Here is a 118976-nt window from a genome sequence, read left to right as displayed (position 1 = left end):
CCACCCTCGGAATATCCTGTCCTTTAGGTGAAGTAGGTGGAGACTTTGCATATCTTTACACTTGACAGGCAGTGGACACCTGAGTCATTGTCATGCAAGGCAAGGTGAGAACATCTCTATTCTCATGCTTCAGGGCATGATTAACTAACCCAGATAGAGGTCAATGTTTTTTATAGCTCAATCCAATGTTCAGTTGCAAGGCCTTTTTATGATTACAAGGTTGCATTTATTTATTTTATGGTTGGAACAAAATTATACATATATTCCCTTCACTCAATTGAAACATTTTGTATTCTGATAATCAGCAACTGTAACATTTAGGTTGTGTGCACTGCAAGGAGCAAAATAAGTTTTTTTTTTTAAAAAAAAACTTGCTTTTTAAAAACCAAAACTTGACCTTCCTCCAAATCGCTGAGAGTAGCATACAAGGCTACCCTGCCTGATTATCCTCACAATTACTGTTTATTTATTTTTTTAAAAAAAAATAAAACCTGCCTTTCTGTTTATACAGATAGTAGACTGGAGTGCAATCTGTCTATATATATTTTTTAAAAACCCACACAATACAATTCTAAATAAACAACAGAGAGGACAACACTGGCAGAGCAGGTCAAACAGTAAGACCCTGAAATTGCCCAGGTGGATAAACTTAAGTCTTGACATGGTTCCAAAATGTTAACAAGGCTGGCACCAGTTGCACAGCTAAAGGGAGGGCATTCTGCAGATGGGGCACCACCACAGAGAGGGTCCTCTCCAAGCATCACCACAAAAGGCAAGTGTCCTCAGGATGGGATGCAGGGAAGAGCCATCTATGAGGATCTTAAGGCACAAGAACCCTGGGAGATAGATTCAGGTAGGTAGCAGTGTTGGTCTGATGGAGTCAAAATAAATTAATAAATTAATAAATTCTCCAGTAGCACCTTAGAGACCAACTAAGTTTGTTCTGGGTATAAGCTTTTGTGTGCATGCACACTTCTTCAGATATCTGTGAGGTAGGTGAGGTTGAGAAATGGCAACTGGTGGCCCAAAGCCTACCAGCGAGCTAGCTTAGTGGATATGCTCTTGATATGCTAACATACCTGGACAGTCCTGGAGTCTTGGGTGCAGAATAAGGTGAATAAAGTGGCAGGGAAGGGAAGTGAAATGTAGGTGGGGGAGTCATCTTCCCACCCATGTTTTGCCACCCAGACACAACAAAAGCTGTTGCTTCAGCTGCTGCTAGAAGTACTTCTTCTTCAGTAACCGTTTCCTCCTTGAAAGAATGACCTTAGGGAAGAGGACCTCAGGGAGGAGAAAATATGGCCCGTGTAGTATCATAGAAACACAGTCTACTCAGTCAGTTCGTAACAGGAACATGCTTTATTATCTCATTGCAGGCAGAGCTTTCTTGTGGATCTCTCTGGCTCACTTAACAAGCCTCTACGGAAGCACCACAGGGACAAACTAGGTCTGGCAATAACAGACAGAGAGCAAGTGGAAGTCGCTCTTTTAATAACATTGCCCATATGCAAAGTGCCTAAAGCACGAATCTTCCTGCCCAGAATATTAAATCTTTCATTTGCAGAGAGAATGAGCATTTGGGTGGATGCAAATGAAGAATTTACTGGTAGGATGTTAAAAATAATCCGATCAATGATAGTAAAATGGCCGTTACTGTTTAGCTAATCAGGTTTCAGATGGAAGATGCATACTAAGATACACTGAAATATGCAGCAACTAGCTTCAACAAAAAGCACTTATGTGTACAAGGAAGAGCATAAACCATGTATTTCCCCGCGCACAATGGAAGCACACACTGTCCTCATGTTAGCTGCAGCCTTGCCAATGTTAATGTTCATATGAATTTCCTTTTTATAAGATAGCTTTTTCTTAAGTGGGGAAACAGGTGCTGGTCTCCGAGCGGAAAACATTGGTGTTGTGTTCCCAGGCAACATCATTACAAGTGTATCAGTAGTTATTGTTCTATGCTCACTGCTAATCCTTGTCTGCATCTCCAGTGGTGAATGTGCCTTTATCATGCCTCTGATAGCTGCTAGGTAAACCAAATGTTCCTTTTCCTTTGCGGCCAACTCCTTCTGATTGGTATAGGGCATTTCTTTGTAATCTAGTGAAAATAACATCTGGGGCATTTTTAACAATGATTGCAATTTGTTTGCAATTTTGCAAACCGTGGCTCAATTATGATGCAAATGTGACTTTAAAAAAATACAACAGCAGAGCCATAAACTTGGAAAAGCTTCAAGGTCATCTTGCCCAATTCCCTGCCAGTGCAGGAAATCCACTGATAACCTTATCCTTCATAGGTGTCCATCCAACTGCTGCTCAAAGACCTCTAACCAGGCAGTACATTTCACTGTCAAAAGAACCATTGCAAGACTTCAGTGGGCTCTCGGAATGGTGCTTCTGATGGGCCCCAATACGAAGGGGCAGTGCAGCAGTTGACCTTGGCTCCCAATAAAAGTGGAACCATCAGCTATACTGAACCTGGCCCAACTGCACTGGTGGCCAATTGAGTTTCCGGGCCCAATTCAAATTGCTGGGTTTGACCTACAAAGCCTTAAATGGCTCAGGACTGCAGTATCAGAAGGACCACCTCTCTCCCTATGCAACCATCATCTGAGGCTCTTCTTCGTATGCTACAACAGGTCCAATGGGCCTTTTCTGCAGTGGCTCCCCGTTTCTGGAATTCTCTCCCCGAGGAGGCTCTCTTGGTGCCTTTATTATAACATGTTTCTAGATATCAGACGAAAACGTTTCTCTTTAATGAGTCCTTTGCCTGTTTAACATTCTATGTGGGGGTTTTGTGGAGGGGGTTGTTTTTGTTTTTATTATGTAATTTGTGTATTTGTTTTGCATGTTGTGAACTGCCCAGTGAACTTCAGATGAAGGGTGGTATAATAAAACTGAAATAAAACTATCCGTGGGTACAAAGGCTATCCTGGGGGAGAAAGTGGGGTGTGGTGGCACTCCCACATTAGGAAAGGGCTATTGGACTCATGTTCCCGTTTGTGAGCTTCTCAGAGGCATTGGGTTGATCTGCTGTGAGAAAGGGGATGCTTCGACTAGATAGGTGGCCTTTGAGTGATCTAGGAAGGCCCCATAATTCCCTTATACAGTCATACCTCGGGTTACAGATGCTTCAGGTTGTGTCTTTTCAGGTTGTGCACCATGCTGAACCTGGAAGCACCAGAACAGGTTACTTCCGGGTTTCAGCGCTTTGCGCACCAGTGCCGAATTGCATTCTCAGACATGACGCTGCGGGTTGTGAATGTGCCTCCCGCACGGATCACATTCGCAACCCAAGCGTTTACTGTATAATAAACACACAAGGACACGGATAGTGAGTGGTTTGGCTTAGGCATTGGATGAAACCAGACTATATCCTGGCTCCTGCACTCTTAAGTCTCTTAAGAGTCAACCACTGGTAGGGGGAGCATCCCCAATTAAAAGCACCCCCAGGGTCCCCAATGGGGTTGTGGCAGGGCCCTAGCCCACGCACAGGCTTCGGACAGAATCCACACCCCCGGACCCCTTTAACGGGATACCCTTATCGAGGAGGGGCAGGCAGAGGCAACAACCTCCCCTCCCATCACAAAGGCTTACCTAATGCCTAACCTCACAAAGTTATGACGATTGCTACAAGGTAGGTGAAAACCAAATGGCTGGTGCCAATTTGTGGGAAAAATTCCTAAGTGGCCCCATCAATATGGCGGCCGACATATGTCCATAGCAAGGTCATGTCATACCAAAGCTTAAAAAGAGGGCGGGTGGGCTGGGAGATCTGGTGAGGAGGCAGCCCCCCCGGCTGCACTGCAGTTTAAACGTCTTGTGGCCACGCCCCCTGGCTGTACAGATTGGTCAGCCAGCAGCGTGACACAGCTGGGAGTCTCAGCGATGTGGGCGGCATCCCTCTGCCCCCAATCTGAGTCACTGGGGGTCCTGGGTGTCAGTCTGCAACACTGCCCCGCCCCCAGATAAGGGAAGCCGGCTTCTCATGTTCTTATCACCAGAGTCTCAGGAGGAAAATCTCTCCCAGCCAGGCTACTTGAGATCCTCTGATGAGAGATACAAGAGATTGAATCTGGAATCCTAACACATAAAAGGCTGTGCTCTCTGCCCACCATCACTGTGAAATGAGCCCTTTTTGTGTCACACAATTTAATTACATGGCCATTCAGGGTTTTACAAGAAGACCAAGGTCACTGCGAACGGAAGACCATTGTCAATGGAAGTAATCTACGGGTAAAAAAAGTAAACATTTCAACTGCTTTTTTTTCAAACTTTTAGAGCTCTGCAGAAAGCACACATTTGAGATAGCATTTATCAGTGAACCCTTTCTAATGAGCCCTTGGCTGGAGGAAAGCTCCCATGGAAGAAATCACAGAGGTGGAAATGAGTGATTAAAAAAAACAAAACCACCAAACCTATACATGGCTGTATCAGAGGACTTTGAACATTGCACCTATGAACTTTTATGTAATTTCTCCTCAGTTAACAGTGGCAAGATAAGAACAGACCCATGATGAAAGCAACAACAAGAAATGTAGGTAGCCAAAGGAATAAATATGGCACCTATTGGCTGCTTATTAATGATAAATGAAAGCTCCAGTGTTAAGAGTAGTTTCTCATGGTGGGGTAGTAAACTGATAGAGTTAGCAGCCATTATACAGTTTCTGTGCTTGCCATGCCTATTTAGAGAACATTGGATATTTATTTGATTGATTGACTGATATGCTGCCCTTCATCATAAGATCTCAGAGCGGTTCACAGAATAAAATACAGGATAAAAACAAGTAAATAAGTGAAACAAAACAAGATAAACACTCCCCTTCTCAGATACATTTAAAAGGATGTAGAGAGCCAGTGTGGTGTAGTGGTTAAGAGCGGTAGTCTAGTAATCTGGGAAACCGGGTTCGAGTCTCCGCTCCTCCACATGCAGCTGCTGGGTGACCTTGGGCCAGTCACACTTCTTTGAAGTCTCTCAGCCCCACTCACCTCACAGAGTGTTTGTTGTGGGGGAGGAAGGGAAAGGAGAATGTTAGCCGCTTTGAGACTCCTGAAGGGGAGTGAAAGGCGGGATATCAAATCCAAACTCCTCCTCCTTAATCAGCCCAAGGCCTGGTTGAAGAGGAACATTTTTGCCTGGCACCTAAAATATATATAATGAAGGCACCAGGCTCAACTCACTTGGGAGAGCGTTCCATAAACAGGGAGCCACTACAGAGAAGGCCTGCTCTTGTGTTGCCACCCTATAGACCTCACATCTGCTCAGTATGTACAGAGAGTATGCCAAACCACAGGCTCAGTAAATGCACTGGGAATGTAACTTGCAGTGTGGCATTCAAGATTCCAGCTGCTCCTATCCATTCCTCTTCACCACCCCATTACCCAGCCTTACCCAAAGTCAATCAGCATTTCATGGTCACTGAACATGCTCAATCCTCCCTGGCCGTCTTTGGGAGGACCACTTCCTCTTTAGGTCCCCCCCCCCCATCTTCTACAAACCTGGGATTCCTTCAAACCAGCTAACATCTCCCTCCAGTTTATGGGTTTGGGCTACATGAGTCTTGGAACATCGTTGGCCAAAAAAACACGGGTAAAGAAAGGGCATGAAAATCAGTAACACTTTGGCTTTAGTGTGGTTTGTATCATTTGACACATTGCCCTTGATCTGATGCTATAGCATGTAGCGTAAAGAAAGAGCAAGGAATTTAAAATGCAAATCTACTAGGGGCCCTGATCTCTCGAAGCCACTGCGATTGCATTTTATGGCTGAAAGGTTTATGCAAAATGTTGGTTTAACAAAGTTATATTCCCTTTAATGATCTTTATAAGACTTTGCAGAGGAGATAATCCAAGTGAGGATCCACAATAGCAGGGAAAAGGAAGGCACATTCTTCTTGCTTCAGAAAAAAACAACCCCCAAGGAGTCTTAAGTTTATACATATACAAAAAGCAAGTGTATTGCGTATATACACAGGTGAGCATATTTCCAAAATAAGCAATCAGAAAAGGAAAGGGACAGATTTCTATGTTTTGAGGGGCCAAATGACCTCAATAAATGAATGAGGCATTTCATCAGCAGAGCTTGCGGACACGCATTTTCGAAATTTGATTTAATGCTGGGGGAGGAGGGGGGGTCACAGAGAAGCCAAGTCAGTAACCAGGAAATATTATACATGCAACTTTATGTTTCAGAAATAACTGCACCTGGAAGAATATGCACATGCAATCTTCTGGGCTAGGACAGGGCTTCTGTGTGAATTAAATGGCACTTTTGTTTTTAAACCATGGTAATGGCCAGCCATGGGACACGGGTGGTGCTGTGGGTTAAACCACAGAGCATAGGACTTGCCGATCAGAAGGTCGGCGGTTCGAATCCCCACGACGGGGTGAGCTCCTGTTGCTCGGTCCCTGCTCCTGCCAACCTAGCAGTTCGAAAGCACGTCAAAGTGCAAGTAGATAAATAGGTACCGCTCCGGCAGGAAGGTAAACGGCATTTCCGTGCGCTGCTCTGGTTCACCAGAAGCGGCTTAGTCATGCTGGCCACATGACCCGGAAGATGTATGGCAGCTCCCTCGGCCAATAAAGCGAGATGAGCGCCGCAACCCCAGAGTTGGCCACGACTGGACCTAATGGTCAGGGGTCCCTTTACCTTTAATGGCCAGTCACAAAATAAAAACATCCAGACTTAAATCCTAGCATGCAACCTGAAAGCTCACACTTTCAGTCCGCACAGGGAATTGATGGATTAAACCAGTGGCCCACCTGGTCTAACATCCTGTTCTCATAGGAGTCAACCAGATGCCTATGGAAAGTCCAAAAACTGGACCTGACAGCAACAATTCTCTCTGCACCTTTGCTTCCCAGCAACTTTTTGCTTCATTGCTTCATTTGTTATAGGGTCTATGTTTGCATTTAAAATGCTGTGTGGATTATTTTATTTGCAAACAGGCCTATCTCTCTCACACACATTAGAGCAGATATATAGGCCAAAGGGAGGAGTCGCTGTACTTTTGCAAGCTTTTTTGGAAGATGTGAATCCTGATTTGAGTTCAATGGGCTAGATTTGAACTGGCACAACCAGTTCTCTTTTAGCCTTCTGGCTACTCTCCCTTGGCTTTTAAGTTAACATGATTAAATATTTGTGAATATAAGCTAATTAACATGCACAAATAGACAAAAGGAATTTCCTCCTCTTCCCCTGGAAAGACATTAAACCCATTTGTAATCGGCACAATTGCATGCTTTCTGTCAGATATTACGCTGTCCATTTTCAGCTGCCCCTCTGCACACTGATCTATGTGTTTAGCCTGCAGTAATTAGGAGGTGGCAACATTTTTCTCTGAAAAGCTTCATTTGCAATTTCTGCAGATCAAGGCTGCTATTAAAGAGACAACCAGAGAAGCCAGTTGGAAAGCTGCCATTTCTATTGAGTTCAGAACCAGACTTAATTTCCCGCAACTATTATTGCTTATACCATTGTTGTAAGTTGACGGTGCATTTGTGGCATCCCACAGCTCATTTCTGGATCTGACCATAGATGTTGACATGTTTTAATCTTTCTTCTAAAACTTGCTAACCTTTTAATTATCTTTAAATGTTGTTTCTAACTGTTTTTGTTTACAACTGTAATATTTCTTGTAAACTGCCTAGAGGTTTTACCAGTGCTTTTTTCTTGAAGAAAAAAAAGTTTAGGGGTAGGTGTGGCGCTGTGGGTAAAAGCCTCAGCGCCTAGGGCTTGCCGATCGAAAGGTCGGCGGTTCGAATCCCCACGGCGGGGTGCGCTCCCGTTGCTTGGTCCCAGGGCCTGCCAACCTAGCAGTTCGAAAGCACCCCCGGGTGCAAGTAGATAAATAGGGACCGCTTACTGGCGGGAAGGTAAACGGCGTTTCCGTGTGCTGCGCTGGCTCGGCAGATGTAGCATTGTCACACTGGCCATGTGACCCAGAAGTGTCTTCGGATGGCGCTGGCTCCCGGCCTCTTAAGTGAGATGAGCGCATAACCCTAGAGTCTGTCAAGACTGGCCCATATGGGCAGGGGTACCTTTACTCTCATTTTGGCTCAATAAAATCACCATTTTATAGTTCAAATCGGGGAAAATAAATACAGTAAATGGACAAAATTATGAAGATTCACAAAATGTTAAGGGGTATGCATACCCCTGTGTCTCCCCAGAAAAAAAACTACTGGGTTTTACTAGTCAAGCAGTGTATACGTTTTGTTAAATGAAAACTATGTTAAGTGCCAGAAAAATCTTAGAAAACAAAAGTAAATCCTATTGACTTTGTGTTATCTGACATATTTTTATCCCACCTTTCCATAGTGATCAAAATTGCTTATGTTGTAATTAAAAACAAAAATATACAGCAATATATATATTAGGGAATAAACACAGGAAGACTGGGAACTTGCCCACAAGTCTGTCAAACTTCAGCACTTTTAATAATAATAAAAAAAATTCCTTCCAGTAGCACCTTAAAGACCAACTAAGTTAGTTCTTGGTATGAGCTTTCGTGCGCATGCACACTTCTTCAGATACACTCTTCAGATACACTCATTCAGAAAGCTCATACCAAGAACTAACTTAGTTGGTCTTTAAGGTGCTACTGGAAGGAATTTTTTTATTTTGACTATGGCAGACCAACACGGCTACCTATCTGTCACTTTTAATAAGGCAGACTAGAATCCATTATTTTCCATTTACGATCATGAAATTAGAGACAAGGATCCCATGTGGAAATTTTCAAATCCCTCCACGTGCTTTCTTGTCAGCGCACAAGCCTGCGGGGGTTTCGATCCTTTGCACTTTTTTTGGAGGAAGCCACTGAAAACAACTTACATTCGGAAGGTATTATTGTACCGGAAGTGGATACAACGCTCCGTTTAAATCTGCCTGCGGCTATATCTGCGAATAGGTCTCCCCCACCCCCAACTCATTTCGCTATTTACTGAGGTTGCTCATGCAGAAAAATAGCAGAGTGCAACCCAATCTAACGTTAAGTTTTGCACGAATTAAATCGTACTCAGGTACTTCCTCCTAGGTAAACGTGCTCAGGTCGGCAACAGCCCGTCTTTCTGCATGTTTACTCGGAAGTAAATACCCTCCGAACTCCATGGGAAATACTGCTATTGAAGAGTACTGGAAGTGCGGAGCTACGGGAAAGGGACGGGTTTTGCCCTCCTTCAGGCCTCGGGCCAGGCTGCTAAACCAGATCCCCTCCTTGCGGGTTTCCCGCCCCCGCGGGTCTACCCACAAGCTCCACTGCCCGGTTCCTGGCTGCCTGCCCGTTTCCTACTGATTAACCGAGAGGTGAAACCAGGCTGCTGGCAAAAGCGGCCGGGCTGCGACTTCAAGGCCGTTTGCTGAGCATGCTCCGAGCTCCACCCGCTGCGCCGCAAGAGGAACTGCGCGAAGAAGCGGAAAGCACGAAGCATGCGTGCGGGGGCTGGCGTGGGTCGGCTGCTGTGGCTGCCTTGGGCGCTTCAGTGCCACCGCTCTTCGTGCAGGAGAGGGACGCCGGCGCGGCTTCTGCAGCCGTGGGTGCTGATCTGTCGCTCGCACGGCGGCCTCATGGCTCAGTACGGCACGGAGCAGCGGGGGCAGCTCCACTCGCCCGATTTCCGCCTTTACTTTAGTAAGTAGCCGCTCGGCAGGACCCGCGTGGGCAGCGGCAGCGGCGACGCTTCCTTCGAACGCGCCGGCGTTCTATGGAACGCTGCGGGAACATTCGCTTGCTTTGATCTTTGTTACATGGCGTTCTAGGGCGGGGCTTCAGCGTCCAGCGAACACCCGCCCCTCTCCCTCCCTTCTCTGATGGGTAGAATTTAAGAGCAATTAAATAATAATAATAATATAAGGTTCTAGGGCGGGACTCGGCGTTGTTCCGCCCCCTTCCCTTCTGATTGTACTGTAGTTCTAAACGCGTGTTGATTTACCGGGCGTCCTAGAGCTGCATTTAGGAAAGGAATCCTTTCCCGGTGTTGACTGGTTATAATTTAAGTTCCTTTGCTGGATCAGATCAGAGGTTAATCTAGTCCGCTCTTGGCGTTTCCTAGTGGGGGAGGGGGCAGTGATTCATTTTCGGGTGCCAACTGGAATCTGCCCTGGCGAGGCTCAAGCTTTGCGTTATAATTAAATTACAAAAATCAAAGCCTGATTCAGAATTTGGGTGCATAACCTGCCTTGCACTTACAATCACTTTTCGCATGCCACAGTGACAGGAGACTCGGTTCGTAACTCTAACCTGTGGATCTGAACAATTGATAACCCTACAAAGTGCAAATAGCAAATATATCACATACAGGGGTGCAAGTAGTGTAGAGTCAAGGCCACTTGTAGCATCCTGGAGTGTGTATTGGAGAATAAGGCCATCTGGCTACTAGCCATGTTGGCCCTGCTCTGCTTCTGCAGTTGTAGACAGTACACTTCTGAGTATCAGTTGGGAACCGCGGAACGAGGGAGCGCTCTTCTGCTCTGGTCCTGCTTACCGGTTCCTCACAGGTGTCTGGTTGGTCACTGAGAATAGGATGCTCTACTAGATGGGCTATTGGCCTGATCCAACTGTATGCTTACACGCATGCAAGAATCACACATACACACCAGGCAGATTCTTCCATGATAGCTTAACTCTGAAGCAGCCTGTAGCAGTGGGGTGAAGCAGCAGTATATACAGTACTGGAGATCTTCAGATGGGACCAGCTTTTCCAGTTTGGAAACCATATGTGGACTTCCCATGTCTTCTTCTTCTTCTTCTTTGGCGATCACTCGTCACCGAGTAAGATTGGCTTCCATAAACACGGTTTTAACAATGAGTCCGTAAGTGACTGTGGAGGCCAATTCTGGATCCACATGTCCTTCCACAGTGGGGACATTAGTTTCTGGGCTGGATTTGATCACGGTGTGGATTTTCCAAGCGTGCCTTCCTCTTAGCACATTTCTCCCTTGCATCCTGAGTTTGAGTGTCTTCAAAGCCAATGACACCTTTGGTAAAGGCTGTTCTCCAACTGGAGCGCTCGCAGGCCAGTGTTTCCCAGTTGTCAGTTTTTATACTACATTTTTAAAGATTTGCCTTGAGACAGTCTTTAAACCTCTTTTGTTGACCACCAGCATTATGCTTTCCATTTTTAAGTTCGGAATAGAGTAGTTGCTTTGGAAGACGATCAGGCATCCGCACAACATGACCAGTCCAACAAAAGTTGATGTTGAAGAATCATTGCTTCAACACTGGTGATCTTTGCTTCTTCCAGTACAGTGATATTAGTTTGCCCATGTATGATGTATGTGGATTGTCGTGCATGACGTTTGCACGGGTTTTGCTGAGTATACCTGTGCTAGAAAGTCTTGGCCACAGCTAATAATAGTTTCCACTATGCAATGAAAATAATAGGCCCTGCTTGTAGCTTGGGGCCACTGAGAACAACAAGTTATCACCAATCAAGCTCTTGTCTTGGCTTTGTGGGCAAAATCCCCTGGCGAATGAATGCTTGTTATGCAGGCCAGCCCTCTGTATGTTTATTCAGAAGTCAATTCAGTTGCCCCCCTGCTGAGTAGACATAGAACTGAGTTCCTAGGAAGGCACACCTTGAATGCTTACTTTTCTCATTGTTGCAAAGTGTGCCCGGTAAGTGTTGCTGCATTTGCAGAGCAGATGTACAGCAGCCCTCGTGGTTAAAAAGTCCCATGAGAAGACTGGGGGAGCCATAGCTTAGGGATGGAGTGCATGAGTTGCGTGCAGAGAGTCCCACATTCAACCACCAACATCTCCATTATAGTATCTCCTCCCTTGCAGAGGTACTATAGACTCATAAGTACTGTCCCAGTGTTGACCTAGTGACTAGCCTCCCATGAAGGTAGCTTTATACATTTATATGTAAATCTCCTCTATCATCTGATGAAATGAATCTGCATAAGCACACACAGCAGGTTAACCACAGCACCAACACCTTCCTATAGCATGTTAGTGGTACAGTTCTTTGTGATTTACTCACTGTTTGTAAGGAATGATCCATCAAATGGTGAAATGTGGGCAAGTTCTAACATTGGTTGCTAGTCAGACAACATAGAATCTGCTACCCTAAGGTTACCAGATTTTTTTCAATGAATCTGGAGACACTTTTCAACTTCAATTGATTTTATGTGGGGATTGATTTGTAAATCCGGGGACTGTCCCCAGGAAACGGGGACGTCTGGTAACCTTACTCTACTCTATTATCTAGAAAGTTAATTGAATTAATTGGGGTTTTTATCATTGGTTTCTTAGATCTGAAAATCATAGTGTTGAGGTGGGAGAGGAGACAAGGTTCTAGGTATTCTTGAATGTATATTATTGCTTACTGATTGTAGAGCAGGAAAGCAACCCAGCTTTTAAAGCAAGCTGAAAACTAGTTCTCTGCCACGATAACGTGAATTGTTTGTGCTATGAAGAGGAGGTGGTTAAAACTGTATTGCCAGTATTTTAGCTGAGCAAGCAGAGTTTATAGCTGAATAACTGCAAACTAGTTTTTTGTACTAGTAGAGATACAAGCAATTGTATACACTGCCTGTGTGTTTGTGCTTATAACGTTTTGTTTAATCTTGTAGAGAATTCAAAGGGAAAATACATTTCCCCATTCCATGACATTCCTCTGTTTGCTGGATCAAATGAGGTAATTAACACATGTAACACTCTTTATTTGTTGAAATTGCTGGAAGTTGAGATCTTTTAAGGTAAGAATGAGTCTTTCACTTTTAACCTAACTAGTTCTATAGTCATAACTTTTTATTGTCAGGGGAAAAAAATCATTTCAGCCAAAGTTTGATTTCATCCACATCTCATCAATTCTGAAATTATCAGTGACATCTGAGTTGTGATCTTGCACTGGTGGAGGTCAGGAGACCTCGTCAATTGCAATGGCCTGCTTCCTAAAGCAAAATTCACAGCAATGTGTGGGTACCATCCTTTTTTGCATTCTGGGTTCTTTTGACATTATTGGGGCTAACTTGTGTGGTCCGCTTGTTACTAAAATCCTCATCCTTGTGGTCATCTGATGTATTTTAAATGTGAGAAGCAAAAGTGAATATTCAGTACACAAATTTGTTACGCCTTAACTGCGTTATGTGTTTTTGAGAATGTATTTTTTGTTTTGGGGCAGAAGTAGTCAAAGAAGCACCAAGTCTAGAATTATTTGCAAGAATTGCAGTAATGAGGATTTCATATTCTGGAAGATAGGACAGTCTGCTGATCCATTATTTATTTTTTTATATAGCATTTTATTTTTACAAGAAGAGACCAGGATAGTGCGTTCTATAGCAATCCTCGTGATTACAAATCATTACAAATTCAAAGATCAACACATCTCAGGGATGGGGAACTCAGGATGCATTCCAGTCAGGCAAAAATTCTCAAGGTTCATGCAAGCAGGAGTGGCCTAAAAGTCATCAGATAGAGAGACCTGGAGGGAATGCATTTGGGATGCAGGTTCCTCACTCCTACTGTAGATGAGTTGCTCATTCAACAAATATCCACCACCTTTAAATAACTTTTGGGGGGGAGGAAGGTGTTGAATCTAGTTAGCAAAGTCACAGTGCCAGACCTATTCACAGTAATTAGCCAGCAAACTCATAATATTTTTGAACACTCTGGTGCTGAGCTTGACACCCGCATTCGATGGTCACTTTATCACTTGGCCCCATTTTTTAGACTTGTCTCTTTACAAGTTAGCCTTGTGTATTCACTGAGCAATGGCATAGCGTGGGGGGTGCAGGGGGGGCCGGCCGCACCGGGCGCAACATCTGGGGGTTAGGGTTAGGGGGCGCAAATCCACGAGTTAGGGGGTGCAAATTACTTGCCTTGCCCCGGGTGCTGACAACCCACGCTACGCCACTGTCACTGAGTTTTTATATTTTCCTGTACAGGATAAGGAGATTCCTGCAAAGAGGTCGAAGAACAGTGAAAGTGAGGTATGATCACAGAGCCCTTTATTTATTTGCTATACCTAGTTTTGCAGGGGAAGGAGATATGTGTGGGGCTTTTTAAAACCAAAGGCAGCTGTCTGATTGTTCTCTGATGTGTTCAGTTCCTTGCCTTCAAGCCAGGGTTGAGGAAAATTAGGGTGCAATAATTATGGGCATCAGTAAGAGGATTTTGCTACACTTCTTGTCTCGTATCCATTGTATGGTCTCAACTAAATATTCATACATTTCAGCAAAGCCTGTATTTGTCATTGCCACCACTCCAGATGGAATTTAATTCATATTTCAGTAGACAAATGTTTCAAGATACAAATGTCATCACTTGAAAGTTCTCAGATACCCTTTTTATGTCTCTTTTAACTGGGCAATGTTTTTAAAAAAGTAAATCCGCCTGCCTATAGCAGGGACACCCAACTCTGATTTCCGTTCTAGTGATCTGGAGGACGGGGGTGGTGGTGGTGGGGCTGGATGGATGGAAGAGCGATCGATCGACAGCAATCTACCAAAACCTCCCGGGGATCAACCAATGCATTGCAATCGACCTAGACATCCATGGCCTAGAGCAATATTTTTCTGGAAGATAGCTGTAGTTTTAGGTAGTACCTTGGTTATCTGTATTTCCATGGGCTCTGTGAAACTTCTATAGACAGAGTGTGGTGTAAACTAAGAAATTGTTTAATTTTAGGGGATGTTTACATCTGGCAAACATCAGCCATAGACCATGAAGACTGCCTTATAGGATGAAAGTGACAGGCAGATCTCAGTTGTTTTCATGGGGCATCAGTGGAAGAAACTGCTTGGTCAAATGCAGCGATTCTGATGATTGCATAGATTTATACTTCTGGTTGGTAGTGCCATGGCTGTTTACGGAGGGGGAGAGGCAGCTGTGAGGGTCATGTGGTGCAGACACACTGGGAAAACTAGTCTGGTGCTCCTGCTGGTAGGTTTGCACCACACCAACATCTTACAGCACTTTCCCCCTCCCACTTTCTGTACCATTAACATCAGTGATGTGACCAGTTCAGGTGAGCATCTCTGCCCACACCTGTGATGATAAACTAGATGACCAGCATGGCAAATTAATCCACAAAGTTCTTGATAGCAGAATGAAGTTCCAGAAAACTGTCATCAATTCATGGGCAGTCCTACTTAACACCGGGGAATCTGAAACTTTGAATGGTCCTTCATGATTGAAAAAGTAGATCCATGCAAAGAAACAACTCATCGCTGTAGGCAAAATGGCTGGGGTAAGGCTGTCCCACAAAGCCACATCATAGCTATTTTTACAGACTTGTTGGTCTGGTAAACTTCTTTAGGAAGCACATTTCAGAATGAAGAGGAGCTATCTTTCTCCCATGTGTGCAGAGTTTTTAGGTGGAAGAGCTTTGAAAAACAGCACACATGAACACAGCCACACGCACCCTGGGCTGTAATGGTACAGTCAACTTGACTCCCTCACTGTTCCATCACCTTTTTCAGCTAGCCTGAATCCACATTCACACCATGCATTTAAAGCACTAAGCTACCACTTTAAACAGTTATGGCTTCTCCCCCCACTCCCAAGAATTATGGGAGCTGCAGTTTAAATGTGCTGAGAGTTGTTAGCGGGCCCCTATTCCCCTCCCAGAGTGGCTTAACAATCAATGCCTCTTTACAGGGAACTCCTGAGAATTGTTGCTCTATCAGGAAAATTGTGGGTTTGCAGCAACTCACAGCACCTCCCAGAATTCTTTGGGGGAAGCCATGACTGCTTGAAGTGGTATTGTAATATTGTATGGTGTGAATGTGGTCTTTGTTTGGAGGTGGGTCGTATTGCCAATGGGCCGCTCTAACCGTGTTTAGGAAGGATGAGCAAGCATGAAGTCTTGAGTCTGGCTCCCAGCTGGCCAGCCATTGCCAGCAGAGAGCTAGCACTGTGTTTCCTTTGACCCTGAAGAGTATGATAATAACCATGATTGCTCTGTGCTCATTCTCTGTAGATTTGTGTCTGTTTCCCATTAATTTCTTAGTTGTTCCTTCCCACCCGCTTTTTCTTCTTCTGTTAAGGTTGTACTTAACATGGTTGTAGAAGTGCCTCGCTGGACGAATGCTAAAATGGAGGTAACAATGGACAGCAGCTTGCAAAAAAAGTAATATAAGTGGAACTTGGCAAAAGTTTGTGGCAGTGCATCTTCAGGCCCGAAAAGGATTCTTTTGATGAGAGTATAAGATATATAAGTTGTCAATGGCTTGAACACACCACAAACAGCATTTTATATAAAGCATCCCTTAAATGGAAAGATGCATTTAATATCACTTGGCCTGGCATGTCAAGGGAATTCCTTAACCCACCCCAATATTTTTATCACCATAAACAAATATGTTCAATGTACTGTTTCCCTCACTTTGGCATAGGGAAAATATATAAAGCTTGACACTTTGTTGTGTTGCATGCTATGGGGATGATCAGTTGAATCATTTTACAGTAATCCTCCTTTCCCCTTCCTTCCCAAATCTCTCCTCTCCATTTTGCAACATGTTCCAGATTTCCACAAAGGAGCCATTGAATCCCATTAAGCAAGATGTAAAGCAGGGCAAGCTGCGATACGTGGCAAATATCTTTCCCCATAAGGGCTATATTTGGAATTACGGGGCCTTCCCTCAGGTAATGTTCCCCCCCTCTCTCTGTGTGAAAGTTTTCTGTCGTCTCAGTAAAGTTTAGTCATAAATCTTGTAATTTTTTATGAATGCAAAGTGGTTGCATGGAAAACAAAGGTGTTCAGGAGCCTTGTGCATTGGCTAAAGGGCTGGGGAGACGTTATGTAACAATATTTGCCCATTAGTTTTGAGAAGTATTTAAAAGCAGAATGTATGTTGCTGGTAAAATAGTCATGCAGGCACATAGTGGTCTGATTCATGCTGAATTGTAGAGTTGGAAGGAGCCACAAGGGTCATCAGTGAAGGAGTCTTTTGCCCAACATGGGCCTTAAACTCACAACTCTTCAGATTAAGAGACTCTCATACTACTAAACCATGGTTTATTAAACTATGGTTTACTAAATCATGGCTTAGCATCATGTGTGAACCCAGTCCAGTATCTTAACTATGGTTTATCGACTACGGTTAAAGGTTGCCCATTAACCAACGTTTGTAGCCGATTTATAAAACTTAGGTTACATTATCCTCATCTTAGCACTTTGTGTGAGACAGGACCTCCTCCTCAATTACGGTTAAGGAGTTGTCATGTCCCCAAAGCTATAGATCCACATCAAAGAGCGATTTTCCTGGCTTTTCCTCCTTTAATGGGTGAACCTAATAAACCAAGATTTAAGTAATTGTCTGCCAGATGTTTCAGTTTTAACTATACTCTATTAACTATGGTTATCCTTAATAATGGTTAACATGAACCATGGCTTAATGTTACGTGTGAACCAGGCTAATGTCCAGGGGTTGTTCTGCACAATGCATTTATGTTATATTCAAAACTTTGGGCAGATGGTGAATAGCATCAAAGTGGAGGAGGGACAACTGCTGGCCTATTGTGCATTATATGGATCTGTTCCTTAGCACTGATAATTCATTCATTATATTTTGCCCAGGACTTTATGTCAAAACACCCCCCCCATCCTGATTATAGCTTCACAATACCTTATAAGAGAGGGTTGTTACTTTTCTACAACAGAGTGAAGATTAGACCCAGATCTCTACCCTAGCCAAACACCCTGTAACATGTGCCCCTCACCCACAGAAATTGTTGGATTCGACCTCCTACCATACCTGACACTTGGAGACACCCATCATCCAGAGGGCCACAGGTTTCCCTGTATTATTTGTTGGTGACACCCATATGCCATGGTCTCAAGGGAAATGAGAGTCACTATTAAACCTAGTCCACGCAAGAAGCATGGTTCTTTATTTTTGGAATCTTTGTAACCGGTACAGACCAGTAATAAGGCAGATGTTGATCACCAGAGCTGAAATGTGAGTTCTTTCCTTGCTTTCAACAGACTTGGGAAGATCCCAATCACAAAGATGATAGCACAGGATGCTGTGGTGACAACGATCCCATTGACGTCTGCGAAATTGGTTCCCAGGTCTGTGTTAACTACTTGCTCTAGATTTTAATCTAATGTTTCAACCATTTATTTTCTACTATGAAGTAGGAGAATAGGCAGCAGCAGTCCAACTGGGAGATAGGGATCAAAACCTTAGTTTAGACCCGTGGTAAATCTAAAGGGACCCCTGACCGTTCGGGCCAGTCGTGGCCGACTTTGGGGTTGCGGCGCTCATCTCGCTTTACTGGCCGAGGGAGCCAGAATACAGCTTCTGGGTCATGTGGCCAGCATGACTAAGCCACTTCTGGCAAACCAGAGCAGCACATGGAAACGCTGTTTACCTTCCCGCCGGAGTGGTACCTATTTATCTACTTGCACTTTGACATGCTTTCGAACGGCTAGGTTGGCAGGAGCAGGGACCGAGCAATGGGAGCTCACCTCTTCGTGGGGATTCGAACCGCCAACCTTCTGATCGGCAAGCTCTAGGCTCAGTGGTTTAGACCACAGTGCCACCTGCATCCCGTGGTACCTGCAACCAAATATTGCAGAGTTTCATTTTACCTGTACAGGGTTCTAGCCAGCTAGATGTAAACTAGCTGTGAAAGCTCAAAGAAGTCCGGCAAGACATTTTTCTTTATCCCTCCTCTTTTCCATTTTTCCATTCCGGATGACGCTTCATGCTCTGTTTCCACTAAGCATCTGCAATGAATAGGTGGTGTTTGCTTGTTTTTTGCACTTCTGCAAACCTTGGGGTTCCCTCAGCACCCTAATACCTCTCTCAACCCCATTTTAGCTCTAGTATTGTTGGTACTCACCACGTGACTTTGCTATTAGAGGGAGCGATGCTCAGACCTTGGGAGATGAAACAATACCACTGATGCGGTAGAAGCAGGCTAGAAAATTAACATGCCTAGGGCAGAGCTTGGAGAAACTAAAGGGTAAGGTGCGAGACTGGTTACATTACGCTCAAATTCAAGAGGTTTTTAAATTGGATAAAAAAATAGGATTCCAGGTGGAAAAATCGAAACTAGAGACAGAACTGCTTGAACCAAAGACTAAGGTACTTTCGAGAATGTATAACTTGCTGCTTAAATGGAACACTCAGGATGAGACAGTCAAATCAGCTATGATAAAATGGGCTCAGGATGTTGGGTAAAATATTATGTTTGAGGACTGGGAAAGGTTATGGACCACCGGAATGAAATTCACGGCATGTAATGCCCTGAAGGAAAATATTATGAAAATGATATATAGGTGGTACATGACCCCAGTCAAGCTTGCAAAAATATATCACCTGTCTGATAATAAATGTTGGAAATGTAAGGAAGCTGAAGGGACATTCTTTCACCTCTGGTGGACCTGCCCTAGGGTTAAGGCTTTCTGGGAAATGATATATAATGAATTGAAAAAGGTATTTAAGTATACCTTTCCCAAGAAACCAGAGGCCTTCCTTTTGGGTATTGTTGGTCAGAAGGTGTTAAAGAAGGATAGAAGTTTTTTTATGCAACTACAGCAGCAAGAATACTCATTGCAAAACATTGGAAGACACCAGATTTGCCCACACTGGAAGAGTGGCAGACGCAATTGATGGACTACATGGAACTGGCTGAAATGACCGGCAGAATCCGAGACCTGGGAGAAGAAGCAATGGAAGAGGACTGGAAAAAATTTAAGGACTATTTACAAAAACAATATAAGTTGTATGAATGTTAAGAATTTGTACGATCCGGAAACTCTAGCTTCAGCAACTAGATTTGTGAAACAGGAAATTAAGTTTTAAGTAAGAAAAGGGCAAACTTAAGGGAATATTATATTTAAGTTAAGATACAAGTTAAGATATAAGTAATTGATAAAAAGTATTTTAAATTTAGAGGTACAGTATTTGAAAAGTACAAAATAAGGTACGAAACAAGGTAATAATTTGCTGGTATTTTTATTAAAAAGAATGCAGGATGGGGGAGATGTGAGGAAGTCCAGTTAGTTATGTGAAAAATGTTTTGAATGGTTGGATTTTTTTTCCTTTCTCTTTTTTCTTTTTCTTTTTTTCTGTTCTTTTTTCTTTAGTGTATGTTTCTAACTTTGTATTTGGAAACTTAATAAAAATATTTATATAAAAAAAAGAAAATTAACATGCCTAGGAAAGAAACTAGGACATAGCTGAAAAAACCAATTGTGGAGTCTTTCTTCTTTGCAGTGCTCTTCTAATTCAGAAGCTTGTTTTCTGTGCTTTTAAGGTTCGAACGCTCGGTGAGGTGGTCCCGGTGAAGGTCCTTGGAGTTCTTGGTCTTATTGATGAAGGAGAAACTGACTGGAAGGTCCTTGCTCTCAGTGTGGATGACCCAGAGTCACAGAAGATTCATAGTAAGCATTCTTAACCTCCCTGTTAAATCACCCATTGCACCTAATCTACAAACATCCTGTGTTTTCACTGTCACTGTTAGGAACCTTGAGAGTTGTGAGGCTCGATAGAGCATTGAAGATTGCAAGCAGAACTTTCTCTGCTTGCCCACCAAGCTACAATTTGTAGTGTTTGGGGGTCAAAGCCATTGTAGCTAAAGAGGTCAAAAATTGGCTTGAGTTTGTGTTTATTAGATCTGAGTTGCTTTGTGACGTGTGAAGGCATTTGAATTTGTAACATAGAATTCCTAACCAATCTTTTAATGGTGTGACTTTTTCCAGTATATATAATACCCATCATTATCGTTACTATGTTGACGTTTGGTACCTTAAAGAGGAAGATAATTTATTATGGCATAAGTTTTCATGGACTGGGGGCCACTTCTTCAGATGCACGAAGCGTTAGCCTGAGTTATGTGTGGATGCAGGTGAGAATTGTAATCAGAACTGAAAATCGGAGAGAAATGAAACGTTTAAAGTATGCACAGTGATAATCGCAATATTAACAGCTGCCATTTTTATTTGGAAAACGTATCTTTATTCTTTTCAACCTGAAAGCAACTTCCTCCAATTTTTTAAGGGACTTCAGTTGGTCCACCAGTTACAACATTTTATGGACAGGGATGACTTGGCCCCTGAACTTCATGCTCTGGATTATTGCAATGTGGTCTATGTGGGGCTTCCCTTGTAGACTATTCGGGAACGTCAATGAGTCCAGAATGCAGCAGGAAGATTTCGGCTGGGTTTCTATCTAGATCTCACATAACCCTTATTTTAAAAACAGCTACACTGGTTGCCAGTTCATTTTGGGCCCAATTCAAGATGCTCTTGTTAGTGTTTAAAGCCCTAAATGACTTAGGCCTGTCTGAAAGGCCCTCTTGAGGGACCATCTTGATAGTTCCTGTACCTTCAGAGTCCTGGGGATGGGTGGCCTGGGAGAGGGCCTTCTGAATGGCAGTCCCAAGTTGTGGAATTCCCTCAGAGGTGTGACTGACACCTTCATTGTACATCTTCCGGTGAATGCTGAAGATACACCGCTTTACCCTGGCTGTTTGACACTTGAGGTGTGTATATTGTTTTTGTTTTAAAGATATTTATTGAAAGTTTTTAAAATATAGCAGCAAAAAATGAAAAATAAACATACAAAATAAAAAACAATTAAAAACACACATTAGTTTTCAATAACATAACTTCCATACACTTATTTCCTCAGACCTCCTCACACCTCCCCTCCCTGTATTCCAATTCAGTTTGTTAGTTCAGCAAATCCTTACCATTAAACTTTTACCCATTTGTAAATCTTTTTTTTTCCATGTCTCCTAAAGCATTACAGCTGGAAACCACTTAGTTTCTATCCAACATCCTTCTAACATTCATTAATTTTACAATATTTCTTTAAATAGTCTTTAAATTTCTTCCAGTCTTCTTTCACCGACTCTTCTCCCTGGTCTCGGATTCTGCCAGTCATTTCAGCCAATTCCATGTAGTCGATCACCTTCATCTGCCATTCTTCCAGAGTGGGTAGATCTTGTGTCTTCCAATACTTAGCGATGAGTATTCTTGCTGCTGTAGTAGCATACATAAAGAAAGTTCTGTCCCTCTTTGGCACCAATTGGCCGACAATGCCCAGGAGAAAGGCCTCTGGTTTCTTCAGGAAGGTATACTTAAATACCTTTTTCAGTTCATTATATATCATTTCCCAGAAAGCCTTAATCTTTGGGCATGTCCACCAAAGGTGAAAGAATGTACCGAGGTGTGTATATTGTTAGAACCCACTTGGTTTTGTGTTTGCAAGTTGTTTAGAACTGTGCTTTAATGTTGCAACCTAATCTGGGACCTATATTATTGCTATTAGTGTTCAATTCTCAGGGGTTTTTTTCAGGTGCCAGAACCATTAACGTACTGTATTGGTTCTCCACAGATAGCGTTTAAATATGTTGAGCAGCAAGGAAGATTTATGAATGCATTGGAGTGAATTTGAATAAACATTCAATATTGAGCAGCTTGAAATGTGTGTGAGCTCCCCCCCACCCGCCACAAAACATTGCAAATGCCTTTATATGGTCTGAAGTGGTGCTTCCTGTAAATGTTTAGAAGATGTCATTAAAAACATATGTCCTCTTCCCACAGGCTTTCTCCCCCTGAATGCGTGCTGCAAATTGGGTGTGTTAGCTTTGCTAGAAAAAGAAAAAGGGAGAGGGAGAGGGGAAATGGCCACACGTGCATGTGGAGACACACACATGCACACAAAGTAGTTATGTACAAATTGTTTCTCATGGTGCCAGTCCCAGTAGAGTTGGCAACTGGCATTCGGTTGCTCAAGGCTGCTTTCATGCGTTCATCAGAAACATGTGCCAATTCACATTAGTGATCCAATTAGCCCGGCGTTGTCTGTTTTGACTGGCACCACCTCTCCAAGATCTCGTTGGGGCTGAGGGGGGTGGGGAAGGAGCCCCAAAACATCCAGAACATCCCTCCCCCTGGTCTTCATGATCCTTTAACTGGTGATGCCAGAGAAGAGCAGTGGCTCAGTGGTAGAGGACATGCTGTGTATGCGAAAGGTCCTGGTATGTCCAGATAGGGTTGGGAGAGATCCTGGTCTGGAACCCTGGAGAGCTGCTGCCATCCATTGTAGACAGTACTGAGCAAGATGAGCCAGTGGTTTGACTCTGTATCAGGCAGCTACTTATGTCCACATGAAACCTTGACTCTCCTGTCTGCTCTGCCGCTGAGTGATGGTACTTCCTCATTATGGAGAAAGAGAGTCCATTATTCACCTTGGAGGCACTTGTAGGCTTTCCAGGGAGTTGTGTGTGTGTATTTGTGTCAGTCATAGTTCCCTGCTGCTCAGTGGCATAGCGTGGGTTACTAGTGCCCAGGGCAAGGCTCCGCTCGCTGATAAGCTGGAACAAAGGGTCAATAGCTCACAGCGCCTTATGAGCGTTGGGCACGGCAGAGAGTGGGATGGGGATTGGTCAGGAGTGGGCATCTTTCTGAAACCCATGCAGAGGGTGCCCAAATCTGCTCCTCAGTCCACCCTTGCAAACATTGGGAGATTTTCTGTGTGAGGAGGAAAGAGCATTATTTTTTATTTTTATTAGTACTACTTTCTCTTTTTTCCCCTCTTGAAATTTTGCTCCCCCTCGAATTTTGCACCAAGGGCAACAGCCCCCCCACACTATGCCTGTGCCACTGCTGTCTCAGACAGAATTGAGCCATCATGTACAAAGCATGCCTTATTCTTTCGACAACAGTGGAGCAGTAGTTGCTGTGAAAGTTTGCTGCAAGATTCTTCCTGTTGTGTTCTAATGAGCCTCCATGCCAAATCAAGAAAAAATACAGAGGTTCTGTCTCTCAACAGTCTCTCAACTGTACCTCTGCAGATTGGTGGAACTGCCTCCTGAGCTGCCAAAAAGGAGCAGTCTCTAGCTCAGCCTTTCCAAATCTTCTGGACTCCAGCTCCCATCAGCTCTAGTCAGCATGGTCAATACCCAGGGATGATGGGAGTTGTAGTCCAAAACAACTGGCAGGCACCAGGTTGTGGCAGGAGAACCTGTGGCTCTGCAAATGCTGTTGGACTACAACTCCCACCTTCCCTGGCCGTCAAATATGATGTCTGGGACTGATGGAAGTTGGAGTCAAGCAACATCTGGAGGGTGTTCCCCATCCCTGATTTGGAGTGCAAAACCAATGTAATAAATTACATAGACTTCCAGTGTTTGTTTTCAGAATCAATGTGTACATTTATGGCACAGTAACTGAAATTATATACAATGCATGGTATCTGTTGTGCATCCAGAACTCTTTGCAAGCAGGGACTAACCCGTAACCCATTGACTTTAGTTTTACAGAAACCTCCATGCACTCCCTGAAATGAATTGAATTGTTTCTCTTTGTGGGGTGTGTTTTATTGGAGACCTTGCAGGTGTCACCTTGTTGACCAGTGGAAGCACTTGCGTGTACATTTAGACCCTATGGAGTTGGCGCAAATTGGGATATAGCGCTATTTTGTGCATAAGTATAGATACCTGTTTTTCTAACCCTTTGCAGATATTGATGATGTCCGGAAGTTCAAGCCAGGTTATCTTGAAGCTACGGTTGACTGGTTCAGATTATATAAAGTTCCCGACAGGAAACCAGAAAATCAGTTTGCTTTTAATGGCACTTTTAAAGACAAGGTGAGGTACTTGCTTGTGAAAGATGACAGATTTGCTAATGGTTCTCGTTGAAATTGTACTCTGTGGAATAAAACTTTCAGAAGAGTTCTAGAATCTCATGCAAAAAAAGGGGTGGGACTCTCCAAATAGAGTAAACTTTTATTTGTGTTAAAAATGTACACCTGATATTTCACCTTTATGGTTCCATGCTCAGCTATGGAACAAGAAATACAGTGGTGCCTCGCAAGACGAAAAGAATCCGTTCCGTGAGTCTCTTCTTCTTGCGGTTTTTTCGTCTTGCAAAGCAAGCCCATTAGCGGATTAGCGCTATTAGCAGCTTAGCGGGCTTAGCGGATCACCTGATAAGCGGTTTAGCGGATCAGCTGTTAAGCGGCTTAGCGGATCAGCTGATAAGCGGTTTAGCGGATCAGCTGATAAGCGGCTTTGCGGCTTAGGATCAGCTGATAAGCGGCTTAGCGGATCAGCTGTTAAGCGGCTTAGCGGCTTAGGATCAGCTGATAAGCGGCTTAGCGGCTTGGGAAAAAGGGGGGGGGAGGAAAAAAACCCCGCAGGAACTCGCAAGACATTTTCGTCTTGTGAAGCAAGCCCATAGGAAATTCGTTTTGCGAAGCACCTCCAAAACGGAAAACCCTTTCGTCTAGCGGGTTTTCCGTCTTGCGAGGCATTCGTCTTGCGGGGCACCACTGTATTGAGCCTCACCATGTATGACTAAAGCAGAAGTAGTTAACACACAGGGTGCGGGTCAAATCTGGCCAGCCAAACCACAAGAAGTGATCCTCCAGCCCTTTCCCTCTCTCCACTTTTATCACTCCATTTTGCCAGATGATAAATCTCCCTGTCTGTCTTGTTGAGGGTGATTTTTTTTATTTTATAAAAGAGCTCTTTATCTCCCTATGGAGGATCTCTGAAAAACGTTCTGAGTGATCTTTCGTCTCTGATCTCGGCACTCATCGCCACAAGCACTGAGATCTGAGATAAGCCCCTCTACATCTTTTGTAAGAGTACAAGACAGTGTTTTCTTCCTCTCCAGTGCTGGCGTGTGGGGAGGGTTCAAACCCTGCCTTTTTCAACAGATCCATTGATGGCGATGGGAAGGCTACCAAGGCTGACTTTGACTATGTGCATGTGTGCAAATGTCTTTGTATTTGTGTTCGTATGCAGGCGTGTAGGTCAAAGGGATGGAACAACTCACCTTCGAGGAGATTACTTGATACTTTTTAGTTTAGGGGGAAAGGCAAGCAAGGCGAGGAACATAATAGAGATGGCATGGAGAACATGGAGAAGGCTTTCCCGCCTCTTTCATAATCCTTGAGCTCAGGGACATTCAGTGAAGCTGAAAGCTGGAAGATTTGGGACAGATAAAAAGAAAGGACTATTGAACATTGCTCCCACAGGAGACCGTGATGGCTGCTACCTTAGAGGAGGACACCAATTCTTGGAGAAGATGGCCTCTACCCATGATGGCCGTGCTGTGCCTCCACAGTTGGAGGAAGCAGTGCTTCTGAGCACCAGTTGCTGGAAGCCGCAGGAGTCCTGCATGTAGCTTTCCCACAAGCCCCTGGGTGGCCACTGTGAGAACAGGGTGCTGAAATAAATGGGCCATTGGCTTGATGCAGCTGGCCCTTGTGGTCAGCAGTTGTCAGGGTTATAAGCAGATGTCAGGGAACTGCCATCGGCTCAGAGGCGAGGAATAGAAGGGCAGTTGTATTACAGGGAGCCCCCGAAAATCTTGCAAAGCAGTTCCCTTCCGGGGAGGAGAAAAGCCCCACCTCTAGTGGGGAAGAGGTGCAAGGACCAGAGGGTGCTGGTGGGAGCCTTAACACCACTCCTGGACAAGCCGGACAGGAGGGAAACACACCCTTGCCATCAGCCGTACTGCACAGTAGCCTAAGGCGCAAAGAGGGAAGGAGAAGGTTGGGGGTAACGAAACTCTTATGTTGACCACTCCCGGATTCTGCTAGCGATTGAGCCGGACATGAGCTTTGGAGCTCTTCACTGTAAATAGTTTGCACCAAAATAAAACCTGTAAAACACAGGTTTGGAGTCCTGTCTGGTTACTGTCGAGCAACCGCAACAGCCATCTGACAGCAGATTTTGAAAGATTGTGACAACAGCAATAAGAAAGATATCTAGTTAGTCTTGTAGACAATTCTGCTGCTGTAACTTAGGATGTTTTGGAAGAAAACCCACCTTGTCTTCCCTGTCCCTGCGACTTCCAAATAATTACATGGTCGTTTGAAAGTTCCCCTCTCCCGAAGTGCATTCTTGTAAGCTCATTGACAGTCTGCAATGTTCTCCCTCTTTGAGGTTGAGGGAAGCTCCCAAGTCTCAGTTATATTCTCAGACTGACCTTAATTAGACACTTTCCAGCTGTTTCACTGAGGTCCAGGGAGGGCCGTTGCCAAAACAGCTGGCGTTTAAAAAATTAAGCATCTGCTGAAAAGCTTTGCCTAGAGCAGAGCCAAGGCATGAACTGAATTATTTCACTCTCTGAACTGGCTTGGAGAGGCTTCACAAAACGGTTCTGGGAATGCTAAGAGGGGTTAGTCTTTCCCCAAATATGGCTTAGTTCCCATGGCCTGCATGAAGCATAGCTGTGCTCAGGCCATTCCATTCTTATGAAATGCGCATTCTCATTCCTGGTGTGTCTCTCTCTCCCCCCCCCTTCTACTTTTTTGGGAGCAGATCAGTGTTTTTTTGGAAGTTTCCACAATGTTTGGTCTGAATTGGGGGAGGTTATTTTTAGAATGGAAGTGGCTTAGCAAATGTATTGGGACCTTCCAAGCTCTTGGTCAGCCTGTAGTCTTAAGTGTTCTTTGAGTTCCTGTTTTGTTTTGCAAATCATACAATGTAACATTGATTTTAAAGAGGGGGGTGGGTGGAATCAGACCTCATTGTCATTTTTTTAAAACAGGCATTTGCTTTTGAAATCATTCAATCCACCCATGAGTACTGGAAGGCTTTGCTTCACAAAAAGGCTGATGGAGGCGCCATAAAGTGGTAAGCATTCACTTGGCACACGGATCTATTGAAATCCAGTGTGAATTAATGCAAAATTGACATGGGTGGCTTTTATTACAGTGGTTGCCTTTCTGTTCCTGAAGATCACTTCTGCATACTGCCTTTGTTGGCAATTTCACTTAAATAAAATAATTAAGTCACAACCGCACGAGCCCCGCAGATTATTCAGTAATTAAACCGTAGTAACGGCTCAAAAATAAATTGGCCTGTAATCTCCCACTTGTAATTTTGCTCACAAAAAAGGAGAGAGGAAAACCTTGGCTTTTGCTTGAGGATATATTGAGTTTCTTGACTTTGCTCATTCTAGGGCCTCATCTGCACCATGATGCTGCTTTTAACAGCCATGGCTTTTCCCAAAGAATGCTGGGAACTGTAGTTTGTTAAGAGTGCTGAGAGTTGTTAGGAGGCTCCTATTCCCCTCACAATACCCAGAGTTCCCTGGGAAGCGGGGTTAATTGTTAAATCCAGGTTGAATCCAGAAGTACTGTTTTTGGGGGACAGGAGGCAGGCAGGTGTGGAGGACTCCCTGGTCCTGAATGGGGTAACTGTGCCTCTGAAGGACCAGGTGCGCAGCCTGGGAGTCATTCTGGACTCACAGCTGTCCATGGAGGCACAGGTCCAGGGCAGCTGTCTTCCAGCTCCATCTGGTATGCAGGCTGAGACCCTACCTGCCCCCGGACTGTCTCGCCAGAGTGGTGCATGCTCTAGTTACCGTATTTTTCACCCTATAGGACACACCGGCCCATAGGACGCACCTAGATTTTGGGGGGGGGGGAAATAAAGGGAGAAAAAATTATCCCCCCCCCAGGCGTGGGGCTGGGCGGGAGAAGCCCGAGCTTCCCCCAACCCCAGCCCCCAGAATGGGAGCCAGAGTGATGGCGAAGGTGAGCGCACCTTTGCCATTGCTCCCGGAGCTTGCAGGGGCTGGGGGTGGGGGAAGCCCGAGCTTCCCCCATCCCCAGAACAGGTCAGAGAGCGATGGCGATGGTGCGCGCACGTTCGCCATCGCTCTCGGAGCTTGCGCGGCTGGGGGCGGGGGAAGCCGGAGCTTCCCCCGACCCCAGCCCCGCGAACGGGTTGGAGAGCGATGGCGAAGGTGCGCGCACCTTCTCCATCGCTCTGGGACCTTGCGCGGCTGGGGGGATAGCTTCCTGAAGCCTGGAGAGCAAGAGGGGTCGGTGCGCACCGACCCCTCTCGCTCTCCAGGCTTCAGCAAAAGCCTGCATTCGCCCCATAGGACGCACACACATTTCCCCTTCATTTTTGGAGCGGAAAAAGTGCGTCCTATAGGGCGAAAAATACGGTATCTCTTACTTGGACTACTGCAACGCGCTCTACATGGGGCTACATTTGAAGGTGACCCGGAATCTACAACTAATCCAGAATGCAGCAACTAGACTGGTGACTAGGAGCAGCTGCTGAGACCATATAACACTGGTCTTGAAAGACCTACACTGGCTCCCAGTACATTTCCAAGCACAATTCAAAGTGTTGGTGCTGGCCTTTAAAGCGCTAAACTGCCTCTGTCCAGTATACCTGAAGGAGCGTCTCCACCCCCATCGTTCTGCCCGGACACTGAGTTCCAGCGCCAAGGGCCTTCTGGTGGTTCCCTCACTGTGAGAAGTGAGGTTACAGGGAACCATGCAGAGGGCCTTCTCGGTAGTGGCACCCGCCCTGTGAAATGCCCTCCCACCAGATGTCAAAGAGAAAAATAACTACCAGACTTTTAGAAGACATCTGAAGGCAGCCCTGTTTAGGGAAGCTTTTAATGTTTAATAGGTTATTGTATTTTAATATTCTGTTGGAAGCTGCCCAGAGTGGCTGGGGAAACCCATCCAGATGGGCGGGGTATAAATAATAAATAATAAATTGTTGTTGTTGTTGTTGTTGTTGTTGTTGTTGTTGTTGTTGTTGTTGTTGTTGTTGTTGTTATAAACTACTCTGGGTAACACCAGCTTCTTATGTTCCTTCCTGTTCACGTTTTCTGTCATAGCACTTGACAGTCATGCCCCAGTTGTTGGTAATTCTGTTCTGTTTTCAGCACCAACACCCAGCTGGATACCAGTCCGTATTGCTGCAATGAAGAGGAAGTGCAAGCTATTGTGCAGTCTGTAAGGGAATTTTTTTACATCCCGATTCTTAAATGTATGTCATTAATTGAAGCATAAAATTTCCAAATGTGCCACGAGGTGTAAAACAAAGGAAAGACCTGACTTGAAAATTAAATGGAGAACACAGGTAGGGGGTTTGGGTGTGATGGAGGGAACGGGGGACCAGGAATCTAGGTGGCAAGGGGTAAAAATATTTCGCAGCTTTAAGTACTTTTTTTTTTTTTTACCCTTTCTCAATCGGAGTAATTCCATTACCAGTCTTCTCAATGCAGTGAATGCATTTTTCTCTTTACTTATTTCTCCGAAAGCTCCATAATGCTTGATTTTCTATCTCACTAATACTCAATAATAGCAAGGTGGACCATTTGTATCTCGCCTCCTCGGTGTGCTGGCTTTGATTTGCCCTGTTGTCATGTGCTACTAGCACTTAAAGCTCATTGACTAGCAGCAGTATACTCTTAATCACGGGACGCGGGTGGCGCTGCGGGTTAAACCACAGAGCCTAGGACTTGCCGATCAGAAGGCCGGCGGTTCGAATCCCCGCGACTGGGTGAGCTCCCGTTGCTCGGTCCCTGCTCCCTCCAACCTAGCAGTTCGAAAACACGTCAAATTGCAAGTAGATAAATAGGTACAGCTCCGGCGGGAAGGTAAACGGCGTTTCCATGCTTCTCTGGTTTGCCAGAAGCGGCTTAGTCATGCTGGCCACATGACGCAGAAGCTGTACGCCAGCTCCCTCGGCCAATAAAGCAAGATGAGCACCGCAACCTCAGAGTCGGCCACGACTGGACCTAATGGTCAGGGGTCTCTTTACCTTACTCTTAATCACAAAGAGCATACTTTATTGCCTTGTGTAATTCAATGTACCTTGCAGGAAACGATAAAAGAGTGTGTGTGTGTGTGTTAGAAAGAGAGAATTATTTAAAATATTATTTTCGGTCCATCCACATGCTTCCATTTTCTTTTTTAAGAACACAAAAACTTAAGCATTGGAGCTAAAAATATCAGAGCCTGCTTTTATCCTAAAAATGAAGCCTCGCATTCTGATCTGTTTATAAATGGGCTTTGCCAGCTGCAATGATTGCATCAGTTACGTGGAGAGTTTTCCGCCGCCCCCAGGAGTGTTCCCAGCTATTTAGCCAGCTGATTTTTAACTATTAATGCGCCAAAGGGCCCAGTTTGTAAACTGAGTCATGGCAGTTGCACAGATGCAGCCCGTACAAGGAAGCTTCTGTTTTCTACGAAGAATCTAATCCAAGCTTTCAGAGACTCGTCTTCCCCCACTTTTGATCACAGCATCAAGCATAGTGCATGTTCAGAATGTACAGCGCATGCTTTAAATGTGCTGTAAAAGTATGGTGCCTTTCAGTGCAACCTTTTTACGAAATGAAATGTATGCTTGTTTGTTTTTGTTTTGTTTTTAAATCCCTACTCAAAGTCAGCCCCTTTTTGTGTGTGCGTGAGCCCTTCAGCTCAGCTTCCATATTGCTACAGTGGTGCCTCGCAAGACGAAAAGAATCCGTTCTGTGATTCTATTCGTCTAGCAGTTTTTTCGTCTTGCGAAGCAAGCCCATTGACGGATTAGCGGATTAGCGCTATTAGCAGCTTTTAGTGGCTTTTAGCGGCTTATCTGCTGATCAGATCAGCTGATAAGCAGCTTAGCGGCTTAGAAAAAGGGGGGGGGGAGGAAAAAACCCCCGCAGGAACTCGCAAGACATTGTCGTCTTGCGAAGCAAGCCCATAAGAAATTCGTTTTGCGAAGCCCCTCCAAAACGGAAAACTCTTTCGTCTAGCGAGTTTTCCGTCTTGCGAGGCATTCGTCTTGCGGGGCACCACTGTACACCCTTCTGCAATTAACCCTAAGTGTATGTAACTGAATTAATTGCATGTTCTCCCTTTGTTGACCGCTGCCTCCCCTTCCCTAGTTTCCCCTAGTGTCAAATTTTTGATTTATAAGCTTATTGGATCGCTTTGCACGTTGGTGATGCAAAGTAAATACAACTGACTGTTCTTTCTGTAGGTTCCATCCCCCACAGAAGACTATCCTGTTTCCAAAGAAGGTAAGACCCATTTTTCCAGGCATCTTCATCCCACAGCTGAAGCCTGCCTATCAGCTACACATGTGATAATTTACACTCCTTGTTCAATGTCACATACAGTTTTGTTCTAGTTGAAAACAATATGATTGTGGAATGGTGTCCTGTGGTCCTATTTTCTGTGACCAGTCTTGAGCAAGTAGGATACCCCCCCCCATCCCCCAAAACACTGGAATGATGGCATGAGACGTTTGCACACCACCTCTAGAACTGGAATTCTTCTTAAAGGAAATTCAAAATATCTTGTAGTAGGTTTTATGCAACTAGTAGGTTTTATGCAACTTAACATATATTATTATACCAGCGTCTTTGCTCCTTCTTTCTACTTGTAAGCATTGGTAACTGCTGGACATCTGTTAAGCATAAATATTTAGCAGATCTGTGAGATCAGGTTGGCACAAACTTGGGGGGCATCTGCTAGAAATTAAAAACATGTCTGTTTCCCTGCCCCTTTCATGCTTGTTCCTGATGTTATGCTTTATGTTCTTAACATTTTCTAAGTTGCTTAGAGAAACTTTCTGCAGCAAGCAATTTATAAACTGAACGAATGATTATATATTGATTCATACACAGACAGCAGTGGTCTGTGTTTGAGTATTCTGTCCTTTTAAGGGACAGTTTAGTAATGAATAATATTTGTTCTGTTTTTTCTTTTAGTTGATAAGTGGCATTTTCTCAGGCAGTGATCATGAGCGTTCCCTGAAGTCAGTCTGTGCCATCTATCTACATCTATCTATCTTCTTTACACACATTCATTTACTCTCTCTTTCACACACACACACACACACACACTTCCTTTTTTCGAAAATATGCAAGAGAATATATCACCAAATGGATTCTAAAGATACAAGTATACATGTGCTGTGCAAATTTCTATCATGTAAATAAAAGCAGTGATTTTACATTCTCTTTGTGGTATTGTGTGTGCGTGTGCGTAAAATTTTAGATTGTTACCTAAAATATACTTTTAACCAAGTCTACCATTAGGTAATAACTGCAACCTCCCTATGTGTGCTTTACAAAGCAGATTGTGTTTTCCGCCTTGCCCCACTTTTATTTTATTTTTTAGACAGAGCAGTTAGGACTATCGACAGACATCGCCTTCTCTGAGCCTTCGTTCACCATCCATGCCCCCCCCCCCAAAGCAGTTGTACCCAAATGCGCTGGCGTAAATAACTCTGAAACAGCCCTGTCACAAATTTTGCCCTTTGGTACAGGCAACTCCTGTTTTAAGCGCGACCGATTTGTGCGCAATTACGCACACAGCGCCGAACCCAGAAGTGACCTGAAAATGTCATAAAGATGTCCCTAAAATAGTGGGGTGGGAGCAGGGCAGAACAGGGTGTTTTCAGTGGGTTTCCGATTTCACGCAAGTGCGCAGTGACCCGGAATGTACCCCTCCCCACACGCAAACGGGGAGTTGTCTGCAATTAAAATTTTAGTTTCGTTTCAGATATGGCATAAAAATGTGTTTTTATTCCTTGTGAATGTTTAGCTACGAAGGTGAAAAAGAACGAGTGTGGTGTAATAAAGAGTGTTGCACCTGGGAGGCCATGGTTGAGTAAGGAATCGAACCCTGATGCTCACTGGGTGAATTTGAGCCAGTCACTGTCTCTCAGCCTGACCCTAAATCGCAGGGTTGTTCTGAGGATAAAAATGGGGAGACATGTACCCCACCTTGAGCTGGGGGTGGAGCTAGAATATAAATATGTTCGAAGTAAAGGGCACTCTCCAGTCAAAAGCATTTTAAAACCACTGATTTGAAAGGAAGTGTTGGACATGTTCTTAAATATTTCCATTGGAATTGATGTGCCACAGCAGACCTACATATGGCCTATCAGATATCTTTTCGTAGTCAATGCAAACAATTAAAACAATTGTGCATTCCTGACTGCCCAATTGACTTTGATTTTGTTTACGTAGCCTGCAGTTGAAAAGTAAGTTCTTATAAAGATTTGTGGTTCAGTTTAGGTCAGAGTATGCACCTAATAAATACTTGCTCTGAGAAGGGCTTCATTGACCACCAGTGCTTGGGTGGTCCTGACCGAAGTGAATGGAATGTGTTCTACATTAAATCAACAATAAAGTCAGCCGGACGTCTCTGCAGCCAGTGTTCTGTACGTGCCAGTTATTTACAGGCTCAAACATCTAAACAAGACAGAAAAGGGTGGAAAGAACAACTCGCTGGCATTTCTCTGTAGAACGGTGAGTAACGAAATGAAGTAGACTTGAGGAATTGCCTGAGGAAGAACTGAGGTGAACCATAAGACGTCTTGTGATGTGTGCGTTGACCTGGAGTTCTGAACATCTGTCAATGGCCACTGTTTAACTAGGATACCTGGAGCTTACACTGGACTCAGAGTTCAGTTATGTTATGGGATGTCTTATCTGCATGCAACTATGGGAGTGCTCGCTTTAGTCCACAAATGAAGCTGCTGTCTGCTGAGTTGGTCTATCTGGCTCAGTACTGTCCACACCAGAGTTTCCCAAACTACAACTCCCATCAGCCTCATCAGGGATGATGGGAACTGTAGTCCAGCAACGTTTAGAGACCCAAAATTGGGAAGGCTGGTCTACACTGACTGGCAGTGGCCCTCCAATCTGAATTCAGCAGAGGTCTCGCTTCTAGTTTTTGAGCATGCAGGAAACCACTCACTTGGGCAGATTGGCTTGGTCCTGGGCGATATGCTGGTGGTGCCAGCTGTGCCCTTGACGTTTCCCTGTGTAAGAACATCGTCTCTCTCCCCAAGCCCTGCCCATAAGTAACCAAAGAATGACCTGAACTCAGGAAATGCACAGTTCTCAAAGAGACCAGGAATTACCGTCAGCCTGTGTGTTAATGACATTTCCCTTCCCTCCACAGGATTTGAACTAGATGATAGTTCAAAGGTTCATAGAAGTGCAAGGTAGAAGTGGAGAGATGGGCAGTAGCAACTGCCCTATTTACTCCTGATACATTAAAGATAAAGGGACCCCTGACTATTAGGTCCAGTCGTGACCAACTCTGGGGTTGCGGCGCTCATCTCGCTTTATTGGCTGAGGGAGCCGGTGTACAGCTTCCGGGTCATGTGGCCAGCATGACTAAGCCGCTTCTGGCGAACCAGAGCAGCGCACGAAAACGCCGTTTACCTTCCCGCCGGAGTGGTACCTATTTATCTACTTGCACTTTGATGTGCTTTCGAACTGCTAGGTTGGCAGGAGCAGGGACCGAGCAATGGGAGCTCACCCCATCGCGGGGATTCGAACCACTGACCTTCTGATTGGCAAGTCCTAGGCTCTGTGGTTTAACCCACAGCACCACCCGTGGCCCAATTCCTGATACATTACATCAATCTAATTTACATCCCAGGAAGAATTGCCAGCAGGACCCAGAGCCAGAGGGGCCCCTGTCTCCATGAACATGGCAGGCTCTGAGGTGTAGGGAGCACCAGGAGGGTGAGGCAGGCAAGGACCCACAGCCCAGCTCCCAAGCTGGCCAGATGGGGCTTGCTAGCTCTGGGAGGAGGGGTGTGATTCCTCAGATGGGTTAGGCTCAGGACAGGTGAGGGTCACATGTCTCATCAAGCCCAGATGCTGCAATCAGCAGGCAAAGCACAAAGGGCAGCAGAGCTGAGGTGCTGTGTCTGCTCAACTGCCCATGTTGATGGACCTTGACTTGGAGGCTGGTGGACCTCCATGGGACTGTGCTTCAGGTTTGACTCTGGACTGTATCCTGACTGCTGGACCTTGTAAGAAAAACACTGGGGCCTGATTTGATCAGTGGAATGTTTGGTATCTGGTGGGCGGGGCTTGTGTGTTATGCTCTGGAATTGGCTCCTCCCTTCAGGCTGTTCCATTAACTTGTCTCTCCTTGTTTCTTGCCTCAGACTTTCCTCATATTGTTGTACTGAGTTTCTCTCATTACACTATTTTTGTTACAGTTATCTTTATTATTAAAGCTTATGGGGGTTGACATTTACGTGAGCCACTTATTTTTCTCGAAGAAAAATAAACTCTGCTGAGCAAAGGTGTGGAATACCCTAAACTGCACTAGTGAGGGGATATTCCCAGTTTGCTAGGAGGGTTGGTTTTGTTTTGCAGTTGGGATAATGTCATTGCATATTATTGTAGCCTCTTATTGTGTCCTACCCTGGGCTATACTACCCTGTAGGAAGGGTGGTTTAGAGCTATCTTGACTGAACTAATGTGGTTTCCCATTGGCATGGCAATTTGAGATTGTACAGTCCAGGGAGGACTGTACCATTTGCTGCTTGTGCAGATTTTGAATGGCCAACCAGGTACTTTTATAGAATCAACTCACAATGAGTGTTATCTAATGGGAGTCACATTTCAAGTTAGACCCTTTGCAATCTATGGACTTTCAATGGATTTACTCAGAGTATTACTAACCCTGGATACCGCCCAATGTGAGTAGAGAATCCCACATCCTTCAAAGAGTGGTGTACACTTCAGAAAATATATACGCTTCAATATCTCTATTGAATATATATATGTATATGGTAGTTTTTAATGTTTGTTGTTTTACTGTGGTTTTATAATTTGTTGGAAGCCACCCAGACTAGCTGGGCCAACCCAGTCAGATGGGCAGCTTATAAATAAGATGTTGTGGTTGAGTTTCTCATTGTTACTGTTTCTTACACTTTCTCTTGTGACTTTTGGAATAATTCATTATTCTTCCACAAACCAAGCTTAAAGTCCTCCTCATAAATTGCTTTGGCCACACTTAAATCTGTGGTTTCAAAGATCCTTCGAGTGCACATGTGCTTACAGTCTAAGAAGCAGCTTGAGTTGGAGATCTGTTGTTGAAATCCACTGGCTGAGATGTCCCGTTGAGCTGCCAAAGAGATCTTAAACAGCTTTCCTTTTTGATATCTGGAAGGCATCAGGGCACTTCACTCAGGAAGAAGGCCCAGGGATTGCGGGTAGGGTTTTGTGTGTGTGCGTCCGCACAGTGGGATGTTTTGTTCTATATCTTTCTCTCTTTTTACAGTTAGCTTCAAATGACTAGGCAGCAAATGAATGGCTCTTCTGTGCCATAGGCGACTCTCTTTGCATTAAATCTCATCCCAGATGAGAATGAGTTCTGTTTTTACTGAGTTAGTGCTTTGCCAGCAAGAACGTAATTCTGGTGAGCTCGACTTCCACGCAAGCCAAAGCGTGACGATAGGTGGCATCATTAGAAGTCCGGACAAACTAATTTGCCATCTCACTTTTGCCACTGCCAAGTCAGCAAGGCCACTTTTGCTCTCTCTTTTTGGAAGCGCATTCCCCATCTCTTATTGATGCAGATAGGAGTTTGCAGGCCGCAATTACATTTTCTTTATTGACCACCTCATAACAAATCAATTCAAAATTTGCCTGGGCTGTCAGTTCGGTGATCTGAAATGACAGAGGTGAGCGGCGATCATTGTGACTGAGAACTGAATACCTCGGGGTGTCCAATTATAACTGCGGAGAGAGGAAATTCAGGAAAGTCATTTTAGCTTCCTTTATGTTGGCCTCCGAATGAGCAGCTACTCCGCTCCTTTCAGGTTTCACAGTGGAAAGAGCATTAATGGCAACGCTGAGCAATTTTGGATTCTCATGTTCAGGAGGTCGAGAATCAATGCTTCTTTCCCCTCGCTTCAACTAAAACAAATTTACCATCCATGCTGTGCAGGCTGTTCCCGTCCAAAATGGCAAGAGACAAAACTGCCATAGTTTTATATATGAGTGTTTCTCTTCACGCCCGTCCCCCCCATAAAGTAGACTTTGTGGGTAATGCACAGTGGGAACAAAAGGGGGGAGCAGGGGAAAAACTCAAGCAGGCACCTACTTTAAAGAGGGCTTGATGTTTAGCAGCAACATGGGGGTCTCAAATATAGAACTTCAAAGGGAGACTGTAGCAGGAATTATGAAGGTTGAATCAGGTCAAGGGGCTGAATTCACATGGCAGGTTATTCCATTTCCCAGAAAATCAGTATTTCCTTCTTGGAAAATTTTCAGCCAGGTTTTCTGGGTTCTTTACAACATGAGACCCAGCCATTCAGAGATTGGTGAGAGTCCCTAGCAGCTATTTCATACACCCATAATTTTTGTGGTTTTATAGTTTGGTTTTATTCTGTGAACCACCCTGAGAGCCAGTGTGGTGTAGTGGTTAAGAGTGGTAGTCTCGTAATCTGGTGAACTGGGTTCGCGTCTCCGCTCTTCAACATGCAGCTGCTGGGTGACCTTGTCACACTTCTTTGAAGTCTCTCAGCCCCACTCACCTCACAGAGTGTTTGTTGTGGGGGAGGAAGGGAAAGGAGAATGTTAGCCGCTTTGAGACTCCTTCGGGTAGTGATAAAGCGGGATATCAAATCCAAACTCTTCTCTGGGAATAATAATAATCAACCTTTTTTTAAAAAAAAAAAAATTATTATTATGAACCAATTTTGTGCCTGCTGGTCCGTATTGGCTGGCTCATGGCGCAATAATGTACATGTGGCAATTTTGCATGTGGTCATATAAAAGGAAGAGTACAAAAATAAATTAAAATCTAACCTTATTTATTCCCCCAAACCAGGCTTCCTCAAACTCGGTCCTCCAGATGTTTTGAGACTACAATTCCCATCATCCCTGACCACTGGTCCTGCTAGCTAGGGATCATGGGAGTTGTAGGCCAGAAACATCTGGAGGGCCGAGTTTGAGGAAGCCTTCAGCAAACCTTCAGAAGTTCTGCCAGTCAGGAGTGGGACCCAAGCAGTCTAGTTTCCAATGACGCAGAGAACAGGATTTCCTCTAGACATCATGCCATGCCACATTTTATTTACTTGTTTTAACCTGACATATGATGTGAAGTCAGGGGCTGAGTCCTAGAGATGGACCTCTCCCTTTCCTTTATCAATTAGCCTTGATTAATTAGCCTTGATCAAAAATTCAGGGTTTGCTTGTTTTACGTCTCTCTCTCTCTCTCTCTCTCTCTCTCTCTCTCTCTCTCTCTCTCTGTGTGTGTGTGTGTGTCTTACCCCTCTCTTGGCCAGTCTTAGAGGAAAGCCAACTTTCATCCCAGTTCTGGAGTCTGTTGATGTCCATCAATCATCTACATAGATAGCATTGATATCTTTCTGTGACGAGAGACGAAGCCCTACTCAGAGTAGACCCATTGAAATTACTAATCCTCAGTCATATCCATTAACTTCAATTATTGTCTCCTAGTAGGACTAGCATTGAATGCCACCCACCCCATTTTTTTGGTGTTGATATGCTGATCTCTGTCTATGCTCTTGTCTATAAGGAGCAAAAGTAGTACCGTATTTTTCGCACCATAGGACGCACTTTTTCCCCTCCAAAAATGAAGGGGAAATGTGTGTGCGTCCTATGGTGCGAATGCAGGCTTTCACTGAACTCTGGAGAGTGAGAGGGGTCGGTGCGCACCGACCCCTCACGCTCTCCAGGCTTCGCGGACCTCTCCGCAAGCAGCGGGAGCGCTCCCGCGGCTTGCAGAGAGCTGCCTGTTTGGGGGCTGGGGTCGGGGGAAGCTCGAGCCATGTCACCCCAACTCTTACACGGGAAGACACCCGAAGACACCAAAACCTGCATTCCTGTACCCGTGAAAATCTACGAAAGCATATATATATATATATATATATATAGATGTATATATAGCTCCTCCACAAGTCAACACAACCACTTACTATACTATATAGCTGCCCAGTAGAGGGAGCTCAAGTTTAATTGTTAATTATTTCCTTCAGAGTTGTATTATGGAGGAACAAGTTTTATTTCCCATGATTTATTTATTTATACTTTTGGCACTGCAGTTTTAGAAGGTTGCATTTTTAGGTTTCAAAGGTCGTGGGAATTTATGTTGAAAGTTTTAATTATGATTGTGTACCTCTCTGGGCTCTCGGGTGGAGAAGCAGTATAAAAATCAAATAAATAAATACATTTATCCTGTTTGATTTAGCATACACCCACCCCTTTGGAATATTTGAATTTCTGAAATATTTTTCTACTTTTAAGTTTGTTCGGGGTTTGGTTATGTTTCTGTGCAGTGTCCTATAGGGTGGTTTAATTCTGGGGTGCAGGCAGCTCAGTTCATTTTGCATTGTCTTTACTTGTAGAAAAAGTAGCATTTGGTCAGATTGACTTGATTCTTGGCTAATTTGTAGTTGTTTTAGAGGCAGTGGCTACAACATTCAAACTCCCTTGTTTCATTGCTGTTACATTTGCTGTTATGTTGCTTTTTTAAAAACTGCTACTATGTAATTGATCTTGCCAGGGTTGATTTTCTGATGTACAGTGGTACCTCGGTTCTCAAACTTAATCCGTTCCCGAAGTCTGTTCCAAAACCAAAGCTTTCCAAAACCAAGGCGTGCTTTCCCATAGAAAGTAATGCAAAACGGATTAATCTTTTCCAGACTTTTAAAAACCACCCCTAAAACAGCAATTTAACATGAAGTTTACTATCTAACGAGACCATTGATCCATAAAATGAAAGTAATAATCAATGTACTGTACTTTAAAATAAATAAGACAGTATTGTAGATGATAAAAATTAATTTTTTTCCCTGATGATAGTCATTGTTTGGATGGGGGGCTTTTATTAATTTCCGCAGTCACACAACCAATCAATCAGTAGCTGAACTGGGTTCCACACAGTCACAAAAACAAATTAACTGAAAAAGCCTCAAAAACAAAAATGCAAAATAAATAGCAAAAACGCCAAACTTAATCCGTTCCGGAAGTCTGTTTGACTTGCAAAATGTTCGAAAACCAAAGCACAACTTCTGATTGGTGCAGACACCCCGGAAACCAATAGCCAACAGCTGCATCGGACATTCAGCTTCCGAAAAAGGTTTGAAAACCGGAGTACTTACTTCCAGGTTTTTGGTGTTTGGGAACCAAGGTGTTTGAGAACCAAGGTACCACTGTACTGTGTTTCTCGTTGTTAGCACATGTGGCTTACCCTATCCAGAGATCATCCCAGGTACACACTCTTTCTATCACTTTGGTGCCTCCCTGCAAAGGCCAGGGCTACTCCTTCTTCCACCAGATGCCATTGCGGCAGGCTGCATCTTACCTTGGCTGAGACCAACTAAGTGCCTTCTGGCTTCTCTCCTCCCAGAATTGCCTCCCACTATTGAAACCGCTGGGTCTGGCACAAACAGAAGGTACCCTAGTTCAGGCATAGATTGCATACTCCACATGTAAGATCCTGGTTTATTCCCAGAAATCTCCAATGTAAAAAGCAAGCAATGCAGTAGACTTCTGTTAGAGAACACCCCCCCCCCCGAAGTCAACACAGGCTATCAAAATGGCCAAAATCCCCCTTTCCCAGCCTTGGGATTCCAGAACTGTTGGACAACAACCCCAGTATCTCTGACCCACTGGTCACATTGGCAGGGACTGGTGGGTATTGTAGTTCCACAACATCTGGTTCCTCACACCTGGCATTCTTGGAGTAAATATTCCGACTTATGTAACTAACTCTGGGATTGTAGCCCAGATGTTGGGGACACTAAGAAAGGGGGTCTTTACCTCAGTGCCAACACCAGACTCTTGGGGACTCTTAGGTAAGGCAGTCTCTGGACATAAACCAATAATCCTCTCATGCTACTGTTTGACTTCCTTGGGTTTTCTGCTTCAAGCAAGGCTCATGGTTGGATCTCATAAGGCAATCCTTAAGCCTTGATATTAAAACCTTGATACAGTGGTGCCCCGCAAGACGAATGCCTTGCAAGACGGAAAACCCGCTAGACGAAAGGGTTTTCCGTTTTTGAGCTGCTTCGCAAGACAATTTTCCCTATGGGCTTGCTTTGCAAGATGAAAACGTCTTGCGAGTATTCCGATTTTTTCCCGCTCCCCCCTTTTTTCTAAGCCGCTAAGCCACTAATAGCCTTTTAGCCACTAATCCGCTAAGCCTTTAATAGCTGCTAAACCGCTAATAGCCGCTAAACCGCTAATAGCGCTAATCCGCTAAGCCGCTAATAGGGTTGTTTCGCAAGACGAAAAAACCGCTAGACGAAGAGACTCGCGGAACGGATTAATTTCGTCTTGCGAGGCACCACTGTAGTGCATATACAGTCGTACCTTGGTTCTTGAACACCTTGGTACTCATACGTTTTGGCTCCCGAATGCCAAAAACCCAGAAGTACTGTATTGGCCCCAATATAAGCCACACCTTTAAAATTCAAGCGGGGGGGGGGGGGAAGACAATACCCGAATATAAGCCGCTCCCTTAAAATTCCACAGGCACTCACACCCGTTCCGTTTTACCATATGTCTGTTTCAACAGCGACATCGTAAAAGCCATTTTTTGTAAGGTTGCTAATTTAGGCAGCACTTTTAACTTTTCACAGTCAGGATTTGGGGAAAAAAGTGAGGCTTATATTCAGGTCAATATGGTAAGTGTTCTGTTTTCTGAACATTTTTTGGAAGCTGAACGTCTGACGCAGCTTCCGATTGAGTGCAGGAAGCTCCTGCAGCCAATCAAAGCTGCGCCTTGGTTTTCGAACGTTTCAGAAGTCGAACGGACTTCTGGAACAGATTACGTTTGAGAACCAAGATACGACTGTGATTGTACAACCCTTTTTGCTCTTTAGGCGCCTGAGCCAATAGTCTTAAGTTCTTGGATCACTAGCTTAGAGATAGGGACTCTCAGGCCTGGAGGCCAAATGTGGTTATTGACTCTCAGGGTTCTCCCCAGCCACAACCTCTTTCCCAAGGCTGATTCCTCACCAGCCCCTTCAACTCTGATAATGAAGATGGGTGCGAGAGCATGTGTAGAAACTAGCCTAATGGACAAATTTCTGGCTTTGCCCACTTTTGGCTTTGATCTCACCAATCATAGGCCAGTGGCCCCCAGGAGGTTACTTGGAAGGGAAAGTGGCCCCCCGGGCTGAAAAAGCTCCTCCTATAGGTGGACAACTCAGTCAGCAGAGCATGAGACTCTTAATCTCAGGATTGTGGGTTCAAGTCCTCCATTGGGCGAAAGATTCCTGCATTGCAGGGGGTTGGAATAGATGACCCTCGTGGTCTCTTCCAACTCTATGATTCTGCGAACAACACATGATTCCACAAGACAAGCACAGAGTGCATTAAATAAATATAAATTTTATTAAAAACACCCACATTTCAGCATTATCAGGAATGATATAATAAAACAGCTTTTCAAATAACCTGCATTCATTACATTACAATACTTACAGTATTTATAACCATTCTCAGATTTTAATGAACAAAAAAAAAGCCCCTTTGAAAAATGAGGGAAAGTTTCTTTAAAAATAAAAACAAAAACAACTCAAACAGTAGAACATAAGCTTAGAAAATGCACGTTTTTTTTTTTTAAAAAAAGGTCATTATCTTAGTGTCAAACTGTTAAAGTTTCCTACACAAAAGTTAACCACTAGCTTTAAAAGTGAACTTTTAACGCCACTGTGCGTCAATCAAGATGAAGGGAACAAATCATTCAAGTAAAGTTGACACCACTCAGAAGTATCTTCAAGTATGGCTATAGTCAACCTGATAATCCTATACAAGCAATGTTATGTCTGCTCCCCCCTCCCCCCCAGTTCACTGAGGCAGGGTTCTGTACATCAAAATTACAACTTTTATTTACAATACATATTTCTCCTCCCAGCCCCACTCCCCCTTCCCAAATTCCCAAACTAAGTTTTCTTCTGCCTGCAAGCAATTTGGCAAATGACGGGGTTTGGATACAAGCCCCCCCTTCGGCATGTGGATGGGGTCTTCCACTCACAGAAGGGTTGCCTGACACTTTGTGTCTGAAGTACCACAAGAGAAAAAGGGAACTGAGCAATGTTCCTGCAACATCTTGCAGAATTAGCAGCACCCTAGCTGCTCTAGAACTGAGCATGGCGCAGTGTTGAACTCTCCTGCATAAACATGTGCAGAATAGCTCTACCCAAAATGTGCATGTTGCTCATGGTTCTTTGGCAGGGCCGGATTTAGGTTTGATGAGGCCCTAAGCTATTGAAGGTAATGGGGCCCTTTATATGTCCAGCTGTCCTTTGTCAATAACAAATTGTCGCTGTTTTTTGTGTTGATATATGGTAATTTATGGACCCAATAGTTATCTAAAGCCATTTGCACATGACAAAATATGTATTTTATCAAAGTAATTGATATAGAAATGAGCAAACCAGGGAGCAGGCTAGCAGGTGGGGCCCATTACGTACATCATAGGAGCCTACACAACACAAAACACTGTTGCTGTATGTAGGTTTTATTTTTTATTTTTTTTTACCTTATATTTTGGAAATGTACATCCAGTTTTTTTCTTTTACATTTTTTGGGGGCCCCCAAGAGAGTGGGGCCCTAAGCTATAGCTTGTTTAGCTTATACATAAATCCGACACTGTTCTTTGGAATCCAACCTAAAACCTCGCCTTAAGTCAGCAAAGAAATGGTAAATGGAAAAACATGATATTACTGGAAGATGGTTTGATTAAGTGGAATCAACAGCTCCCATGTGGAGCTCCACACAAGCAGAGGCTGTTTGGTTTGGGTTCAATGCAATGTTGAGAATCGTCACTGACGAGGTTTTTCTCAACATGCAGCAAAGCAGAGCAGCCTTGGCTTGTACTGAGGTCTCAGAGATTCACCCAGCTTTGGGTGATTGCAAGGATGCTCATTAATTAAAGTTACAAAGGTTAAAGATTTGTTTCCAAGTAAAATATTCAAAGGACTTGTATTTACAGTGTGGTGTTGTCAGTAGAATGAGGAGTGGATGTCTCTAACTGCAGTTCTCCAACATCCAACGGTGATTATAATGCCGCTTTTAAAAGGCCAAATTCAGGCACTGGTCCTGTAATGGTCAATATTTACGTTGCCCAATTACACACAGTGCTATCGGTGGGACAATTCAATGTATAGAGTGAAGCAGCAACTCGTTTCATGGGTCAGAGTCTTTGCCTCATAATATATTCCCCAGCCAAACATTGAGGCATTAGGTCTGCATTTTTAAAAGCAAGACGTCCTGAGAAGAACGTTGCTTGATCAGACCAACATTAGCCAATCGGATGCCTCTGGGAATCCTAAAAACAGGACATGACTGCAAAAGCCCTTTCTGCCTGGAGGCAGCATAGAGTCACCTTGACTAGAAGTAGCCGCTTATTCTTCATAAAATTGTCTAATCTCCCTACTCGCAGCTCCTGCTCCCGCCAATTAACTTTTAATCTCCTTGGAAACACACAACCCTCTAGCAAATGGTCAGTTGCCAAATCCTTGACTTCACAACAGGAATGAGGAGTCTGTGGCCAGCTCCTATCTTCCCTAGCCCACATGGGAGTTGTAGTCCTGCGACAGGTGGGGAACCAAGTTCCCCCCTTCCCCTGCTTTACAGTTTCCCTTTTGACCGCTCAGTGCATTCTACTTTCCATTTTGTGACTGGGCCGTACAACCCCTCCCAGAAGAAAACAGAGTTTAAAACGTTAAAGCACTCTCATCACTGTATAAAGGAGCGGATGAATTTACACAAAATATAGCTTTAATCGCCATCAGTACATTTACAAGTATTAGAGAAAGATAAAGATTGAATCCTCAAACAATAGAATAGAATAGAATAAAATAAAAACCCTCAAGGATAATATTTTGATCAACATTCACAACACATTCACACACCCTCGCACAACATTCTCTCTCTTGCACAGACCCTCTCTCACACACTCACTCTCACCCCTACTCTCTCACACACTTGGATGATATGTTGGCTTACAAAGGAGATCATGAGCTGATATATCCCTGAATTTTTAGAACAAAAACATTAAAAAGTTGAAGTTCAAGTTATACTTGCTATAATATCAAGTAGCGAGTGAGAGAGAAAAAATATCTTATTTTTCAAAGAATCAGGGGGGAAGAGAGGGAGGGGAAGGTGATATAACAACGTTATAAGCTTCCGCTCCCAATTTAACATCCTATTGCCAACTAGTGTTGAGGTATATGACAAGTAGGAACATCATTCAAACATTTTAATGTATTTTTAGATCACATTATATTTTAATAGCAGGCTGAGTAGCACCGTGATGTGAATTCAGCTCCAAACCCATATATATATATATATCTATGTATATATATATATATATCTAGATATATAATAGATTTATATTTATATATTTGTACAGTATTAAAATACTAAAGCATTAAAAAAAATTGTTTACAAGTTAAGTTACTTACTATACATCTCTTTTGCTTGCATTTTGTTTAATACAAATCACCAGTTTAAAAACCCGCCACAGCAAGCCAGCTGCCTGTTCTGTTATCCTTTTCCCCCCCACCGACAGAATCGCACAGAATAACCCTGTATCTCGTGTCTTGATTCTACTCAAACCTTACTAGCGAAGATGGGCACCTTACACTGAGCAGTGTGACGTATACTGTAACATAAATAATCCATTGAACACCTCAGTCTGCCCAGCTATTTGGAGAACTTTTATGGATCCTTAAAAGGAAAAAAGTAGACTAAACTACACAATTATCAAGTCTAACCCATGCTGTTAATTATCTGAAGCTAATATTAAACAAAAACAAAATGTATATACGGTTTGAGGGACAACACGCGTCATCGTAATGGTAAAGAAAAACATGTTCACAGTACAGCTGTGGAAGATGAGCACCAAGGAATTGGAAGATTGGGGGGGGGGGGCAGAGTGTGTTGTAAAGGCAATGCCTTGCATCCATTCAACCCAAGCATGATTCTGCCTTTAAAAGCGGATGTTCCTCTTGTACACCAGTAGATGTTTAAGTAAGAGGCTTATCTACATAGTCTCAACCCCCTATTTTTAGTGGGGTGGGGGAGAGGAAACGGATGCTGCAGGGAAAGGGATAACCACTCTCCTCTGCTACTTCTCGAGACTGAAATTGCCCCTCCCATTTTTAGTTTTGAAAAAGCATAGTATCGGGGCTCTTTTACATGGATTTGCCCCAAAGATAAAATAAGCTTCTAACATGTTTTAGTACCCCAGTGTTGTTTGCCAATGCTTCAGGCAGACAAAGTACTTTTCAAGCACCATTAAATAAAACAAAACAACCCCACACATTTCTATTATTTTTTCTCCTTAATCAGGCCTTGACTTGATGGATGCATTCAAATGAGATCCAACAGAGCTTATATGGGCATGCAGCCTAAGGGCTTTCGGGCTGAGGGGTCTTTCTAGATGACCCAAACCCTTGATTTTTGCCTTTATCACTCAATTTACTTTAGTCAGCAGTATGCTATTCTGTCTCTGCACAATAGATTGTAAGGCTCCTTGCTGAAGCATAGAGCCACCAAGAAAATAGTTTTAAAACCCAATATTTCCAGCAGAAATATAGCAAGCCAGAGGAAGGGATGGGCTAGGAATTAAAAGTAAGAACTAAGAACACAGAAACATAAGAAGAGCCTGTCAAATCAAGCCAATGGGCCATATTTTTCAGCATCCTATTCTCATGGTGTCTGAGGAAGCAACATGGCATGTTCCAGTGCTGTGGTAGTGCATTGATAACATAACCCTACCCATATAGCATCTAACCTAGCCTTAGTGAATTGCTCACAATGACTTTTTCTAGGGAAACGCTCGCTAGGGAGGGAGATAGTGGCACCTCAGTGAGCATTTCAATTTCAAATATTCTGATTCTTTCTACTTTGAGTTAAGTATTATTTACAGTCATACCTTGGTTGTCAAACGCCTTGGTACTCAGACATTTTGGCTCCCAAACGCCGCAAACCCGGAAGCGAGTGTTGCAGTTTGTGAACGTTTTTTGGAAGCCAAATGTCCGAAGGGCTTCCACAGCTTCCGGTTGAGTGCAGGAAGCTCCTTCAGCTGATCGGAAGCCACGGCTTGGTTTCTGAACCATTCTGGGAGTCAAAGGGACTCCCAGAACAGATTAAGTTTGACAACCAAGGTACTACTGTACTTGATTTGGGGGGTGGGGTGGGCAGGGGCCCCACTGGCTACACCCGTGGAGAAGAGCATGCAAACCCAAGGCTTGATTCTGCTCATTCATGTACAGTAAACAATGTCTTAGTGTTATGTCCCAAAGAGGCTGCTGTCTGGATGCTGTCTTTGAACAGCAGTCTGCCTTTTCAGCAATGGAAGTTTCAGTTTAAAATGTTGCTTTGGCTTCTTTGCCCATGCAACCAACTATAACGAAAAGCTCCAGAGAGCTTCACACAAAGTCACACTACTGCTCACATATAAGCTTTGCTGGATCTTGGACCTGCCTGACCACAATTCCCACATTTTAAAAACTGGGTGTTATTTTCTTTTAAGCACCAGATTACAAACAAATACAATTTGGATACAAACACAAAAATAAAAAAGCTCCTGTTTGCCGTTTTAAGGAGAGCACAGCATACTTTTTAACGTTTTCATGGTTATAAAAGGCATTAAAACTGTTCAGCTGCTGCATTAGACACCATTCTTATACATAGCACCATGTTTTAGAATAGCCAAACAAATTCAGTGTTTTGCTTCGTATTCTTTATGTAATATATGTCGTTATCCTGATTAATAAAAATCAAGTCAAGATTAAGATTACAGCAACAAACAAACCCCTGCATGTTAAAAAGCTGCATTTCCAGTATTTCAGCACATCATAGATTCAGCACCAGTTGGTAATTTAAAATTTTTGCTACTGAAATACTACAGTATTTTTACTTTAAAAAGCAATTAACTTGCTTTCATTTAAATGGTCACAGATGTAAAAATTTTAAAGGTTATGCATACAGATTCTCTGTCTTCCAGTAAGTAGTCAAGCCAGTATTTCAACGTTAAATTTGCATAGGGTGCTTTGGTTTTTAGTTGTTAACGTGTTACCTGTGACCAGTTACCAAATGAATGTGGTGGCAATGTTACCTCTTTTGCTGGTACAAGGAGGTTTTCCCATTGACAAGCTAAAAAGAAAAGGGGGAAAAAAAATACTGTCTCTTGCCCTTTTCCCTTGTCTCCAGCCTAAAAAGAACGACTACCTACCAACATAAAAAACAAACAAAAAACAGATGAGGTAATGAACGAAGCTCTGATGTTTATATATATCTGTTGTAAGGCCCTGTAACCCGTGTAAAGGCATATGGAGATGTGGTAACCGTGGAGTTTGTGGTGAGAGACATAGTCCTTTGTGCAAGAGACCTGATGAAACGCATGTAGGTTGGCTCCAAATTCTCATTCAGTTCAGCCGGCTCCCGCTTCACTTTTTTGCCATGCACTTTCTGAGGCACATAATCCGGACCGTACTTTTCGCAGTCCTCCTCTTTCTCCCTCGCCTTCTCCGCCATCTTTGCCTCCCACAAAGCTAGGCCATGCTTTGGCTCGTTCATGCTTTTATGCTGGTAGAAGACGAGCGATATCCTTGTGGGGTGGTTCCTGTTAGGGTTCTTCAGCGGGGTCGTCGCGTGGAGCTCACGTTTCGCGCACTCTATGAGAATTGACCCGTGCGAGGGGGCGACCGCCACGCCACCTATATCTGGATCCAGAAAGCTCTGCTCATTGTCTGACCAGACGTCATCGGGATCTTCTGGTGGGAGCACCTCAGTTTTATTTGCGCCTTCTTGGGAAGCAGTCTGATTGTGGTTAAGACCTGGAAGCATGTTTGACAACCCATTTTGGTTATTCTTGTTCTGGAGGTGGAGTGGATGAGCAGGGCCACTGAACATGCCTGCGGCAGGGTGGTAGTCATGTGTTAAGTGCGGAGGGGGGTAGAGATGGTCACCATTTTTATTCATGTAGTCCACACTTGGATTATTTAGATTTGATTTCAGTCTAGAGGCGATGTCCATAAAAGGACCATCAGCCTCATGTGTGGGGTAAGGAGGGAAGGAACCTGCATGCTGAATATTTGGTCTAATTGTGCAACTGTTGAGCGCATCTACCTGCACATTTTGGTTTCCATAGTTCAAGTACCTGGGCCCATAGTTCTGGTTGTTTCCAAACCTATGCTGATATAATGTATGAATTGGAGGTAGACTTAGCTTAGATAGAGAGTCTTGGCTCTGATACCTAAACAAGTCCATATGCTGAGGCTGAGACGAATAGGAGTTGTAGTAGGAGGAACAGTTCTCCAGAGGCAAGTTTCCGTTGCATTGATAATGGGGATATTGGTTATTTTGACCCAAGTGTACAGAATAGGGATTCACGAGACCAGGAGAATTCAAATAGGCTCCTGCAGGTTGCGAAGACGTTGGGTAGATATTCATGGGGCTGGACCCACCATAAGGATCTGAGGCATGTGAAGAGTTTGGATATGGGTTGGCTGGATTTGGCAAACCCATGTAGAGGTTTGTGGGACCTGAAGCAGTGTATGAGTTGATGTGGTTTGACTGAGGTTTAGTAGGGAGGGCATGATGTGGATGTTGGTAGAGCTTCTGCTGTGACATGGCTGGTCCTGAAAGACGTAACAGATCTGTGGAAGGGGAGAGAGAGAGAGGAAGACATAGCTTTAAGAGGTAAGAACACCAATTATCACAGGTACAGGAATCATTTTCTGGCTTCTTGTGTATTAGGAGAGGCACTGCTACTCCAACCCCTCAAAGATGTTGGTGCAGCTCAGCACAGGAGAGTTCTCCCCTACTATTAAGAACATAAATAATACCACCACGGGTCAGTCCAAAGGCCCATCTGCTCCAATATTTTGTTCTCATGGTGGCCAATGAGATGCCCGTGGAAATCCCACAAGCAGAATAAGGAGACAATAGTATTCTCCTACTTGTGCTCTTCGGTGACTGTTATTCAAGAGGCGCATGCTGTCTTGGATACTGGAGATAACATTTCACCATCGTGACCAGGAGCAACTGATAGCCTTATCAGTGTATCTAAGGCTGTGCACGCATTGCCAGCTAGGCTGCTCTCTCTCTCTCTTTCTAAAAAAACAATTTTCATTAAAGATTTTCTTCGTTTACAAAAGTGTGTGCATTGTCTCTTTTTTCAGGTTGTGTTTTCTACATTTCAATTATATTTGTTGTGAGACATTGGTGTTATATGCAGTATAAAGTTGGGGAAGAAAAGGGGGAGGGGAGAAAAAGATGACCCTACTGAACACCCTTTTCTCAATTATGATCGAAGCTGATTTAGAGAGAATGCATGAATATGCAGAATTTCATAACAAACAGCAGGATAGCTATGGATTATGGCTAATGTCATGCACATACCGCTTCCCAAATCAGCAATGAGAGCACACTGGTTATAAAGAGCAGTAGAGCAGTGTGTACACAGCCCAATTCCCTTTTAAACCTACTGGTGATTGCAATCACCAAATCTTACAGTCGTTAATTCCATAACTCAAGCCATATGCTATGCCAGTGGTTCCCAATTAACTAAGTAGTGTGGACCCCTTATTTTTCAAAAGCCAAGCCGTGGACCTCCTACTTTTCAGATATTCAAAGATATTTTGAGATATCTATGGCAGTTTTTGATATGTGAATGGTGCCATTGACCCCCTAAGTGGGTTCTGTGGACCCCCTGGGGTCTGTGGACCACCAATTGGGAACCATTGTGCTATGTGAATAAGTACATTCTTTTGTTTGTTTTGAAGATCCCAACATTCAGCCTCTGGATTCTAGCATTATGAGAGTGGAAGAAGATCTCCCTAGTCATTCTCTCCACACCACTTATAATCTTGACTTTCTTTCCTTGCTTTCTTTCTAAGCCCAAACTTCCCCCAAATGAGCAACCTTTTCTCATAGGTGTTCCAGACCCTTGATAATTTTGGCTGCCCCTTTCTGTGCCTTTTCCATCTATTGAAGAGAAAGCAGGGATGCTGCCTCTTCCCAGCACAGCCCTAAGAACGTATCATAAGATCACCCCTTGCCAGGTCACACCATCTATCCCAGGGGTCAGCAACCTTTTTCAGCTGTGGGCCGGTCCACCATCTCTCAGACCATGACTATATTGGGGGGGGGGGATGAACAAATTCCTATGTCCCACAAATAACCCAGAGATGCATTTTAAATAAAAGCACACATTCTACGCATGTAAAAACACCAGGCAGGCCCCACAAATAACCCAGAGATGCATTTTAATTAAAAGGACACATTCTACTCATGTAAAAACAAGCTGATTCCTGGACCGTCTGCAGGCAGGATTGAGAAGGCGATTGGGCTGCATCTGGCCCACGGGCCTTAGGTTGCCTGCCCCTGATCTATGCCAACATCCTGTTCCCACAATGGCCAACAGGATGCTTATATAAAGCCTGCAGGTAGTGCTTGGGCCCTCCACCTCCCAGTTCTCAGAGGTGGTTTTCAAAGACTCAAGGAGGCTGCAGGAGAGAAAGAAAGCCCCACTGCTTGCTTTTCTCTGGAATGAACTGTCTGTGACCTCCACAATGTAAGTGCAACACAACCACCCCAAACCCTTCTGCCTAGCAAGTTGTTAAGTACTGTTTGTCTTGTGAGAGTAAGAAAGTAAGCAAGGAAAAGTTAAAGAAGAAGAACCCCACTGTTTGTATTTCTCCGTGCTTGACATGGCTAGGGAAAGAACATCCTTAGCAGATTGTATACACACAGCTTTTTGCAGCTTATGTCTTGTTTGCCCACAGAAAAAAAATAGGAACCCTGAAGGCTGTAAGGGCATTTCTGCGCACTAAGAGGTTGTTCAGTCTTCATACTTATTCAAGAGGCCCATTCGGATAGAAACCTAAGGGCCAAAATGTATATGTTAAATGCATTATTGCTATTCTCCCCCAGGGTAGCTGTAATAGGTGGGGAAGGACAACATAAACCTTAAAAGCTCCCCTCTCAAATGACGCTACTTACACTGGAATCAAAGCTCCCACTAGATGCATTTTTAAATATATATATATATGTTTAAGATCGCAGTAAGATTGGCCCTAAATAACCTCTTGAATTATTTACTTCTAACATACTTTTCACATGCTTTATCAAGGAAAAGGCAATGGAATTGCTGGGTGGCCCATCTGCTGCCTCCATCTGCACATCAGGTGAATGCTTCAGGAAAGCTGCTGCCAGTCAAAATAGGCGTTATTAGGCGATGGAGAAGAACACATTTCCTGAATTGGTATAAGCAAGTATGTTTAAACAACTACGGGTTGAGGTCTATAGCTTGAATCAAACACCACTTTGGTGTAAGGAAAGGCAGTATACGAATACCTGAAATAACTGAAACGTCGTCTACATATATTTTGAGGTTGTTCACTGAACTATAGAAGACACTAAAAGCTGAACACATGCACTGCCTGCCACCTAACCTGCCTCACCCTTATCTTGAGTGTAAATAATACAAACTGCACAGGAAATAGAACCATGAACCATGGTGCGTACTCATTACAAACCATACCTGCTAACTGCTTTGCATGACCCGATGCTTCTGAGATGGCCTGCTTTTGGCGTGCTGCGTTTGACTTCTCTCTCTCGTGTTTGCTTGACCCATTATCCATAGCAGCAAGCTTCTCAGTGGCTGCTTTCTTAGCTTCCAACTTTTTTTGCCGGCAAGTCTTAACTGGCTCAGAAAGCATCCTTACTTTTCTCCGGAAGGAGCTAAGGACCTGGATGCTGCCGTTCCGTTTTTTCTCTTCCTGACCTTCTGCACTTCCGAACTCGTCCACGTTGGAGATTTTGTACAAAGGGAGCACATGCAATTGCTCATCTTCGGGCGTCTGGCCAATTTCACGATTGTCTTCTCTGGTGAGCGTACAGACCTGTTAAAACAAGGAAAGAACACAAAGGTCTGTCGTATGGTATGTGCTTCTAATGGGCTTATTTGCTTTATTATCCCATCTTTTCGGCAACAAGGGCAAGGTGGCATTCTCTCAACAGCTCTGTGAAGCAGGTTAGACTTAGAGAGTGGGGGCCACAACAGCAGTGGTGAAATATGACCAATCTTCAGGTGAGTCAGAAAGCAAAGTGATGTCCAAGAAAGGGGAGGAGCTCACATCCTGTCAAGGGTGACATATCTGCCTCTTCAAATGACTGAAGCATAGCAACACCCACCTAGTGCCATTCCGGCGCCCACTCGAGAACTATTGATGGATTTATTTATTACATTTATATCCCACCTTTCCTCCAAGGAGCTGAAGATGGCATTCATGGTTCTCCCCCTCTTCATTTTAAGCTCACAACAACCCTGTGAGGTAGGACAGGCTGAAAATGTGTGACCGGCCCAAAGTCACCCAGTGGGGATTTGAACCCTGGTCTCTTGGGTCTTAGTCAAACACTCTAACCATTACACCACCCTGGCTGTCTTTAGAAGGTTTACTGAGGACCCGTAGTGATAAAGGGAGAGAAGGGACACTGGATTAGTTGGCATACCCAAAACATGCTGTTGGGAGTTGAAGCACACGACTTTCTGAGAAAGTCCTTTGGTTTTCTCAGCTTTAAAGGAATGTGCTTCCCTCTGCCTCCAGCTGGGAACTTTAAGAGTCTCAGGATTCAAATGAAGATGTCAGATTCTGCACTTTTTTGCAAGTTAAACGTCCCATTCAGGAGCTGATTATAACCACATAGCTCTTGAGCTTTCCTAGTCTTATATTGTTTCACTGTGTATAATAAAAGCAAGGCTAGGAGCAAGGATTTTAAGAATGAACCCTGGGAATCTCCATCATCTTTTAATTAAAAGTCTGGAGGGCTTCACATTCCTCTTCATATAAGCATTTCGTCGTTCTCTCTCCCTATCCCCACCCCCCCAACAGCCATCATGTGCCAATTTAATAGAAATACAGATTATGAAAAAATAATGAACTTAATAGAGGAAATTAGTTCTGCATGAGTACGGCTGCATGCATCACTGACTTACCAGTGTGCTGCCATTCTGCATATTATGCAAGTCCCTGTGAGCATGAGCACAGAAATCCAGGCAGGCAGTGACCCCTGAGAACGGACGGCCTTCTTTTAAACCCAGACGGCACTCGGGTGCTCTGTGTTCATATTCAATCTGAAACAAAACAAGCGCACACACGCATTACTGAAACAGTCTAATTTAAAAATGCTGTATTATCCCAGAGGAAATAATAGTCTCAGCTGTGTTGAATTTTTTTTGACCTAGCTGGATTATTTTGATTTGTCATGTGGAGTGCAGGGGCCAAGTAACCTCTCTGGGGGTATATCCATTACAGCGTTGAAGTCAAAACCTTGTAGGGCAAAGACAGTGACGGAAGACCACCAGACTCCCTGAAGTCAGCACTGCTAATGAACTACCAAGTATGAGACCTCAGGGATGGCCCAATGTGGAGGCAGAATGAGACAATGATGTCAGGCATATGGAAGTGGCAAACTGGCTCCCTTGGACCTCCTCCTTAACTCATTACTGGGCAGGTAGGCTTGGCAATGCATTCTGGGTGAGGTGAGCTGGAGAATGCCAGTGGCACTGCTTTCTGTAGCAGCTAGGAAGCCTGCTTAAACTTTTTTTTAAAAAAGGTGCTTGTTGCAGCTTACAAGAAACTGTAATTTTGTTAGTGGGCTTTCTACATGCCATGTCAAGCCTGAGGAATCTTTCCCTCCCCTCCCAGTGGTTCAAGGAGCCAGGAGAAAACAAGAAAGTATGATTTATTCGGTCACTGCAGTAACAGACGAAGAATTCCCCGTTCGCATCCCGAACGGAATGCAAGACGCGACGGCGCATCCGCGGGTTGCGTTTCGCCACTACCGCACATGTGTGTGACGTCATTTTGAGCGTCTGCGCATGGGCAAGTGGCAAAACCCAGAAGTAATGCGCTCCGGTACTTCCGGGTTGCTCCGGAATGCAACTCGAATGCGCTCAACCTGAAGCGCATTCAACTTGAGGTATGACTATACAGGAGGAAAGAATCAGCAGCATTAAAGAACCCCAGTCTTTGGGTTCCCACATTGCAGGGGTGCCAACTTGAATAAAATATTGAGGGGCCCAGGTAAGCCCTGCCTCACATAATTGAACACGGGATGTGGTGCACGCACTCCACTTGAATGGCAATGCACATCAACTCTGGGGCAGGGGCCTCGGGCCCTTCAAATATTTTAGGGAGGGCCATTACTTTCAATACAAGATCAGAAGAGGTCCCAAATAACTCCTTAACATGTTTCATCCATTGTTCGGCTTCACATAATTAGAAGTAATTTTTATCCCACTTTCCTCCATTATCATAAGTACATTTACAACAATTCTAATTTGCATTAGTCACAGCACACAGTGATCTTAGGAGTAGTAGCTATTTCTAACTAATTACTCTAAAATAAGAAGCATGTGGTGTTTAAATGCACTCTAAAGATGTCTTTCAAGCTTTTTTTAAACTTCAGATTCCCAAGGTCTCTGCCAAAGACTTATTATTATAATGAAACTTAATGTGATTGCAAAATAAATCAGGTTGTTTTAGTGTTGATAACTAGCACCCCATCCATTTTTTAGCCTACCTGGTTGTTATACGCATCAGGTGCCAGTTTCTTGTAAGTGGGTGCCATCAGAGTCGAGAGAGTTTGCAAATTGGACTCCAGCTTTTCTTCCTGTTTTTCAGTAAAGGAGAGATTTCGCGTGTTAACATTCAACTGTATTAAGTTTACATTGTAGTCCTAATTATCCATTACAAGCCAAAAAAAGGGGAGATGGAACAGAGATATTGCAATAAAGTTATTGCAGATACAATACAGTGGTGCCCCGCAAGACGAATGCCTCGCAAGACGAAAAACTCGCTAGACGAAAGAGTTTTGCGGTTTTTGAGCTGCTTCGCAAGACGAATTTCCCTATGGGCTTGCTTCGCAAGACGAAAACGTCTTGCGTTTTTTGCAAGTTTGTTTCCTTTTTCCTAACACCGTTAATACAGTTGCGACTTGACTTCGAGGAGCAACTCATAGAACGTGGTGTGGTAGCCTTTTTTGAGGTTTTTTGGTGATTTTTGAAGCTTTTCCAAAACTTTTCCGACACTGTGCTTTGCAAGACGAAAAATTTGCTAGACGAAAAAACTCGTGGAACGAATTAATTTCGTCTTGCGAGGCACCACTGTATTCAATGCTAGTAAATTGGGGAAACACAGAGGAAAGTTAAGGTTATAAAACAGAGGAATTTTGAATTTGCAAATGAACCAGGGAAACTGCTGGCTTGGCAGCTTAAAAAATGAATGAAGGGGGAATGGAGAAAAGATGAAAAGTGTGTTTCTGTGCATGAGAAGGGGAAGGAGGGAGGGAAAGGGAATCCTGCTCACTTCTGACTTTGAGTCCACCCATTACCTGCATTCAGGCCCCGCCCACTTCCCCCTAAAGGAAGGTTCCTCACCTTCCTGAATCAGACAGAAGATGTAGATGGAAACACTTAGAAATAAATGCCATCCTAGGGCGGAATGTTGTACTTTGACAAAACTTAAGACCATCATCTGACACTGTGAGTCATTTTAAAAAATTGAGTCTTATCATTCATTCATTCATTCCCAACCCTTTTCCCTGACAAAGACTCAAGGCAGCTTACTGATAAAAACAAAAACAGCTAAAATCATAGGGGGGGGGGACCAATAATTTAAAAACAATTAAACATGGATAGGATTAACATAATAGATAGATAATTTAAGGATCTTTACAATTTTATAATATGCAGAGAATAATACGTGTTGAAATACCAGAGAGAGGAGCTGAGGGAAGTCTGGGGGGGGGGATGGTTTTATCTTGGGGAGGGGAAAATTGGGGAGGATGAAGATGATATGTTTTTGATAATTTGTTATGTTGAAATTCCTAATAAAAATTATAAAAAACTCTATATAATCTATTAAAACCATGCAAAGGATTACAATAAGAAAGCGCCAGCCTTTATATTCAAAGCAGTCAGTTCCAACAAGAACACCTGCACCTGCTGGCAGAAGGACAAGAACGAGGGAGCCCGTCTTAACACCTCTAGGGTGGGGGTTCCAAAGTCTGGGAGCAGCTACCACAACTAGAATAGAAATGCTTCAGAGAGTGCCACACATGCCACCTATTTAGTCCCTACCTCTCTTGGATCATCCCCCAATAGTTTAAACTTCCTTGGGATCTTGCTTCTGGCAAACTTGCACCCATTGTAGTACATACTCCACGAGCAGCCGAAGGAAAACGATGCGCCACAACTCTCGGGGTCCAGGCCTTGGCATGCGCAAGTTCGCCTAAGAAAGGAAAGAACTGCATTTGTAGCAACCTAAAAGCATAGTGTGGACACCTGCAAAGAAGCCCTGCCTGGAATTTTTTTTACACATCATAATGTTTTTGCAGCTATATGCACTAAGCCCAACTTCTGCACTCCCTGAAGAACCCTTCAACAGGCCTTTAATAAAAGTTTGTAGGAAAGGAGAGCCGCCCTTTGTCCATGTGTTTAAGGAAGTCTTGGCCATGATATTGTTGCAACCAGAGCTAACAGCAGCCAACTGATCGCCTTCTATGAAAAGCCTTTAGTAATACCAAGAGTGGCTGTAAGTGAAGTCAATTCCTTGTGTTCTACCTTCATCTATAGATATTTGATACAGAAGCAAAACAACAACCTTCTACGTGTGTGTGTGTGTGTGTGTGTGTGTGTATGAAAGTGGTTTTCTTACAAGCTTCTGAAAACCAGCAGTTCACATTAAGGTTGCAATTCCATACATACTGTGAAGAAGTACCGCTCAACTCAATGGGACTTGTTTCTGTGTATTCATACATAGTATTGCACTGTAAACGATTACTTTATTAAAAAATGGAAACCAAAGGAAGGCACCTTAGCTCTGAATTATATTGAATAGGTCCAGAGATCCCATGAGTGGTGGGACACTCATGAAATGCTTCAGCTGATAGAAGGAGGTAAGGTGATGTCTACTGACTCTCCTCCTGCAACACCTCCACTTCCCAAATTTTATCCCAGTGGTTTTGCGAGACACCCAGAACATTATGGGCACAAGCCTGCTGGGGGCTGCAGAGGGAAAGGAGAATGGCCCCAAATCACCTCCATCTCTTTCCATCTGTAGGAGGACCTGCAGATCAAAAAAACCTTCTGCAAACAGAAGGACCTCACCTGTTTGTGGAAAGGCCATGCTGGAGCCAATCCTACATATTCACAAAATTCTAATACAACTGGGCCAGTCGTGCAAACCCAGTACACCATTTTTACCATGCCTTGGAAAGAGGTACCTTGCTATAGGGTATTCTTATTGGTCTTCTATGGTCCTGTCTTTGTTGGTATTGTAATGGGTCTTGTTAAAAGCCACCAAAGCACATGGCCAGATGAGCCATACAATAATCCCACCTGTCTCACTAAAACTGTGTAGCTATTCAGGGCACTGAAAATGTATAATAAACACATAGTAAGGGCTAATTTGGAAAGAAAATTTATGTCTTAGGGAAGCTTTTAATGTTTAATAGATTATTGTATTTTAATATTATGTTGGAAGCCGCCCAGAGTGGCTGGGGAAACCCAGCCAGATGGGTGGGGTATAAATAATAAATTATTATTATGATGTCTATTGGAATACATTTCCATGAAACCATATGAGTTCCTCAGGAAAAGTGGGAGGGGAACACCCAACAGGAAGTTTTCTTCATAATATGACTGGGGCTGCAAAAACACAATACACTAAAAATACATTCTCCTCCCACTAAGAATCCTGGGAAGTGTAGTCTACCCTTCCCAGAGCTGCAGTTCCCAGCACCCCAACAAACTTCCCAATATCCTTTTTTGTGTAGAGGGGGAAATGTGTTTTAAATGTATGGCAGGTATGCAGACTGGGTAACTTCTTTGAGCTAGGCACCACAAATGAAGCTTGCTCCCTATATGGTACTCTGTGTACTGGGCAGAATTTGTTGCAAGAGCTTTGATGCAGCAAGGAACATTAAAAGAATCATGGTAGACATGGAACTAGACTCCAACCACTCATGCATATTGTCATGGCATAGTCCCAAAAGGGGTGTGCTACAGAACTGAACGTGATGGGAACTGTGGCAATGATAGAAGGGAGGTGGAATGGGCTCTCTTTTAAACAAAGACAACTTTCTTGGTTACTGACAACATAAGGACAATAACTTCAGTGAGACCAATGACTGATGTCAGCTAAAAACATGAAAAGAAGAACATAGGATGCATGACTTTAGTCAGAATTATTGTTCCTTAAATCTAGGCATTCAAGCTATAGCAAGATCACATTTTGAGAGAAACAAGTACATACTTCACTTACTCTTCATTTAGAGCACAGCGACGGTTTGTTAGCGTGCCATACTTCCTTAAAGTTTCGGAGAGTTCGGAATACAGCTTGTCTGCTAGGCTTCGAGAAATTCCTTCCCACACCAAGATAAGCACTACTATCACTGCCGTTTCACAGCTGTGGCCTGCACGTTCCCGTACCAAACAAAGGAGTTTTTCTTCAGTGCTACTTCTACGAATCACCTGCAAATACACCCCCCAAAGAAGTTTTCTGGTTTTTAGTGAGATGCAAAATATGATAGAATGTCTGTTTAAGGAAGACATTTATGCTCATATCCAGTCTGCCTGTAGCACAGTTTACTGCAGTGTTGTGCGCAGAAGGTTTTAGGTTCAATCCCTGTGATCTCAAAGTACGGCTGGGAAAGACCCCTGCCTGAGATATTAGATAGATGTCAATCAGAACAGACAAGACTGGGTTAGATGGATCAGCACCCTAAATAAATACAAGGCATTTCCCAACTTTGGGAGGCCTTTAATTGGAGGTACATTTTCAAAATACTAGACTTTCCTTAGCTCAGTCCAGTACTATTACTAGGCTACATTTCATCTTTGTATACACTTTGTTTTGCAAATTTTGCAGTCTGTGTTTAGGTATTTTTTTATATATATAAACTCATTTCAAAGTTATAATACCTCTTTTGACATCTATCCTAGGTCAGAGGCTTAAAAAAAAATCAAAATGGTAATATTCTCTTTTAAAATGATCTGCATATTTACAGCAAACAAATACTAGTATTCTTTCTTAAACTTAAAAAATATATTTTATATGATCAAGTGGGAAAAAGGCTTACCCATTTAGCTATAGGACATCCTTGGGCACTTTTGCCTTCTTTCCCCGTATAGACAATCCGCTCTATCCTTATGGCTTTGCCTTTCTGTCCATACCTTTAAAAATCCAGACAAATGAATTAAAGTAAGTATTAACATTTGATCTGAGCAACAGAGATTCACATGCAGTGTGTGTGTATATATATATATAGAGAGAGAGAGACACAGGGAGTCGAGTCAGTCTTGTGCCATTATTTGTCCATTCTTCCTCAAAGCACATCCTTTACTTGTAGCTACTATGTGTATACACGATGCTTCAAGAAACTCGCACCATACTTTGCAAGAGACAATACGTTCATTGAGACTCCTGCATTTACAGGGGGTTGGACTAGATGACCCTCAGGGTCCCTTCCAACTCTACGACTCTATCATATATCTATCTGATCTCCTTGCTCAAAAGAATAAAGGCATGAAGTGTCCTAAGAAGAATATTAAGACCTGCCCTACAGGGCTAAAGCTATTTGTATCGCATTTTTAGCACAGTAGCTCTAAGAAAGAAGAAGCTTAAACATTGAACTAATTACCTGAAAAAGGACTCTGCTCATCACTTACATTTGATAATCTAGTGTTTTATCATATCCAACATATATGGAAATGTAAGTATGCAGAGGAAAAGGAGGCAACGTCTTGAAAAAAGGTGGACTATGCTTTAAATTTGCCGCTAGGTGAACAAAGGCCTTCTTAAATTGGTGTTGAAGAGAAACAAGACCTAGAGTCCAGAATTTAGCTAATTTCAATTATATGTGTCTTACATATAATGAAATATCATCTGCATATAGCATTTGTTTGGCTGCCACTTGATTCTAACAACACAGAACAGGGGGGAAAACTCACCCCGGCATATAAAAAAAAAAGGGTACTATGCTGTAGAAATAATGACCAAGTTTCCAAGCCAAAGCTGGTCATTTATTCCTTTATTGCAGGCATCTCCAACCTTCGGCCCTCCAGATGTTTTGGACTACAATTCCCATCATCCCTGACCACAGGTCCTGTTAGCTAGGGATCATGGGAGTTGTAGGCCAAAACATCTGGAGGGCCGCAGGTTGGGGATCCCTGCTTTATGGAATTCAATGGATGGTACTAGATTCCTTAGTGTAAATAAGCAGAAGGAAGACGAACTCTTAATTGTGTTGTGGTTTTTGTTTTGTTTTGGTGGACTAGCCTGCTTGAGGTTTTCTTTCCTTGAGCTGCATATGCCTTTTGCCATCTCCCCTATGTACCTTGGCATGTGTAGTGGCCCGACTGGGAATGCTAGGTCCTTTCCTGCTTTTACAGTCAATGCCAATTCGCTAATTTGGCAGGCTGGCCCTGTTGCTGGCATCTGCCTCAGAGCGGGAAGATCAGGACAGCAAGCCAGCCGACCTGTCAAATGTTGTCGTCCTCCAGTGAATAGCACAGTGCCCTGTGTTGGCAAAGCAGGAATAGCCAGCCTACCAAATAATTACTTGGGAGTCTGCAATTGTGGTCTTCTTTGTGTGCAAAGATCGAGGGTGTGTGTGTGTGTGTGTGTGTGTGTGTGAGAGAGAGAGAGAGAGAGAGAGAGAGAGAGAGAGAGAGAGAGTAAATCCTGACATGCACAATAGATAAATTTTAATCTGCCGTGTGCCTTAGCAAATTCATTACCGTTCTTCCATTATTTCTCTAATAGCAGCCACATTAGGGCCGGCTCCTAGATGGGTGTAGAAAGGGCCTTCGTCTTTTTCGATAATCTGTTCTGTTTAAAAACAAACAAAGAAAAAGGTTAACGCTGTATGATTTTGAAGATGTCTTTAAAAGATATTACATAGTAAAGCATAGGTTCACCTTATACACATATTTTGCTCACTTCAGAAAAAAATTCTAAATGAAATCTGTAACAAGACCTGTTTGCACTACACATATGAGTAAAACCAACCCCAAAGACTCTTGGCAGGTCATCTGTGCACCAGATCATTCATGGACTGATAGTAGGGCTAGGGGAAGAGTTACTATTTTCACTTGGGAATCGTTTTTTAAAAAAAAACTTTAAAAATGCAAATAGGGAATTATTGTACCAAACAAGAGAGTGAGCAATATTTGGGGCAGTTCTAATGCATAATGCCAGATGAACGATTATATATATATATATATATATATATGGCATGGTTAATACAGTTACTGTAATAGGGGTCAATTAGGATTTTCTCTGTTCCCGTTACCATCAGGAATCAATAAAAGTTATTGCTGTGGAATAGCTAATGGAAGAAAATCAGATAGGGCATATTCTTGACTTTTGATATGTCAGCACCTCTGCTTATTGCTTTTTTGGTGCAGAAATATTGGAAGGTAAAATCCCTTTATTACATAGGCAAGAAACCTATGACCCTCCATATGTTGCTGTACTACAAGTCCCATTTTCCCTGATCACTGGCCACACCGCCTCGGGCTAATGGGAGCTCAAGTCCAAGAAGAACATCTGGAGAGCCACAAGTTCCCCATTCCTGCTTTATTACATCTGGTTCGGCCATAAATAAAGGTTGGAAATGAGTCTAGATTTTCATTGATAGTATTAGCCTTTTAGCTTTGCAGCAGTTCCTGCTATCTATATATGCACCCCAAGGCTCAGTTATTAAATTTTTTAAAAAGGTAAATTGGGATTCAGATAAATTCCTTTAAAACCATCTGTTGAAAATGCAAATGCCTCAGTGTGACCGGTTCTATAAAGGCAGAGCAAAGTTTAGTACTATGCGTTTGAAAGATTCTCATGCATCTGTGTCCATTATTCTCATTGTGGTGCATACATGGAGGACGACTGTTCAGGCCCAAATTGCATGCATCTTGAAATGTTTCAAATAAAATGGGGCATGGGGATATACCAAAGGGGTGTACAGTAGAAGAGGATGCTAAATGTCCTGCTGCTCTTCTCTACTCCATAGCCAGATGCCAATACAGAGAGAGAGAGCCCACCTTGAGAAAAGGGCAGCGGCTGTAGAGGGAAGGACCACAAATGGAGGATTCAGAACCCTCAGACCATGCACTTATTTAATACATTAAATCACACCTCTATTCCTTTGTGGCGCTAGGCCAAAGGTCTTTTATGAAGACGTTATCTTTATTATGTGCAATTTGGTCTTAAGTCATTCTGCAACAACACTTTCCCAGTGTCCTAATTCACCATGACAAAACTAGTTGCAATTTCCTCATTTTACTTGCACGGGTTATTTCAAAGAGACAGTTTTCCATTCTGTTTGCCTAGGAAATCATCTTGCATTTCTGGCCTTGCTCAGGCGATACCTTCAGAGGAGAAATCATACCTGCAAGAATCTCGACTCCACATTTGCCTTCACCTTGTCCAATCACACCCATATAATGTGCTCAGAATGTAACAAACCAGCCATCTTTTTATGCCCATATTTGATTGTGGGGAAATCTAGACACCATAAACCACTCCCAAAGCAAAGTGGAGAGTGGAGTCAGGATGAATCCATAGCCAACCACATGTTGTATAGCATCATTCAACTCACAGTATTTTCCATGAAGGAAACTGAAGGACAGAGTGGCTGGAACTGCAAGAGCCTGAGATACTTATAATTTTATGGATAAGAAATTCCAACCTGCGAACTGAGAAATGCAGTTTGGGACATTTATTTGAGAAGACAAGGGAAGTCTTCCCTATAGGAGAAAGGGGAGGAGGGTGACGTGAGGAAGGGAGGTGGCTGGGCTTGGAAAATTATAGTAGAATGGTATTATTGTATTCATTTAAAAACAAACTCTGAAACATCAAACTCAACTCACCAACGCAGCTACAAGATGGGAAATCGTACTGAGTTTTGACAGGTGTGTCCAGTAGGTTTTTCACAGGAGTATCTAATAACTTGGAAGGTGACTCTAAAAAATGATTGAGAGCTGTTCCAGCAGCCGTTCTTTTGGTTGGTGTTTTTTCAATGGAATGAATGGGCTGTTGATCTAAAGAGGCTGCGTGGCTGTTGAAATCTGCAGCGGTGGAATTCCTTGACAGAATAGTGATGGGTCCCACAGTTTCAACTTTCACATGTTTTGGTGATTTGATAGTAAGGGACTTGTGATCAAAGGGTGTTCTGACCTGAAACTGTTTCAGCTGCTGCTCCATGGTTTCGATTATACTCTTTTGTTGCATGTTCTCACAACCAAAGTGCTGACTCTCTTGTTTAATTGTTTTTTTCCACGCTTTGCTCTCCATCTGCCCAGCTGATGGAGGGGTGCAGACATTCAACTTGGAGCCAGCTTCTGCTTTAATAGGCTTGTGTCCCACACCGTGACAGGTGTCAGATTTGTTTTGTTGTTCTTGCCTGTTTAAGATGTGACACCTGAGAGCAGCATGCTTCTGAAAATCCCTTTGAGGTTGAGTTGGAAGATGGCAGCCTCTCTGATCAACTCCTGCATGGGACGCCGATTGCTGACTGTAGGGTACGTACCTTTGCTGAATCTGGGCAGGTTGTGGGCTACACATGTTGCTGGTCAAATTAGAATATCCCTGTGTTTGCTGGAAGGGTAGTTGTCCAGCTGAAGTTGGTGGAGACTGGGAAGCTTCTTCCTGAAAGCAATGGGGCACATCTTGTTTGGGGGCCATACTATGTGTGTAATATTGCATATGCTGTAAGTCATGAGTTACATTTTCTGCAAAGAGCTCAGTGTTCATAGGGTTTTCTTTTTTCTCAGAGACTAAGTGCATGTTGTTCAAGTAGGAATGCTTCATAACAGTATTTGCTTTGAAAGCATGATTGTAAAGGGAATCTTTACTGTTCATATCAGACACCGGTCCTGGCCTGACCTGGGAGTTTTGCATTGGGAAGTCAGTTGATTTGAAGTAATTGTTTGCAGTTTCAAAACATTCTTCCAATTTAAGCTGACTGAAAGATGCCCCCTCTAGCTGCTGCTCTTGTCTGCTTTGGGAATGAGGAAAGGTCTGAGGAAGTTCTCTGCTCTTCATGTGCAATGATTGCTGCTGGGAGCCCATGGTTAGCTGTGGACTGTGTGGCAACTGTGTTGGCTGGGTCTGGAGCATCTGTTGCAATATATGTGAACGGAGGAACTGTTCATTTTCCAATGGTGGAAGATTTAAGTGCTGTGGCTTCATCTGTGACTCCAGGGACTGTTCAGTGTGGTGTTCAGCTTGCGGCTGAAAGTGGAAGTGCTTTGCATTTTGCTGCTGTTCGTGGGATTTGAGCATAGTATCCATCTTTGTAGGCTGTGGTGAGTGCTTTTGGAATTGCATTTGCTTCTCAGCTGTAAGATGAGGTGGCAGCTGTGTTGCCTCACCCTTGTACAGTGCTGGTATCTGCTCACATTGTGTGATGTTCTGGAAGCAAGTTTGCCCTGTAACCTCCTTTGATGCATTGGGGCTCCCAGGATATTGTTTTGGATGGGTCTGATCAGCTGAATTTGACTGAAGCTGAAGCATTGTCCTTAAGAGCACCTCATTTGATTTTTGGGGAGACTCACTGGGGCGAAAGTGAGGGGAAGATATTCCTGTCCAAGATGTCTGCAAGTGAGGGTGTGACTGATGCACCTGATTTTTCACCAAGTCTTTTTCATTGCTAGTTACAGTCTCCTGGTTAATTTGGCCCAGGAGATGTTGATAATGTTGTTGCAACTCTTTACTGCTTCCTACTATTTCTGTGTCTTGAACCTGCGGCTCCAGTTTTGACTGCAGTTCATCAGGATATTGTTGCCTGATGCCTGATGCCATTGCAGAAAGCGTCAGATCTCTTGTTTCATTGCCAGTCTGTTGTGAAACCTGAACCTCTTGTTGAAGACCCTGTTGAGAACTAAGTGCTTGCTGGCAAAGGCCAGGAATTTGTGCTGCAAGCTCCCCCTGCTGCTGCTGCTGCTCTCCATTCTTCTCTTTCTTCAAATGAGTCTCTTGACTTTGGGTCTCATAATGGTTATGCACTTCTGAAACACTCATGGAAAGAATGCTGTTTATTTCTGGAAGAGGAGAAGAAGCTGCAACAGGAGGTGGGCTGAAATAACTCTTCTTGAACATGGCATCTTGTTGGAACAAAGCACCATTTTCCTCTGCTGGCTCTGCTGGTCTCTCTGAGCTATTGTTATGAGCTTTCATATTGCTGTTGGGATTTAGTGAGAAATCTTGACTGGGCAGTGAGAAATCTTGACTGGGAACCTGCCCCATGTTTCCTGGAACATCAGTATTCTCTGTAGGGGACTGGCATGCATTTTCGGATTTTTGCTGCTCCAATTGCAGTTCTGGTTTCTGAAAAGTGTAGCAGGCTGGCAATGTGGATATCTTACTGCCGTCTTCTGTGCTGTGGACTTCAGTGGCCACAGAATCTAGCACCTGAGGCAGCTCAGAGTTTGAGGTTTGTGGGGAGTTGATCTGCCCTGAGGTATGGGATGAATGTGGTGTGCCACAAGTCGATTCATTAGTAGCCTGTGTGTTTATGGCATTTGTAAGAGATGTGGTTTTCTGCATTGCAATGGACACATGATCTGGATTATACTGAGACAGCGTTTTCTCAAGGAGTTCACCATGCATGTTTTCCATAGAAGAGGCAGAAACTATAGCACCATTCGGCATTGACACCGCCTTGCTCTTGTAGAGCAAGGCAATGTCCCTGTTGTGGCAATTCATGTTTTCGCCCTCCTGTTCATTCTGAACCTGGGGAGCAGGAGGAGTTTCTGAAGCACCACGATTGTTTTTGGAGGACTGTATGAGAACTGAAGCTGCATCTTCTTCCATTCTAAAACCCACCAAGTCCTCCTTGCTGCATGAATTGGGAACACTTGGTTGATCACTGCCATCCAAAGAGGTTTCTTTCCCTCCTTTTGCTTCTTCATCTTGTCTAAGCTTTTTGTTCTGGTGAAGCCCGTACAGAGAAGGCTCGCTGAAAGTGCGTTTTATCCCACCATTTTGCATATACCTGCCACAGTCTCTCTTTTCTTGCAGAAGGTCTGGGCTTATTCTGTTATTTGCATTTCCTCTGACAGTGTGCTTCATTCCATAGTTGGCCTTGAAATGCAGCCACGTGTGGTCGCCATTGACTTCAACCTGGCCCTTCTCTGCTGGTGGGCTCCCATTCTGTAGCTTCACTGACAAAGGCTCTCCCTGGCAAACATGAGAAGGATGTGGTATTAGAAATGGGCTCAAACTACTGCCTTCAACATGGCTGGTTCTATCCTGTTCCATCTGGCCTACTCTGGGGCCATCCACAAGGCTGCCCTCCTATTGTATCTGAAAGAGAGAATGGGGAAGGGGGGGAAATCCATGTTTATTTGATGCACGCTACACAAACCCAGATGGCAATTAAGCACTTCATCTAATGCACTTTCCCTTACTAGATCAAGAGCCTCATGGAAATTGTGACAGTCTAAAAGTGCTGGGATATACTGTATTTTTCGCGTCATAAGACGCACCCGACCATAAGACGCACCTAGTTTTTAGAGGAGGAAAACAAGAAAAAAAATATTCTGAACAAAACAGTGGATGCGTGATTTTTGTGGTGCAGGCTATGTGATCTGATGGTGAATTTGGGGTGACCCAATGCAAAAATCCTGAGGATCCATGTGGATCCATGCTTTGTAACCACATTTTTGCACCATTGAGGCCCACCGAAACAGTAGATGTGTGATTTTTTTGGTGCAGGCTATAGCTATGGACATGATATGTGATCTGATGGTGAATTTGGGGTGACCCAATGCAAAAATCCAGGGCCCACGCATTTGCTCCATAAGACGCACAGACATTTCCCATTACTTTTTAGGAAGAAAAAGGTGTGCATATACAGCTGTGCATCTTTCTTGGAGAATAGCAACTTGTATGGGAGGACTCTAGAAGCGGTCTAAGAATCGCAAGCTCTCTTTCCAAAAGAGATATATTACAATCAATGCTATAATGGAACTCAGCAGCTCTGAGACTGAACAGATGATTTATATATATACACACTCTCAAAAGCAGTGAACACAGCTGGACAGATGTTCACTCTTTCATCAGGGGAGAAGACAGCACTAAACAGCTTTGAGCATTCTGAGGTTCCAACATCAAAGCTTACAAGAGCACCCACAGAGAATTCAAAGTCCCAAGTATGTCTCTGAATACAAGTTGCTGAGAATCACAGTTGATGTTGAGGTGGAGCACTGCTACACTCAGGTCCTGTGTGTGGGCTTCCCATAGGCACTGGACTGGCCACTGTGAGAACAGGATGCTGGACTAGTGAACCTTTGGCCTGATCCAACAGAGCTCTTCTTCTATTTGGAGGTCTGTGAGCTCCATCTTGGGACAAGCCGAGTTTCAAATCATGTGAAGTTTGTCATTAAAAACACTGCTGCTAGTGAAATGGGATCTGAACGCTTCAGTATGATTAATTAACACCTGCTTGAATTATTAAAACAGGATATTTGCATGCAATGATTGCAGCAGCAAAGCCACTCTTTGAAAATGTCACCTATTACACAGACTGCAGCAGTAGAACAAGATTGCTTGCTCCCTTTTCTGTGTGATGTTTGAATGCTGTGCTCCACTTTCCATAGTTATTTCTGCCTTGTAATGTACAAAGTAGAAGAAAACAGAAATTCAATTTTTTTGCAGTTATCTAAAATGACCACATGTGAAGAAAAAACCAAAACGTCTTAGAAAGTCCTCTGTATTAGATCTCTGCATTTAATAAGTGAGCTGGGGTGAGGCATTCCACACCCCAAAAAAATCCCATTAATTTTTTCCACTTGTGCCCTTTATCTAATATTGGGCCATAAAGACAAACCATAGGTGGAGGTAGAACTGTAAATATCGAAGTATGTCTCTCTGCAAGTGCAAGCTTTCATTCCAACAATTCCCACACAAGCTCAAAATTCTGAATTGCATTCATACAGTGCACATCTGTATGGTATGGTAAGCATGGCGATACAAAATAATCCTAAATAGATCCCCACTTTACTGTCCTTCATGGGACAAGAAAGCAGCTGGAGGAAGAGAAGTGGGCAGAGGCCAGAGAAAGAACAGAGAGTGGAGGGATGTTATTTTCGCATCCTTGGGACCCTGTGGGAAACTCACTAGACCTGCAGGACCCAGGTATGGAAAGTGTTATGTACTGAAGTTCTCACCCTGGGCCAGCAGGGGGATACTGTAGATAGTTATGCAAAGGAAGGATCGAAAGTGACGTTAAGTGATTGGATAGTTTGTATGCAAATGAAGGATCGAAAGTGACGTTCGGTGATTGGCTAGTTACAGAAAATGGTTACTGTTGCATTCTAGTGGAGCTCTATATAAGCAGGCTGACTGAGCTCCTCAGTTTAGTTCTGTTCCAGCTTACAAATAAAGAGCTGCTTTGGAAGAATTGCTGTGTCATCTGATATTGTCAGGGGTTCAGGAGCAGAGGCACAGGAAAGGGAGGAAACAGAAAGCGAGGGGGAGGAATCCGAAGGTAATATGAGCGACGACAGCGGACCGAGATCTCCGAGTCTTTCCAGTGAGTCGGAAGATTCTCAGAAAGGGGCGCCAGTGGTCAGAGCAAGGGGGGTGCCTAGGGGAACACCCCAGGAAGAAGGGACCAGAGGGGGTTCAGAGAGCAGCAGTTGGAAATCGGGACCAGCATCCCCACCAGAGCGCAGCAGGGGGGAGGAGTCCCAGGTATCGGGATCGGGCGGCTCTCCGCAAGAGGGAGGACAGGAGTCAGGATTGGCCACACCTCCATCGGGAAGCGAGGGAACGGTCAAGAGGAAGGTTGAAGGCTGCGCGTGCGCGCCAAGTTCAAATGCACAGGAAGGCGGCGCAGTAAGCAGCCCGGATAGGGAGCCAGGTCCTAAAGCCCGCCGCAAAGAGGGAGAAGAGTCGGGGGGGTCAGCGTCAGAAGAGTCCAGGAAGGAAGAGACCACGGGGGGTAGAGGGACCCAGAGGAGAAGGGAAAGAAGGAAGAGGTGGAGCAAGGCGAGAGTATTAAGTTGGTGTACAGGGGGCGGAGACTCAGACGGAGCTTCGCCGGTCTAGCTTCTAAGACGTAGAGCTGCGCGCTGCGGCTTGAAAATGGAAACTGTAACTCAATAAAGACTTTTGTACAGTACTGCCGGCTAGCATGGTCCTCTGTGAGCTGGGACCTGGAAGCGGCTCTGACAGATATGTTCGTCCACAACTTAACAGAAAGTGTAGCTGACTGCTGAATAGGACACAGCTGTAGGAAGCCCCATCCACCCCAAACACCAAGGCTAGAGTTAGAGACTAGGGGCGATGTTAACAGTTTCCAGGCACCCTTTGTGAGATTTTTGTGGGTGAACAATGGGTTTGTTTGGGCCCTGGGTGGGTGGGTAGAAACCAGGCGGCCGAGAAGGAAGGTGTGTCAGAAGGATGTAAAATTGATTTTGGTTCATATTTATTAATACTTTAATATTTTTATTAATGCAACTGTATTTTTGTAGTATTTAAGTTGTCTCATGTTTTTGTTGTCTATAAACTACTTATAGTGCATGCATATGCGTGTCTCTGTGTGTGTGTGTGCGTTTACACACATGCATGCATGTGCACACACACAAGTAAATAATAAATAAAATTCAGGGGTTGAGAAGGGGAAGGATTGTGCCAGTTCTATATCAGCATCTGCCCACCATTCATGGTAGAACAACTGAGAGAGAAATTAGCCAATGTGAAAGTCAATTGGCTTATTCAACTGAGTTTGGGACATGGATAATATGTCCTTTAGTAAGGAAGAAATCCCAGCCAACTTGAAGGTCATCTAGGGATTTCTGTTGGAGTTGGGTCACTACCAATATATTGAGCAGTTGGGTCACTGCTCAATATATTTATTTTCTTTCCAAAATGGGGAATTAGCAATCTGCAAATAGCTGGACAAATCCCTTCCCCTTTTGTATGAAGTAAATTGTACCTCTTCCAAAGCAGAGTCTTTCCCCAAGTATAGTAATTTGTATTTCCTGCCCCCTTCAGTTACTGAACTCCAGCCAATATACTTATCAGCTTTACTTACACACACACACACACACACACACACACACACGGCCAGCCATAGTTTATTAGAAATTCATGGCGCATCAGTAGCATCTGCGAAACAATGATTACATCTAGGACCAATTCTGCAGTCTAATCCATCATAATTATGACTGGCCTCTTTGAAGATGTCACGATGCATGACTTAGAACAGCACATTAGCGTGCAAAAGGGATAGGGATCGTATTTGTCCAATATGAATTTTAAATAATTCCACCCACACCAATTGATACTTTGTGAAACATGGAAATGTTGATATATTACTTTTCTCATATGGGGCATAAACTATTGCCAATTAAGACGAATGCTGCTACTGTTGCTTTTTAAAAGATGCCCAACATCTCTTTTCATGGGCCTTCAAGTGCACCACATTGAGAAAAATGCCAGACACTACTTTTCAAGGAGGGGGCCGGGACCCCTCAAAACTATGTGGTGGCTGTGTGCACATGCCATGTGATGTGCTCACCTCACTCACACACTTGCTAAATCACGGGAGCAAGCTGGCACGCTTGCCCAAGACAGACAGATGTAAACAACCCTGACATTTTACTTCTATGCATCTACCACAATTCTCAGTCCAGCTGCTCATCTAATGAAGTAGGCTGTTGCCTGTCAAAGTGTATAGAATGGTGTGTCATGAAGTTGCTATGGTGACAGGGGGCCTTTTGGTTTTCCTACTGTTACAGACTAGTGTGTCTATTTGTCTGGAGTGTCTTACACATTATTCGTTTTCTATATTTATATATTGCCATTCAACAGATGGTTTTACAAGAGGACTGCATAGCAAAATTGGTCCATACCCTAGAACATCTTAACTGTAAGATCCTTCACTACATTTCCCTCCCCTCTCTTTTTAAAAAAACTGGATATTCCTTACACCATGTAGGTGCAGTTGGGAAGGTGGTATCGGTGGGTTTTGGTGAAGTGGTTACCTGAAGGCCTGCAATGGCCACAGGGAGAAAAAGGTCTCCCTGGAAATATACTGAACTCTCTTCTCCTCAGGAACATTCCAGAAAGGTTGGCGAAACCAAGACAGCATTGAATGGCATAAGCTGCTTGCTCAAAACACACTTGGGAATACATATCGGAGGGAACAGGTGCCTAATCTTTTTATGGAAACATTGTCACAGCAGCATACCAAGCATGGCTTCCGCAGATAGAGAAACCATTCAAAAGTGTGATCTTAAATCTAAGTCCAGCAACAGATGCACAGAGCTGCATAGAAACTCAACACTGTACTAAAGAAGCAATGAACCGGAATACCATAGCCAGTTGATGTTCTAGTCCGTCTCCCCTTTCCTTCCAAAAGGCCTGTATCTGCAAATGCATAAACTTTCAGTGATTATCACAGTGGTGATAATAATAATAATAATAATAATAATAATAATAATAATAATAATAATAATTATACCCCACCCTCCCCAGCCAAGACTGGGCTCAGGGCGGCTAACACCAGGTATAAAACCAATTGATTAAAATATTATACTTTCCATTTTATTCGTCCACTCTCTTTAAGGTCTCATTATATTAAAATGGTATGGGGGCAGGGAACCCTCCCTACATCTGTACATGGGCATCCATGTGAATTTTTTGGTGGGAGTGGGTAAAGCACTGAAAAGGATGGAAAAGGCTAGATTCCTTCACACACACACACACACACACAAATGAGAAGAACAGTACCTGTACATTTTGACTCCTATCTCACATTCAACATATGCTAGAAACTTTTTCTTTAAAGAAATGAAAGCTGGGAATTATTATTCATCCGGGGTGGGAGCATCTGAAATAAATCAATCGCCCACATTTCACTGCTGGTTAGTTCTAGTCTTCACCAGCTAAGGCTTGGAACTACAATTCCAAGCAGTTCCACAGGGGCCTTTTGTACCCCTCTCCCTCACTTTCCTTTTAAAATGTTTTCAAAGCTTTGAGAATGGCACGTTTGACTTTGTTCTGGCAGTTTGCCATCTACTGCCAATTCAGTTTCAGCTCCTAATCTTCCAAAGTACCTAGAAACCCAATTAGATTCAGTATAATTTTAGATGGCTGAAGGAGTACTGAGTTACTTCCTATATTTTCAGATATTAAGGGAGACATACGAAAGGTTAATGAAAAAATGACCCTCTGTCGATTTTTCCACAGAGTTCCCCTTCATAGTCTGCCAAAAGCCAGTCACAAGATGTTATTTCACAGATTGGTAATTGTCTCCCCAAAGCATGGATGTAACCATTGGTTCACAAAAGCATCAGTGTGGCTAAAATGGATTATTTCTAAAACAGGAGGGTTTTCCTGACTTCGGTTTGGGTGCTGAATGAAGCTTTTATGGTCTATCCTGATAGCAATGCTCCTCCCCACCATTTTTAGCAGGTCACCAAGTAGCTTCATAAAGGATGTTAGGATGAATAGAAGCATTAATCTTATACCTTTGCTCAACCATGGGAGTGAGGAAAAGATGTTGCTTCTCTGAAAGCACTGAAATATACTCTTGATGCTTTGAGACCCTGCAGATAAATGCCTGAATTATAAGGGGTCAGGCCTCTATGGTGAAACATTTATAGAATATTGGTAGATAGGCTATGATTTGGCTAAAAGCTAAGGGGAGTCAGGAGGTTGAGTTCATCAAGGAACTCTGTACCTTTCACCCAATAATCTGAACGCTGCTTTGGATACTTCCAGTATTCACAACCAACAGGCATTTCTAGGAATAGCACTTTGCAAGCATACCATTTACTTAACCTGGGGTAAGGTAAAGGTAAAGGGACTCCTGACCATTAGGTCCAGTTGTGGCTGACTCTGGGGTTGCGGCGCTCATCTTGCTTTACTGGCCGAGGGAGCCGGCGTACAGCTTCCGGATCATGTGGCCAGCATGACTAAGCCGCTTCTGGCGAACCAGAGCAGTGCACGGAAACACCGTTTACCTTCCCGCCAGAGCGGTACCTATTTATCTACTTTGCACTTTGACGTGCTTTTGAACTGCTAGGTTGGCAGAAGCTGGGACCGAACAATGGGAGCTCACCCCGTCACATGGATTCGAACCGCCGACCTTTTGATCAGCAAGTCCTAGGCTCTGTGGTTTAACCCACAGCACCACCCGTGTCCCTAACCTAGGGTAGGGTTAGGCAAATAAGTCTACCTTGGTTTCTCATGTTTCCAATCCTGTTTTCAGCGCATCCCATTTCCACATACACCTACAATTCTTTTTCAAATGTCTACATGAATATTTGAATGCACTTTCATGCAATCTCTTCCAATAGACACATTTTTGAATGCAGTGTTGCCTAGTATATGCATTTGTGCAGGCAAGTTACCCATAACAGAACGTATTTTAGCATGCACTTTACGCTAACATACACATTTTTGAGTGCATTTTTTGGCTGGGAAAAAACCCCTGTATTGCAAAATTCAGAGAAACGTGAATATGTCTCCTAATATCAAAAGCAAACAAATGGCTGCTTCACCCCTACTCTGGAGTACTTGCATGAAAATCAATGAAATGCTACTATAGATTGGGGTGGTAACTATGGCCTAAGAATGTACCAGTGTGGGATTTCATGAGTCTGATGAAGCCGAGGAAATATGTCAAGATTAAGAAATCTTGGTCAAGTTCCACAGGTATATGTTCAGTTTGAAATCTTTTAAGGCTGCAGCCCTGAAAGAAATGTAGCAGCAGCTGTTACAAAATAAATAAATAAATGGATGCTGCATTTGGTAGCAAAGAGCCTTTGGAAAAATGAACAGCTGTGGATGGAAAAACATGAGATAGCTACAGAGACCAATTATTAATTAAATCTAAAAAGCCACTCCTTTAAATTGAAATGCATTGCTTTCAAAAGCATGTAGGGATTTGAAGCTGGGTTTCCTAAGGCCCAACTCATTACAGCAGTGTTCACGAGTAATTATTTTTTTTTTAGGTGGGGGAGGAAGAGAAAAGAAACACCATTAGTACACATTATAAAGCAGACTTACAAAGTGAATGGTATTTTTTTAAAAAAGGTTACTAAAACATCTTGTAGTGCCTCCTGTGTCCTTCCACCAATTGGCCCCTGCACACCAACATTTCCCATTATTTCCTTCTTAATGTCTGATTTCCCTTTCAAAGGGAATTTCCATGCTCCCATTTTGTGCGTTGGTCCAACTGGTGTCCCTCAATTCCCCTATGAAGCAGTTTCCCTATGAGGAAACATTGGGGGCTTCCTTAGTTTGGGAAATGGTGAATAAAGGAGAACACGTTAGAGGTGTATGTTATGTATCTCATAATACTATACAGTGGTACCTCTGGTTGCGAACAGGATCCGTTCCGGAGCCCTGTTCGCAACCTGAATGGAACGCAACCCGCGTCTGCGCATGCGCGGGTCATGATTCGCTGCTTCTGCACATGTGCACAGCATCATTTTGCACATCTGCGCATGCGTGAGCAGCGAAACCTGGAAGTAACCCTTTCTGGTACTTCCGGGTTGCCGCAGGATGCAACCTGAAAAGACATAACCCGTAGTGTTTGCAACATGAGGTATGACTGTACTTCAGTGTCATCCTGTAGAAGGTTCAGAAAAGACAAAATATTTCTCCACAGTGTATAGTAAAACGATGGAATTTGCTCCCAAAGGATGGGTGCTAGCTTGGATGGGTTTAAAAGAAGATTAGACCATTTCATGAAGGATAAAGTTATCAGCAGCAGCTAGCCACAATAGCTATGCTTTGGCCTTTCCGTTGGAGGAAGTATGTCTCTGAATATAAGTGGCTGGGAATCACAACTGGAGAGAACTGTTACATCCATATCCTGGTTGTGGACTTCTCGTTGGCATTTGGCTGGCCACTGTGAGAACAGGATGCTGGTACTTTAGACTGATCCACCAGGGCTCTTATTATTTTGTTATAGAAGCGTATAAGAACCCTTCCCCTGCCACACTACAAAATGCTCAGAGATTCATTGCTTTGTGTTGTTCAACTCAATTATTAAGTTCTCCCAATTTACTTTAAACTGCCCACTGCATGAAGATGTATGTGCCTTCAAAACAGCGGTGTTCTTATGATGAGAAACACCCACAGAGGCTATCTTCATTTCTAAATTAATGCTTTAAAGTGCAGTAATTCAACCATGCCGCAGGCACTGGAAGCTACTGTACGGAGCAGGTATTTGGACAAAACATTAAATGAGACTGATCACATCCAGGCTGCATTAGGAAAGCACAAAGTAGAAGTAAACACATCATAATGATAAAGGGCTTTAGTTATAATCAATCTATTGGAATTATTGGCAAAAAGAGAGAGAGAGAGAGAGATCTATCCCTGGAAATATGACCAACTCTTTTCTGCTAGAGGTGTTAAGCAGAGGTTGCTGTGAGCAGTGGTACAGACATGCTGAGCAGGTTTGTATCATAAGTAAGGCACTCAGATTTTAACTCTGGCCCTAGTTTTTAACGTTCTACGTTATGCTGCAGATGAACTCAGCAATAAAACAAACACTGGTGAGGGCTCATGACTGAGCCTACCTGGTGACAGTGAAGGCACCATAGAAGGCACACTATGCTGCCTCCATTGTCTGGTCCAGAGGAGGTGGTAGAACCAACAGTAGCTCACTGTGACTTGTTTGCAAAGCACTCCCTCTGAAGGCGCAGGTACATAGCTTACAGGTACTTCTGGATACTTTGCTGTCACTTGAGGTACAGAGTGCCTTCCATCAGCCTTGGTTGTTAGCCCAGCTGCACCACTATCTGGACAGTAGCCTAACTATTGTTCTCTATTCTCTGGTAACCTCTAGGTTAGATTACTGCAACCTATTATACATAGGACTGCCTCTGAAGATGGTTTGGAAACTTCAGCTTGTGCAGAATTTGGTGGCCAAGTTGCTCACCAGGGCAAGACTGTTTGAGCACATTACACCGATTCTGGCCTGACTGCACTGGCTGCCAATTAGTTTCTGGGCCCAGTGCAAAGTGCTATGTTTGGACCTATAAAGCCTTAAGTAGCTCAGGACTGCAATACCTCAAGGACTACCTCTCGCCATATGAACCAAGCTGGATGCTGCAATAATCATCTGAGGCTCTTCTTCGTGGGCCTCTTGGGGGGGGTGTCCATATGAGAATGGGCGTTTTCTGTGGTGGCTCCCCATTTGTGAAATACTCTCCCCAAGGAGGCTTGCCTGGTGCCTTCGTTACATGTATTTAAGCACCAGGTGAAAACGTTTCTCATTAGCCAGGCCTTTGGCTGATTAACATCCTATGGCTTTTAAAATGTGTGTGTGTGTGTGTGTGTGTGTGTGTGTGTGTGTGTCGGGGGGAGTTATTGGTTTGTGTTTGTGTTATTGTATATTTTGTACTGTAATTTTGTATTTTTCTGTTGTGAACCACCTTGAGATCATCGGATGAAAGGCAGCATACAAATGATTATTAATAATGATAATAAAACTTGCCATGAAACCCAGACCAACATGTGACAAGCACACAGTCTGCTTATCACATGTCAGTAGACGACAGAAAATTGTACAACTATGAAGAGGTTATACTGTGGCCATAAACAAGTATGCTGCTGTAGTGTGTTTTTTAGCAGACAAAGAGTATCATTTAGCTGTAGAAGAAAAGGAAACTTATCAAGAAAGGAGATGGCACTTTCCAATATAATAATGCCCACTTGAGAGCTCATAACCCACCTACTCTCAGCAGCCAGAAACATCTTAGCCAGACACTGGAGAGACCTTTCAGGAGTAAGCATGGACCAATGGTATCAAACAGTATGGAAAACAGCCTTATTAGAAAAACTAACCAATAAACTGTAACTGACATGGGGACAAATAGAAGAAGCCGCCTTCACCCCGGTATGGCTCCCCTTTATCACATACACAGCCCAACAAGACAACGACAAGAATCCACTAACAGCATATGAATCAATCTGGCTAACTTGATAAAAAAAAAAAACCCACTCACACATGAAAACAAAGTTCTCCACAGCTAATCACAAACAAACAACCATACCCTAGGCCAGCGGTTCTCAACTTGTGGGTTCCCAGATGTTGTTGGACTACAACTCCCATCATCCCTGAGCTCTGGCCTTGCTAGCTAGGGGTGATGGGAGTTGTAGTTCAACAACATCTGGGGACCCACAGGTTGAGAAAGGCTGCACTAGGCCAACCCCAACCTGTCTCGTCACCAAAGGAATACAAGAGAATAGTAAAGAGAACCCGCACAAGCGATGCCGACACAAAACCCCACACATACATTAAGTAGAACAGAAGCATTGCCAGCCCACCCTACCCCCACTCACCACGGCCCCCTCCACCTCTCCCCCCCTTTTCTTCCTAATTGTAACACTAATGTCTCAACAAATGAAACTGATTTATAGAAAATGTAACTTGAAAAAAAGCACATACTTTTGTAAACCAAGAAATCTTTAATAAAAAATGTTAAAAAAAGAAAAAAGAAGATGACACTTATCAATATTCTGATGAAATAAATAAATAAATAAAATAAGGACATATTTCAGATACAACAACAACTGCTGTACTTTAGGCTGCAAACACACTAATCAAGTTATAACACAAAAATACAGTTTCCCCCCAATCTGGAATAATTCATGCTCATCCACAGCCTGCTGCTTTCAATCTAGTTTCCAGTACCTGCTACCGAGAAGGGTGGGTGCAGTTGCAAACTATGCATTTGACAACCCTCCCCTTGATTAGGTCATGCATGTTTTCTGCTCTCTGTTCATGCCCAGACGTACATGAAGAAGGAAGAGAAGATTGTGATGCTAGTAGCTGAGACCACCTACATCTATTTTCAAATGGACACACTGAAGTAATCAATCTACAACACATTTTAATTTCTGTAATGAAACCAGTCTCTTAAGCACGTTTCAGGGGCAAAAAAATATGCAATAGATATAGTTTGTGTGCAGACTACATAGAAAGTCTCCATTTTACACAACCTTACTATTAGTATTAGAGCTGACTGCATAACATTGCACCTGTTGGCTTATCGGGTACCAAATGGGTTACCTACTGAGATGAAGTCACCTGGAACTGGACCAAAATGCCCTTGCAGAAAGAGACCACTACGGGGGGAAAATCTGCTATTTTGGAAGAAGTGGGCAAACTCTGGCTGAATGTGCAGTGTGCACAGCAAGGTTTGGGCATAATTATTTATGTTTGGAAAGATGAATTTTCACATAACAAGTAGGCAGATAGCGGGACCTGTGTGTATCATGAATGGGTACATTACGAGGAATCGGATTTTGGTTGCGTGAACAGATCCTACTTTTGTGCAACCTGTAAATGATGTGTTGGGTCTGTTCACACAACCAGCTATGGGACCACGTCAGGGGCAAGGCAAACCTCTCTCCTCAACCCATTCATTGTACCTAGATTGCATATATGAACTGGGCTATTGCTGTCTACACTGGAGGGGGGATATTCAGGATTTTATTTTATATATATTCACACACACACACACATACATATATCCACACACGAGAGCCAGTGTGGTGTAGTGGTAAAGAGCAATAGACTTGTAATCTGGTGAACCGGGTTCGCGTCTCTGCTCCTCCACATGCAGCTGCTGGGTGACCTTGGGCTAGTCACACTTGCCTGAAGTCTCTCAGCCCCACTCACCTCACAGAGTGTTTGTTGTGGAGGAGGAAGAGAAAGGAGAATGTTAGCTGCTTTGAGACTCCTTCAGGTAGTGATAAAGCGGGACATCAAATCCAAACACATATACGCCACTGTACCACAAAAAAGATATCAAAAGTGGCTTACGACAATTAGAACATAAAACCAATCAGTAAAGACATAAAAAGGTTAAAAACAACTTAAAAACAAAAATCAGAATGAGGGCAATTGGTTTTGGATGGGATCATCCTAGGAGGCAGTCCTTAACAAACAAACAAATAAACCCACAGACACAGCAGTGAGAATAGTGACCGAAAGCACCCAAAAGCACCATTTTCCCACCCTTTGAACATGTTAATGGATGAACAGTTAGTGCAGCTCTAATTTACAGATAGCTTTTTCCAAAAATGAAGAGGGGGGGGGGTGACTTTCAGTATTTTTATTATGCCTCCAGGCTGACCTAGTGAACCTAATATTTTTCAGTTGCTCAACAGTTTCATAAAAGCAGGCAGGTGGACCCCTTACAAGAGGGCTGATGTGAAACTAAAGCACTGCCCGTAATGAAGACAGAAACGAGAAAGTGTGCACTCAGAGACCAGGAAAAGAACAAAGATGCAGATTGTTTCATTGGTCTCTTCTCATTTTAATTAGGGTCTTCTTGGTGGGGAAGATTGAGATTTTTCCAAGGAAGTCCCTGTTTTTTTACACATTCTCAGTCGCTCCCCACAGAATGAATAATCACCCTCCTGCTTTTTTGCTCCATACTTTTTTTTTTTTGACTGAAGACACCCACAAAAATCTAAATTCTGCATTGTTTTGCAATTAACATGCTGAGTAAATGCAGCTGCATCCCCAAAGGATTTTGAGCGATGCAAAATGTCCTTTCACTGTGAGATACAAAAGCTGAAGCTTGTTAATGTTAAAGAAACCTGTGCTCTTTGAAGTCTGGAAACACTGAATCTGTTTTCAGTGAGGGACTATTCTTCCCAAGGCACTCTTGTTAAAGGAACAAAAGGAGAGAAAAGCGCTTCCCCCTTCCTCAATGCGCTTCGGAGAATCTATTAGCTTTTGTGCAGAAGCATCAGCGACTGGCAGAAATTGCCTGCCATTTTGATTGGGCTGCATTAAGATACATTAATCGGTTGCCCACCGTCTCAAACCTCCCCTGTTTTGCTCCCTTTTCCAATCATCCTCTCACTCCCATAACTCAGCTGTCAGAGATGCTTCCAGCACTTCTGCTGTTGTTGCATCTCGCAGGCAGACCCCCATCCCTAGAAGAAAATAAATCCTTGTACATAATACACCAGAGATGTGAACCGGATATGGAAGACATTAAAATGGAGGGTATTGTTGTCCAGGCTGCTGCTGAACTCAAATTTTAAGAAGAAAAAGGATGGCCCTGAGTCAGCTTTATGGCTTTCGTGAAAAGGAAATAGCTTACACTTCCTCTGGTTTGTTTGCTTGTTCTTTCACCACTCAGGAAAGGGAGTGGGGAATCGAAGAATCTTCACATTGTAGAGTTGGAAGGGCCCTTGAGGGCTATTTAGTCCAACCCCCTGCAATGCAGGAATCTAAGCTAGATAATATATGACAGATGGCCATCCAATCTCTGCTTATAAACCTCCAAGGAAGTAGAGTCTACCACCTCTCTTGGGAGTCTTCCAATGTCAAACAGCTCTCACTGGGTGGACTGCGTGGACCCCACCCATTTACCTCTCAAAGCTTTCACTCTCTCTTGAACTCTCTCTTCAAAGTCCCTTTCAACTTTCCCTTGTGGTACCTGATGACTATCAGTCTTGCGAAGGAGTTAAAAGAAAGAAACTCTCATGTTTGGGGAAATGAAACATTTATTTCACCCGCCTGTAAGTTTTTGCCAGCCAACCCTTATGATGAAGACCTATGAATCAGGAAACTTAAAAAAGCAGCTAACTCTGAATAGTCTACTATCGGCTCCGATAGGTGGTAATTCTACAATTTCCATCCCTTGTGCAATAGACTTTCTTCACAGAGCGACTGTTGCATTGGAGAAATGGCCCTACCCCAACGCCTTAACTACAAGGCCTGCTACTGCGGCTTCTTAGAAAACTTTATCCTCCCTTCTCCTGTTCTCCTGCTGTCGCTGTGGAAATTCCAGCTGCCTTCCTGCTTGAGCCCTGGCTACCATCATTGCTCCAGGTGCAGGAGAATATGGGATTTTTTTTTCCTCCCAAAGGGCAGATATATTAGACAGAAGCAGGGCACATTTTTGCAAAGTGAAACCGAGAAGACTTTCCCCCACCATTACTGCAGCAAGTCCAGCTGCTTGTTGAAGGGGGGAGGATGAGGTGAAATTGACAAATGGTTTCTCTCCATGAATCCATAGAACAGAATAGCTGTGTGAAAGGCTGCCCACACCTGGGGAAATGGTACAGCTGTTAAATTTCACTAAAAAGTTAGATTATCTGAGGATGTGGGTGAAGGAAGCTGAACATGGGAAATCTGCAAGGTGTGTGACATCAGGCAAGCACCCCTTAAAGGTGAGTGAATAGTGTCAATATGCAGATAAATCCCAGATCTATTTCTCCATGTCACCTGAGACAGGTGAGAGCATGCAGGTCCCCAGAGGAGTGTCTGGATGCAGTGATGGACTGGTTGTTAGGCAATATTGAAACCAAGTGACAACAAGATGTAAGTCCTTTGGGATGGTGTTCCCAGGTCTGAGAATTAGGTAATTTTCAGTCAGCACCTTTTAGCACCACATATTCCCCCCTGCCTGGCAATCTGTTAATTAGTGCCAACACTTAGCCCACTTCTTAAAGAAGTTATTGTAATCATGGAGCATGGCCTAAATAAAAAGTGCTTTACCACAAATCAGAAAATGCTCTAGGAGAAATTGTATACACACACACATACACATACACACACACACACACACACACACATATACAGTGGTACCTCTGGTTGCGAATGGGATCCGTTCCGGAGGCCCGTTCGCAACATGAAAAGAACTCAACCTGCAGCGGTGCGTCTGTGCACACACTGGTTGTGATTCGCCACTTCTGCGCATGCACATGATGTCATTTTGCATGTCTGCGCATGCACGAGCAGCAAAACCTGGAAGTAACCCTTTCCGGTACTTCCGGGTCGCCGCGGGACATAACCTGAAAGAACGTAACATGAAGCAGACGTAACATGAGGTATGACTGTATATATATAAACTGACTGGAGGAAAATAGATGAAAGCAATGACATATTCAGGTGAAGTGTCCCTTCCCAGACTGCATGGCCATACCATAACTGCTTATATGGACAGGAGACAGAGGGATATACAAACTGAGAAGATCCCCAAAGAGTGAAGAGTCAGTTGCAATTCCACACACAGCAACAGCACCATAGAAATTATTAGCATTGCTAGGAACTGCTAGTGTGAAAGCTATCGTGTGCCCAAGTACTTGAGAGAAGCAACATAATAGAAGCGCATGCAGTTATTCAGGACTTAGAAAAAGTGCACAGAGAAAAGTTTTCCTCCTCCCTCATAACTCTAGGACTCGTGGAGGTGCAATGAAGTAGAATGTTGAGGGATTCAGGAAAGACAAAAACACCTCCTCGGGACATAGTTAAAATTATGGAGCAGTGATGGGCACCAATTTGGATTAGAAGTAGATTAGACAAATTCATGGAGGTAAAGGCTATGAAACATGACCGCTGTGCTCTGGCTCCATGCCTGAGGCAGTATGCTTCTGAATTCCAGGTGTTGGGAATTGCAAGAGGGACATGTGCTGCTGTGCCCACGTCCTCCTTTGGGGCTTCCACAGGTTGGCCACTGTGAGAACAGGATGCTGGACTAGATGTGCCATTGGCCTGATCCTGCAGGCTCTTCTTATGTTCTTATAAATTTGACAGTAATCCCTACTGAATAACTAATGGAATTAAGAGTAAATATCCCTAGGATTGTTACTTAGGACCACCTACAACTGGATACATTACTGTGAAAGATAAGGCATAAACGTACTGCAGTTTGCATGTGCAAGTGAAATGTGTCCTTGAAAAAGTTTGTGTATACATTTATGTGCCCACTATTATCAGATCAAGTCGTTTCTGACCTTTTTTTTTTTTTTTAATGCATAAATCGCCAGATAACAATTGCTGGTTTAAAAGCAGCCTGTAAGTATTATCTTAAAGGTAAAGGTAAAGGGACCCCTGACCATTAGGTCCAGTCGTGGTTGACTCTGGGGTTGCGGCGCTCATCTCGCTTTATTGGCCAAGGGAGCCGGCGTACAGCTTCCATGATCTTACTCGGCACCAAACCCTGTGTTCTTGATCGCAGAGTAAATGAACCAGACAGTTGAAACTGGAGGGGGAATTCAGCCATAATATTGTGGGGGTGGGAGTAAAGAAACAGTGTTTTGTTTGACTCACGTCTGTGTGATCATCTTCCTTCTCTGAGCTAACTTTCAACCAACTGCATGACAAAGTGAGAATGTGGTTTTGCATTTCCTGTGGTTTGCTTTCTGAGCAAGATCTAAATCAAGAGGCAATGAATGCTGTGGTCGTTAATGCTCTAAAAAGCATGTGGATACAGCAAGGAGGCTGGAAAATAAATATCATAAGGATGGCTTGCCCATCACTTCTTGTGTCACCTGCCCCTATCACCGCCATTCAATACAAATGGCTGCTTTCCCTCTCTGTCTGCTCACAGTGTGTGCTCATCCGACAGTCAAATACGGGAGAGCTCTGTGGCTACCTCAGTTCTGGCACTTTCATTTTTCTCTCTCACTGTTGAAGACAGAAATGGGAAGGGCGGGGAGGCAGACCACAGAGGCAGCAGCCATAGCACATTGCTGTGTTTCTCCCAGACAGAGAATTCTCCAAAGCGTGCTTTGGCTAAACTTAGGTGGAATCTAGACACATATGGAAGTGAGAGCTGGACCATAAAGAAGGCTGATTGCTGAAGAATTGATGCTTTTGAATTATGGTGCTGGAGGAGACTCTTGAGAGTCCCATGGACTGCAAGAAGATCAAACCGATCCATTCTGAAGGAAATCAGCCCTGAGTGCTCACTGGAAGCACAGATCCTGAAGCTGAAGCTCCAATATTTTGGCCACCTCATGAGAAGAGAAGACTCCCTGGAAAAGACCCTGATGTTGGGAAAGATGGAGGGCACAAGGAGAAGGGGATGACAGAGGGCGAGATGGTTGGACAGTGTTCTCGAAGCTACGAACATGAGTTTGACCAAACTGCGGGAGGCAGTGGAAGACAGGAGTGCCTGGCGTGCTCTGGTCCATGGGGTCACGAAGAGTTGGACACGACTAAATGACTAAATAACAACAACAAACACATATAAAAACCGCTCTGAAAATACATTGAATTTTCCATAAGGCTCATCGCCGCCATCTAGTGTCACATTGCATATCGCACTTAAAACACACTTTAAACATTTTATTTGCAGCTGCATAGCTGAGTCCTTAGACTCAGTGTTCTCTGCATACAGAAACCAACAGAGGTGCCATCCTATCATCAGCCGTCTGGATCTGCCCTGCCTCTGGTTAGCTTAGCATGGGTCTTTTTCTCTGCTTTTCGTTATTAAAAAAAAAAAAGTGGACTAGCACAGCTTCACCTGCACAAGCAGAATCTGAATGTGGTGTCATTTCTAAAAGGTCTTCTAGGAGACAAACCTGGGATTATCAAGGGAGGCTCTTCTGTCAATGCCACCCTCACAGGCACATTTGGTGGGAATGCGGGAAACGGCTGTCTTGGGAGCTGCTCCCAGATTCTGGAACTCTCTCCCTGGAGAAGCTAGAGTGGCTTCTTCTTTCTTATCCTGCTGAAGACGTTCTTGCTCTGACAGGGTTAGGGGAACTGACTGCTTTCAATGAAAGGACTGGTGCCATGCTGGTGCCATTTTTATTTAATTACAGTGGACCCTCGGGTAATGTAACTTTTGGGTTGTGAACGCAGCAAACCCAGAAGTGTATTCTTTTGGGTTTTGCTGCGCGCACATGCGCAGAACTGTTCTATCGTGTCACGCACGTGCACAGAAGCGGCACCTCTACTTGCAGATTTTTCGGGGTATGTACAGACCCCTGGAATGAATGACATTTGTATCCAGAGGGTCCACTGTATTTGTATATTTTAAACAAGATTTTATATATGCATATAGTTTTAATTATATCAATGTTTAATGGTTTTTAATTGATTGTTTCTTCTGTGTTTTTAGCCATTCTTGTTTTTATATGTAAGCTACTTTGAGTTCCGCAGGGAAAAAAGCAGAGTATAAATAAATGTATCATCATCATCAAATTTATCTAATAGAATAATTGTAACTCCCCACTTCTGCCACCAGGACTCTTGAGCTACTGCTGCATTCACAGCCCGGCTACTTGTGAAGGAGGACTTTCACACAGACTTTTTAAAATATAAAATCTCAAAGTAATGTGGAAATGTGGAGATGTGGCGAACTGAACTTCCAGTTTGGAAAAATGAAAAATCAAGGGAAACTGAAATCAACAGATTCGCCCAACCCTACTCATATAGTTTGGCAATATTGGGGTATCTGAAAATAGATGCTTGCTCTTTTGTCTTGATGTACAGGATACGCAGAAGTGTGTGTTTGTGTGTGTTTTTAATAAAGGACAGAACACAGAATATAAATGTTTGGGATGATTAATTTGGTGTCCTGCAAGTACTGTTGGACTACTATGGACTGATGAGAGTTCAGTAACAACTGTTGGAGGTTAGTTACCTTCAAGATAAATGGTATTATTCACAGGTTCCCCCTCCCCCCCAAAAAAACCCCAAAGTAATTCTGATCATAGAAGATCTTTTGGCAGTTGCTTTAGTAAAAACGTGGATAATAATTCATTACCTTGAGAGGAATGTTGGCCAATGTAACCACCCTATGAACGCTCAATTGGAAGTGCATCAGGAACAGATCTAGATTTGCATGACTTGGACCAGCCGTTGAAACACAATTCCGTTTGTAATTGATGCACAAGTTTCTTCAAAATCAGATAAGCCTGACTGCAGGCTAATTCATTAAACAGTGGCTTGGACAAAGAAGCCTGCCAGGTTCAAGTAAGGACAGAGAAAAGTATGTGTCGTGACTAAAATGATAAATGAGGTCATGTGTTATCAAGAGGGAGGTCAGCAGTTGCATAAATCAGTCCTTGGAAGCATCGACTCATGAAGTATCTTTTTTGTTGCAAGTCTCCAATTCCTGCAAAAGGAAACGCACGCGTTCCAAGCTGCCCGAAAGCAGGTCAGTTTATCTGCCCGTCTAGCCCAGTATTTATTGTTGTGACTGGCAGCAGCCCTATGAGCAGAGGGCTCGTGTTTTCCCATCACCTGCTACCTTCAGCTGAAGATGTCACAAGTGACCATGACAAGCACGAAAAGCATCTGCCTTACCACTGAGCTATGGCTCCTTGCCCTAAAACATAATTGGGAAACTATTAGTCTCCTGCACATTTACAAAAAAACCAGGGGTGGCTCAACATGTTTTTGCCCAAACAGTACACTATATGAAGTTTATATTGAAATCAAAAGTTAAGATTAATGCTCTCATTTCAGTATCCATTCAGTGATGCCACCAGAGTGCTGTTTGGGGAAGAGGTCCAGGGCCGTGCAGCAGAACTGGCTTACCATAATTTGAAGTAAGAGAAATAAAATACACCGCCATCCTCCCTTCCACACACAGGCAGAAGAGGAGGGTTTATTTTCTTAAACTCTGCAGTTTCACACTGGCATTTCCAATGCTTGTTTTTGTCCTCCAATAGGCTTTAAAACTTGTAGCTGTCTTAAAGGTAAAGGGACCCCTGCCTATTAGGTCCAGTCGTGACCAACTCTGGGTTTGCAGCGTTCATCTCGCTTTATTGGCCGAGGGAGCCGGCGTACAGCTTCCGGGTCATGTGGCCAGCATGATTAAGCCGCTTCTGGCAAACCAGAGCAGCACACGGAAACGCCGTTTACCTTCCCGCTGGAGTGGTACCTATTTATCTACTTGCACTTTGATGTGCTTTCGAACTGCTGGGTTGGCAGGAGCTGGGACAGAGCAACGGGAGCTCACCCCATCGTGGGGATTCGAACCGCCGACCTTCTGATCGGCAAATCCTAGGCTCTGTGGTTTAACCCACAGCGCCACCCGCGTCCCCCTATTCCCCTTACAGAGCTATAATTCTCAGAGTAGTTTAACTGTCGATTTGCTATTCCCACTGAACTCTGGGAATTCTGTCTTAAATGTTGCCTATGAAGTTGTGATGAGTACTGTTGTTGTTGTTGTTGTTGCTGTTGTTGCTGTTGTTGTTGCTGTTGTTGTTTTGTTGTTGTTGCTGCTGCTGTTGTAAAAGCAGAGCATCATAGGATTAAAAATAAAATAATAATAATGAAACTTTTAACTTTTGAAAAAAACAACCACCTGATAATGTTTTTTAACAACAAGAATTAGAATGCTTCAGTGCTCTGGGGGCAACATTTTTTTGAAATTCTCACTTTTTGCAAAGCTCATGGACCTAGAGAAACATAGGGAAAACATAGAGCTATTAAGTTCATAAAAACACGATGCTTTGCGGACACCCGATCTACATAGCTGTCAATGTTTCCCCTTTTTTAAGGGGAATTCCCTTATTCCGAAAAGGATTCCTCGCAAGAAGAGGGAAAAGTTGACAGCTATGCCGATCGAACTGGTGGAGTTAACATCACAAGTCAGCCTGGAAGTGTGGGAAAGACTCTTCAGTCACAATTCACTTGATTATTGAGCCCCCATACAGAGCTCAGTAAAGGAGAGTCTTACTCATCTCTGAGTACAATTTTAACAGATTCAGTTGTGCTTTCAGTGGTTTGGATATTTCCTTTAAAGTTGCTTTAATTGAATAGTTCTGCTTTTCTAAGCAGCACATCACAAATATTAATGTGATTTTTCTTTTCATTCCAAAAGGTGGACATTTTACTCTTTTTAATTGGTAATTGAGATTCATGAGCCAACTTTCCATTGAGGACAAAATTGGTATTCTTAGGATATCTGTGAATAGTCTTGCCTCATATTAGTTGTTCCCTGAAGTGATAAGTGATGCAAAAGGAGTCAGAAAAGCTTTTTAACTGTGACTTACGAACAAACTTCTAGATAGGACACTCGCATCATGTAAGTTGTTTTATTATTTCATGAAAAGACACTGCCAGAAAACGAGTGCAGGAAATATTAAGAGTCCCAAATAATACTCCATCGGATTCCTCATCTGTTGCAGTGAAAACAACAACCACAACTATCTTTTTTGAATTTGTCCCAAATAATTTAGATTCTAGGATTTAGCTCAAGTCATCTGTAAAAAAATCTTCACTGGCCTTAAGCAATAAGAACATACCCCCCTCTCTCTCTCTCTCTCTCTGTGTGTGTGTGTGTGTGTGTGTGTGTGTGTGTGTGTGTGTGTGTGTTGTTGATATTCTTTCTTCAAGCATGACTTGAAACTAACAAGACATTCCCACTGAAACTAGGTGTTCTTGCCTTTCTGCACCCAGTGGATTTTGGATTAAGCTATCTTGTGCAACAACAACAACTGTGTTTCTAACAATGAGCAGGACTATATAATATCAAAGCAATTCAGAAAGCTAGATAAAGTCATTAAGGTGGAGCCACGATTATCAAGTAATTCAGTGAACCTGACTGGAAGAAGGTTTATAGCAAATAAAAGGGAACGTTTCTTAACGCAATTCACACTTCTAGCATTCATTGCCACAAAATACATTGATTCTCACTATCTTCAATGGCTTTTTAAGAGAACAAGACCAAATCTGTGACATCTTAAAATAAAAATACTAATAAATAATAAAAACAGTTATGATTTGTATCAGCGTATAATTCAATGTACCAGTGTAAAAAGGTGCAAGAAAATTCAAATCCATATGGTTCATTGGAAATTATATTATTATTATTATTATTATTATTATTATTATCATTAAATTTTCTACACCGTCCTCCTGGAGTTCTAGAAATAGAGTAGATTCTGCAAGCCTGTCCCTTTGGACATGGAATTCCTACAGTAAATGCTCCAATTCTAACGTGTGAACATCCAGACTAAGTTTCCCTGCTAGCTGCAGTTAAATCAGGTTGGAGGCAGCACATGTGTGACATCATGCATGCACAATGCCCCCCCCCCAATGTTGGGAGCAACTCAGCGCATCTGCCAACAGGCCCAAGAGCCCTCCTTCCACCTTCCCAAATGGGGAGGAGGCAAGAGGGCTCCAGCATCCTGTCAGAGCCCAGGCACCTCCTTCCCAAAGCTCAGGAAGCTTCTGTCTGACTTAGGAAGGGAGATGTGATGCATACACACGCAACATCAAGATGTCACGAGTACAACATCATCCTGCCCCCCCCATTCACCCTTGCAAGCTGGTGCCTGTGGCCCTATCTGTTCTCCTGCTAAAAAATGTCACCGCATGCCACTGCTCTCAATCCACGTGAAAATCTAACATTGATGCTTCTGCAGTACAGCTGTGAACTTGACCACAGTTCAGCCTTGATTGCAGCATTGAGGCCTTGAGGTTAAGGTGGGATAAATTGGTGGTTAGCACAGAATCTAGGGGTGGGGAAGCCTCCTATTCTTCTGACAAGATGGAGTCGGTCAAAAGCAGGGCTGGTGATTGATGTGGCCTGAAGCTCCAAGCACAGCCAGAAAGCCACAAGTATATAGACGTGAGAAAGCCACCTTAGCCAAGGAACTCTTTATACGCACCATCTACACTGCATGTCCCTGTGGTCACAAGGGGTGCTATTGTTAGCCTACTCTCCCCACCACAGTCTCTCACTGGTGCAGATAAGCACGGATCCAGTTCACAAGTGGTCTCTTGCAAACCCCGGACATGTCTTCCAAGCCACGTTAGTGACACCAAATGAAACAAACAAGCCACAACTGATTTTCCGAAGTCTCAGAGTCTGAAACTGCTTTCAAACATGTGGTGCCTAGCCCAATATAATCAGCTTCATTCATCAAGATCACAGCAAGCATGTTTTAAGGTAATCTCCAGGAAAGCACAAACTGTTCATGAAGCCGTTTGCCCCCAGTGCAGTTGTGCCAGACAGTTGTCCCAGGCAGCATCCTGTAGATATACAATGAGTGTAATGATTTCTTTGGTGCTGGCACTAAAATGGCATAGTCTTTTTAAAAAAAAAACAACAACAACAACCAATATGTGCAGCACTGCATGGGCTTTGTTTAATTACCTGCTTTCCCACTTCGTTCACACCCTGTGTCGCCTAAAGAGAATTGTGCCAATGAAAATATGCAAGGCCTGGGAGCAAGCATGTAAATTATTAAGTGAAAGGCAAACCTCCTTTTGCTCAGTCTTCATTCAAAGATGTGATGTGGCATTGTAAAGTCATGAGAGCTGTGAATTAGATCTATACTGCTTCTTCCAGTACATGTGTAAGAATGACTGGTGTCTTAAAAAGCAATGATTATTATCCCTTCCTCCAGTTTCTCAGGATTTCATTGTTGTTGTTTAGTCATTTAGTCATGTCCAACTCTTCGTGACCCTATGGACCAGAGCACGCCAGGCACTCCTGTCTTCCACTGCCTCCCGCAGTTTGGTCAAATTCATGCTGGTAGCTTTGAGAACACTGTCCAACCATCTCGTCCTCTGCCGTCCCCTTCTCCTTGTGCCCTCCATCTTTCCCAACACCAGGGTCTTTTCCAGGGAGTTGGTAGGATAGTAAATGCTAGCAGATGCCCTTGTATCCTAGCCACCACTCCTAGTTCCTGAAGACTGAGTTTGCTAGGAAGTTCTGTCTGTGACCCATCTTTTGGGAAACAATGGGATATTGTGTTCCAGATCCAAATCTTGAAACAAACCTGCAAGTACAGTGTTGTTGTTTAGTCGTTTAGTCGTGTCCGACTCTTCATGACCCCATGGACCAGAGCACGCCAGGCACTCCTGTCTTCCACTGCCTCCCGCAGTTTAGTCAAACTCATGCTGGTAGCTTCGAGAACACTATCCAACCATCTCGTCCTCTGTTGTCTCCTTCTGCTTGTGCCCTCCATCTTTCCCAACATCAGGGTCTTTTCCAGGGAGTCTTCTCTTCTCATGAGGTGGCCAAATTATTGGAGCCTCAGCTTCACAATCTGTCCTTCCAGTGAGCACTCAGGACTGATTTCCTTAAGAATGGATAGGTTTGATCTTCTTGCAGTCCATGGGACTCTCAAGAGTCTCCTCCAGCACCAGCAAGTACATTAGTTTCTCTATTTCCCCAGAAAACAGTAGCCATGGTCAACTGCAGTATCTACATTGCCAATGTTCTCCTGCCCCTACTGAAGGTTCAGTTATACACCCCATAATACATACCATATAATGGTTAGAAGTTTCTTCATATTAAGAGCCATGGATTTCCCACACAGTAACAACAGATGAGCCGTATCATACACACCTATCTCAGTACCTCCAGTGATCTCAGTCTGCAGAACAGCAATTAATTCTGCAAATGTGTGCATCTTGATCATGGATCTGAAGTAAGCTGGTGTCTGTCAGCAGATAGAAGGCTGCAGACAGAGTAATCAGGTCAAACTGAATCCAACAGTCAGAGTAGTAGCAAGGAACAGCAGAGGCAAGTCAGCAATCCCTGTCCCTTCCCTACCACAGTAATAATTTGCACCCGTGCTATAGTAAGTTTCTGTGCAGAAGTCAGTGTTCCATAACCTTCCAAAAAAAGTATAAGATGTCAAATGCCCCCCACTTCATGTTAGCCCTGTCTGGGTGTCCAGTTCACTTGGGTGAAGACTATCACATGAAGGACAGTGGGGACATGCTGGCCTCCAGGTTCTAAGGACTTAGCTATAGAGCTGCAAATATAACATTTTAACTACGTTTTAGGTGCATTATACAAATGTGACACTAGATGGTGATGGTGAATGAATGAATGACACACACACATTTTTTAAAAATGTATTTTCACAGCATTTTTCATATATATGTAGATTCCACTTAAATCACTTGGGGAACCTCCAAAAGTACAGAAATCTCCTTGCTTCAGAAAGCTGCTCTGCAACTCACGGAAGGCTGTCAAGGACTAAAAAATAAATAAATGCTCTGAATATACTCTGCAAAAACCATTGTAAAGCTCACAATTGAAAATATCACTGAGTTGCGATTTCATCTCTACAGCGCCATTTGGTGCCACAGTGTTATAACACATTTATAATGCTGTATTTTGACTAATGTAGCTGAGTCGAAGGACAAAAACCCAAACTGGAGGAGACGGGAATTGTCAGCATGCTGCTTCGTGTGGTTGTCTTCATGTAAAATATGAACTGAACACCCAAACAGGACTACTGTGTACAAGATTAAATGGAATACAGTTATTGGATGCGCTGCTTGACAGACTTAAACATGGGAAGTTATGGGTGCACATAAACTAAACCTGAACACTCATATTTACTGTAAGGATTGCCAACATTATTTGTGGCCCGTTAATAGGCAGTACTGCTTGCTACGGAAGTGCCCCCACATCTTCTAACATAATCCTTAGAACCCAGAGAGTATATATACACCAGCACTGAATTGTTTGACTTGCAGTCCTGAGGTTTCCTGGAGAGGTCTTTCCTAGTTTTGGCATTTGAGCAGCGAGAAGAGCCAAGGATTAAACCGGAGATCTTCTGCATGCAAAACATATGTTCTTCCAGCCAGCCCCTTTGCTGTGTTTGTAGGGGACGACAACAACAGGAAGAATGGATGTACTGCTCTTTGCTTCATCCCTCGGAATGAGGGATGTGTATGCATGTGAAGAATTTGTCCAGCTATTATACAGTAATGCATCAGCAGCAGAACAGAGCTTTCTTTAGAATATCAATCTTACCTCCACGCATACTCCATGTAGCTTCAAGGAAATCCTTAGCAAACCACAGAAAAATCAACTGTCCAGCTCAAGCAGAACGCACTTAAAATAAAAGCTTCCATTCAGGTGGGCATGTTATCTTTTTATTCTCTCTTATACCCCTTCTCTGAGCATCTGCTTCAAGAGCCTTTCAGCTGTTTAGTAAGGAGACCACACATTACACAAACCACAGCATTCACAGCACAGTTTCCATAGTAACCATCTTATTAAAGCAGCCATCTGCTTTAAATATTAAACTTCATAAGGCCATCATGGCTTTAAAACAATATCACATGTTCATGAAATATTAAAACGGGGAACAAAGGGCTGCAAAGAAGAACTTCTCCTGATTTTAAATTTTTTTTTAAGTCTGATGCGTTATCCTGGAGTTTGTTCTGACTCTTTAGAAACATAAATGTGTAACAAATCCATAAATATACCTACTGCAAAAGCAGTGTGTGTGTCTCTCTCTCTGTGTGACTATTATTTTTGCATATTCACAGAGCAAGCAAACAAAAACTACATAAGTAGGGACTTTCCAAGGTGTTTTTTTAAAAAGCAAATTTAAACACATTTCATTTTAATAATCATTTGTTCTTTATCACTTTTTAAGTACCAGATCTCATGAGCATTGCAAAAGAAGTGTTTGAGACAATGGGGAACAAGATAGGTGCCCCTCTCCTGCACTGTTACATAATGAATAATTTTAAAGGTCTCATATTGTGCACAATAAATTTACTAGGAGATCATCTGTGATGGATAGAATTACAACACAATGTCAAGTCTTCTTTCCAAATAAAGTATGAGGTCTGGAACCATTAAATACTTTATCAGCAGCAATTCGAATTCAAATAGCAACCTGCTTTACTTAATGGTGACTTCAAGTTTAGATTTTATTATTATTTATTGAATTTATATACCGCCCTATACTTGGAGGTTTCAGGATGGTTCACAGAAATGATCAACATAAAAACCACAATATATATAATCAAAATAAAAACAACCCAGTAACACCCCCTGAAAAAGAGCCACATTTTAAAAGGGCATAGGATGTCAATCAGATCAACCAAAGGTCTGGTTAAAAAGGAACCTTTTTTGCCTGGCACCTAAAGGTGTATAATGAAGTCGCCAGATGAACTTCCCTGGGGAGAGCATTCCACAGATGGGGAGCCACCGCAGAGAAGGCCCATTCTCCTGTTGCCACCCTCCGGACCTCTTGAGGAGGAGGCACATGATGAAGGGCCTCAGAAGATGATCTCAGGGTTTGGGTAGGTTCATATGGGAAGAGGCGATCCTTGAGGTATTGGAGACCTGAGCAGTTTTATTTCACTGTGTTTTGTCTTCTCTATTTAAATGCAGTCATTTTGTTCACTGACATTTCATACTGTTTGGTTATTGGAGGAGTACTATCAAGTTTTGTTTTGTTTTTTAAATACCTATAGAAGCAACAAAGGTCCGTATAGTAAAAGCTATGGTTTTCCCAGTAGTGATGTATGGAAGTGAGAGGTGGACCATAAAGAAGGCTGATCGCCGAAGAATTGATGCTTTTGAATTATGGTGCTGGAGGAGACTCTTGAGAGTCCCATGGACTGCAAGAAGATCAAACCTCTCCATTCGGAAGGAAATCAGCCCTGAGTGCTCACTGGAAGGACAGATCCTGAAGCTGAGACTCCAGTACTTTGGCCACCTCATGAGAAGAGAAGACTCCCTGGAAAAGACCCTGATGTTGGGAAAGATGGAGGGCACAAGGAGAAGGGGACGACAGAGGACGAGATGGTTGGACAGTGTTCTCGAAGCTACCAGAATGAGTTTGACCAAACTGCGGGAGGCAGCGGAAGACAGGAGTGCCTGGCGTGCTCTGGTCCATGGGGTCACGAAGAGTCGGACATGACTAAATGACTAAACAACAACAGCAAGAAGCAGTGAGCGATTTCTACCCTAGCCCTCAGGAAGCAATGGCATATGCAACGGGTCCTGCTCTACACAGTGTTTATCAAAGTCCAACAAAAGGGTTCCTTTTTCAGTTTTCCTTCTTTTCTGCTCCATTGCTGTTCTCTTCCTTTTTTCTTTTAAAGTAAGGTTATCTAAGGCAATACATTCTTTTCAGATAGTCAGATGCACCACTTCTTGAGGACTACTCCCGAGTCATTCGGCAGTGAAGAACTTCAGAAATAAGAGGTTTACAACTCAAGACTGCTGTATTCCAAAAAGGAATCCTCTCTTCCTCTTGAACTCAATCTCTGTTTGAAGCACAGGAACTTTTGCTCGCATCAGTCAAGCAACTCCGAGGCCTATGGGCCACTGCTGTGTCCTGCCATGCCTTGATGCACTTTCAAGCAACATTCTCCTACAGATACAAAATTACAAAGTAGTCTCTCAGTACTGCCCTCAAATACCTAAGATCCACTTCTTCAAAAGCAAAGGAGGAAGAATAATTCAGCTCTTAGGTGCGGCTTCTGCTAAACCAGCTATTCAGGATTTCTCTTTCTTCTACTGTTTAGATGACAAACCCATGACAGCGTCTGTATTTATTCTGAGATATTAATCTAAACTGACACATAGTGCTTGCCTTCCGGCAGAAACCTCTTTCCCAATGTCCTGCACATCTATCAATCCTTTTCTCTAAAAATTAAGCTCTGCAGAATCCCCAACAATCTCTAAAGCACTCTGGCAGCTAAGTGCAAAGGGCAAAGTCCTCATGAGCATTCATTTATTATTATTAATTATTATTATTATTATTATTATTATTATTATTATTATTGCTGCCTCACATTGTTAATCAGGCTTTACAATAATGATAATAGGTAAAGGTAAAGGGACCCCTGACCATTAGGTACAGTCATGACCGACTCTGGGGTTGCGGCGCTCATCTCGCTTTATTGGCCGAGGGAGCCGGCGTACAGCTTCCAGGTCATGTGGCCAGCATGACTAAGCTGCTTCTGGTGAACCAGAGCAGCGCACGGAAACACCGTTTACCTTCCCGCCAGAGTGGTACCTATTTATCTACTTGCACTTTGACGTGCTTTCAAACTGCTGGGTTGGCAGGAGCAGGGACTGAGCAACGGGAGCTCACCCCGTCGTGGGGATTCGAACCACCGACCTTCTGATCGGCAAGTCCTAGGCTCTTTAGCTTAACCCACAGCACTACCCGCGTCCCTAGAATAATGATAATACTGGTGAAATAATAACAAGTGGTCTGTAACACTTCAAGCAAGGACTCCCGTGATTCCTTGATTCTCTGTTCTAAAACACCGCACAGAGAAACCAAGTTGCCACACCTATCCTTCTCCCTGACACGCTACTCTTCTACATGTAGGGAATATTCTTCCCTATGCAGAAACAGCCATCCATTCAACCTGCAGATTGTATCTCGAGTCACAACACACAGACATATTTACTCACAGAAATATGTTTACCGTCTCATCTCAAAACAGCATGCATTTCTTTTGTAGTACTTTTGCGATAAGAACTGTCAGGAACGATATCTTGTTAACCACAGTGTTTCTCAATTGGCAAACTATTGTAGACTTCTTGTTTCTTCAAAAGCCAAACCATGGACCCCCTACTTTTGAAAATGTTGATATCTCAGTGGCAGTTTTGGTTATGTGAATGCTGCATGTCCCAGCACACAACTGGGTTGTGTGTCTTCCAGAGCCATGTGAGAGCACAGTGGTCCCTAACACATATTTTTGGGCACCATGCTCTCCCATGAGATGTGCGTCTCACACATTTCTGGGCACTGTGCTCTTACCTGAGAGCATGCCCTCTGAAAAATGGGATGTGACAGACAGTTGATGGGTATGTGTCACGGACTCCCAGGGTGGGTTACACAAACCTCCTGGGGTCCACAGACCCACGATTGGGGACTGCTGTCTTAGTAGATTCACAGCGCAATCCTAACCATTTCTACTCAGGAGTAGGTCCTATTGAATTCAATTAGGTTTACACCCAGTTAAGTGGGGTTAGGACTGCAGCCTTACCATCCCAAAAACTTGTGGAAACCGTTGGGATTCTGCATACCACTGTATTATATGTAATTTTAGCATGCAATGTTAACACATGTTTTTGGCAGAATAATGCAATAGTAGGGTTGGAAGGGACACCTGTTGGAAATCCAACCCCCTAAAATGCAGGAATCCTGCCCACAGCTCAAAACACATACCTTCTGGTTAACGGCCAGACCCACTGTCCCACTGCTAAATTGCTTTAAAATTGCTGGTTTCATGTTGTTGTTGTTTTCATGTAACTTGCTTTTAATGTTTGTTTTTATATGGCTTTTGTAAAGTGCTTGGAGTTTTTCTCCCTCAAGTAAGCAGTATATAAATTTAAGAAATAAATAATTTTAAATAAAGAAAAAGAAAAGAAAAGAATATGGTGCCCCTTCAGGCAATCATGTTGTCTGACCATGGCAGTCAGCACTGTAGTAACTAACATAAGATGGAGGTGGGGTGGGGGGGTAGAATGGTAATTGGGTCCATTCATATGTCTTGAACTGAAATCTGTCAATTACATGAAGATGTTTTCAGGTTGTTTGAGTCAAGGTTAAAACTAAAGGTTTGGGTTTTTGTTTTTTTAAAAGAGAGAGAGATTCATACCCTGGGAGAAGTACTTCAGGAGTTTCTTCACACACTTGCCTGGATTACAGCGGTACCTTGGGTTACAGACACTTCAGATTACAGACGCTTCAGGTTATAGACTCCGCTAACCTGGAAGTAGTATCTCAGGTTAAGAACTTTGCTTCAGGATGAGAACAAAAATTGTGCAGCAACAGTGGGAGGCCCCATTAGCTAAAGTGGTACCTCAGGTTAAGAACAGTTTCAGGTTAAGAACGGACCTCCGGAACGAATTAAGTTCTTAACCCGAGGTACCACTCTATGTGAAAAACACTTTGAGAAGGATACCATTGTTTCACAGAACTGAATTCTATATGCCAGTTAATGCCAAAATGTAAAGCTGTATGTGTCTCCTCAGAAGTAAGACTCATTCAGTTCAATGGGGCTTGCTCTCAGTTAAGTGGGCAGGGAACTGCAGCCATGGAATTTCAATTCTGTGCAATGGCTTGTTGCTTGTTTTAATTCCTCCAGTCTCTTTCTTAAGAAAACTTCAAAAACAATGTATTTTTTATAAGGGTTTGGCTGTGGTTTTAGTCACAGTGTATTTTTAAAAAGAGTGTAGTGAGCAGAGTACGGCATTTAAAATTAGCTAAATGCCATGGGGTGGCAATAATTAAACTGCCACTGGTTATCTGATATCTATGAAACAAGAACTGAAACACATTAGCAGCCAACTCAGTTTCAGGAGGTGAACCAAAAAGATGCAGCACAGATTTGGCTGGCAGTTCCAAAGCCTGTATAAATCTAGAGAATCTGAACAAAACAAATCTGGAAAAAAGAAAAGATAGGTAATGAGAAGCAATTTCTGGCAACAGAGCCACAGTTGTTCCCAAATTTTTAAAAAATCATGTTTTGCTTACATCCCAGAGTCTTACTTTTATGGCTTGTTAACAGTGGCGTAGCGTGGGGGGTGCAGGGGGGGCCGGCCACACCGGGCGCAACATCTGGGGGTTAGGGTTAGGGGGCGCAAATCCATGGGTTAGGGGGCGCAAATCCACGGGTTAGGGGGCGCAAATTACTTGCCTTGCCCCAGGTGCTGACAACCAACGCTACGCCACTGCTTGTTAAGAGTAAAGACTGTCAAGATGTGGTATAATTACCATATTTTTTGCCCTATAGGGTGCACTGGCCCATAGGGCACATCTCGTTTTTGGGGGGAGAAATAAATAAATAAAAATTTATTCCCCCTCCCAGCCCCCAGAACAGGCTTGCGGACATCTGTGCAAAGCACGGGGCGCCCTCCGGAGGGCGCCCCGTGCTTCAGGCTGCAGGCTGCTGCCCGCAAGCCTTGGGAGAGCGGTGGGCACTCCCGCCAGGCTCCCAAGGCTTGCGGATAGCTTCCTGAAGTCTGGAGAACGAGAGGGGTCGGTGCGCAACGACGCCTCTCGCTCTCCAGGCTTCAGCGAAAGCCTGCATTTGCCCCATAGGACGCACACACATTTCCCCTTCATTTTTGGAGGGGAAAAGGTGCGTCCTATAGGGCGAAAAATACGGTAATAATTGCCCACTCTCAAGAGTGTTTCTGGGAATGTCTTGCACTGGACATGCAACCTTCTGGTGATTCATGTAATCACCCAATGAGAAGCCTCCCAGCCTCCCTTGTGCTCGGTGAGTGATCATCATTGATGAAATGAGGAGGGGGAGAATTATGTAGGCCACCTTGAGCTCCCTAGAGAAAAAAAGTGGGGTACAAATGTAGCAGATAACAAAGCAAGAAAATCCATTCATTCATCAAGGGACATGAGAAGTTCGATCATGGGCACCATCAGTTTAAGGATTCTATATGCATCGCATTCTTAACAGAGCTGCAAAGTAAAATTCTGAACTCACTTCAGGGTGGGAATCCAAACAAAATGTGGTCTCATGAATAGCTCAGCACACACTCTTCATTGTCATCCTACATGCACTGAGAAAGCTCAATAACTACTGTTTGTCTAATTAAGGACCCATTTTGGCCAACAGTTTCATCATTATCTTACAGGCAGCAGCCCTGATGCCCCCACTGTTTGTTTTTAGGCCCAGCAAAACCACTTCTATTTACCTAGGCTTTTGGTCCTTAATTGGGAAGGTAACTGGCTAAGTCTGCGTCCTTTTTTTTTTACTCATCCCTTTAAGTGGGGTGGTAGGATTTGTCCCCCTCCCCCTACACACACCACTTCCTTTTCTAAGATATTCATGGCACATTTACAAACTTAATGTAGGGCATACTGAGTGGTTGATTAGCCTGAGCAGATCCCACAGTCTTCATAATTAAAAATGGAAGTGTGCAAAACCCTGATATCCACAACTGATATTGCACGAAGATAATTACACGGCTCCATGCATACAAAGTCTTCTGCATATGAAATCTGTATGTGGAACTGTGGAATGAATGTCTTTTTTTTATTTTCCACCAATACCCGTTCTTTCCAAAATGGAATTGTAAAAGTGGCAAACAGATTCTAATAAAGAATCTGAGACAAGTCCTTTCAGAAGAATATGTCAAAACACGAGCGCCTTTTGTGCTTTTATAAAATGTTCCAAGTCACTACACACTCGAAGAAACGAAAGCTTACGATGATGAAGAAAGCGCCATCAAATTTATTCTGAATTGCCTGAAACGCTTATTCAGGCTAGTTAGCGGCTGCATGAGTAAAGTTACGTGCTCACATACCCAACGTGCATTTTCCTAGCATGTGTGTTTCCCCACCTCCCGCCCAACTGCTCTGTTGAGTCTACGCCAACATCCGTGATCCAGGTCATTTTAGTGAGCCTGATACAGCACTTGCTAGCTGTTACATAACTGCCCTCAGGAATTCTGGGATCGTGTTTGTAAACACTACAGCCATGTGCGCGAAGCCACGTTGCGAGACATCAGAATGACCTGGAACGCCTGCTTTCGAGGTAAACCCTGACACTACAATGTTTGTACATCCGAGCTGCGCTGCAAGGCGAAGACCAGCGTGTTCCAGTCTATTTTGCCCTAGCAAGTTTCATCACCGGTGCCCACAAATGGCCCACAAATGTCAATCAATTCATGCTGCCAGGCATTTTTCTCCCAAAGAGAACATCAAGGCAAGGTCTCGTCAATTCAGGGACCAAGAGCTGTGCTTTCTACTTCCAGCATTGGTTGATTTGATATATACAATAGGCAAAGAAATGATATGAGCACCACAAGGATACACAGACATTTAGCAGTATAAATGCAGAAGCACAGAACCAGGCTTTCAGTGTTTAAAGGAGGAGACATTTAACTATTTCCACTCATTACAGTTGTATGGAAAACACAAACAAAGCTCTATCACTTGCCCTCTTTTTTAAAGAAGCTTTTCTTTTGAAAAACAGCTGAAGGGGGTTCACCGAAAATGTTATTCATAATCATGTACATTAAATGTTCTGCTAATGTATCCAGGCAAATGGAAAAAAGGGGGGGGGAGTGAATAGATTTGCCTCTGCCAAGCTATTTTAAATGCAGCTGCGAATCCCATTTGCTTTTGACCTTTACTGCAAGAGGAGAGAAAAGGATGGAGTTAAAAGGTTGCTAAGCCCTGCTGAGTTTGCATTTCTTCAGACCGTTTAAGCCAGGAATAAGAAGGAAAATAGGCGAGGCCCGCCCCAAACCAAAACAAAGGGAGAACCTTAGAAAAGACAGCAATATTTTTTTCCTTTTGCAGTAAGGTAACATGTCATTTGGAAAATCAAAAAGAAAAGAGTTCTAGAACTCTCAGCAATCAAGAAAGAAAGTTTCAATAGATGAGATAGAAGAAGTGTGGGGTTTAACCATAATGTGACACAACCTCAGCGTGCACTTACCTGGAAGCAAGACCCATTGAATAAGGGTGTTCTAATTAATTAATTAATTGATTAATTAATTTGTTAGTTGCTTTATCTTGTACAAGGCAATCCAAAGTGAATTACAACCAACCAGCCAACCAGACAAAAACAACCCCGCACACATAGATGCATCAAAACCAGCGGAAGGAAACAGGTTTTTAAAAACCCCACTCACTTCAAAATTATAACTCTCATTTGCCCACAAATTCTTGGAGATTCTAGGAAAGTGAAAGCAGGGGGTGCCAAGAGGAGGATGGCAAACAAGAACAACAATCCAACAACAACAAACCACCTTTGGTAACAGTATTTCTTTCTACTGCAAACATTTATCCAAGAACTGCTTGGATCCTATGAGTGAGCCTACGTCTCCAGCATTCACAGTTGCTTCCATCCTTGAGAAATATGGATCACTCATGAGATCCAAGCAGTTATCGGAGAAAAGGAGAATCACCTTCCCAAACAGTACTGGGTATTGCTTCATGTGAACATTACCACAGACCTCCAAGAAATTAAAGAGAACTGCAGCCTCCACATCTTTCTTCTGAGTAAGCATGCTTAGGATAGCTGCATGATAGTCTTTGCACTTGTGAAAAGCATTTGCTAGTGGCTGGCTAAAATGAAAATGTTCTGAGATGGGTGCATGAAATGGGTGTTTGAAAGTTGGTGCCGCCATATGTGACACACTGTTTGAATCTGTGACAGCATACCCTACTCAAACAACAATGAATGTGTAGCAGCCTGCTCACCTTAAAAAAAAAGGTAAAGGACTCCTGACAGTTAAGTCCAGTTGCAAATGACTCTGGGGTTGCAGCGCTCATCTCGCTTTACTGGCTGAGGGAGCTGACGTTTGTCTGCAGACAGTTTTTCCAGGTCATGTGGCCAGCATGACTAAGCCACTTCTGGTGAAACCAGAGCAGTGCATGGAAACGCTATTTACCTTCCCGCCGGAGCGATACCTATTTATCTACTTGCACTGGTGTGCTTTCGAACTGCTAGGTTGGCAGGAGCTGGGACTGAGCAACGGGAGCTCACCCTGTTGCGGGGATTCGAACCGCCGACCTTCTTATCGGCAAGCTCAGTGGTTTAGACCAGTGTTCCCCAACCTTGGGCCTCCAGCTGTTTTTGGACTACAATTCCCATCATCCTTGACCACTGGTCTTGCTAGCGAGGGATGATGGGAGTTGTAGTCCAAAAACAGCTGGAGGCCCAAGGTTGGGGAACACTGGTTTAGACCACAACACCACCCGCATCCCACCTTACCACCCCTCAAACCTGTAAAGCACTTTAAAACACCATGCTTACCTTCAACCGTAACAAGAAAATCACTGCAGTAGCAAAACGTTTGCCTGCTTTTTTGGTTGGAAGAGTTAAAATGTTTAGACTAGAATTCTGGACAGCTAATCTGCTACAGCATGCTCTTCTGTGCGATTTATGCAGCCCTACTGTGTGTGCGCATGACTGCAGCCTGGGTTAAAGACTGCTGACTGGGGTGTTTAGCATTTCCCCCCATAGATCCAAGTAGCAAGGACGCACCCAGCATTACTTTCATATGTTTGCAGTTGTCTGCAGACTATTAGTCCTTTCGGAAAGCAGAAACTACGTCTACTCCCCATGGCACACAAGGTTTGCACTGGCCGGTTCCAGTTCTTTGTCAAGCGGTGAAGCCTCTATTTTTGGCTCACCGCAGATGACCTTGCTGTAAGCTACAGAGCTGAATGTCGCCAAAACAAAAGGAGATTATTAAGGGGGGAAAAGCAGGGAGGGAAAAGAACCCTGAGTATTGTGGAATACTCCAACCAGCCTATAACAAGGTTATGATGGCTGTGGGCGATAGTAAAAATGGAGGGGAAAGTAGACCATTGCGGGTGAACGCTGCCGACTCGCGAACTGTTGCACCCGCCAGACTGTTACGCAACAGCTCTTGGGAATTCTGGGAGGGTGTTTGTAAACAGTCAGACATGTGCGCAAAGTCCACGTGGTGCTGACTGAGGCTGGATCGGAAGAAACTCTGAATGGAAAGAGCAGCATTGAAGGGAAAGCAAGTTGGAGCCATGCATCTCGGGGCCTTCCTGGAGAGCAAAATGTTGCAAAAAAGTGTGCACCCCATCAGAGTGGCAGACATTTCCTAGAACAGTTAGCTGCTTTCTCCAAAGCAAGACAAAAACGTGTGCCAACTATCGAGGAAAGAAATCAGAAGGAACTGTATGAGGAGTGAACAAGCTACGATGTAACTTTCTGTAACTCAAGTACAGGCAAAGGAACGTTAGCAATAAATTTAAAACAAGTATCCTCATGAAAATAAAGAACTGATATACTGATTGCTGTAATGAAGATACTGAAATTTATTTTCAAAGTTTCAGCTTTCACACAAAAGACACTGTTCAGTGGTTTCCAATAGGATACCTGGTCCTACCTGCATTAATTTCTAATGAAGTCCCTTGTGGGTTCATGAGTATTTACTTCCACATATATAGACTTGATGGTTGCAGCATTTGGGCACAGTGAGTATGAAGCTCTGCTTGAATATATTTTGTTTCTCTATCCACTATACCCAGACATCTGGAAGATTGCAATCTCAAACTACAAACTTGAAAGTAACTTCAGTCCAACAGGGCAATACTTGTCAATATGGTTTGAACAATGCAAGAAGTCATTCTGTCTTTGAACTCGTCCTATCTTTGAACTGGTAAGCAACCTACAGATGCTAAGTCTGAACTAATTAATGGCGTCATTGCATGTGGTAGGTGATGTATACAAGTCAAAGAGCATACAGGTTTAATAAAAGAAACCAGAGCCCCTTGTTTATTGAAGTGGCAGGCCACAACCCTATCCCCTAACTGCTACTTTTAATTGTGGTTATTACTTCATAGTACAATTATTTTTGACAGAAGCATGCACTTCAAGAAAAAGACAGGTTGGACTGAGGGTCCCCCCCCCAAAATCTGTTTGGTATTCTTTTGGCTTCAAGTCTTGCATTCATTCATCTGCCATTAAAAAGCCATGGCCTGAGGCAGCCTTCCCACTGAAATAAGTTAAATATTTGGGATTATTCACTGAACTATAACAGACACAAATGAAAATTAAAGCTGTAGTGCAAGAACTAAAAGGGAAATCTAATTTCAAGAACTAAGGCCAGTTTACCTGGCATCACAGATTTGGATTTAATGTATGGGTAGGAAGTCACCAGGTAATATTTATTTTCCTGTATAAAGCTATTGGGCTTTCAGTTTCTGCCTCTAAAACAACTTATTTCAGTAAGCACTGAGTGTTAAACTTATTAGAAATCTGCAGTAGAACTATAGATAGATAGATAGATGATAGAGAAAGATAGAGATAGATAGAGATAGAGATAAGCACAACACATTTTTCAAGCTGAGTTGTGGACATTTTCCATTTCAGGAAAACCCCTTTACACCTCAGTGGACCAGCTATGGACTCATACATTATGGTACTTCCACATGCTAAGTTTTTTACCATGATAGTAGCATTCTGGTGCAAGGCAAGCCAGCACATCATATATCCATAAGCTAGACAAATACTTTGTCAATGCCAGTTAGTCCAAATGTACAGACAAGTTTAGCTCATGGGGACCAGCAGCCTTTGTGCAATGCCAGCAATGGTAGCTCCAAACCAGCATGGTACCAGGTCTCTCTTCTGTTACCCACTTCCTATTTCACCCAGGCTTCCACCCGTCAACAGTGGGGAAGTGGATAATGAGAGGTGCTCAAGAACTGGAGCTGCTTCCTTCCATTTCAAGTTCAGCACTTTGGAGCAGGCCCTAGCTCCCATGTGCCAACAACAGGGTAAAAATATAACCCAAACAATAATTATTCCCTGTTAGTACTGCATTTGAGCCCAGATTGCCTTTCATCTTGAGACATCAGCCTCCACAGCTAACTTTCCAGTGGGTCCCTTCAAACACAAAGATTTTGTGGAACAATAAAGCATTGTAAGCCACCCAAAGAACTCTGGTTCTGTGATGGCACAGAGTTGCCATAAATAAGTAAACAAATGAGGGATTAATTATAGGAGCAGAAATATGCACAATCTAGCATTGCTATCCAATCTTCTCTAGCACAACTATTACTTTATTGGATTACAACTCTCTCTTTTTATCTCAGCATCTCCATTTACTCTATTCACCACTTACCATTCTATATACTAGCTTAGTGAAAAGGAAGTGATGTAACAGGAGTGAGTAATCTATATTCCTCCAGATGTTGTTGAAACGCATAATCCCTTACCACTGGCCATGTTAGCTATGGCTGTTGGGTATTGCAGTCTAACAACATCTGGAAAGCCACAGATCCCCCCTCCCCAGTTGTATAGACCATTAACTATTCTCTCAGTGTGATCAACCCCCCCCCCAAAAAAAAAGTGCATTTAGGCTCATTTTACAAAGCATGCTTTCTGCACAAGACTCTAGCAAAAGCTTCAATCAGAAACTCAAGACTAAAAGACTAGCTGGCTATATGTGCAGGGTAAAGGAATCATTCCAGAATTTTAGACAAGAGAATTAACTATCTGCGGCTTCAGCCAAAATGCCTTTCTCCCATATCCTGCTGCCTGCTTGGTAACTTATTCTCTGTAATACATTGTGCAAGACCTGAACTAAACTGTCATTTGGGGCAATTCCAGCCAAGAGATGTATATTTGTTGTAGGTTCCTCACCTAGCAAGTCAACAAAGCAATCACCTCACTTTTAATAGACTAATGGCACAGTTCTTTCAGATGAACAAATATCAAGCTCTACACAGAGTTTCTTATGCTAGAGCAGAGAACAGAAAATGTGCAAGTGTACACTATCACAATAATAAATGCATGGGTAGCAGTATATCCAGTTAAGTAATAAGCCCTCTCCAGGCCAGTACTCTTCCTCACCCTTCTACATTACAGAGATAATTTCAATAATATGAATTAATTAATCATTTCAAATAGAGGAGTGATACACACACAAACCCCCTTTTTTTAAAAAAAGGTGAAAAGCTGTTGACCCAACTCCTGCTTTCGTGCTTTAAACCTCTTAAAAGCTCTGCTTCAAGATCTGTGGGAGAACCCCTTCTTGGCATCCCATTACTGGCTGAAATTCACTGTGATGTGGAATAGTGCCTTCTCAATGGTGGCACCAGTTTCACGGAATACCCTCCCCTCTGTAATAATGGCTGGCCTCTGATACATTAAGAACCAGCATATCTCATTTGGAGCACATTAATGTAGTGAGGCCAGACACTAATAGGGTCTTGCCTGCTGTAGGATTAGGCATGGGGAATTTTATTTAGCGTTTCAGGAAATTTTCCATTGTAGTGGTTTTATGATCCTGATCTGCGGTGTATGTTACATACACTGGAATCATTACACAGTGAAGAGTGGGGTACAATTTGAAAGAGAAATTAAAACAATACATCGAAACATTTCTAAGGGCAGGTTCATATAGTCAAGGACATCACTTGGTTATGGGATGCCAATGAAAGTATGAACAGACTCCATTTAGAAACACGTATGTACCTGTTATATATATACACATCAGTGGTTGATTCACACATGCCAGTCAGACCACTCCTGAACATGTGAACTAGACCTAAGAGTCCATGTCCATACATCTCCACACTGCATGTCCTCTATTCCACACTGTGAATAAGCAGTCATAGCTGTCCAGACATTATCACCATTACGGCCATAGGGGAACCCCAAGCAAATCTGTTTCATTTGCTTGGGGGCAAGAATGGCAGGTGATACACCCTTCTTGACAGAAGAACTACAAGCTATAATTCAAAGTCTCCCGCTCATGTAAGTATTTTTCATGCCTGGCAATGGCAGGTGGTGGAGCTCTGCAAAATGTGTGGAGCTTTGCCTTCCACATTTACATGATGTATACGGTGTGGCTGTTTATGTATTCAGGGCTATTGCGTAGGCTTGCAGCCACAACCTCCAGTGTTGCATATTATCTGGAGTTTCAGCAAAACTGGATTTCCTTGCAGATCTGCTTCAAGTCCCATTTTCCTTGTGCAGAGGAAAACAATTTCAAATGCCAACAATTAAGAACAAGAACCGTTCTCAACTGTTCTAGAATATATCTACAATATTGGCTGCATTCACACGCCATGGTGGGGACACGGGAAACATGCTTTGCTTGCTGAAGCTCCATGATTCAATCTCTACCATCTTCAGGTAGGGCTGGGAAAGACTCCTGTTTGAAACCAAGAGTGTTCAGATCAAAGCTCTTCTTGCACTCTATACTGTTGTAATCCTTACGAGAATCCAGAAGACAGGGGAGTAGGAAGAAAGACTTACATCAGTGGTATAGTACATGCTTTGCAGGCAGAAATCCCACGTTCAGTCCCTAGGAATTCTGGGCAGGGCTGGGAAATATTGCCTTAAACTCTGGAGAGCCACCACCAGCCAGTGTTGAATGCTAACCTAGATGGACCAGTGGTCTGACTTGGTTAAGGCAGCTATCCTATGCATTTGGGCTGGGGTTGAGGCCAAGGGAGTAGCTTGTCAGAAGCCAATCCATGACTTTAGGGCGAAGTTTCCCAAATATGAATCTCCAGCTGTTTTTGAACTACAATTCCCATATTCCTGACCACTGATCCTGCTAGCTAGGGATGATCGGAGCTGTAGTCCAAAAACAGCTGGAGACCCAAGTTTGGGAAACCCTGATTTAGGACAGTAACACGGCTAAAGGGGGGCGTTCCCAATTCATAGAACAATATCTTCATCAGTAAACTAGACATGGGTTAAATCAGTCACCAGCCCTTACAGTTTAGGCTTCTTAAATCTTACACTGATTATTAGAATCTTCACAACTACACCTGTATCTGTGAGATGCATTGTATTTCAGTAGCATCTTCAGTTAGTGATTGTTCAAATAAATTTAAAAGACTTCTAAGTTTCCAGAGGTCAACTGAAGTGGATTTGTTGTTACCTGCAGTTCAGATTAAAATTACAACAGAGCTATAATAGGTATGTTCAAATCTCTCTTTAGCTTCTATCCATCTCTGATTCACACTGCAGTCAGTTTTTTATGATTCATAATGCATCCCACTGCGTTTCAGAACCAGATCAAACAAATAGCCTTTCTAGATGATGTCATAACATTAAGAATTGGCAAAATGCCTTCACAGCAGCCAGAGAGAAGAAGACAAATCAATAGTTTATCTTGTTTGGCAAAATAATTTGAGATTGTGTTTTCCAGCATTGTTCAAAAGAACCACCAATTCTTTTCGAAACTTAGCAAGGGCTCAAAAGTGGACAAAGGGGGGAAAGAGTGAGAAAGAAAACAAAGGAGAAAAACAGCACAGATGGAGCTAGCATTGATCTTCTACCAATACTGACCCAGTTGTTGCACTGGTCATTGTTAAAAGGCTCTGCTGCAGCAATGGCAGTTGTGAAGAATGGAATTTGGAAACTCCAAAATGCCATCACATAGAATTCTTCTGGGTGGTGACAGACACAGTAAATCTAGACTGCCTCTGCCCATAAAGACATAAGTGCTAACTTTCTGTATTGGATTAAATGTCTATCTAATCTAATCCACTTCTGATTCCTAGAGCTCTCAAGCAGATGCCCTGGGGAAGTTCACAAGCATGGTGTTCTGGGAACAGCCATTAGCCGTTCCTTATAATTTGGCCCCAGTATCTAGTAGTCAGCAATATTTTACCACTGGGCATGGCACAATATGCATATTTAGTTGTTATGTGCAATAGCTAATGACACATTTACCTTCCATGAATTAATCTAACACCAGGGCCCACCTTGCCACACACAGAGGCTTTCAAAAACACCTCTGGGTGCTTGAATTCCATGGAGAAGCTTTCAAGTTACATATCCAAGCTCAAAAGTGCCCTGGAGAAAACAGCCGGGTATAAGTGAAATAAACATGGAGAATCTTCATCCCAGAGCAGCTACGAACCAACCAGGCCTTACAGATTTCCAGTTCCTAGAAGTTTACAGTAAGTTGCAATGGCTCTAGTGTGGTGTAGTGGTTAAGAGCGGTGGACTCGTAATCTGGTGAACCGGGTTTGCGTCCCCGCTCCCCCACATGCAGCTGCTGGGTGACCATGTCACACTTTTCTGAAGTCTCACAGCCCCACTCACCTCACAGAGTGTTTGTTGTGGGGGAGGAAGGGAAAGGAGATTGTTAGCCGCTTTGAGATGCCTTAGGGTAGTGATAAAGAAGGATATCAAATCCAAACTCTTCTTCTTCTACTACTTGGTGACATGGCCATAATAATCTCTTTCAAGAAGATTGAAACAGAGTAGCCACTCTGCTTCTTGCATGTAACCAAACAACTTTGTAATCAAAGTGTTCATTACTATAATGCCATTGACAATCCCTTAGGACGTACAGTCGTACCTTGGAAGTCGAACAGAATCCGTTCTGGGAGCCTGTTCAACTTCTGAAACGTTCAGAAACCAAAGTGCGGCTTCCGATTGGCTGCAGGAAGCTCCTGAAGCCAATCAGAAGCCCCGTCAGACATTCGGCTTCCGAAAGAACGTTTGAAAACCAGAAGACTCACTTCCGGGGTTTGATCGTTCAGGAGCCGATTTTTTCAGGAGCCAAGGTGTCTGAGATACAAGGTACAACTGTACAGTGAATACAACATCCATACAGCCCACATCTACATGGTGGGAAGTCACTAGCAGTATATTACATCCATGCTGCATCATCTGCATGAGTTTCTTATTGATTCCAGGCCCAAGTCACGGTGACAGTTTTGACCTAGAGTCTCATTTATGGCTCAGGAGAATCATGCCTGCATCTTATCACAATCCTCAACTATAATGGGGAAAACTAAGTTTAGCAACCAAGTTTAGCATCTCACACAGAGAGGAATTTTTAGCAACTGCTTCTCAGAAGTTGCTCAGCAAAGACACAGTTTTTCTTTATCTAGCTGTTGGGGAGTGTGGGAAATATCTGTTTGAGTCTCATATATGTTTACCTGCCCTTAAACAATCAACTAGCCCACAGATCCACTGACAGCAGCATACACACATTCCAATCCAAAAAAATTGAGGCTCTGGTAAATCATAGAATCACAGAATTGTAGAACAAAAAAACCTTATTTACATTTGTCCAATGGAACATGAAAAAGATCTCTTTGCTCTCTTCAAAATCAGCAATATTGCCCTGAACAGAACATTTTGCCAATAGTTAGCTTATCCTTGCAGGGAATTAAAAAGTGAATGTACTCCCCATCACTTTAAGGATTCCATTTCCCCTTTGTGCATTTATTATCAAGAAAGAAATTATTTCTCAATCTTTCATTAGCAATGTGAATACTCTAGAGTTGGCATGGACAGTGAACATGCCATGGACGTTGGGGAAAGTTGTCTTGTTTTTTTAAGTAGTCAGTGGGTTTGATCCAGACTAGCAGTGAAGTCCTACATGTGTCTATTCAGGAGTAACCTTTAATTAGTTCAATGAGACTTATTCTCAGGGTAATTGTGTTTAGGAGCACAGTCTTTTAGCTGAACATGAGTTCCAGTGTGTGAAAAGTTAGCCATAGTTAAACCTCAGCAAGTTTAATAGAAATAAAGCACAGCTAATTTATGGGTTGGTCCAGCCCATAAGGTTATAACTGCACTGTGCCAATCAAATAGCACCCTAAGTAAAACAGCAATCCCTGCAGAACAAGCACTTAGGCAAGCTGCAACAAAATAGTGCAGTTTGTCACATGTACATTTATGAAACCTTGAGGACAGAGATGCTTTTGAGAAGGGCAACCAGTTTTAGTTGGTCCTGCAGGAATAATGTGCTGATTTCGAATGGCAATTTCAGTGCTACACATTATTTTGAAACTCAAGACAATCACCATGACTCTAAACATGTTTGCTTAGAAGCAAGCCCCACTGAGATTAGGATTGCAGCCACAGTCACTTCACATTGCCCTTTTGCCATTCAAAATTGAGTAACAATTGAACAACCATAACAATTTATCAGGGCACAACACTTTTGGCATAACAAAGTCTAAGACTAGGAACCTCATTTCAAAAATGCGGTTTGTATATGCAGAACAATACAATAAGTGAAAGGTCCCAGAAGTAATAACAGTAACATGCTTTATCTCTAGAAGGGCAACATTCTGATAAAGTTGTTCACTGTTTATTCTGATGATATGCAGTAACCTAGAACTCTTATCACATCCACTAGGATGTTCAACAATGGAACTTTTAAAGAGAAAAGGTCATTAACTCTACAGTATATATTATGTATACATTTTGCTAAACTAAAGGTTTTATCCTACAAGTTACACAACTAAAGATTTAAGTACTTCTGAGGCAGGATCTAGATGCCCTTACCCTTACTAAGTACAAGATGCTACAGAATCTGTCACAGAACATTGGTTAATATATTTATGGTAAATGTAAAAGACCCCTAGATGGTTAAGTCCAGTCAAAGGCTGCAGCGCTCATCTCGCTTTTAGAACGAAGGATCCAGCGCTTGTCCACAGACAGCTTTCCAGGTTGTGTAGCCAACATGACTAAACTGCTTCTGGCACAATGGAACACCATGACAGAAACCAGAGTGCACGGAAACACTGTTTACCCTCCCGCCGCAGCCGTACCTATTTATCTACTTGCACTGGCGTGCTTTTGAACTGCTAGGTTGGCAGAAGACGGGACAGAGCAATGGGAGCTCACTCCATCGCAGAGATTCGAACCGCCGACCTTCTGATCAGCAGGCCCAAGAGGCTCAGTGGTTTAGACAACAGTGCCACCTGCATCCTTTACCATATTTATGTGATGTGGCAAATGAACTTTATGAACTGTGCTGACTTGTTACCTGCTTTCCTATAAACCAGTGTCATGCTGATGCTCAGTGCTCCTAAGCCAAGATACATTTGTGTGCAACAATATGCATGCAGCCCAAGACTGTTATTTGGGATAGAGACCAATTTCACTGACATGAAGGGAAGGATGAGTCTACTTCCATATTGTGAATGGAAGCTGTACTGGATTCCCAACCAATCTGTTCCCAGCTGAGAAAGAGAATCTGTGTGCAGAAGCTGCTTTCAAAGGTTAATCCCATCAGCAGTACTTGAGGATTTAATTTTTTTTGTTTAAGCTTTTCAGAATATTGAATATTCTTGACAAAACACCAACGGCTCAGTTCATGATTATGGAAGAAAGTTTTCCCATTGCAGAGAGAGAGGTCTGGTAGGTGGATACTGTTTTGTTTAAAGAAAACAGCTATTTTCCACTGTACTTCATACGTGTGTCACTAACTTAAATAAAACAACAATTATTATCTGGGAACATATCAAGCAGTGCATGAGAACAATGCATACTGCTATTTTTATTATTACTGAAAAATAATAGAACAATGTGAGGAAATATGAACTTCTTAAGCTTATACGAAAAAAATCAACCCTCCGCTGATGTAACCAGAAAAAGTCAACAAAGCACATTAACCTTTGAGGAGTAATGTGGGAGTTGTTGCTAACATCCCTTTTACTTCTCAAAGCAGGCTGCAGCTTGGACACAAGCTAATTGAGTGAATTTGTTAACAGAGATAAGAGTAGCAAGAACTCACAAGGGAGTTTCAACAGGTTCGTGTTGGGGAGGTTTGGTGTTTTTTAGTTTTTGTTTAAGACCAAAGCATGCACTGGGTATGGGGTTGTTTCTGCCTTCTGATCAACCCCCCACCCCAATAACTGAAGCCTGCTCATTATGCTTGACCATTAACACCAATCTGCTGAATTTGTTTTACAAATAAGCTCTGTTCTATTGGCTTTAGTTCTCAACTGAAAGTGCCATCACGGAATACACATGCAATTCCACAAATGACTGTAAGGCTATTGCTATTCCTCCTTTCCACCCCTCTTCCTGGAGTGTCAGCCTGCCATTAAAATGCAAATACAATGGCCTTATTAGCTAGCAAACAACCACCCACTGACCTTCTTCTACAGAGGGAAGGCATCTTTCCCTTCATTGTTTTAAAAATGCATTTGTGAATCTATAACAGCCAGACGAGTCCTATTCTACCATTGCTTACCATCTCATGGTATCAGGTTTTGTATTTGCATACTCACCATGGAGGGGAAAAACATATCTCAAAATGAGATCATCAGAGTGAACGTTTCAGTGGAAAGCTGCTAAGATCACATCAGCTCCTTCCATCCCCACCACAATCAGTTTACAAAGGCAAATTTTATATAACGTACACCCAAGTACTGTTGCAGAAAGCCTGCTAAGTGGCAAAAAAGAAACACTTCCAATTCGATTAAAGCTCCCATTACAGATCTAACATATGACCTATGGGAGTGATTGGAATTAGGTTTAATGCTAAATAATAAATACAAGAAGGCACGTTTTGCATTTGACTGGCCCATTCCTGGTAGATTATGGTTTAGTAGCCTTGATCTCGTTAAATGGCAATTATTTTAAAAGGGCATAAGGAAGCTTCCCTCGTCGTCCTCCCACCCCCCGCCCACCACCCACATTGAGTAACTGGCTCTCATCACGGGATCCAGCAATTACGAAGCCAAGATAGCACAGAGAATTGCAAAGGTAGAGAAAAGAAGCCGGGGAGCAAATGTCCTCTCCAGTTCTCCCTTCCCCAGGATGGGGGGCTTCACTTTCCTTCTGCGCCCCTGACCTTGCCGTCCTGAAAAGTCCAGAGCCCCCCCTCTCTCTTCCCCCCTCCCGCCCTCTCTCTTGGACTGCGCCTGCCTTTGTGTCTGCTTGTCACTCACCGGTAAACCAAATGAGAGCTGATTCATGAAAAGCACAAAGCCGGGGGGAAAAAACCACTTTCACACATTAAAAATCTCGCACGCACGCACGCCTCTCTAACCCGCTGCGTCCAGGCAGAACGTCCCTGCCCTCTAAGGCTAGGCACCTCTCAAGAAAGAGTTTGCTTTTGCCCAGAGATCACAAACCCTCTTCCACTTTGTTGCTTTTTTTTTAATAAGGGCATATACTCTTAAAGTTTTGGTCACATAACCCAACCATCGATTTTTTTTCTTTTGTAAAGCGACCCTCCGCAAACTTGCTTTCGCCAAGGCCACTTGGGAGTCTCTTTCCAGAATAAAGCCCGGACGCGATTAAGAACTCAGCACGTGTGTAAGCGAGAACACACGTTTAAAGGGCGGCTGCAACTGGGGGTGGGGGTGTAGCGTGGAAACGAAGAGGAGGAAAAAGAAGGGCAATTTTATAAGACAGAAAAAAGCAAAACTTAAAGCAGATCGACTTCTCTGTCCAACAAACACAAAGGTGGGGGGGGGAGAGATTCATCCACTCCAAACCCAAGTAGCTAAAACAGCAAAGTTCACAAGGCGAAAGATACACACATACAGGGGGAAATAGAGGGGGGAAGGAACCCCCAAAATAGCTTCGAATTTTTCTATTTGTCAGCCATGTTGGTGAAGCTGCTGTAAATTTCTTTTCCATTTGGACCCGCGGAGAGTTGTGTGTGTGTGTTTCTTTCCCTAAAAGTCACACCAAGGAGCCCCACGGGCTACTAAAGGAGGTCAGAAAAGGAGAGCGTTTCGGAACGGGGAGAAAGGGAAAGAGAGACAGAGAGAGAGAGGGAAGAAGGAGAGAGAGAGAGAGAAGCGCGCCTCTGACCTCTTTCCAGCAGTCCCCTCCGCCTCGCCGAATCCAGCCGAAGCAATCTGCTCTCCCTGCTAACCAATCCTAAAGGGCAGCCATCTTGCTTCCTTCTGCTCCTTTACGAAAGCAGCCTAGCCTCCGCATCAATATTCATAAGGCCGTTTTGACGTCTGCTCCCTCCTCGCTCGGCGGAGCCCCAGCGTCGCTCCCAGCGGCGGACGTGACTGCCATCCGAACGAGGGCGGGAGAGGGGGAGGCTGCTGCTGCTTCGCCGTCTCCCCAACAGCGCCAGGGCGGGCGGGCAGGCGAGCGGGCTCGGGCTACTGGCTACTGGCTACTGGCAGAGACGCCAGCCTCTCCCCCTTTGGGGGTTTTCCCACACAAAGGCGTGGGAGACTTTTTATTGGGATATCTGTATTGGGTTGTTCTAACAGGGGAGCCGGATAGGAAAGGGTGGCGTTGTAATGCGCGTGGGGGTGGGGGTGTTTGGTGGATTTTATTATTAGTTTTTATCAGTTTTTCGGCTCTAAAACTAGAAGGGCAGGAAATTCCAGAAAGCAGTCGCGTGTTTTTTGTCTGTGTTTGTGTGTTTTCCCAGCCCCCCCCCATCCGCCCTTTTCCTTGCTGCTGCACTGCAGCCCCGATAATGTGACACAGTTGCAGACAAAGGACTCAAAACAAGGAGCTGTCATTCTTAACAGATGTTGTTTCCTGGTTAGGGAGGGAGGGCGAGCGCGTGCTCGCGCGCACGCGCGCATCCCACTCCCGGGCCCTTTAAGCAGCAAGAGGCTGCTTCTCCGACAATGGCTCGCTTTGCTTGGCAAGGCGAACTTCGGCTCGGGCGCAGGCCCCGCCCCGCGATTTGCATATTCAGCGCTCGCTCGGGCGCCATTGGCTGGAAGCGCGGGCTCGGCGGTGCTTTTTAAAGGGCTGCTGCGCCCAAGTTCTCCAAAGTCCGCGGGGTTTCTCTCGCCGCCTCCGCCTCCTCTTCCAGTCCCACCTCCTGTTTACGCCGGGCATGTGAGCGCACGGGGAGCAGCACGTGGATGGCACCGATCAAGGTCGGAACTCTTTGGTGGTTTGTGTTTTGCTGCAGACAGAAGAATCCGTTGGCTCAGAGAGAGTCATGAAGGGATCAGCCCAGTCCTGTAGGATCAATGGGTCCGGGCATGTTTAACTGGACTGCATGTTGCAGCATATTCATTGAAAAACCACCCTGCGTTTTGTTTTTAAGAAGTTGTAAAACGAGAACAGACTGCCTTTTGTTGCACTTTAAAAAAGGAAAAAGGAGGAAAGAGAGAAAAGTTAATCCAAACCATTGGATCATTTTTGGAATGTCGTCAATGTGTGGTCACAAATAAAAAGGATGGATATAGAACAATATCTTCCTAAACCATACTCGGAGTAAACCTATTGCAATCCATAGCCTTAAGTTCCACCGAATGGAAATACAGGATAACATGGCAGACGTTGTGCAATTGAAACATGTATTGCAAAGAAATACGCACAAGCATTAGATACAAAGGAGTAACACTGAAGCAACACATGGAGATAGTTTGTTGCTTTGAAACTTGTTTTGCACATTTGTAGTGATACAGTTTGTGTTGATGAATTGTTTTCGTTTAAAGCATTTGTATTTTGCTGTAGAATATAACAGCAGGCAATAATAATAATATTTTTATTTATACTCCACCCACCTGGCTGGGTTTCCCCAGCCACTCTGGGCAGCTTATAGAATATATAAAAAAACAGCAGGTGGACGGTCATTCTTAACCATATTTCATAACCATATTGAATAGTTTTACATACCCGTATAATAATATGATTTATGATATGTAATAGGATGGTATATATTTTGATAATGGTTATTATTATGAACTAAGAAGAAGAACACACGAGGGTAGATGTTACAAAAGACACTGGGCTTCACCATTTTTCTATTGATTGTATAAACTAAGCTGACTCTAAAGGTGCAATCCTAAATCCACTTACCTGGGAATAAGCACCATTGAACACAATGATACAGTGGTTAAGAACTTAATTCGTTCTGGAGGTCCGTTCTTAAACTGAAACTGTTCTTAACCTGAAGCACCACTTTAGCTAATGGGGCCTCCTGCTGCTGCCGCACCGCCGGAGCACGATTTCTGTTCTCATCCTGAAGCAAAGTTCTTAAACCGAGGTGATATTTCTGGGTTAGTGGAGTCTGTAACCTGAAGGGTATGTAACCCGAGGTACCACTGTACAAATTGTGCTCTGGCGGCGCAGCAGCATCAGCGGGAGGCCCCATTAGGTAAAGTGGTGCTTCAGGTTAAGAACAGTTTCAGGTTAAGAACGGACTTCTGGAACGATTTAAGTACTTAACCCAAGGTACCACTTGATTTCCTTTTGAACAGATGTGTATAGATAGGGCTGCACCCTTCAGGGAGCAATCCCATACACCAGAATCTGGTTTAAAGTTGCAACAGATCTAGGACTCATTCAGCAGATGTTGCTGCTGTTCTGCATAAGCCTGGCAGAGGGTAAACAAGCTTTTAAAATAGCAAGTCATACCAGGTTGTCAGGTCATGATGTGAACTGAGGAGAATGGATTTAGGATCCAGCCGAAGTACCCCGTTTGTGGTCCTGCCTCTGCCACTCCCCCAGAATGCCCCTTTTGGGAATTTATATTAGCCTCAGCCCTGCCACCTTTGGTTCAGCTGGCTGAGTCAGAATAAGCAAATTACACCAGCATAAAGGTAAAAAAGGTAAAGGACCCCTGGATGATTACGTCCAGCCAAAGGCGACTATAGGGTGTGGTACTCCTCTCACTTTCAGGTTGAGGGAGCCGGTGTTTGTCCACAGACATCTTTCTGGGTCATGGGGCCAGTATGACTAAACCGCTACTGGCACACCTTCCCGTGCAGCGGTACCTATTTATTTACAGTGGTGCCCCACAAGACGAATGC

At 43.5% G+C, this 118976-nt stretch overlaps 2 protein-coding genes and 1 long non-coding RNA gene across 5 annotated transcripts; 2 read left to right on the top strand and 1 right to left on the bottom strand.

Moving 5' to 3' along the window:
• Window positions 1–9014: 9014 nt before the first annotated feature.
• PPA2 (inorganic pyrophosphatase 2) lies at window positions 9015–32695 on the top strand. 2 transcript variants are annotated; one of them, XR_014515722.1, is made up of 12 exons: window positions 9015–9638; window positions 12584–12648; window positions 13898–13942; window positions 16001–16054; window positions 16479–16598; window positions 17941–18027; window positions 20223–20349; window positions 24436–24778; window positions 25257–27563; window positions 29626–29695; window positions 31713–31752; window positions 32446–32695. XR_014515722.1 is itself a non-coding variant. In XM_083459311.1 (12 exons), the coding sequence occupies exons 1-12, from the start codon at window positions 9437–9439 to the stop codon at window positions 32472–32474; spliced, it is 1053 nt and encodes a 350-aa protein (XP_083315437.1). In that variant the 5' UTR covers window positions 9023–9436; the 3' UTR covers window positions 32475–32695. The 2 variants fall into 2 exon arrangements, 1 of the variants encoding a protein (XP_083315437.1); XM_083459311.1 differs by having other exon boundaries at window positions 9023–9638; window positions 24436–24563; window positions 27478–27563.
• Window positions 32696–42844: 10149 nt separating this feature from the next.
• On the bottom strand, window positions 42845–116303 carry TET2 (tet methylcytosine dioxygenase 2). 2 transcript variants are annotated; one of them, XM_083459195.1, is made up of 10 exons: window positions 116047–116303; window positions 64430–67865; window positions 62300–62390; window positions 60640–60733; window positions 59823–60031; window positions 57638–57788; window positions 56080–56169; window positions 54491–54628; window positions 53036–53396; window positions 42845–50147 (listed from the first exon to the last, which is right to left on the bottom strand). In XM_083459195.1, exons 2-10 carry the CDS (start codon window positions 67818–67820, stop codon window positions 48775–48777), a joined length of 5898 nt encoding a protein of 1965 aa, XP_083315321.1. In that variant the 5' UTR covers window positions 67821–67865; window positions 116047–116303; the 3' UTR covers window positions 42845–48774. The 2 variants fall into 2 exon arrangements, with proteins under 2 accessions (XP_083315321.1, XP_083315322.1); XM_083459196.1 differs by having other exon boundaries at window positions 64430–67739.
• On the top strand, window positions 86988–98901 carry LOC310686186. Its single transcript, XR_014515753.1, has 3 exons — window positions 86988–87451; window positions 87763–87845; window positions 98628–98901. It is a non-coding gene; the product is annotated as an uncharacterized lncRNA (long non-coding RNA).
• Window positions 116304–118976: the final 2673 nt, after the last annotated feature.

Source organism: Podarcis liolepis, assembly GCF_965112155.1.
Source record: "Podarcis liolepis genome assembly, chromosome: 9".
Taxonomy (NCBI): domain Eukaryota; kingdom Metazoa; phylum Chordata; class Lepidosauria; order Squamata; family Lacertidae; genus Podarcis; species Podarcis liolepis.
This window is presented reverse-complemented; position numbering and strand designations above follow the sequence as displayed.

Excerpts from the sequence above, each read along its gene's own strand:
- PPA2 (XM_083459311.1), top strand. The coding sequence starts at position 9,437 with ATGCGTGCGGGGGCTGGCGTGGGTCGGCTGCTGTGGCTGCCTTGGGCG. Across the intron at positions 16,599-17,940 it reads ATTACGGGGCCTTCCCTCAG|ACTTGGGAAGATCCCAATCA; the intron begins GTAATGTTCCCC and ends TGCTTTCAACAG. Across the intron at positions 27,564-29,625 it reads GATGGAGGCGCCATAAAGTG|CACCAACACCCAGCTGGATA; the intron begins GTAAGCATTCAC and ends TTCTGTTTTCAG.
- TET2 (XM_083459195.1), bottom strand. The coding sequence starts at position 67,820 with ATGGAACAGGATAGAACCAGCCATGTTGAAGGCAGTAGTTTGAGCCCA. Across the intron at positions 60,032-60,639 it reads GATGTCCTATAGCTAAATGG|GTGATTCGTAGAAGTAGCAC; the intron begins GTAAGCCTTTTT and ends GTGTATTTGCAG. Across the intron at positions 53,397-54,490 it reads TGCAGAATGGCAGCACACTG|GTCTGTACGCTCACCAGAGA; the intron begins GTAAGTCAGTGA and ends TTGTTTTAACAG.